This window comes from Lissotriton vulgaris, chromosome 6 (genome assembly GCF_964263255.1).
Source record: "Lissotriton vulgaris chromosome 6, aLisVul1.2, whole genome shotgun sequence".
Taxonomy (NCBI): Eukaryota; Metazoa; Chordata; class Amphibia; order Caudata; family Salamandridae; genus Lissotriton; species Lissotriton vulgaris.
This window is the reverse complement of record NC_141694.1, coordinates 1,402,436,944-1,402,581,122: the sequence shown is the minus strand read 5'-3', so window position 1 is coordinate 1,402,581,122 and position 144,179 is coordinate 1,402,436,944.

Genomic DNA, 144,179 nt, shown 5'->3' with positions numbered 1-144,179 from the left:
TGCACAGTGAAGCCAGTGTTTTGATGGTAAGACGCGTCTCTTGCAGAAATGCGATTGCTACCTTATGAGAGCGTAAGTATTGGTATATTTTATGTTGTTTGGCACATCCTGCCAGCCCACATACATTCCAGGTCACTAATGTGTACTCATTGTTAGCCATTCAGTCCCTAATGTGGAAAGAATGAGAGAAACCTCATCTAGGTGGTCCCCCATCCAGCCACCAGACCCCCCCTTCCACCCCCCGCTTGACCCACCACGTGGTATGTCACACCACTGCATCACTTGTCTTGTACAGTCACAAATAGAGATCACATCGAACAACAATAACATCCCCAAAACTCCCCATCCCAGGCCGGTTTGCCTATGGGCAATTGGCCAAATGCACTACAATGCCTTCAAACTCTGTTATGAAATAATTGCTATCTCGGCTGTCGATTAGTAGTCAACCAATGCTAGGATATAACACAGCACAATTCCCCAGAGTCGGAAAGGAAATCAGTTGGCAATTAAGTGAAGTGACCCTCAAATCAACATTTACATCATTTACCATGTATCAATATCACCACTTATCAGAAAAAGGATATGTAGGCCAGCCCCTCCAATCAATTTGCTGTCCAATTTTTGCGTATATAGTCTCATCTCTGGGTCTTTGTATCCTCCAAGGCCTCACCCAAGTTTATTCACAGATTGTGGGGTCACCTCTGGGCCTTCCCCTTGTAGTTCTGTATACTGCGAGTCTGTTAAGGGCACATGGCGGTCCCCACCGTCGTCTGAGTCAGAGTCAGGACTAATCGACATGGTGGCGTTGTTCAGATGTTCCCCTTTCTTTATGGCTTGCGCTATTTCTGCTGCCACCTGTGTCTTGGAAGGTCACTGTATCCTGCTCCTCCTCCGCCCTTTTCTATTGTCCACGAGTGTCCAGGCCGGCCTTGAGTCTGTCTTAAAAGTAGGCGGATGATGTGCAAACCAATTTTGGTCCACCCATGGCCAGGCTTCTTCTGGGGGTTGGGCAATATCTGTTGGAGTTCTTATGGTAGATACGCAATTTTGCTGGATATTGCAACGCATATTGTATCTGATGGTCTCTCAGGCATCTCTTGATCTCTGTGTAGGATGACCTACGACGCTGGACAACCAGGGTATAGTCAGGGTATATATGCATGGTTGCGTTTACGACTAGCCAGGGACCTCTGGATCTAGCTGCTTGAAGTATATGGTCTCGTTCCCTGCAGTTGAACAGCCAGGCAACAACTGGTCCTGGTGGATTCCCTGGGCATGGGGGGGCCACCTCGGACCCACTGTGCCCTTTCGATGGCAAAAAAATTTGAAACCTTGCCTTGTAGAGTTTCGCTGGAGAACCACTGTTCCAGGTAAAGGTCCACAGCTGGACCCTCAATTCATTCCAGCAGCCCCACAACACGTACATTATTCCTGCAGGAGAGACCTTCCTGGTCCTCCACCCAATTTGCTAAGTATTCCACCTCTCGCTGCAGGCCTTTAATTTTATCTGTGGCAACAGACACTGTAGGGCCTAGAGCCACCAATGTCTATTCTAACTCCTCCACTCTGGCCTTGAACTTTTTATGGTGATCCCGTATGAATAGTCCACACACACTAACCCCAGCAGTGTTGCTGAGGGTGGGAACTAGAGGCACGGGCCAAGGGGCGAGCCAGACTCCACTATCTCATGAAAACACAAAAGTGGGCTGCCCCTTTAAACAATTCTAATATTTATCTACAGAGTTCTGAAGAGACGCACTGCCAGAGGGGGCATCTCATAAAAAGTTACGGACTGGCCTCACACACCGCCCGGTGTCATGCTTCATCATCGGCTGTCCTCGCCCTCTAAAAACTTGGTTTGATAGAGGGCGGGCATTCACTAGTCACCAGCCCCAGGTCCGCGATGCAGATGGGGAGGGCGGTGCTCTCCATAGAACCAGGGACAAGTCCCAACATGTACAGTCTGATTGCCAGCAGGTATGTGATGTCTGGTGTTGGGTAGTAGGGGGGTCAGGATGTCCAAAGTGCTCCCCCCGCAGGATAACCAATTTCCAGCAGGGGAGGCTGCCACCCACACTACCCCCGGTGTCGGTCCGCCTCACCTCTCTTCACTTCAAGACAGCCTCGCCTCGGGCAGCTCAATCACAGGCCGCAGGCAAAGGCCGCTGACTGCAGCGACCCCATCGCCGCTCCGCTACCACAAGACGTTTCGTAGGTAGGTGGGGGAGAAGGCCACAGTGACGTTGCTGCGCACCCCTGGTCGATGGCCGCCGGCTCCCGGAGTCAAGTTCCCGTTCAAAGAAGGGGCAGCGCCTGGTGCGACTTACCTAGGCCAAGCCCCGGCTACCGCAGCATGCTCACCACGGAAGGAGAATTGTATGATTTAGCGCGCCCACACCCACGTAATTACCAGGCATCAGGAACAGGGAATGCCTCCTTCCACTTTACCTACGACGCAACTCCTACCCGCTGCACCTCTGTCGTATCGGCGTCAGGAGGCTTAGCACCGCCGGAGATCCACCATCAATGCCGGCCACAGCACCGCTCTGGCGCCATCAATGCTCCGTGCGTTTTTCTTTCTTTCCTGATCCAAGGGCACCTAGAACTCAGGACAAGAGAGCTGCAATTTAGACCCTGGATAAATGGGTCTAAGAGTTATATGTCAGGATAATAAGGTAGGCCAGGCACTGAGCTTAACAAAGCACTTCCCCACTCGCTGCCATCTTGGCCACGCCCTGGTAAATCTAACAGCTTGAAAGTCTTTTTCTACTTTTGCTTAAGTTGGTGTTAAATTGGTTAATGGGATTCCTTTGAAATCCAAAACTTTTGGCAGTGTTGTTTACTTTTGATTGGTATTTTATTTTATTATTTTGGATTTTTTCTTTTATTGTTTATTATTATTGTTTTTTAACATTATTAAAATTTTACTTTTTTATATTCATGTTATTTTTTATTTAAATGCAATATGTGTTTCTAAATATATATTTTTTAATTCTAATTTTTAAGTAATTGTTCAGATTACTAACTTATTTCTTTCATTATTTAAATATTGTTTTCATATTTTTTTAATATATATTGATATTTTATATTTAGTTCACAGTAATTATTGTATAATAATGTTAACCTTTAGATTAGGTTAGGTACATATTTTCGTTATATGTATGTTTAGTATTTTTACTTTCAACTTTTTAATTTAATATTTTTCTTAAATTGTTTAATTATTGTTTTTATATTTTTTAAAGAATATAGATTCATTATTACTTTAATTATTACATTCATTTGTAATAATATTATTATTTTGTAGTTTACTACTTTTAATAAATTACTTATAATGCTATGTATATTCATTTTTGTTATACTACTCTTTTTTGTATATTCTCCTCCATACTATTTTTGACACAATATTTTGGTAGTTTACAAAGTTTGTAACCAGTCACCCTTTTACGCAACAGAAACACTTAGACACATATTTCCACCTCTTTGATTTCCTCAAAGGTACAAGCAACATCACTCATAATTTCAAAACTTGACTATGCTAATATTCTATACCACAGTACTATGCTCTCAACTATCAGGAAGCACCAAAGAATCCAAAATTCAGCAGCAAGACTACTTCAAAATGTAAATATGCAACCCTACATTTCCCCAATTCTGAAGACTCTGCCCTAGCTCAAAATAGCAAGAAGATCATCTTTCAAACTATTGTACATCACTCATAAAGCTAGTAATGGCAAAGGATAAAGATTTGTTGAAGCAAAAATCACAAAATGCTACCAACCAAAAATGTAAGTTCCAGACTCGCACCTTGCTTAATAATCTCTGCTTTTAGGATGAAAACAACTGCTGGCAGTAGTTTCATTGTACTTTGGAATTCCCTACCTGCGAACACCAGAGCTACTGAGAATTATTAAGATTTAAGACCTAAGGATTTAAGGTTAAGACCTGGTTATTACCAATGTGATCCAACAAAGAATCTCCACATTCCCATTTCCTGCCTTCAGACAGATACCCTCTAAGACCTACTAGGATCCAGGAAGTGCAAAATCAGCAGAATCACTTAGCAAACAACCCCTAAAATCAGGGAGAACCAAACACTCTTAAAACTCAGGATTCATGCATCTTTCTCAAACAAACACATAATGGTATGTCAATGCAAATCCTATTGATTTCCATTTCTCACCAGGCATAGCTTACAAACAACTATCCATACATACCACATAACTCAGCACCTCACATTAAAAATCAAGTGCAAAGTCAAACAATGCCAATAATGTTTACTATAGACGTCAAACAGAACAACCCAAAATGAAAAAATGTATATCACCTGCCCACAGGCAATAAACTTTCAGCCTTTTTTTCTACTCTTTCTACTTTCACAGATTGCATCCTACCTCAACATTAAAAACACCTACATGAAAATAACCTGTATTAAAGCTCAGGATTATGCTCTCTCCTGCCTTTCTATTTGAATGATTATACCTCTGATCTCATTCCTCTGCATCCCTTAGTGCTTCTGAGTGTACCCTCCTCTATCATATGCCTGCCTGACTTCCTGCCACACTCTCCACTATACGTCACTAAACTAACAATAACCTCTTTACTAATCATAAACTCTCCTTCTGAATAAGCATTCCTCCAAAACCAATGTTTCTAACCTATTCCACCCCACTCCCATAAATTACAATGTCTCATTCTGTTTAACCTCTGCTTGTTATCTCACAGTATCCAAATTCCTCCTTCCTATTTTCTCACCCTTTTTTCCACTTGCATGAACTCACTCTAATAATTACAACTAACTCATATTAACTTCATTTATCATCACTTGAAAATGGAGGAAAATATTTAATTTCCTTAGAGCACAAGACCAATCCAATAACCAAAAATTCTACAATAGTAATTAATAACCACTTGATTAACTACTAACTTTGAGCTACAGATTAGCGTACTAGCTGCCATAGAGTTAGCGCTTCAATGACTCATCAAGGTTGGGGTAGTAAGCACTGTATATATGCAAATATAATACAATACATTACATTGAAACCGCCACATGTGTTGTGGTGTACTCGGCAAAAATGAGATTTCAAAATGTTATCCTGTTGGATGGGTGTACTGGTTCATCACAAAGATTCAGAAATCCGATCTTTCTATTGAAAACTCACAGTAAACTTTTATTCTGAACTTAGATGAAGGATTCTATACAGTAAACAGAAACAGTCTCACTCATGCCTTTTCGTTCTTTCTTGTTAGGTGCAGATAATCTATCCAAACAGGAGAGGCAGCTCCTCCACTAAGGCAGAGGGGCGCCAGCCCACAGCTCTCTGAATAGTGCAGTAATGGAAAAAATAAAATGATAATAACACAATGTTATTATCATTTTATTTTTCGTACTGGCTCAGTTTGTTTTCATTTACGTGCGGGCAGGGCTAGGCTGTCCAGAGCAGAGGGAGGAGTGGTGGGCACCTGACGGTTTGTCCGGAATTCTTGGGCCAGTCAAACAAACATGTGCATTTAGCATTTCTCCACCCGGCTGTGTTACACAGCTGGGTGGAAAACAGACCAAGGCTCCCAGTCCCTGTCTGAGCTGTGAACCAGGCCGCTCAGACCAATCATGATGCTGCTGTCATGCTGGTAATACCATTATCCATTGTTTTTTGGTTCCAATGCCGTTTCAATTTAGACCCAGCCATAAGCAAATCAGTTTTGACCCTGCACCCCATGAGAACAGTCCAGCCCGAACTTCCAGACCAGGTCCTCCTTGGATCGGAAACAGGCATTCTGGGACCGGTTTTGGGGTTTCACCCATCATCAGCAAGGATAGCTTGACTCAAGTGGCATGGAGTGCACAAGACCCATATCTACCCATACCCATCCCACTCAGGGTGACAAATGCAAAAAGACCAATTGATGGACAGAATGTTGAACAATGTCAAACATTAACCCCAGTACAGAGACCTGGGCCTAAATCAATAGTTGTTTTGCTCCCCATGCCATTCCAGTTTAAACCCAGCCAGACGCAAATCAATCTTGACCCTGCTCCCCATGGGACCAGTCCATCGCAAACTGCTAGGCCACGTCCTCCCTGGGCTGGAAACAAGCATCTTGGGACCGGTCTCTGGGATTTAGCCCTCATCAGCCAGGCTGGCATGACTTCAGTGGCATGCAGAGCATGGGACCCACGTCTGGGCATAGTCATCCCACTCGGGGTGACAAATGTAAATTGAACAGTCTTTTTTTGAGTTTTATATAGCGCGAGCTATACCTGAGACATCGGGTATCAGAGAGCTTTACATCAGCACCAGTTTTGTTACAGATAAATACATTCATTTTTGTTAGACACAGGAAGATTATGTGATTTGCCCAAAATTACAGGACGTTAGCGTTGTAGCCGAGACTCAAACCTGGTTCCTCAGCTTCGAGGTCAACCGCTCTAGCCGTAAGTCTACATCGTCTCCCCAACTGATGGACAGAATGTTGAACAATGTCAAACATTCACCCTAGTACAGAGATCTGGGCCTAAATGCATTGTTTATTTGCTCCCCATGCCACTCCAGTTTAAACCCAGTAATATGCAAATCAGTCTTGGCCCTGTTCCCTTTTTTTTTTAAATATCTTTATTGGGTTTTTTTCATACCACACAATTCCCCCCCCCCACACCACACCCCCCCCACCCACCGGTCAGACAGCAATGAAAATGTGAAATATATACAATACAATATTCTAACGTTTACGCAACAAAAAAACAAAAAAAGAAAGAAAAATGCAAGAAAAAGAAAAACCTTTCACATTGCGTATAATCATTGCGTTTTAAGATACAATTTACACAATACTTCATATTCAGTCCCTGTTTTGCAGCTGGGACCATTCTAGCAGGGGGGGCCACATTTTTAAGCCTATTTTGCATCGTCTCCTACCCTTTCGTCTATATATAGAAGTCTCCAAGTTAGAGATTGCCAGAAATCTAGATAGCCATTGCTGGAAAGAGGGGGCATAGACATCTAGCCATGCTGAGGCAATGCACAATTTAAGAGGCCTATTAGGATGGCGGACTGACCTGCGTCCGTCCGCCACCCCCGAGGTGGAGGGACCGTCCGCAGGGGCAGCGGCGGTCCCTCCATACCAATTAGGATGTGACCGCCACCCTGGCGGTCACATCCCGTATCTTTAACCTTGCGGCGGGTGCTGCTTGAACCAGCACCCGCCGCAAGGTTAAAAATGCATGCTTTGTATTTACATGCACAAAGCAGCAGGCACCGCCCGGTGCCTGCTGCTTTGTGCATGTAAATGCAGGGGGGTACCATAAGTACCCCCCATGTGCACCCCCCAATCCCCGACACCCTGGGGGCCCGCAACGGGCCCCCAAACACAAAAGACCACTTGCTTTTCTACAGCGGAAAAGCCGCAGTGGAAAAGCATGTTTCAGCCTGCATCCTAATATGGCTGGCGGTGTCTTGCAGACACCGCCACCATATTTGCCTGCATACACCGCGGATCAGCGGCGGACGGACTTGCCATCGGCCGCTGATCCCACCGCCATCCTAATGTGGCAGTGGGTGTTTCAAATGTCCGCGGGGGTGAATCCGCATCCTCCAGGCCGGCGGTGGCTTCCGCCGACCCGGAGGATGCAGATTCACCGCCATCCTATTCGGCCCCTAAGTACCGCCATATCTATGAATAAAAGGTCATGTCCTACTAAACCTTTATTAAGATCTGCAGCCCCAAGTAAGATTACACCACTGGACAAGGCTACCGTGTTTCCTAATATGGTTGTTAAAAACTTCTCAATTTCTTGCTTAATAGATTTCAATCCGATACAGGTTGAGAAGATGTGCACAGCATCAGCGCTATACAACCCACGCCTAGGACAACATGTACTTTTTCCACTCCCCCACTTAGCTATCCTATCAGGGGTATAATATAAAAAGAAACAAGTTTTATAAAATTGAGCCTGTAGTTTGGTTGATAGGAGAGTTGTTTGTGACATAGAAAAAGCATAGTTAAATTTAGCGTCCAATACCCCCACTCTCTCTTGCCACTTCAAAGAAGTCTTTACCATATCGTCTGGGAAATAAACATTGATAAGTGTGTAAATCCCTCCAATCGTATTTTTTTTCTCATGAATCAGGACCTCAATTAGTTTATTACTTTTAAGCACCCCATCCCCCAATCTTATGCAACAGGAAATCCTTTATTTACAAATATTTTAAAAAATCTTGCCAAACCAAACCAAATTTGTTTTTCACCTCTTCAAAGGACAATATCCCTTCGGCAGAAACTAAACACCCAATTTATTCAAACCCCGCCTCCAACCACCTGTTCATGTAGTTGTCCTTAAAAATTTCTGGGAGACATATTATTTTCTAACAGAGTGTAAAAGGACCATCTCCCAAAGCCCATCAGTTTCTTTAAGGTCTTCCATACCTTAACCTCTTCTATGCTCATGACAAGCTCAGCTCTTCATGAGTTACGTCTCTCGTACACTCATGACGAGCTGAGCTCGTCATGTAACGCAGGTTTTTCAAAAACCCAGTGCACAGCGGGAAAACCGCTAGCGCGCAAGGTGTTAAAGATACTGAGTAATGTTTTAAATTTTTCTTTCTTGTGATAGCTATCATGTAAGTGTTACCAAAAGTAACCTCTATTCTCTTGTCCTATAAGTAACTGATAAATAGAAGGTATACGAGACTCCCCCTCCTCGGCTCCTCTGGTGTTCTGCAACAACTCGCTGCTAGACAATAACACTGTCGCCCAGTAGTATGCTTTTAAATTAGGTAGTGCTAGTCCTCCTCTATATTTCTGTAATGTGAGAAGTTTCGATGCTCTTCTAGGTTGCGAGTATGCCCAGACAAAATTTAAAAACAGGCGTTCTAATGCTTTAAACCAGGAGGTTGAGAATTCTAGGCCTATTGTCCTAAACAGATACAAAATCTTAGGAAAAAAGATCATTTTTATAACATTTACTCTTCCGATGATAGAGAGGTGCAAGTTATCTAGACGCTGAAGATCTTTTTGCATGGTTGGCAGCAAAGGTTTCAAATTTATCTCAACCAGCTTATCCAGATCTGAAGTAATACTCACTCCCAAATAGGTAGCTTGTTCAGTAACGCGAGGATCCCCCATTGATCTGTTTTAGTTCAGCACAATCTGGGTTTTACCCTGATTAAGAGCGTAGCCAGATACCAAACCAAACAGGTACGCCTCATCTTCAATAGCCCTAATAGTTACATTAGGTTCAGCTGTCACAATTGCTATGTCATCCGCATACGCAAGTGTTTTAGTGATATACTGTTGAGATATTATGGGTTTGATTGCGTTATTCCCCTCTAGCTTACGGATGAAAGGATCTATATATATGGAAAAAAGCAGAGGTGAGCAAGGGCAGCCCTGCCGTGTTCACCGTGAAACCGTCAGTTCCTCAGTTAGGCTGCCGTTCACCATGACTACCGCCCTTGGGTTCACATATAATTTTTGAATTGCCTGGATATATCCTTCCCGAATACCTAGTCTAGCCATGGTCGCCCACAGAAAATGCCAGGAGACCCTATTGAATGTTTTCTCCGTGTCAAGCAATACCAATGCCATAGGGTCTCCTGTAACCTCCGTGGAGTCAAACAGGGCAATCATTCTTGGCCCTGCTCCCCATGGGAACAGTCCAGCACAAACTGTCAGGCCAGGTCCTCCCTGGACTGGAAACAAGCATCATGGGACTGGTTTCAGGGTTTCACCCCATATCAGCCAGACCAGCTTGCCTCCAGTGGCATGGAGAGCATGGGACTCCGCGTGGCTCTGGGCATACCAGTCCCACTTGGGGGTGACAAATGAAAAAAGAACAATTGATGGACAGAAAGTTGAAAATGTCAAACATTCACCCCAGTACAGCGATCTGTGCCTATATCCATTGTTTTTTTGCTCTCAATGCCATTCCAATATAAACTGACCCCTATGCAAATCAGTCCTGACCCTGCTCCCCAAACGAACAGCCCAGCCCAAAATGCCAGGCCAGGTCCTCGCTAGACCAGAAACAAGGACCCTGGGACCGGTTTCGGGGTTTTACCCCTCATCAGCCAGGCTAGCTTGACTCCAGCCGGCTGTGTTGCACAGCCGGGTGGAGCACAGACCCAGGTTCCCAGTCCCTGTCTGAGCGGTGAACCAGGCCGCTCAGACCAATCATGACACTGCTGTCATGCTGGTAATAGTATTACCGCCAACAAAATTCATTGTTTTTCGACTCCCCATGTCATTTCAGTTTAGACCCAGCAATATGCAAGTCAGTCTCGACCCTGCTCCCCATGAGAACGATCCAGCCCGAACTGCCAGGCCAGGTCCTCCCTGGACCAGAAACAGGCATCCTGCCATCGAGTTCGGGATTTCACCCCTCATCAGCTAGGCTAGCTTGACTCCAGTAGCATGGAACGCACAAGACCCAAGTCTGTCCATACCCGTCCCACTCAGGGAGACAAATGCAAAAAGAATAATTGACAGACAAAATGTTGAACAATATCAAACATTAACCCCTGTACAGAGATCTGAGCCTAAATTCGTTTTTTTTGCTCCTCATGCCATTCCAGTTTAAACCTAGCCATATGCAAATCAGTCTTGGTCGTGCTCCCTATGAGAAAAGTCCAGCCTACACTGACAAGCCAGGCACTAACTGGACCGGAAACAAGCATCCTTGGACCAGTTTAGGGGCCACACCCGTCATCAGGCAGACTATCTTGACTCTAGTGGCATGGAGAGCATGGAACTCACTTCTGGCATAACTGTCCCTCTCGTGTGACAAATGCAAAAAGGACAATTGAAAGACAGAATGTTTAACAGTGTTAACCATTCACCCCAGTATAGCGATTTGGGCCTAAATCCATTGTTTTTTAAAATAGTATTAGTAGCATGTCAGCAGCGTTGTGATTGGCTAAAGGGCGTCTGGGATCCTGTGTACTTACTTGCGTCGACCGAATCGGATAGAGAAGAAGCGGCCGCCACGGGTAGGTGAATTTTTCTTTTTTGTTTTCCTACCCCCCACCTGTACTATTTCGTGGCAACCGTCACTGCGAAACAGGTTTCTTTCCTCCCACAGGGCGCTCTACCCAGAAGTCCCTCTGAATGAAATAAGGTAAGTAGGAGAAAAAGAGAAATTTGAATAAATGAAAGAAATCCTGTGCCACTTCTTCTTGCTCCTTATTAGCGCTTCACTTCTTCCGTCTGTGTGGTCTCTTTGTCCCACCTGGGTTCCACAGTTATTCTGAACTTCCTTCTATCCCACGTATTCCTTGCTTATTTCTAAAGAACCCTTTCTGTACTTAGTTGACCTCAATGTCTCAGTCACTCTTGCCTTGACACCTTCTAGTTTTTGTGCATTCACGACACCCCTGAATCATAAAGGTATGATGGTTTTGAAGGTTGGTGTCACTATGTTCAGGATTTCTTGAATTATTAGAAATTTTTCACATTTAAGGATATCATACCATTACAGTCCCTGAACGTTTCCATGGATCAATTTTTAAAAGTGGAAATCAGATCTGAATATTGAATTTGCCATAAAATGTGTCACCCTAATGCTGATTCGCAAACCTCACAATCTTGTTTCACAAACCTGAATGATTCTGATTACCAGAGGGAGCAGCTGAGACTTATTTTATGTTGGCTGCTATATCAATTTTTTTGAACACCTCAGTATAGTCCACAAACCCTTCTATGGAAAATAAATTACCCTGAGCAGTGCAGAGGTTTGCTATGCATATATGAAACCCTGTGGGGATGAGGTCACATTCCAGAAGTGTGGAAGATGACTTAATACCCCGAAACATACTCCACGAAACATGCATTGGTCTGCAAACCTGCTCGGTTTGTGAACGACAAAGGCAAAACAATAGTAGACCAGTCATTTTATTGAGTACGAGGGTCTGCAAACAAGAAGGTTATGGGTGGCTGGCCTTCGCTCTCACTATAGTGATCAGTTGTGGACCTTTCATGTTTGCCATTACCACTGTAACCATTCACTGTCAAACTATAGCAGAAAGAAGCATCGATGGTGGGGGGTGGGGGGTTTAGGAGAAGGTTTTGATACCATAACTCGCCTCTTTCTGTAGTTTTTCCTTGTTATATCTTAACCTGTTGTCTCGAATGTGTGTGTTAAATACACACTCTGTTATGGCCAATGGCCAGAGAGTGTGTGTGAGAGATGTATGGCAAATTGCTACTACGTTTTGCACTGTATTGTGCCACCCCCTCCCCTTTTAAAATTAGATGTGGTCCCCAGGGCTTACGAGGATTGTGGAGGAGAATGCATGTCCACTTGCCCTTATAATGAGTCATTTCAGTGCCAGAAGATGGGGTCCCCGGGACCTTTGCAGGCTCAGTGAAGAGTGCTGCATGGCCCTTCCCATTTAATTCAGAATCAGTCCTCAGGTGTGGGGGCCCTTGAGGCCTCAAGGAGGAACACGGAGGGGGATGGCTCGCCCCTCCCTTTAATTTACTATTGCCCCAGAGGGTGAGGTTCTCGAGGCCTCAGGGTGGCTCAGCGAGGGGTGGTGTACCCTCCCTCTAAAACTGATTGCGCCACCACCAGGCACTGCCCCACCCCAAGGGTGGGGGGTTGAAAGCATGGAAGCCCATGCTTTTATTTTTTATTTTACTGCAGATTCACAAATCCACCACAAATTTGCTGTAAAATTAAAAAGTATATGTTTTCGGCACCTGGGGGAGGGTGGGGGGTCCTCGATCAGGCCAAGGGGCAGCAGAATATTCCTACTCTGTCCTCTTATACATGTTTTTAAGGTTTTTTCTCAGGACAAGGTACTGAGTCACAAATCCTAAGATGGCAGCTGCCATATCGTTGTTGAGATGGTGGCAGACAATCAGATCTTATCTTTGCACAGTGGCGGCTGGTGACATTTAAAAGTGGTAAGGCGTAAAATTATTGTCATATTCCACAACCTGTGGGGGGGTTGGCGGGAATTCTCCCCCGAGAAAATTTTGGGAAAAAAGTGGACAAATGGTGCAATTTTCTAAATGCCGTAAAGTGTTAAATCATGCTACAGAGCTTTTGTATTGCACTTTGTTCATCAGTTAGTTTTGACCGCAATGTCCTCATTTAATGCACCAAGGGGCACCATAACCAAGCTGAAATTGGACATTTGTGCACGGAGGAGCATTCCAGGGCACTTAGAGTTCCCTCTCCTGAGAGTACTATACCGACTACCACCGGCATGATATTTACTGAATTCGAACTAGTGGCAGCTGGAACCATGAACTATTTTGTATCAGCAGTTTCAAGCAAGAATATTTTCTAAGAGCACACAATGATGCACAGAAAAGGGCATCCAATTTACAAGTGAGATCATATAAACTCAGCTTATGATATAAATTAAGAAACAATTATTGGGCCAGATTTCCATTGATCAAGTTTAGCCAATATTTGTTGCATAGAGTATAACATCCACTTTCCCGTTGTTGTAAATAAATCAAAACAAGAAAATTGTTCAGCTTTTAGAAGAATTAGTGAAACTGTTTATTAGAATGTACAATCACCATATGCTTTGCAAACAATAACATTGCATAAAGTTACCCTCCATCTATCTAAACTATCGCAGAGAGATGTTAACTAACCTGTAATATCACAGAAAATATAAGAACACGGATTACTAAGAAAACAAGCTCTGATTTAATGAACACACTACATGACCAGATTTATGAGCTAGAAATTGTAATCAAAGGACATGCCTATACCTTGATCTATAAGAATGCATTAAAACATGGGGTGACCGGATACACATGAACATACAGTTTAATTGGAGGGTTCATAATTATACGTAATCAAAACCATTAAACTGTGGAAGGATATTCAGACAAGGTTAAATTTACTGAGGAACAGAGGTCTTAGACTAGTTAGAGGTGTATATTTTATACGGAAAATATTTGATTTAGTTCTTTTTGATGTGAGAGGCTTTTAAGATTATGTGGCATGGAGTTTTCTTACCAAGCTCTTTCCAGAGTGACTTTAAGCAGGGACAGATTTTAATCCTCAACATGATGTTCTCCTTTAAGATGCTCAAGCAAATTTAGGCGCCACATGATACAAATGTTCAATTTTGCTATTTCATTCCACTCCATGGCCAGAGAACATTCGCTGCCCATTTACAGCTGATGTGAGTTGGGCAAAAGGCGAAATCAACAGCCGCCTCTTCATTATTCATAGTGGGTGCAAGGTGCCTTGGAGACGCGAGATGAGCACCAATTAAGGCTACACGGCTGAGATTGTTGATTAGCTCCCCTACAAATTCGGTTCATTGTTTGCTTAAATTTTAAAAATTTAACTCGGAAAAAATATTTTACTTTCACATTTGTTGAACGCAGTTTTCGTTTTTTAGAAACTCATGAGACAACTTCTGTCCTTAATTTCCCTTGCAGCCCTTAACATGACGGAAGGAAAGCAGCTCTTTAACACATAAAGTAGCCGGTCCACTCTGTACCAACTACTCCCTGTCAGCCTCGTCAGACCCCAGTGTGAGGGGCGGGCACCTTGCAGCAGCACGGGAGGTGATAATGGGAATTATAAGGGCACAAAAGGGGCAATGAACAAACGGACACCACACAGTATGCTAGTTAGTCGGACCGGAAGTCCCGAGCGACTCCCGTCCTTTTATTTATAGCCTTCTGACCACGCCTGTCCAGGAGGTGATACATTGTGTGCTTATGGCTCCGGGGCTCAGCCGAGACCCTCGGAACACTAGAGCGCTACATCCCTTCCCAAGTTAGTCTTTTAACCACAACCAATTGGATGACCATTAACAGGCAAAGTCTAAAGCTTCTGGTTGGATCTTGGGTTAGGTCGGAGATCATATCGCTGTCTTCCTCTTGCGGGTGTATGTACAGCACTTGTTCTGAGAGGAGATTGTGGCGGTGGCCCTGATGCATCAGTGAGTGGTTCCGTCTGAGCATGTTCTTCTCCACCTTCACTAGGGTCGCTGGTTTGTGGTTCATTCACTCGTTCCTCAAAGCCAGGGTCAGGTGGTAATCGCGTAAACCACAACACATTTCGTGTCACCTCCTCGCCATTTCTCTGCACTGTTATCGCCGTCCCTCTTGTGCTCTTGATTGTCCAGGGTTCAGCCTCATATGGAGTGCGGAATTTTCCGCCTGGCGCAGATTAGCACGGCGTCTCCTGGCGCTAGCCCTCGTTCCTGAGATCTTCTCTTTCTGCTGGCTTTGTCGTTATTACGTCTCCTTCTTTCTTGGGTGTCCTCTGGGGAATATGGCTCCGGTCTCCAGTCTTCTGCCATCGGAAGTAAGTCCTTCCGTGATCCCACTAGCATGAGCGACCAAGGTGACCTCTGAGTGGTGCTGTTGGGTGTACTTCTATATTCGCCAAGAAAATGCAGGAGCGCACTCTCGGGGTCTGTACCTTCCACTGCAGCTATCCACAGGATCTTGTTAATTGTCCGCATGAATCTTTCAACTTCACCTTTGGCCTGTGGCCATTGCGGCGTGATGCAATGATGCTTTACTCCCAATCCCATTAGGAACTCCTTGAAATCGCTCCCTTGGAATGGGGGTCCGTTGTCGGTCTTAAGTATCTGGGGAATTCCAAACATGGCGAATACTTTGTCTAGGACCGGTTGAATGCTCATAAAGCTGATGGACGCAGCCACCTCCACAATGGGATAGTTTGTGTAGCTGTCTATGAGCACCACTGTCACCCTCCCGTCTGGGAAACTGCCAAAGTCTAGGCTGACCCATGACTATGGGGCCGGCGCAGGGTCTTCTGTGATCACAGGTGCTGGCGCTTCAGGGGCACTTTTCAGCTGACATGCTCGGCAATCTTTCACCACTTTGTCGATGTGGCTCTCTAGGTCAGGGAACCATACCTTCTCACGCATCCTGGCCTTCATCCTTCGAGTGCCTTGATGTCCTGAGTGAGCCAGCTCCGTTGCTTGCTCCTGTAAGGTCAGGGGTATTACAATTCCACATCCTCTCAGTATCAGCCAATTCTCCGCCATACTGAGTTCATTGTGTACCTTCCAAAATTTCCCCAGACGTGATCGCTCTGAGTCACTACAATCTTGGGTGTTCCGTATGAATCCCTCCCAGGATTCTGCTTGGATTGCCTCAGCAACCCTTTTGAGGACTATGTCATTGGAGTATTGACTCACTATCATCGGTGCTGATAATGCCTGTGGGCACGATCCTTGTCCTATTATGTTCACTGCTTCTTCTGTTTGGGTATCCTGTTCACTATCTGTCACTGCCTCTGTAGTCGGGTGTCGAGATAGAAAATCGGCAGGGTTCTTCACCCCGGGTCTGTAGACGAGGTCCATCTGGTATTGCTGTTTTTGGATTGCCCACCGTTCAATGCGAGGCAGTGGGTGAGGCGCAGTTCCTTTGAACAGAGGTATTAGTGGTTGGTGATCTGTGATGGTTCTGAACGGGCATACTGTGATATATAAGTGGAAGTGAATGCAAGCCCATTTAACAGCTAGGGCTTCCAGATCTATTTGGGAGTATCTTGCTTCAGTCGCTGTGAGTGCTTTGCTAGCAAACGCTAGAGGGGCCCATACCCCTGGCTCTGTCTCCTGTGTTAGCAACGCGCCTAGGCCAACTGGACTGGCATCTACTAGTATCTCCGTTCGTTTTGACGTATCAAAGTAGGCCATGGTGGTTCCGTCCAACAATGCGTCTTTGATCTTGTTGAAAGCTCCTTCCTCGTTTTGGGCCCACTTCCAAGGGCTCTCTTTCTTTGTCAGGTTACAAAGCGGTTCTGCGATAGTTGCTAGGTTGGGGATAAATCTTGTGCAGTATTGGGCCATGCCCAGGAAGCTTCGCACTTCAGATGCTTTCGTCGGGGCAAGTGCATGCTTGATGGCATGAGATTTCCGGGGGTTCACTCTGACTCCATCCACGTCAAAGCATGGGCGGAAAATCCGTTACGCTCGCCATTTTGGATCTTGCTGTGTGATCCCGCGGGAATTTGGCGAGCGCGATTACGTCATCGCGGCTTGCCAACTTGCACAGCGAGAGTTTGTCAACGCGAGTACGGCGAGATCACGTCTCGCGGTACTTCGCAATTGCGAGATTTGAGATGCGGCGAGCAGCAACAATCTTGCACAAGCGAAAATATAAAATTTGCAATTCTGCACAAGAAATCCACCAGCAAGCAGCATAAACCTTCTTGAAATGATGATTTTTATCTGAATAACTCCTTAGGTTGACATTTGCCTGCACTTTTTTAGCGAGGAGTCCATTTTGGGGAGGGGGGGGGGTGGGAGGAAGGAAGTGCCCCACAGTCTTCAACTTCCTGTTCCTGTCCAGCAGGCTCCTCCCAGTGCTTTGTCCATCTCCTGGTCACTTTTCATTTGGATCTGGAGCTGGAAGGATTACTTTTTGTGGATGCTGCTGGATATTTGGATTTGAGGCCTTTTTGACTTTCTTTGGATCACTGTTGGATTAGAAATTTTACAAGTAAGTTTGTTTGGGGCATTACAGTTGCTGCAACTAAAATTTAGGAATTTTCGATTTTTGGGCTGTTTTGGGGCCTTTTGCCCAGGGGTACTCAGTGGTGGGTGGACTGAGTCTTTCTGTGGGTTGTCTTGAACTTAAACATTATGGAGGGCATGGATGGATTGGGATTGTGCTGATTTTTCAGTGATTTTTGTTTTTTGGGGCTGTACTTGTGGCCTTTTCACCAGGGGTATTTGAGTCTAGCATGGGCCTAGTCTTTCTGTGGGCTGTCTTGAACTTAAACATCATGGAGGGCATGGATGGAATGGGATTGTGCTGATTTTTCAGTGATTTTCGTTTTTTGGGGCTGTACTTGTGCCCTTTTCACCAGGGGTATTTGAGTCTAGCATGGGCCTAGTCTTTCTGTGGGCTGTCTTGAACTTAAACATCATGGAGGGCATGGATGGAATGAGATTGTGCTGATTTTGCAGTGTTTTTCGATTTTTGGGGATGTTCATGGGGAGGGACAGGCCATGTGGCTGGTGGCCATTTTGAGTGCTGCTACAGGCACTGGCCATGTGCTGGGAGGCAAGTGGCCATTTTGAATGCAGGCTTTGTTGTTAGGCCTGCAACCATTTTGCCTACTTTTCAACCTTTATGCCCAGGGGTAGTGAGTCTTGCATGGGCCTAGTCTTTCTGTGGGTTGTCTTGAATTTAAACATCATGGAGGGCATGGGTGGATTGGGATTGTGCTGATTTTTCAGTGATTTTCGTTTTTTGGGGCTGTACTTGTGGCCTTTTCACCAGGGGTATTTGAGTCTAGCATGGGCCTAGTCTTTCTGTGGGCTGTTTTGAACTTAAACATCATGGAGGGCATGGATGGAATGGGATTGTGCTGATTTTGCAGTGATTTTCGTTTTTTGGGGCTGTACTTGTGGCCTTTTCACCAGGGGTATTTGAGTCTAGCATGGGCCTAGTCTTTCTGTGGGCTGTCTTGAACTTAAACATCATGGAGGGCATGGATGGAATGGGATTGTGCTGATTTTTGTGGGTTTTTTTCGATTTTTTTGGGGTGTATAACTGAACTGATGTTCCTCTGTCTTCCATTATTTTTAGGTGCACAAGACTCAAGAGAACCACCAGTGCCAGGAAGAAGTCCTGCAGCGGTGTGTGTGTGCAGCATAACGTCACGCGACGTCACGTCTGGCCTCAGACAACTCTACAATTCGTGCAACTGCGGCCTGCTGTCTGACCTGCTCTGAAGAAGATGGCCCCAAAAAAAGGTGTCCGTAGCTCCTCTAGCAAGAAAGTTGCTAGTAAGGAGCAGAAGAAGCAAGTTACCAAGGAGGCTGGTGTGCCAACCGCCACGTTTTTTGGGAGCAAAAAAAAAAGTACGCCTGCAGCAGCAGGATCTGCTGGGGACCAAGCTGGGAGCAGCACCCCCGCTCCATTGGGTTCAGTGCCTCCACCACCACGCCAACTTAAGTCAAAGCCCTTGAGTGCTTCAGAGGCAGTCAGTGTACTTCTCCAATCACCATCGACCAGTGATGTTGGCTCATCGCAAGAAAGTAGCAGCAATGTCCCTGAATCAATACAGGTTGTTGTAACTCATCTGACAAGTGTTGAACAACCACAGCCGCAACAACAACACCATGTGCAAGTACAAGCCCAAGTACATGTGGAAGGAGAGGCAGCGCAAGGAGATGCGCAAGCAGAGGTGCATGGAGGGTCACAAGTGCCCACAATAGTTGTTCCTCCCGAAGTAGGGGCACATCAGGAAATCGACAATCAAGCCGAGGTATCATTGGAAGCCACTCCTCCTGATGATCATTCATTGTCTTCCACATCCCTAGCAAGGAAAAGATCAAGGTTGGTGTCTACATCTTCTTCAAGCCCACCTCCTTCTGATGAAATGGATCCCAATTGGGAACCAGCACCACTGCCATCTGAGAGTGAGGCACACCATGATCTGACAAAGGTACCTAAGCGTAAAAGGAAGGTCGTCGACAAACTCATACCTATGGAGTGTGTTGAGGCTCAACAAGAAGTGACGCATACTGCTGCTGATGAAGCCCTTCACGACGACGATCCAGTCATCATAAAGGTCACTGCAGGCCCGCTGGGCCTGCAGCAAAGAGACATTTTGACTCTATCCCGAGAAGCTGCTGAGCGTGATGATGATGTCGACGAGGAGGCAATGGAAATGGAAACACAACAATCATTACATTTGGAGTTAACTAGTACACCAACACCTATCGCTTCCATATTTCTTCCTCGCAAGAAGGGACCCACCTCGACCTCAATTCGTGGTGGTGAAAGTGCAAAACGTACTGAAGTTCGGCAATCCACATCCTCCACTTCATCTGGCATTAGCAGCAGGACCACCACCACCAGTATCGCCGCCTCCTCCGGCCCCCAAAGACATTTCAAGTCTCCAGTTTGGGACTTCTTTAGTGTTTGCCCAAAAATGGAAAACGTAGCCATTTGTAGCATTTGTAAGCTTCGAGTTAGTCGTGGTAAGTTTGGTACCAACTATGGTACCGGAGGCCAGAGAGGTCATCTTAGGAGAGCGGACCCTGTCCAATGGTTTCCGCACCTAGAGGCGGTCAAGGAAGCCGGAATTGCACGTAATGAAAACGTTGATTTTTCATCTGATGATGACGAGGAGGAAGAAGACGATTCAAACACTTCACTTACACCCAGTACCCCTGTCAGCAGCACACCCCATGTGAGGCACACTAAGAGTGTGGGAGAGAGTGAGACATCAATGCGGAAAAGTTCATCAGCGAGCGTAACTGGGTCGAAGATATCATCATCATCCCGTAAATCCTTGGTCCAGGGCAACATTAAAAAGATGTTGTTTACAGAAGCGCAATATGAACGCAACCACCCACTGATGCGTCTGTATAACACTAAGCTGGCTAAAATGCTAGCTCTGGACCTTCTCCCATTTTCTTTTGTAGAAGGGGTTGGTTTTCTTGAATTAGTGGCAGAGCTCTGCCCAAAATGGAAGGTTCCTAGCCGGTTCTATTTTGCCCGAGTTGCGGTTCCAGCACTACATGAAGATGTTCTGAAGGTGATTGGGGCAGCTTTGCAGAAGAGTGCTGTTCACACTATACATCTGACAACAGACATGTGGACCAGTGGCGCAGGCGCTGATTACATGTGCATCACTGCACACTGGGTCTCTTTTTCAGGGACTAAAGCAAAGCTAAACACAGGTGTTGACACGGACATTGTTTTTAAAGCTGCTCGGAAACATGCAACACTAGCCATGTTTGGTTTGGAGAAACGTCACACAGCAGAAAACATTTTGGATGTCTTTAACACAAAGGTCCTTAACTGGCTGTCCCCACTAAAACGCCAGGTTGGTTATGTTTCCACGGACAATGGCGCCAATATAGTTAAGGCCATGAGGAAGGGTGACTATTTCAGAGTGCCGTGTTTGGCGCACTGTATAAACCTGGTTGTCCAAAAATTCTTGGGTGATAAAGGCAGTGCAGCGTACAGAGTATTGGACACCTGCCGAAAAATGTGCAAGCATTTCAGCCATTCTTTTAAGGGCCGGAAGCAGCTGAGGAGCCTGCTATATCAACGTCAAATGCCAGTGAAAGCACTCATCCAGGAGGTGGTAACACGTTGGAACTCAACCTTCTACATGCTTGAGCGTCTGTATGAGCAGTATACGGTACTCGATCAATATTTCTTGACAGAGGGTGCAGAGGACCTGAGGATGGGTGCGGCGCAATGGAACATAGTTCAAAGCCTGACACGCATGCTTCGTCCTTTTGAGTTCTTCACGCGTGCAGTCAGCAAGGAGGACTGTAATTTGGGAAAAGCTATCCCATTGTTGTACATGCTGGAGGACCAACTGAAGGAGGTGTGTTCTGTGTTTGAAAAAGATGTAAAAAACCAAGACTCTTTTCTTCTGGCTGAAAAATTATTAGAGCTCCTACAAGGTGATGAACGTCTTAAAACGATCCACTCAGAAGAGCATTACATTTGTGCTACTATTCTGGATCCACGCTACAAAAAGGCGCTGGCAGGCCAAGCATTCTTTCCTTTTGATGATGAACATGTTCCAAAGTACAAACATTGGCTAGCCGTGTCAGCCAAGAGGTTTGAAAGAGAACGGCTGAAAATTGAAGGAAATGGCAGTACATCAGCAGGCCATCCCCAGTCAAAACAATCCACTTCGGCACCTGTGGCTGTGGCACAAGTGACCTCTCAGCCGTTAAAGACACTGGCAACCGGATCATCTGCACCAGACACAACAGAAACATTGGAGGCTGAAGAGGATTGGCTAGCTCTGCGTGGGTTTGGTTCTCAAAAGGTCAGAGGCACAGCAAGAGCTAAGCAAAGTGGAGGAACCTTGGATGAGGACCTTGAGTCGATGGTGAAGGACTATCTGAATGACTCAACAGAGGTCTATGTTAATTCTGACCCATTGGCGTATTGGCATGGGAAAAAAGAATTGTGGCCACAGCTCACCAACCTGGCTTTAAACTACTTGTCTTGCCCACTCGCAAGCGTGTCTTCTGAACGTGTTTTCAGTGCTGCTGGTGGCATTGTAACTCCCAAACGGAGCCGCCTCTCGCCCAAAAATGTGGAGAGGTTAACAATGATCAAGATGAATCAGCACCTCATACCACCAGATTTCAGAGTACGAGAAATCGCGCCGGGTGAAGACGAGGTGGCCAGCAACATAGATGAGGGAATTTCTACTCTGTCAGGTGACACTGAGCTCACCCTGCCTGAATTCGCAGAGTATGATGACGAAGCCTTATTCTCATTCCTGGACCGTGATACTGAGCCCTGAAAATGAGACAACGAATCAATAACTTTCTTTTTCGTCCTTATTCACTTTTATTCCTGTGTGTCTGTCTTTCTTTGTTGTGCACAGTTAATATATTTCAAACTTTAATCAGATAATCACAAAAACAAGCCCATCAGCAGAACTGTCTTCACTGGTTTGCTAATTGATTTGAAGTTGCCGCAGTCTGCATTCCTCAGGTTCACAAGTTCAGAAGAACATGCTCCTCTATCCTCCTCCTTCAGACTCCTATTTCCATAAAACCAGAGGGCTGGTTTACGCCCAATGAAGAAAGACTCAGCACTTGTGGAGGTGTTGTTCTACCTCTTTGCAGGTGAGTTGACGGCTCTGGGACCATTGTTGGGAAGCTCTAATACCGGATAAAAGTGTTTTGGACCAAATCCGAGGCGGAAATTTTTTTGTGTTTTTGATGACTTGCTTGCCTTTGAGGTGCTTTTAGGGGGGCTTCCTGGTGTTTGTGGGTGAGTTTCGGGGTCTGGGAGCACTGCTGGGACACTCTAATCTTGATTGCATTTGCTTTTCAGGAAATCCGTGGTGGCAACCCCGACTTATGGCCTAGCTACGCAGCGCGTTTGGACCGAAGGCCAAGAAATATTGCAAGTATGAGATTTTGCTTTTGGCCTGTTTGGGGGTGTTATGCTTCTTGGCGGGTGGGTTGGCGGCTCTTGGGGCATTCCTGGGAAGGTCTAATACCGGCTAGAAGTGGTTGGGACAAAATCCAGGCCGAATTTTTTTGGCTATTTCTGATATTTTGCTCAATGTAGCGTTTTCGGGGGCCTGTTTGGGGGGCTTCCTGGTGTTTGTGGGTGAGTTTCGGGGTCTGGGAGCACTGCTGGGACACTCTAATCTTGATTGCATTTGCTTTTCAGGAAATCCGTGGTGGCAACTCCGACTTATGGCCTAGCTACGCAGCGCGTTTGGACCGAAGGCCGAGAAATATTGCAAGTATGAGATTTTTCGTTTGGCCTGTTTGGGGGTGTTATGCTTCTTGGCGGGTGGGTTGGCGGGTCTTGGGGCATTCCTGGGAAGGTCTAATACCGGCTAGAAGTGGTTGGGACAAAATCCTCGCGGAAAAGCCTTTTGGCACTTTTTGTAACTTAGGGTTCGTTAGGGTTAGCCCTAGCAGCAGGATTGCATGTGTTTCGGGGTGTTCTAGATTTTTGCAACTGAGTTCTGGGGTCTTAGAGCACTCGTGAGAATGTGTAATTTTGGTTGCAAGTCATTTGAAGAAAATCCATGGTGGGAAAGGGGGGATTTGGCATAGATAAAGAAAGCCTTTGCCACTATTCTTAACTTAGGGTTCGTTAGGGTTAGCAGTATTTCTATTGCATGTGTTTGGGTGGGGGGGTTTTCGAGTCTTGGAGCGATGCTGGCTATGGATACTTTTGCTTGGTTGCTTGCAAGTGGTTTGAATGCAATCCACGGTGGGTAAGGGGGTACTTGGGCCTACTTTTACTTTCAAAGTACGTTTTGTCACCAGTTTTGTGCTAGGCCTCGTTTTTGAGATTTGATTGGGGGTCTTCTACATTTTTGCGACTGGCTTTAGTAAGGGTCTGGGACCGTGGGAGCACTGCTGGGAAGATCTAATTTTGTTCTAAAACACAGTTTACAGGACACCTAGCTTGAGGGGAAAGATCCGCTACATTAATTTGCCCCTACTTATTTATCCTTCAAAAGGTGACTCAGACAGAGTACGCACTTTCAAAAATATTGTACTGTCTACTAGGAAAATCAAAGTGTGACTTTTTGCACTCCACAGCCTACATACCTTATATTTATTTATCAGTGGTGTTGTAATATTATATCACTTCCTGTTTTTCGTTGAATAATTACAGGCCGGGTTTCAGGCTCTGCAATGGGGAAAAAAGGATGGAGTCATGCTTCACATTAGCGAGCCACAATTCAGCATCAGGCAGGCAGTGGACAGGGTGTCTTCTGGTCACCAACATTGATGGACGAAGCGTCAGCTGCAATGGAGGAGTGCCGCTAATGAGAGGAATTTTTTTCTGAATGCAATTACCAAATTCAACAGGACAACTACAACAACATACAGATACAGTATCCTTAGTGTTTTTCTCTGACTGTGACTGCATTTCTTGGATCTCTCTCTGCTTCTAAATTGATCCCTTAACACATCACTTAGTCCACTCCACTATCACATCTGCACCACACATAGTCATTTGTAAGTGCTCCTACGTAATTCGCAAGTCGCAGCACGCCCCAGCCCGTAGAGGACTGGGATGGCCCCAATGATGAAGCATGTCACCAAGGGGCAACCCTGGTGAGTGAGGGGACACCTAGAAAAAAAGCAATTTCTCCTTTTCTATCTACTATACCTTCCAGACCAACCCCATTGAGTGTTGTGAATGGATTTATAGTGACCAGCAAGGCTCTCAGGTATCTGGCTACAGAGACCTTATGTTGAATATAGTTATCAATAATTCCACACACGCCCTGTACTGTCGCATTCTTTCTTCCACAGTTGTCGAAAGTACTACTTACTTTTCACTGACATGCATGCAGTAGTGCATGCACTTTCAAAGATTGATGGATAGGTTTGTACCCAAAGATTTGTTTATGTTCACAATTGTTTGTCCATGCTGTGCTATTTTTTCTTGTCTCCCAAAACCTTTCCCAAAAAACCCCGTACCCATCCATTTTTCAAACCCTAACCCTCTTCCCCCGGGCTGTGTGGTTTTGATTGATGTGTGACTAAATTACAGCAATAAATCCACACACTTGCTGGGGAGGATAAGGTGATAGCAACAGGCTGGTGAAGAAATCCAAGGATATATTCTTACTCTGCTTGACAAAGACCCATGGCTAATGTCAAAGAACTTCAACCGAATTAGTAGTTATACTTTACCATTTGTTAGGCTACAATGTGGCACTGTTCTAGTGTACTTCTGTCACCTGCTATATTCTCTATTGTACCGTTGAATTGCTCAGGAGGACAAACCAGATTTAATTTTCTTTTTTTTCATAGGCATGCAACTGCCACTGTGTCACAACACTAGTACCACCGCTATGAGGAAATTTTATCTGACCAAGATTGCCAACCTTATTCGCTGTTTCCCGTGGAGCCAGCCCTGGGCCTAGCCCTACTTGCAAACAGAAATTACAGGTAAGATAGGCGTTTGGTTGGAGGTAGTATAATGGAGTATTAGGAGAGACGAGAGATTGGATTGACGGTAGTACTACTAAAGTCCTAGGACTATTCAGGAAAACAAACTTACTGTTAAACCCCCACCCACCAGACTCAAAAGCAGTAAAAAACAGGTATGGTCAGATAAAGTTTCAAAAAGTATATTTTTATAGCCCTAACAAAAGAATCTCCCGCAAGACCCTCCCTAACCCCAACGATTGTCCTTCAAAAGTCCCCAAAAATCCCAACTCCCAATACCCACCCCCCAAAAGTCTCTAAAAAAGGGGCAAGGGACACTATGGCAGGGTGCTGTTGGAATTAGCAGCCAGGGCATCATGCTCCTTGCGGAGGGTGGCAAGTTCGAAGCGGAGGCCCTCCACCACGTTCTTATAGTTATGGACCTCCTGCTCCAGGTAGGACAGTCTGAGGGATAAGCGGCGCCGGTGTGCCTTGCAAATCCTGTGAGGGGCAGCTGCTTTCTTTGCTGCTGGGCGGTGGCGTTTGGCTTTGGTAGCCTGGCTCCGTACCGCTGGAGCACTGCGCTGGCTGGCAGCCCGCACGGAGAAGGATGCAGCTGTCCCAGTGGTCGTTGTTGTTGTACCAGACTGCGTCACCTCCTCCTCCAGGGCCACCAGCCGCCGATATTCAGCGACAGTGGCATCCAGCCTCCGTTGCCGGGCCATTCGAGCCAGCTCCTTCCTCCTTGATGGTGTCTTGGATTTGGAAGGAGCAACTACATGAAAAAAGAAAGACATCATCTGTAACCAATGCTCCTTAAGATTAACACAAAATGATTGAGCAGAAAGTTGTCACAGTACAAGTAGCAAATTGAAAGCACAGTACATAACTATTGAGGACAGTATCTATGTAACCTCCGACTTCTTCATCCTTGCTCTAACATTAGTGGGAGTTTCAGGAACAAATTCTATGAGCACTATGGACTTCCATTACAGTCGACTATGACAGTACACCACTCTTATTCTTCTTCTTCTCTCTTGTTTAGGAAAATTTGTACGTTATCTTATGCAAGCCGGCATAATGCCAGCGCAGTGAACTTGCACCCGAGAAAAACAGACGCACACCATGGTGAGTGAGACAGACTTGCGTTACTGTACCGGTCCAGTACATGCAGGTGGTGAAGCTCTTACTTTTCTATTACGGGTGGCACTGAGAATACTCTGTTAAAAGGGATACTGCTTAATTAATTTAGCTTTCACCCTACAGTGCAAATGAGTATTAGAAAAGGAAAATGAAGAAGCTAAATTATCTGATTATCTATCCCTTCACATGGGATGTATTTGATGACATATGGGATGACTTTAGGTGCTTTGCTTATTATTGAGTGAACAGTGATACCCCCACACATGAATGACGTACTACTACTAAACTAAAGGTATTAAGAGAGGTAGGGAGTGTCCACCGTAATAACCGGATATATGCTGTGCTTGCAGTTGCAATACAAACTACTGCTACTATTCATGGTAGTATTTGGACAACGTTACAACTTCTTTTCCTTGCCTTTCCTACACTGGAACGGACGTGCGGGTGCGGTGTTACATGCTCTTCAAAGTAACACTTAGTTCATCCAGTGACCGTCTACTCTCTCTAGATACACATATGCTATCTAAGAGTCAGATAATACCATGAATGATCCAGGCATCCATCCATTCAAAGTATATTGCACACATACAGTTTCTGTCTCACCCACCCAGGCTGTTCTCCTTCCACCCATCCTTGCTTCATCATTCACCCAGCCATGCACCATACCATTTTCTTACCTTCCCAGCCACCTCGGTGGAGTTCTGGACTTTTTGGTTCCGTCCAGAGGTGTCAGGGAACAACACCCGAAGACCCCGGAGTTCCACCTGCCTTGGTGCGCAAATGAACAGAAACACGGGCTTCTCGATGGTGGCGTCAAAGACCAAAGGTTTATTACTGCAGGGACACAGAAGTCACAGAAACTACGCATGGGCAGTATCTAGGAGCCTGTTCAAATTGTACAAAGAGGGTTGCTCCTTATATACTAAATTTTAAGCTGGGGGCGAATTCTTTACATGTAATACATTCCCAAAACCTTTGTGTCTAAAACAATAAATATTTGGCGTTACACAGGAACCGTTGATAAAATCTGATACCAAACATCTACGGAGAGGGGTTCCCACTAGTTCCCACTAGTTCACAATCCCTTGTCAATATTGCATTCAAGAGCCGGACCGCCTCATCGTAAATTTCGTTACCTCCCCCTAATAAAGGCCCAGAAGGAAAGGAGCAGAGCCAGGTGCAGAAGATAGGAAAGCGGGATAAGAGATGTTTGTGGGTTGTAAATGGGCAAGGCTACCGGCTTCGGCCGCCTAATCACGATCGGGACAATGGATACGAGAACCAGTTCAGGTGGGCTGGCCTCGGGCAGAGAAGGCAGCCTTTGTCGAGTCATGTAGCTACAGCGTGATCTGTTTTAAGGTGCACGTGTCATGAAAGAGGTGAATCTCCGGCTTAGGCTACGTGTCCTTAATCGAAATGAAGTGATCAGAGGTTATTGCATATGTGAGGGCAAGAAACACAAAATGGCGGCCATGATCTAAGATGGATGCCGTGGGTAGATCAGAAATGTGTTCATAACAGGAGTGCTCTTGCTCATATCGTAGCGAAAACACCAGGATATGCTAAATGGATCATTCGCGGTTCGCTGATATCAATATTATGTATTTCTGACAATAGTGAAAACACGGGTTCAAATCGTCACGGAACCTCAGACCCTCCTTTTGCCCTTACATAGGCAATTACTCAGTCTATGTCAGAGTCTAGTTCTATACTCATCAGGTCAGTGACATGCTGTTGTATCATCATCCTTTCTCGTGCCTTTTCTCCAAACGCAGGTGGTTTCCTAAAACAAGTTGCAATACAAAGACTACACAAAGCGGGACCACACTGGATAATCAGGCAGCATGAGAATAGGAATACTAAGATGACACCGATGACCATTAGAACCTTCCATCCCCACGCTGAGATCAGAGTCCAAAACCACTCTATAAAGGACCAGTTTCCCTTGTCTACGTGTATAGAGTCGGAAATCTTGTGTAGCTTAGAGATCGCCTCATAGACTGTTGGAGCGTTATTAGGAATAAAGACACAGCAGCTCGATTGGATCATTCTGCATACCCCACCTCGGTCTGCAAGGATAACGTCTAGAACCATACGGTTCTGCAACGTCATGAGTCTATCCGCCTGAAGCTCAGCTGTCAAATTGCTAAGGGCACCAGCAGTTTCGGTAATAGTAGTTTCAACTACCCGTGTTAGCTGACGTATGTTTCTACTATTGGCCATAGGCCCCCAGAACGGAAGGAAGCCTTTGAAGAAGTCTCCTGCTTCCTGACCAGCGGTATCTTCCTTGCTGAAGACACCTCTCGCTACTCTGGTTCTGTGGTAGTCAGATGAAGCAGTGTATGTTGGAGGCAACAATCGAGCAATATAACATGAACCTGAAAAGTCAGCAGGTAACCATGTATATGCCCGGTCTCGACAGATGAAGTAGGTACCCCTAGCAGTAAGGAAGGCAGGGGAAGAGTTAGCCGGAAACACATAAGTCTCAACGCACTCACTCCTCCCTAGCTGAGCTCTTGGATTTCTCCCATTACCTTGCAAACAGACCTGACCTCGGTGAGGTACGACCCAGATTGGAGTTGAGCTTTTACGCTTGCTTTCTCCTAAACTAAGGCGATACTCTGAAGTATTCCAACTCAAATACACTCGTAGTTCGTCTGTAGGGTATGATGGAGTATTATTGACATCCTTGATCATGTCAATAATTCCCTGGACTAAAGCTTTGTTGGCAGAGTTATATTTAGTGGAACGTGGTGGACGTGGAGGATAGGTTTCAAGGGCATAAGCAAAGATGGTTTGAAGGGTCGAAAGGATCCATTGTAGCTGAAAGGCAAAACCAGATAAGGAATACCTTTATCCATAGTGTGGGGTATTAAGCCACACACCCAGCAGTTTGTAGTGTTAACTACCAGTTGGTGTTGGTGCAAGAGCTGTACAAAAGTGTTGTTAATAAACTCTGAGCGTCGGGCTTGCTCATGTTCGGGAAATGAATGAAAAGAGTGTATTGAGGAAACAGTAGAAGTAACAGGATTAAGGGGAGGTACTGTAGTTACTGGTACATAAATCAAATTTATACCAAAAATGATGCCACCCACCAACGTTATCAAGACAATTAGAAATGTAATGGCACATTGCGTCAAAAAGCATTTGTTATGAAGAATTCTGTAAAGTCTGTTTCTGCGAACGTAAATCACATTTTCTCGTTGCAGCGCAGGAAGCTCCATCTTCTACAATCCGCTCGCGACCACTGATGATGTGTACGTAGATGAAAATGCCTCTATCAGCCCTGGGAGTTCCCAGACCCAACAGAAAGATCGACCTTGTGTCAGACCCCTGCAGATTCAACTAGGCACACAGCCACGACCCTACGGCTACCCAGACGGCAAGGAAATTTAAAAATAATAAAACAATAGCAAACTTCCTGGCTGAATGCAAAAGTTCAAAATTCCAAAATATCACAATATGCAGTTGCCTGCTTTATTTGTCCATATTACGGTTTCTTAAATTATATCTCTGCTTCGCAGGTACTGTCTGATCAGCAAATAGCGTATCACTGGTAGCTGTTGCAGTGTTCAAGTTCGCAGATGGCAGAGTTTCTTCTGATGCTGGAGACAAATGTTCAGTGTTCAAAAGAGTCTTTTCTGAAGGAGAGTCAGAGCTTGGAGTGTCAGTGATTAATTCGGCATCGCTGAAAGGGATGAACTCCGGAGTGCTTTCAAATTCGGAGGAACCAATTCCCTTCTTCACCCAGTCGTCGTAAGGAAGCGGCAAAGGGACACGCTTAACATGGGACGCGTGCACCCAGTGCTTGCGTCCAGCCACACGAACTGCTGTCCTCGTTGTAAGAAGGACCTGGAAAGGACCGACGTAGCGGGGCTGAAGATTCTTTGTCCTCGCGAAGTTCCTGATAACCACGTGTTCTCCGGGTTTCAGCTGATGCCCTGGACTCTCCGGAGGCTTTGGTAAAGCATCGAAAACCTGTTGGTGAATAAGACTCAATTTAGCAGTCAAGTCGTAAAGATAGTCTATCAACATAGGATATTCTAGAGAACAAAACTCCTTAGGCCTTGGCACACCCCAGATATTTGCCGGGCGGCCAAAGACTATTTCGTAAGGGCTAAGCCCCACTCTAGAATGTACAGTTGCTCTCGTTGATAACAAAGCCAAAGGAAGTGCGTCTGGCCAGGCTAAACCTGTGGATGCCTGTATTTTAGCTAATTTCAGTTTGAGGGTACCATTGTAACCCTCCACTAAACCAGCTGACTGGGGGTGGTTTGCACTGTGGAACTTTTGTTTCAAACCTAGGCCGGCACACACACTCTGCATAACTTTCCCTATAAACTCACTTCCATTATCTGACCATACAATCCGTGGCATTCCATACCTAGGGAAATATTCCTTAAGTAGAATTTTGGCAGTTGATAGGGCAGTGTTGTCCTTCAGTGGGTATGCTTCTATCCACCTGGAAAAAGCACAGACTACCACCAGGACATATTTCAAGTTATTACAGCGATCCATGTGAATGAAGTCTAACTGAATTACTTCAAAGGGGCAGGAAGGAGGAGCGAAGTGACCAGCAGGAGTTGGAGTTCCCTTGCCAGGATTATGCATCAGGCATACCATACAATTTTTCACCACTCTTTCTGCACACTTACTGATTCCATCATTCTTCCAGACTGGAGCCAACATCTTACAGATCCCTTTAGAACTTATATGCGCTACTCCATGCGCCATTGTCACCACTGCAAGCACATACGCATCAGGCAACATCCAACGCTGCTGTTCTGTCAAATCAATCCAACACCCATTTGGATCCAACTTGCCTGTACTCTCTCTCCATACGCGTTTCTCTTCCTCAGTTGCCTCTTTCTGAATCTCTTTCACACTTTCCATTGTATCCTCACACATTCCAGATTCAACAATCCATCTTGCAGACGTAGCAACATACATTCTGCTCATCATGTCTCTAGCTGTCTGTTTAGCGGTTTCATCAGCAAAAGCATTCCCACGACCAACATCATCCGTGATTGCTTTATGAGCGCTGCACTTCACAATCGCAACTTCAGTCGGCAAGGTTAGAGATTCCAACAGGTCGTTAACTAGCTGACCATGTTGAATCTTAGTCCCATGAGACGTAATGAACCCTCTTTCTCTCCACAAACGGCCAAAACTATGGGCCACGCCAAATGCGTACTGACTATCTGTAAAAACATTCACTCTCTTTCCCTTAGCTAAAGCACACGCTCTGGTTAAAGCTATTAATTCTGCAGCTTGGGCAGAATTCTGATTCACTCTTGCAGTCTCCACAATCGTCTTCAAAGTCGTTACTGCGTAGGCAGCCGTCACATCACCATTCTCCAGTTTAAAACATGACCCATCCACATACAATGTACCATCCGGATCTAGTAATGGAGTATCCTTCAAGTCAATACGTCCTTTTGTCTCTTCCTCCGTTTTAAAACAACAATCATGTGGCTCGGAATCACTCGACTCTTGATTAGCCGGCAACAGAGTTGCTGGATTCAATACATTACATCTTTTAATCTGAATATGACTCGCTAGTAATGTCAACTCGTAACCAGATAGTCTCGCACTAGTAAGGTGTTGTGTCTTCGTTCGATTCATGAGTGTGTCCACCGCATGAGGAACCATGACCACTAGCATGTTGTTCATCACCAAACCAGCAGATTGTCGAATGGAAGCCGCAGCTGCCGCTGTAGCTCTCAAACAACTAGGTAACGCTCTAGCTACCGGATCCAATGTTGATGAAAAATACGCACAAGGGCGTTGTTTATCACCAAATTTCTGTGTCAGAACACTCAACGCGCAACCTTCTCTCTCGTGAACGTAGAGCGTGAATGGCTTACTGTAATCGGGTGTACCCAATACAGGAGCTGAACACAGTGCTTTTCGTAACTCAGAAAAACTCTCTTGACATTCATCAGACCATGGCACCGGACTCGGAACATTTTTCCCAGTCAAAGCTACCAATGGTTTCGCTAAAAGAGAAAAATTTGGGATCCACTGCCTACAGTAAGAGGTAATACCTAGAAAGGCACGTACTTCTCTCTGAGTGCGGGGAACACTCATCTGAGTAATTGCTTTTATTCTCTCTGGGGTCAACTTCCTTCCCTCCTTTGACAAGAGATGACCTAGGTAGGTCACTTCTTGGCAGCAGTATTGCATTTTAGAAGGTGATACCTTGTGATTCAAATTAGACAAGTGATGTAATAACGAAACTGTAGCTGCTTTGCAAGTTTCCTTGTCATCGGCAGCCACTAGAAGATCATCTACATATTGTACTAGAGCAGAACCTGGAGGAAGGACAAAGGAATCTAACTGGCTTTTTAATGCTTGGCTGTAAATAGATGGGCTCTCACAGTAGCCCTGTGGAGCGCGTTTAAATCTGAAACTGCGACCTCCTAGACAGAAGCCAAAAATATCTCTGCTTTCCTCAGCTATCGGAATGCTGAAAAAGGCATTCTTTAAGTCAATGACTGAGAACCAAGTGGCTGTAGCAGGTATCAATGTTAACAAGGCAGTAATGTCTGGAACCACAGGAAACTGTGGGACCACAATCTTATTAACTTCTCTGAGGTCGATGACAAACCTATATACTGGAGGCTTTGTGGGATCAGTTCGTTTCAAAATCGGTAATACAGGACTATTACAAACATTTCCTCTAGTTTCTTCAACCACACCTTTCTTAATCAAATCTTGCACAATCAATAAAAGTGCACGTTCACCTTCACTAGATATTTTGTATTGCGGAATTCTTGGGAATCTCACATTTGCTTTCAAAGTTACTACATATGGTGGTATTTCTAAAAGGCCTACATCATTAGGACCAGTCGCCCAAAGAGAATCAGGGAGTGAACGCAGCTCTGGTGGAAGTGCATCTATTGACAAGTACATCGGAGAGGTGATTCTTTTACCCAATGTAAGCTGTACCCCTTCCGGAGAACAGTACAATGTCGCATATAGTCGTTTTAACAAGTCTAAACCAAGCAGGTTTTCATTACAACCCGTCGTCAGAATCAGTGGTGCTTTCAATTGACACGGTCCAACAGAAATAGACAAAGGACCAGATATGGGGTTGTAAACAGGGGCGCCTGAAAAACCTACAGAAACATTTGTTGAGCCAGACAAAGGTGCGCCAGGGAGTTTCGCATGAATGATAGAACTTTTTGCGGCACCAGTATCCAACAGAAACGGTTCGACTACACCTGATGTTGCTACTGCGACATAAGGCCCACTCTGATCTACTGGAACTGATACTACTCCCTCTCTCTGTCCATGGCTGTCCTAGTACCCATTTTGCTGAAATCCCTCATCCACTTCACAATAGTCTTCAACAAGATATTGTTGAGATCTGTTTTGCTGGGCTGGCTGTCCATTTCTTTGATCAAAGTGATTGGAAGGACGATCATTCGTCTGTGGAGGCATAGCACCTCGCCCTCGACCTCTAGAATTCTGTACAAAACCACCACGACCTCTCTGAGCTGCTGCTGCATTATTTTGCGCTAAGACCGGACATTCATTCTTGTAGTGACCCTCTTTCTTACAATACGCACACTGGTTCCACTGATATTGAGGCCTCGTTGAACTATAATCTGTCCTCTGATATGAACCCTGTTGCATATTAGTCTGATTTGTGCGAGGCGGATACGCCTGCTGCAACAGAACTTTAGTCTTTAAATCTTTTGTTTTCTTGTCTGATTTCTCTTTTTCCTCTTTATCCCTATTTTCATAATATTGTGCAGTTGCAAGTATTTGCGCAGTTGTAGAAACAGCCCACGCACTCTCTGAATCTTTCAATTTATTACATAATTCAGGTAACAAATTATGCACAAATTTATCGACAAACAGTCTCTGTCCTCCTTCAGTGCTCATATCCTGACCACTATGATCTACAAAAGTCTCTTCGAACCTCGTGAAGAAGTCGGAGACACTTTCGTCTTTCTTTTGCTTGCATGCGGATAACTTGTCCCAATTAACACGCAATGCGGGCATCAGAGTCTTCATTAAGTCAATTATCCTACCCGGAAGATTAGCAATTAGGGGTTCAGGTTTTGCACCACCCGTTTGCTGACCATCCGCTGCAGTGATAGCTGCCCAATCACCACCTAAGGCTACTTGATGATCCTCTCTACGAATTTTAGCCCAGACTGGTTGAGGAACTACATTTCCAAATAACATATCAATGTCTGCTAAATTCATTATACAAGCCTCAACTGTCTGTGTTAGTTCCTTGTAATATCCAGCAGGATTCTTACGCGGATCTGGTAAGGCCTGTTTCACTGCTAGCACTTCAGCTCGCTTCCACGGAATGTGTATCCACACTCTCTGGAATTGCGCCGGAGCGGCTACAATACCAGCAACAGCATCAGCTTGCACAGCTTCACGCCAAATCGGAGGAACCTCCCTCATTGGATATTGGCGACTCAGTTTCATCTTACCTTTCTCTAAATCTCTCGGTGAACGAAGAGATGGATCATTCCTAAAACTTAAGATCAGTTCCATTGCTTCTTCTATATTTTCACCCACTATCATACCAGCAGCAAACTCTTTCTGAACCTTAATTAAGTCTTCTAAATTTGATTCAATATCATCTTCCTCCATCTCCTCACGTAACAACGAGCACATCTCGTCAAAGACGTACCGTTGCGTTGGTTCCTTCCACTGCATAAATGTTTCTAGTACATCTCTCGTACTATATCTCCTACTCTTCGAAATCCATCTGAGAGCCGTGGAATCTAAAATTCCCCGTTCTTCAATGCTTGGATGCTGACTACGTCTCTGAACAGAGTCAGAAGTAGGAGTCTTAATTAAAGTTTTATAGAAAGGAGACAGCATGTTAGACACAGAATCAGTGATTCTTCGACGAACAGAAAGTGGAGTCAACACACTCGCAGACGTAGAAAACACAGTGGAAGTAGGAACAGATAGCGAGGCAGTAGGAGTATCGAGAAAAATAGTTTGTGAAGTAGTAGGTGTAAGCGAGACAGATACAGGTATAGAAGTCGGCAATCCAGGAGGAGGAGGAGGAGCCGTAGGAACAGTCATATTAACCACAGGAGGTACAGGAACTTGATTCTGAGGGGCAGGAGCAGGAATACCAGGTTGTCCAGCAACCGGCAATTGGACATTTGGTACAAGTGGAGCCGTAGCACCTTGTGCATACGGTGGAGGTGACCGTAACAGATAAGACAACAGAAGATCGTTTTCCGAATCCTCTAGTATCTTAGCCGTTTTCGATGGCAAGGCAGGGTAGCACTTGTCGATCGCCAAATTATGCTCTCTAATGGCCACCTCTATAGCCTTCTCACACTCGTTATCATGCAACTGTTTAGTTGCTTGCTCTAAAGTCAACTCTTCTTTTTCTTTCTGTTCTTTCTTAAATTTCTTCATTTCTCTCTGTTTGGATTCTTTTCGCCAGTAACGGAAAGAATCAAACATTGCCGGCCGGGCTTTCTTCCTAAACAATTTCGCTTCTAAATTATCAAGAATTTCGGGTTCAAAACTACCATGCAGTGGCCAACTAAGGACACCGTCTTTCTTGGTGTAGCGGACCCACACCTCATTATAGGATATAGGACCCACACCATGTTTACAATATAAGTCATATAGGGGAGTCCCAATCGGAGGAACCAGACATGAGTCCTCCAATCGTGAGTCACTGTTGCAACCGAAGCACGACAACATACAATTTCTCCGACTTACCATTTTCAGTCTGGAACACAAAACAAACAAAACACAAAACAAATATGTGCACTTGAACCAAGAACTTTTAAGGCCTACCAAAACCAAACTAATGTATCGATACCCAAACTGAACCAAATAGATTATCGTGACCAGAACAACCAATGATAATCCTACGAAACCAAACCAAACTAAGAACCAAAAAGGATTATAACAACCCTTACGAAGTAACCAACTAGCGACCACTAAATACTTAACTGAGGCACTGAAGACGTCACCAAGGAGAAACCCGTCACGTTTCGCTGTACTAAGGGCTGCACCTCGGGTCCAAGACAGGGCGACGGTCAAGGCAACGGCCCACTGCAGCCGTCCTGAACGGGAACCCTCGTGGAAGAGAACTTCGGGCCACTTTTGCGATATGCCGGGATCGATGAAGTGGGGCGCCTCCCTCAGGAATCTTCACACGAAGCTTCTCGAACTCTTCAGGCTTTTGGACCGGTACCGAATGACGTCGCCCCACGTTGGCCGCCAATTGGAGTTCTGGACTTTTTGGTTCCGTCCAGAGGTGTCAGGGAACAACACCCGAAGACCCCGGAGTTCCACCTGCCTTGGTGCGCAAATGAACAGAAACACGGGCTTCTCGATGGTGGCGTCAAAGACCAAAGGTTTATTACTGCAGGGACACAGAAGTCACAGAAACTACGCATGGGCAGTATCTAGGAGCCTGTTCAAATTGTACAAAGAGGGTTGCTCCTTATATACTAAATTTTAAGCTGGGGGCGAATTCTTTACATGTAATACATTCCCAAAACCTTTGTGTCTAAAACAATAAATATTTGGCGGTACACAGGAACCGTTGATAAAATCTGATACCAAACATCTACGGAGAGGGGTTCCCACTAGTTCATCACAATCCCTTGTCAATATTGCATTCAAGAGCCGGACCGCCTCATCGTAAATTTCGTTACCTCCCCCTAATAAAGGCCCAGAAGGAAAGGAGCAGAGCCAGGTGCAGAAGATAGGAAAGCGGGATAAGAGATGTTTGTGGGTTGTAAATGGGCAAGGCTACCGGCTTCGGCCGCCTAATCACGATCGGGACAATGGATACGAGAACCAGTTCAGGTGGGCTGGCCTCGGGCAGAGAAGGCAGCCTTTGTCGAGTCATGTAGCTACAGCGTGATCTGTTTTAAGGTGCACGTGTCATGAAAGAGGTGAATCTCCGGCTTAGGCTACGTGTCCTTAATCGAAATGAAGTGATCAGAGGTTATTGCATATGTGAGGGCAAGAAACACAAAATGGCGGCCATGATCTAAGATGGATGCCGTGGGTAGATCAGAAATGTGTTCATAACAGGAGTGCTCTTGCTCGTATCGTAGCGAAAACACCAGGATATGCTAAATGGATCATTCGCGGTTCGCTGATATCAATATTATGTATTTCTGACAATATTGAAAACACGGGTTCAAATCGTCACGGAACCTCAGAGGGGACCAAGCAAACACATATCATTCTTCTTTGCCAGTCATCATTACATTTCTCGTGCTTCCATACTTACTTACACCCTTCTTTCGCTTTTCGTTCATCCCATCCATCAAGTTCACCTCAGATCTGATTGGGATTCTTCTCGCCAAAAACTTCACAGCTAAGTCGAAGTACATTTAGAGGAGGCTACTACCTGCTTTTTTTATAATACACCCGTGCAGAAAGCACACTCTGCAGTCTTCAATCTCAATGACTAAGGAATGAATAGCTTACCTCTGCCCGCCACCACCGTGTGAACCCTCACAGGCATGTCCTTGTCCGGCACTTGCACCGCCTCCTCCCCAGAGTTGTCCTCCTCGTCCAATGCCACCACCACCTCCGCGCTGGCCCCGTCTCCAGATGTTCCACCTACAAAGTACATTTAATAATGTTAGAATACACCACTCACTACTATATAATATTTGGTCTAGGAGGAAGAAAGAAATGTGAAAAAAACAGTGTACAATTTAATAATTTATGACTGTGTACTCTAGAGTAAAAATGTCCCTTTTTCCAGGGAAGGCTGTTGTCTTGCTGCACTTTTTGGCACAACTGATGAATGTTTGCTTTTTAATTTTTAACACGCACCACTTTTTCTCCTAACAGACAGAACCTTGACTTCTAAGAACACGAGCAGGATCAAGTTCAAACCAGGTGAGAGCTCGGCTCGACCACAAGAAATGTGTCCAATTAATCGTCAGCACTAAGCACTTTTCCATTTTCAGTTACACGTTCACTTTCATGACAAACTTGAATTTAATAAATGTGTTTACTTTTAATAAAGCTTTTAAACTTAAATAGACTCTGTGGTTTTTGGTCCTCCAGACTAGAGTGGATGAGCTAAAGGTTTTCGAATTTTTGCAAGCATGAGTCCGTGCCTCTGCCATCGGTGACTTTGGGAGCTAAATGACTCTGCCACACTATCTAGTCAGTAAGGAGATTGGGGGTTCAACTACAAAGTCTGTTATCACTGAGGTATGTGGAAAGTCTAACAGTTACAGCACCTATTATAATTGATAAGCTAAGCGATGCATTATTTAGTGTCCATAGTTCTGTTTGTGCAGATTTGTCCCTGCAACAGTAGTAGAATGGATTGTCCTCCTATCCAAATCAAAAGTAAAGTAGTATCTTATTCTTTCTTGGTGGTGGTCATTCACCTTTTTATTGTTGGCAATGGTCAAAGCATAAACATTTAGAATACTTGAAAAGACATTATGGACAATCCCAGAGGACTGCACTCAGTGCATAGAGCTATTGCTGACTAGAATGGGAGTCCAATGGAAATGCCAAATGTGCAATCTTAGTTAGCTACACAGACAGACTAATAAGAATAATCTAGTAATACCACACGGAGTCATAGTCGAGGCAGGATAAGAATTTAGATCCTGTCTACAAGAAGATCAAAGACGATTTAGAAAAAATCGAATGAGGAACGCTAGGAAAAAATAAGTACTCTATATTAAAATTAAAACTTACTGGGGCCAGCAAAGGAGCCCTCGCCTGCCCGGTCCTGGCCTGCATCATCAACAGCACCCTCCTCCTCCTCCTCCTGTGTCCTCCTCTTGCCCCTGGGGGAAGCTGATGTACAACATGAAAGAAAGAAAAACAGAAAACATGGATGATATTTCTCAACCAAATCAAACATTTCAAAAGAACTAACAAAGTAACAAAATATTTTTGCGAAATAGCAAATAGGGAACGACTCCACGGGATATATTATTGACCAATATCATGTGGTCGACTACGTCATTACTTTAGTATTGCTTGATTTGCGGACCGTCGAATTGGAAACTACCCTATGTAACTCACTAAACAAAGTACTAAAAAGGTTTGCCTAGGATTGGCAGGCAGCAGTCCGCAGCACGCAAAGTGACAGCCAAAGTCCATCGTGATTGAAGATCAGCGACAACACTAAAGTTTCCTACTACATTAACCAGTCATTAAAATACTCAAACTATTAATCCACCACCACTACTTCTTCTTATCGCCATGTGTACAAAGGAAGGACTGGACTTGAGTCTGTAGGGGCTGATTTAGAAGGCCCTTGCGGCTCTTTTGCTCCATTGTTGCGTGACTTTTGTGATGCAGCGACAGCACAAAAGAGGCGCAATGGTGCGGCGTATATTAACAATGTGACGCATATGGGAGATGCATCACGTTGTAAAGCCCTGCGCCAATAGGGGGCGTTCCGGCGCAAGGGAGGGCGTTCCTGCGCAGGAACGCATCCTAAAAGTGGCTGAGGGAAATCTACAAGATTTCAATCAGTCACTTTGAGGACAATGATGCGTGACTCAAACCCTGCGCCTGCTTGAAGCAGACGTACGGCTTGACGCAGCATTGGGGAGATAGGGCCACCCAGAGCATTGATGGAGCTGCACCATCTTTGCGACGCAACTCCAGCAATGCGCCACCTTTACGGCACAGATGCGTAACGCTTTGGTGACGTTTTGGGCCCATGGTGCGCCGCATTGTAAATACGGCGCACCATGGGTGATGGTGGCGTGACGCACAATTACTGGCGCATCCCTGCTACTTTGCAGGGATGCGCCGGTAATTAAAAATCTGAACCTTAGTGTGTAGCACTACGCAGTTCTTTCAACTATACATAATTTCACAGGCCAATGAAATGAACACAAAATCTAAAACAAATAAGCATAGTAGCAACACTACTGAGAAGAAGGAGAGCAGTGTACCTGAAATGCACAGAAGATTTTGAAATATAATTTACCTACAATGTAATGAGCAGCATTATTGCTCTTGGTAAAAAACAAAAATTTGCAATATAATAACACAGCAGGAGAAAACATAGTAGTAAAGACATAGCTACTACTACTCACCAAGCCTGGGGATCTCAAGGCCAAGGAGGTCGAGCACATCTCGCTCACGGGTCAGGACATCCGTCCAGCGGTGGGTGGCCTGGTTGTAGGTGCGCCAGACCCGAGAGTGGTGGTAAATGGCCTGGCACACCTTCTCCCACCGCTTCCGGCGCTCCCGGGCCCCGTACCCGGCACTGATCTTGCCGCCTCCCATGATGGTCCTGGGGAGGCGGCGCTGAACATAAAAAACGAGTTGGCCCACCTCCTCCGGGGTAAAGATCTCCCGTGGCATCACTAGCTCCCCCCTCAAACGCCCGCACGGGAGCCGGACACGGGGTGCGGGACCCTTCCCCTTCTCGGGATGCTTCCCGGCTCCCTTCACCATGGTCTGGGCGGAAAGAAATAAAGAAAATAGAATAGGGAAGAGAAGAAAAGAAAAGAGTTTACAAAAGTAGTTTAAAATTAACCAAAAGTAGCAGTAAACACAAAAATATAGGGCTAGAAAAATAGAGGGATAGATAATAAGTAAAATAGATCAAAAAAACCTTCAAACAAGCAAAGGATGGCAGAGATTGACAGAGGATACAAAGACCATGCCCAGAACCATAGCAATGAATGAGAAACAAGATGGCCGCGCCCGTTCACGACCGCGCGGGTAAGTTCGCGTGAGATTTTCCTTGCGAACACGCGCGAAACTGTATTGGCAAGCCGCGGACTTTGCAAGATTACACTTCGCGCCCGGAAACGGAAATACGTCAGGCAAACAAGATGGCTGCGCCCTTGAACGACCGCGAGGGTAACTTCGCGCCTTGCGCTACGAGCGGCTCGCAAAAACGCACAAAACCTTGCCAACTAACACGCCGCAAAAAAAACAAATTGCATATTCGCACGAATTTGCGGCTTCCGAATCCGATCTCGCGCGTGTTCGCGCCCCGCAAACCCCGCGAAATTGCAGAAAAACGAGTTTTTCAAAACTGAAAGCACTCGGCAGGGGCAAGAGTTCAAACTCATCATTAGTAACAATTCCCGGTAGTGCTTCCTGACTGGGGCCCCTCCAGAATTCAGTTGCTAGTTGCAACAATTGTATGACCCTGCTCTGACCCTCACAGCAGGCTCATAGAATAGCTACAAGTAGGCCACAAAGGTCCTGGGGAAAAAAAATGCACTGCAACAGAAAGCAAAATTACAGATAAGGAAGCAGGTGCCAGACTGGAATTTTAAAACAGTGACACATTAATAAACTAACCCCAAATTAATTCATCTCAGTTGAAGCAGGGCTGGTGTGCTTGCTTTTCCCCCCCATAATCTACAGTAATGATGAACCAGAGGGTGGCATTGATGTAACAGAGGGTTGCAGTGGTGAAACAGAGGGTGCTGGGAACCTGTGATGATGAACCAGACGTAGAAACAACATAATTCGCGACCGTTGCGCGCCGAAATGTAAGTTCGCAATTGCGAACTGGTACGAAACCCTCGCGAACTGGCAGAAATCCTTGCGAACACAAAAAAAAAAATCCGCAAATTCGCAAGAATTCGTGGATTTTGCGGATTGTGAGTTCGCAAATCCGCAAAATTCGCTAACGCGAGATTCGCAAAATTCGCCCATGCTTAAACATGTACCCAAAGAATTCTATGGACTTCTGGATAAACTTGCATTTGTCCTTGTGTAATGTCACACCATGTTCCGCTAGCCTTCTGAGGGTTGCTCTCAGTCTGCGATGGTGTTCCTCGCTTGTTTTAGAGTGTATCAAAATGTCATCACTGACGTTTAGCACCCCTTGTAGGCCCGACAGTATCTCTTTGATGGTGTTCTGGAATATTTCAGCAGCCGAAGATATCTCGAAGTTTAGCCTCTTGTAGCGTCTAAGACCCAGATGGGTCGAGAACATGGTGATGTACCTACTCTCCTCTGCTAGCTTCAACTGGTGGTATCCAGCGTTCAGGTCTAGTTTTGAAAACCACTGGGCTCCGTTGATGTTGGCTAAAATGTCATCTACTGTTGTTGTGATGTGTTTCTCTCCTTTGATTGCTTTGTTAGGCATTCGCATGTCAATGCAGATCCTTATCTTTCCAGGTTGTCAAGGCTTTTCTGCTATTACCATAGGTGACACCCATGGCGTCGGGCCAGTCACTTTCTCAATGACTCCTTGTTCTTCCAATTGGGCGAGTTACTGCTCAACGGCTGCGCGCAGATGGAACGGGATTCTCCTGTGTCTTAGTGCAATTGGCTGGACGGCTTTGTCAATATGGAGTCTCACAGGTGGCCTTTTGATTGTCCCTAGTCCTTCAAACAGCGATGGGAAACGTTGTAGAATGTCTTCAGTTTGCAAAGTCTTCACCGCGTTGGCAAATGCGATGAGATTGAGGTTATTATCTTCCTGAACGCGGCTCTCCCGCGTGCATGCTGCTGGGCCTGCCTTTTGCCCCGCCGGTGCTTCTGCCTCGTGGTGCTGCGAGGGCCTCTGCATGTGTCTCCTACGCTCGGGACGGCCTCGCGACTACTGTGCATGCGCGCACCTCGGCCTCTGCTGATCGGGTCTCTTCAGCGCTGGGCCCGTCTCCCCACTCGCGTCTTCTGGCTCTCCGCCTGCCGGTCCCTCACGCAGCTCTTGCACATGCTGCTTACCGGCGCTGGCCTTCGTGACAGCGGGGGTCGTCCGGGTCATCAGCTGGCCTCAGTCGCTTGGCGGTCTCGCTGCAGGTCATTCCGGCCCACAGGAGCGATTCTTCTTTTCTTCAGGGATTGTTTTATCGGAATCCCACCCTCGTCGCCAGTGTGAGGGGCGGGCACCTTGCAGCAGCATGGGAGGTGATAATGGGAATTATAAGGGCACAAAAGGGGCAATGAACAAACAGACACCACACAGTATGCTAGTTAGTCGGACGGGAAGTCCCAAGCGACTCCCGTACTTTTATTTATAGCCTTCTGGCCACGCCTGGCCAGAAGGTGATACATTGTGTGCTTATGGTTCCGGGGCTCAGCCGAGATCTTCGGAACACTAGAGCGCTACACCCAGCTCAGTGCCTTACCTTGGCCCACCTTGAAATTAAAGGGGTGCGCCTTTTATGGCTGCCTATTACTAGAGTCTTGTTTTGAAGGAAGGTGGATAACGAGACACACCTGGGGTTTCCACTCCAGGAGTGTGTAATTCCAGAATATAGGGCTACCATGAGATTCTACATTATCACTTGAGGCTTCTAGGTATATCTGAGTTAGTATGGAGTGTTTCTAGCGCTTTGTGGCCTCTGGAAGAGGCAGAAAGTGCTGCATAAGTGCTACAAAACAGTGCAACGAGGGCTCACGGCTCTCCTTCACCCGATTATTAAACACTTCAACAGAGCCTGGTGAGTGCTTTGTAGGCTACACCTCCCGGAGTGAGGCCGCATCTACCTGCCTATAAATAGCAGACACTTTTACAGTAGCCTGCTTCCAAAACAAACCACTGACTGCCTATGAAATTACTGCACGGAGACATGCACTGCACAGGGTCACACCGAGTGTCTGATACCATTCAGAAGGCGCATCACGTGGGGCAAAAATAAAGGTGCTCCAGGGAGAGTAGATCTTCACTTTCTTTCTCATCACTGTTAATTTGGGTAAAATCGCCTGGCTGGCTTCAACTCTGCTCACGTTTATAACCAACCGAGTCCGTGTGGAAAAGAGGACTCGAAAGGGATACATAGGGCCAGGCCAGTGGAAAGTTTAGACCGAGGACGACTCACCTGGATCAACCCTGGCTTTGGACTGCATTTCTGAAACTACCTGGAACTCCTGCATTCCAGGCGCGTTATTTCCACCCTTGTAGTAAATCATTTTATTCTAGCACCCCCCTAATGACCGTTTGTGGTCGGGTCACATTACGGCTCCCTCCTGTTCCCAAATAATACTTCAAACACTAAATATTTTCCGACCACCTGACTTTCCTGGCACTGGCTCTCTGACAATGCTGAGATGACAACTTTTAGTGTCCCATGCCAGCTCCACAAGCAGACGGTATGCTGCCCTGCGCATCACATGGTGCTCCCTGTACAGAGAGGCCTGTGTCTGTGCCCACAGCTTCCCTTTGTACGTGCATGGGCCGCAGGTAATCAAACGTGCACCTGGAACTACAATTCATACACAGATACACGCAGCGGCAGCCGGCATGTTCGAGGGAGGGAGGGGGATGCGGGTGGGGAATAAAACACACAATTAAAATACAATTTACCTGAGTGCCGGGGGTACCGCACCGCCTCCACTCCTGGCCGGTCACGCTGTACTGGTAGCTGGGTCCGCATGTTCCTGCTACACAGAAGCAGCCAGCAGGCAGCTTCCTGTTCCCTCCCGTACGCACGCCAATCACAATGATGGTAGGCGGAGCAGGACAGCGCCCCAGCCGGGACATTTTCTCTGTGTAAGGAAAAAGGAAGAGTGGGCGGTCCTGCTTGAGGGCAGGGGGGGAGTGGCTTACCCACTGTCATGGGTACTGACTGTTGTTCGGCTCCAGGGCTGACCAAACAGTCAGTACCCACAACAGTGAGTAAGCCACTCCCCCCCCCCGCCCTCGAGCAGGACCGCCCACCCCCAACCAGACACAGAGGCACTTCTGCTTTCTCGCAATGAGAGAAGGTAGAAACATAAATGGTAGTTTTTACCGTTTATGTTTCTGCCTTCTCGCACTGCGAGAAAGCAGTAGAGCGACGCCCCAACGCCCCAGTTGGGGAGCCGCCACTGTCTCTGGACCTGTCTGCCTCATGGATCCGCCGATATAAAGCTCAAAGTTTTTGAGCCCTAATATCTCAAAACTACTGAATAGATTTACAGCAAATCATAAAAAGCCGGCTTTCTGGACCAAGATCTAGCTTTACGCTAAATATGGTATGGGTGCGTTCATCCGTTTGGGCTGTAACGGTGTCTACGTTTCCTATTGAAAATGAAGGTGAAAACGGGTTTTGGAACACTCCTTTTTCTCTGACCCTGCTTGATGGAACACCCTAAAACTTCCCAGGAAGGAGCTGTGGTGAATGGATCGTTTTTCTGGAAAGTTTCGTGAAAATTCGTCAAATGTCGCCAAAGTCATATATATAGATGCTTTTTTCCAGATTTCTTGATCCATTGATCTGTTATTGTGACATTCACATTTTTGTTCCACCCACCACAGCATACCACCTGGGAAGGCGCACTTCAGCCATTGCCTTACCTCTCTGTGTTGCCATTCTGCTTTTGCAGTGTCCACTGCCACACAGTCTGCTTGTAAAGGTTTGCAAAATGATTTACGAACATTAGAAGAGCAAAAAGCCGTCTGCAAACACCAGACCTATTTATTGGCTTCACCAATGCTTGTTATTCATTGCAGTCTCGTCTTTCCTAACTGTAAAATCTGTAACTTTTTAATAATCTGAAATGTACGTATGTCGGGGCAGATCCCAAAAATGACATAATGGGTCTTTTTTGTTGCAAGAGACTAAAAAAGTCATTTTCGCTAGTGGTCCTCCAAACACAATCATTATCTAAGACCCAGGTAAAATGAAGGGTGGGCCTCTCATTAGACATATTTTGGTGTTGTTTGGAAATAATTCTTTTAAAAACAAAATGAATGCATGGAACCATTCAGAACATGGTTGTTTGCTGTTATTTAAATAGTGTTGTCCTATCTTCAGCAGACAGTGGAGACAATATGAAAATGTATATCAAGTGAAGTTGTTACACATTTGCATATTAATTAATTCTATTACATTTCACATGTTCCTCATGTTTTAGGTGCAGTGGGAATGATGGGGGTCACCAACGCATAGTGGACAATCCCCCTGGCCGCCAGGTCAGCAAGACCATCACTTCGGCCTTTGTGAAGGAAGTCCTCTGACACACTGGCTGTTAGGTTAGGGGTTCCTGACAGCTAAGCTAGCAGAGGATCCAACATCAGAAACCTCTAAATGGAGCAGGTGAATCATGAGTTTGGAGTGGCTTGAGTGGCCAAACTCCAAATGACCACCTTATGATTTACCCAGAATAACACACTTTTTAAACAAGTGTCCACTTCCGGATTGGAACCTAAGTCTTTAGTTTCAAACTTCTGCTACTTCTCCACCAGACTATAACATGGTGTCCTATCATTCCCTTTGGAAAAGCCACCATGCTTCTAGTCTAGGCCTTTTTGTTACAAATCAATGTTATAAAGTATGATGGCCCCGTGGTAGCAAACTAAGACTACAGCAAAGTGGAAGAAAAACAAGAGTACAACCCAGAACACAATAGTTAGTCAAATGAAAGTCGAGAGCCTGGATGGGCATGGAGCAAAGTGCCAGCTCTGGCTATATCTAACAATGCTGAACAATGTTATTTGCCCAATAAGTACGTCATACCCCTTCCTCGTCTCTTTAGAGCCTTGAAAACGCAAACCACTGCAATAGAGAGGTGAACTCCTGCAGGTGCATTCTGTACAGAGAAGAGAGCAGGTGACGTGAATGTGTGTACTCTGGGGATCAGCTGAACAGGGACAGCCTGCCTCAGCAGAGAGTGGGAAGCTCGTGGCAGTATAGACACACAGCAGGACGGTCTTAATCATTACAATCTCAGCTGAGATTACAGGGCTGGTGAGAAATTAAAAGAGGCATCCTGCTACAAAGGAAGCGGCAGTCGAGCCTCTGGCCAGGGAGCCATGCTTTCCAGCCAGCCACTATAATTTACAGGACCAAATGTGTGCATTGATCAACATTGAGTTGGAAACCTTTTATCAGCGAGGGCTAGGGCCACCTTATTGGTGCATATGATGTCCATAAAAAAATGATTTAATTACAATCAAAAAATGTACGTTGTCTTACAAGCTACAACTCCCAGCGTCATACTTCTAGCAAAGCCTTATTCTCCCAACAGGGCCTCATTAACCTTCCAATGGACCTTGAATGAATCACATGTGCATGCACTTCTTTTAGGTGAACATACATGGTACACTCTGTCTACACTGCTTATGCTGTGTCTACGAACATATTTCCTAAAAATAGAGTTTTTGTAATACAATATGCATTTACAAAATCAGGACTATGGTGCAAACGCTACCTAAACACAATCAATTATTCAGCTAGTGGCAGAGTATCTTCATATCTGTAGGACATTCAAAGAAGATTAGAGCAGTCTAATTAATAAAAAACAGTCATAAAATAATTGTTTATGTGACCTTCATGGCTCAATTCTTCATTTTCTAAAGGTTCTCAACAACATGAGTAAAAGCTATCTTGGCTTTGTCAAACTCTTACTCGTGGCCCATAGGTCACTCTATATGTTTCATAAGCGACCATTTAACCCAGCCATCAATCTGGTACATACAATGGCTTATGGTTTGGAGGGCTTGAAGGTGCCAGTTTGTGTAGTGTTCGAGGAGGCGACTCTCGTCCCTGTAAAGGTATTGCTGTGGGTACTGGGCAGAATCTGCTTGGGGCAGTCCACTTCTCTATCCTCACAACACGACAGACTTTGTGAAAATATGACCCAGTTTCAAATCAGATTTTGAAAACAATATGTACTTTTGTAGTGACTATATATGTTTCTCCAAAAGGGGCAATCAGGAAAAATTAATCCAGAAAGTTAATTTGTTTCTTGATGATCCGGTTGGAATTTGGCCCCTTTGAGGATTGTACAGATATTGTCAATGCTACATGAGTGTCTGCAAAACACATGAACAGGCAGACATTAAACACACTGCTATAGATCATATAAATCATATAATTGCTGTAACACAGCGGTGCACAAATGCACCCATTTAATGTACTCGTTTAACAAAAGGTGAGGCAAAGGGAAAATGAAAAACAGAGTCAGGATCCAATCAACTCATAGTTGGCCTTTTCAAAAAATGTACATGGTCTTTTTCTCCTGTAGGATTACGCTTATCCATAGAGTAAATTTCCAGCATGGAAATCACAAAGAATTTATGACTCCAGGAAATCTTGGACAGTCGCAGATACCTTAAAGAACTTATGAAATGCATTCTGAATTCTAAGTTACTCCATTGTGTAAGTATGTTGGTATGAAACTTGAATGTGCTGCACAAGTGAATCTGCATATGCTATTTGTTTTATGTCGCCCTTTGTATAAAACATTCTCTGGAGAATACCCTTCTCTTTCAAACTCACCAATGTTAGGTGTGTTCACTCCCCTTTTCCATCCTGGACAGGGATTTTCTCGGGCCTTTCAAAAGCGTAAATCTCAGACTTCAACAATAATGGGATTGTGCTTATCAAAAATGTGTGAATAACCATAAACTTTACAGGTTAGTGAATGAAGTTCCATTTCGGAGAACGTCCAAGATGTTAAAATACCATATCCATGAAAAGTGAAAATAATTGATGTGGCATAATGCAGGTATCCCTGTATACTTATACGGGTATCCCAAAATTGGCATACACTCTCTGACTGACTCTAGGAGCACATTTGCTCACAAAGGATGTATTGTAATGGTATAATTTTTCATGTGAATAAATTAATTTCTGAATGCAAGCACAAGTTTATTCTTGTGAATGAAGGAAATTGTGCCAATACGTTTGTCAATCAAGCTCACTGCAGCTAAGCCGCTAGTCTGAATATGTGGTGGCAGCAATATTGAGATGTTGGCCAGTCAACCCTAAAGCAAAGAGCTGTTAAAAATCATCCTAACTAGAAACACCTTTAGATCTAATGCACGCCTATCGTCTACTTACTGTAAAAATATTATTATTTATCACTTCTTGCACAATCTAAAAGCTTTGCTGAGTAATCATCATCATCACTGGGAAAAGGATGTAGCCAAACAGCTAGAGCGGTTGACCTCAAATCTGGGCAACCGGGTTTGAGTCTCGGAAACGACGCTCAACATCCTGTGATTCTGGGCAAATCACTTAATCTCTCTGTGGCTAACAAAGAAAATTAATGTGTCCTCATGTAACGCAACTGATGCTCATGTAAAGTGCTCTGATACCTGATTTCGGGTCAGGTGCAAGCATATGAAACTTCAAAAAAAATAAAAAGGAAATCACAGTCCTCTCCCTCCACATTCATTAGAAACCGGTGTGGGGCCACGCGCTCCTCTCCCCAGGCCTATTTTAGCCCCGGGGACCCCATCCCCTGGGCTCATTTTAATATAGGTGTGTACCCACCCAGCGCACCACGTTGAAGGCTGTTGGGGGAGCCCCAGGCCCGCCGCGGCTCCAGCCAGCTCCCCACAGAGTGCGGGAGCCAGCATAGCTCCTGCCGGAGTGAGCAGCTATCTATGCTAGCTCACTCCGGACGGGAACAATAAGTGTTCCGTTTCCCTGACTGCAGGCGTGCGGGAAGGGAAACAGAACAAAAGTCTGCTGCCAACTAGGGGGAGCATTTTTAAATTTCCCGTCGGCAGAAAGCATACTTCCATGTTTGCTCCTGTATGGAAGGAGATTTAAACAAGCATTTACAATCCAATGGTTTCACCTTTGGAAAAGTTTGAGCTATTGGCATTGTAAATGACAACATTTTTATTTATGTGTTGGTTTTGAATATAGATAAATAAATTGCATTGTCATTTACAATGCCAATAGCTTAATCTCTTGCAAATGCGAGACCTATTGCATTTGCACCCACACAGAGCAACACACAGAGCCACATGCACCCACACAGACAGAACCACACACACACAGACGGACGCAGACAGAAAAGCAAACACAGAAAGGGCACACCACATAGACTCTCACTAGCAGGCAGGCACGGGCAACAAAAAAGTACAGGGAAAGAGACAGACGGATACACGAACAACCAGCGCGGAACACACCGTGCCGGAAATGGAAGGTCCACTCTCCCCCCTGACCAGCATCCCAGAAGCAGAAGGCCCCTCCGATACTGTCTATATGTCCCCCGCCCCTGTGGCAGCAGCGGCGCCATCCTAAATCACATATGTGACCATTTCTGGGAGGTTTGGATTTAAACGAATAGGAAGCCTATTTGTGAAGATGTGGGTTAACAGGTACATTATGGTCAACTGTTGCCTACTCTGAATTCTGCAGAGACGCACTTGTGCCCGCCTTCTTAGGACTTCTAATAATAACCTTGTTGCCCGTGCCAACAAAGGCCTAACTTCAGAATGAGACGTCTGACCTTCCCGGCCTCTATCATATTTTAAATCCGGAGACCAGGACGCCTTGAATCAATGCACGGAAGTTTGCTCAACCAACACGTTGACATGCTTTCTGCCGTCTGACGTCACCTTCTCTCGTCATCACAATGCCAGCCTTTGGACCCCGTCGAGTCAAGTCAAGTCAAGTCAGAGAATTTATATAGCGCACTACCTACCCAGAGGGCTCAAGGCGCTTAGAAAGGGGAGGAGGATTACTTGTCAAATATCCACGTTTTAAGTAGCTTTCTGAATGCTAGGTGGTTCTGGGTGAGGCGAAGGTAAGCGGGGAGTGAGTTCCATGTTTTAGCAGCCAGGTATGAGAAGGATCTGCCTCCCATGGTGGTCTTGTTGATGCGAGGTACAGTGGCGAGGGCTTGGCTGGAAGAACGTAGTTGGCGGGAGGGGGTGTAGAAGGACAGTCGTGAGTTGAGGCATTCTGGTCCGATGTCGTAGAGTGATTTGTGTGCGTGGGTTAGCAGTCGGAAAGTGATTCTCTTATTGACGGGTAGCCAGTGGAGGTCTTTCAGGTGACCAGAGATGTGTTCGTTGCGCGGGATGTCTAATATGATCCTGGCTGAGGCGTTTTGGATTCGTTGGAGTTTCTTCTGGAGTTTAGCGGTAGTACCTGCGTAGAGGGTGTTTCCGTAGTCCAGTCGGCTCGTGACTAGAGCATGGGTGACTGTTTTCCTTGTTTCGGTGGGGATCCAGCGAAATGTTTTCCTGAGCATGCGGAGAATGTTGAAGCAGGATGAGGATACGGCGCTGACTTGTCTGTTCATTGAAAGTGAGGAATCCAGGATCACGCCTAGGTTCCGTGCATGGTCTGTCGGGATGGGTGCTTTACCAAGGGCTTCCGGCCACCAAGAGTCGTCCCATGCAGAGGGGGATGTACCTAAGATGAGGACTTCTGTTTTGTCTGAGTTCAGTTTCAGACGGCTTTGTTTCATCCATTCGGCAACCTCTTTCATTCCTTCGTGTAGGTTAGTTTTGGCGGTGCTGGGGTCATTGGTGAGAGAAAGGATTAGTTGAGTGTCATCCGCGTAAGAGATGATGTTGAGGTTGTGTTGGCGGGCGATGGCCGCGAGGGGGCTCATGTATACGTTGAAGAGGGTGGGGCTGAGTGAGGATCCTTGTGGTACGCCACAGATGACTTCAGTGGCCTCGGACTTGAATGGTGGGAGGCGGACTCTCTGGGTTCTTCCGGTGAGGAACGAGGTGATCCATTCAAGTGCTTTTCCTTGTATTCCGATGTTATTGAGGCGTTGTAACAGGGTGCTGTGGCAGACTGTGTCGAATGCTGCAGAGAGGTCGAGGAGGATGAGGGCGACTGTGTCTCCATTGTCCAGTAGAGTTCGAATGTCGTCTGTTGCTGCGATGAGGGCGGTCTCAGTGCTGTGTTTTGCTCGGAAGCCAGATTGTGAGGAGTCGAGGGATTTGTTGGCTTCGAGGAAAGCGGCGAGCTGGTTGTTGACGGCTTTCTCGATGACTTTGGCCGGGAATGGAAGGAGCGAAATGGGGCGGTAATTTTTGAGTTCAGTGGGGTCCGCTGTGGGTTTTTTCAGAAGGGCGGTGAGTTCAGCGTGTTTCCAGTCTTCCGGGAAGGTGGCGGAGTTGAAGGAGCAGTTGATGACGTCTCGGAGGTGCGGTGCTATGACGGAGTCTGCTTTGTTGAAGATGTGATGAGGACATGGGTCTGTGGGGGATCCTGAGTGGATGGAATTCATCAGGCGGATTGTGTCCTCAGTGGAGATTGGGTTCCAGTCGTTAAGGGTGTTCACGGGGGGAGAATGTTCAGCAAATGGTTGGGTGGGTTGGTCTCTGGGTTGGTTGTCGAAGCTGTTGTGGATGTCTGCAATCTTGTTGTGGAAGAATGAGGCTAGGGAGTCGCAGAGGGCTTGAGAGGGGGTGATGTCGCTGGAGTTGGCCGAGGGGTTGGAAAATTCCTTGATGATGTTGAAAAGTTCCTTGCTGTTGTGGGCGTTGTTGTCAAGTCGATCCTTGAATGCTGTTTTCTTGGCCTTTCGGATTAGTTGGTGGTGAGTGCGGGTGGCGTTTTTGAAGGCGTCCTTGGTGCTAGTGGTTGGGTCTTTTTTCCAGGCCTTTTCAAGGGAGCAGCAGAGTTTCTTGGACTTCTTAAGATCATCGTTGAACCATGAGTCTGCATGCGTGACACCTCAACCCCCCCCTCCACTTTGTAGACAGAAACCACACATATGCACAGAGACACACTCAGAAACAACCTCAAGAACACACAGAATCACATACACTGAAACATAGTGACACGGATGCACACAGTGTCAAACACACAGACAAAAACAACGCACACGGAGGGATACCGACACACATATAGAAACAAAAATGCATGCGCACAGACGCAGACAGAAAATCAAAAACAGAAAGGGCACACCACACAGACTCTCACTAGCAGGCAGGCACGGGCAACAGAAAAGTACAGGGAAAGAGACAGACGGATACACGAACAACCAGCGCCGGAAAACACCATGCCGGACCTTCCCGGCCTCTTTATCATATTTTAGATCCGGAGACCAGGACGCCTTGAATAGTTTGCTCAACCAACACGTTGACATGCTTGCACACCACACTGCCTCCTAAAGTGGAACACCCCCGAATTCCCAGTTTCGCCAATGTGGGAGGGGGGACGGGCTCACGGACAGCAGGAGGGGGGACGGGCTCACGGACAGCGGGAGGGGGGCAGGCACATATTGTGTTTTGTGGAATTGCAGCAGGCAGTGACACTCCTTAAAAGACCAAGTTAATAAAGGCAGGTAAATATTCAGTCATAGAACACAAAATATAACTCTAAAATGCACAGCGCTTCTCTTTGGGACATGATTATTTTTTTAATGACCCCGTAATTATTACGGCCCCTGGATGGCAGCTGTTCCCAGAGCTGCAGTGGGGCTCGGTTTTCGCTGATGACGACGTGGTATAGACGCCTCTCGGCTCCTTGGGTGTGATTTGAAGGGCGACCGGCAACATCAGTCATTATGTTGTCTGGGGGGAGAAGGGGGGGGGGGGGGACGAACTGCCATAACGAAAACAAAACCATGCCTTTGTAGTAGTCTTCCGTGCATTGATACTCTCTCGTCAACATGAAAATTGATAAAGCACTGAAGTACTAACTGTGCCTAGGGAGGTGTTGCTCGATACACTTAAGATGTCTCAGTTACTATGGTGAGACCTTACTGCATTGAGCTGAGCCAAAGCTATCAGTGACACTCTTACCCGATTGTCATCTAGATTAGGTTTTCACTTCCAAAGTTTGGCAGATTCAACTATCTATTGTATACCATCCATTTCTGCTCGATTTCCAGCTTCTTCAAATTAACCATGACAATAAGGTGGCACTGGACAGATCCAAGGCGACTCCTCACAGCCTCTTCACCGAGCAGTATTGAACTCCCCTTAAATGAGTCCTCGTCAGCCAAAGAAACACTGTGCTGGAGAGCTCATTCTAAAATAGATTAGAAGAAAAGAAGCACAGTAATATCTGTGTGTACACGGATTAGCGCCGAGATGCCCAAGGGCCTTCGTTCGCGCTCTATAAGTGCTATAAATAAATAAATAAATAAGTTATGTTATAGCTGCTCAGTGTTCACCCCTTACTAATCCTACTGGTCTGTTTAGTTACGAAGCGCCACGAAACATTAGTGTCCATTTCCTGAAAGCAGTTCTAATAAGGAAAACCTTTTTTCCGCCATGGAAAACAATTATATCAACTTTTATTACATCAGAACAGTCCTTAGAAGTGCAGGTTTCAAAAGCGATATTCCGGTTATTAACTGACAACACTTCCTTACAGGTTGCACGTTGTATTAAATTGTTCAGTTAAGTTTCTTAAAACCCACTCACATATGTTATTTCCCAAGGTGTCACTAGGGTAGAACACCACAGTAATTGTCTCTGATCTCTGTCCTAAGATGGTACTCTCTGGGATCGTGTCGTCAAGCCGAGTTCATGTGATAGCATTTCCAGTGAATTAATCATTATTCTAATCCGTGGTATTACAGACTTGCAAATCCTTCCTCTTTGATCGTCCCCCAGGCACGCCAGCCCCAAGCCTGGCAGTGACCCATTCGTCATCGCCGTGAATCTAAACCACTCAGATATGTACCGAACTGCCACGCCTCCACCGGGGTACGACCTGCCTCCTCAGGCCCACACTCAGCCTTGCAGTAGCGTTACCTACTGGAACTTTACTTGCCCGGTCGCCTTCGACGCGAACTCACTTCAGCAACTCAGCAGCTATATCCAGCTTCCAGCATGGCAGCTCGGCAGTGTTTCTTTACCATTGAGGAGTACAGGAACTCTACAGCCAATGAGCATTGCCGAGGTCTGCACTGCGCATTAGGATTGGTTGAGTTTTTACCAATAGTCCAATCCCAGGGTAGTTTACGTATCAGCACTCCCGCCCAACCTCAGATGACTTCCAGGATAAATAAGGACTTTATCATGGGGTAAAGACGAGTGGCTCTCCTCACAGAGGACAGCGGGAGGGGGGGCGGGCAGGCACACGGACAGTGGGAGGGGGGGCTGGAAAAGCACAGACAGCGGGAGGGGGGGGTGGGAAAAGCACAGACAGCGGGAGTGGGGGCGGCGGGAACGGCCAGCACTCACCTGGACCTGGACTTCCTCCGGCGGCGGTCGGCCGCAGAATGACCAAACCAAACTTGGAGGAACAAAAAAATAAACCCCGCCCACCGCTGCACTGACATGACAAAAGGGGCCGGATGAGAAAAATTCTCAGAAACGCCCACGAGTCGCCTCGCAGAATGACGGACGCCTCTGTTTTCCAATGGCTAGCCTCCATTTATGGAGCTAGCCAATGGGAAACAGAGGCGGGACTTTTGTCCAAACTGAAAAACAAAGGTTTTCACCTGCACGAAACGCTGCTTGCTCAGCTTTCGGCACTCAAAACCTAAAAAGCTCCCATCAGATGGTAGCAAAGATATGTTTCCCTGCCAGCGGTAGTGAGGGAAGGGAATCTACTGTCTCCCGGGGTGGGCTCAACAGGACACAGTCATTGAGTCGTTAAAGGTTCAGGGAGGGGGCCACACGGCCCTTTCTCTTTTACCCTAGTGTCACAGTCCCAGTGGATGGGCCCCCGGGGCCTTTTTAAGGCTCAGGGAGGGAGGCCACTGAGCCTCCCTTCCCTTTTATTTAGTTTTCTAATCCGGGAATGGGGGCCTAATTAGGTTCAGTGGATGGGGGAGCCCTACACTCTGTCTCTTCATTTAATTACTGAGCCCCGGGGGATGGGGTCTCCGGGGACTTTTAGGCTTGTGGAGGGGGGCATACGGCCCCCCTCCCTTTTTTAATGCATTTCAGTGTCTGGGGATAGAGGCCCCAGGTCTTACTTATGCTCCGGGAAAGGGGTCAAGTGCCTTTCCCTTTTTTTTTACCTAGGACCCAGGGGATGCGGTCCCCAGGGCCCATAATTTTATTTTTATTTTTGCTGCAAGTTCACTGATCCTCTGTGAATTTGGGACAAAATTTAAAAAATATATATATTTTGGGCACCAGCTGGAGTCGCTCTAGGGCTCCACAACCCGCACAAAGGGGTTAGGGTATCCGTACCTCGCTCCGTGTCTTTTTTGGATTTTTCTTGGGCTCGAAACTGAGTCCCAAGTTCTAAGATAGCTGCCACCACTTTTTGGTTGATGTGGTGACAGTCAATCAGAATTTAGCAGGAGATCTGTCAGCTCCACAGATCCTCCACAGCGTAAAATATTCAACGTTTTTGAGCATTAATTGCTCAAAAACTAGTGAACAGATTTACACCAAATCAGTAAAAGCATTATTTCTGGACCAAGTGTTGTGTAGTTCCTATACACCTATATAGGATCTGAGCGTTTAGACAACATAGACTGTGGGATTGGTGTTTAGACTGATTCTAGACACCCCCACTGAGTATTTTCACCTATATACCAGCTAGCTGACAGTGCCACTAAGAAACCCATCTTACCAAGGAGAGAATAGTTCTTGGCAACTATCGAACATGACAACCCTGATCCCTCAGGATCGTGGAAACAGTGCGATACTTTTCGCTCAGTAACTTGTGCTCACTTTGTCTCAGAGAGATACACAGAATAAACGGGGACAGTTTCCAAAAAGCATTTATTGAACCAGCACCATTCTAGTGTACAAAAGGTGTGCTGAAACAACCGTAAGACAGAAACAGATATAAATGATTATAAGCACCAACAGAGTAAAAGGATGAGTAAAAGGATGGTAGATTTCTAACATAGTGCTAGAGCGATGAATACACGCAAGTATATAAAATACATGATAGTAAAATGCGTACTCCTAGGATGCAACCCTAACTAGATGTACCTAAATGTACCTAGTATGTATGTAGGGGTAAAGCCAAGAATCCCTCTAGAATAAAGTCAACCCCATTACCTGAAGTGAGAGACTGTGGGACCCCTTCTTCGGAACCTCAGCGTCTTGCGTCAGTGTGTCAGTATGGAAGTCCTTTTCTCCTCTGACCACCTCAGCAAGATATGGTATTTATATACTTAAAGAGGTACCCTCAGGGGTTCTACCTAGCTGTGTCATGTAGGATGATGGAAGGAATGACCCTTATACATAGTTATTATGCAGGAGATGGTAGTCCTGCTGAGTTTCCAAGAATCCTCATGGACGACAAAACCCCACGTGTTGTTAGCAGTACCGTAACTAGGTAAAAGATCAGTCCCAAGAACAGTTTTGTAGTGTAATGTAGGGGAGAATATAGGTAAAAGGGTAGATTGCTACCGGAGCCTATATTATGGTACTTATATGGAACATACCACAAGAGCTAGCTTCCTGCCAAGTTTGGTGTAAATTCGTTCAGCGGTTTGGGCTGTAACTGAGTCTAAAGTTCCTTGAGGAAAAATGAATGGGGAAAACGCAGTTTGAGATACCCTCTTTTCTTGGCCCGAGCTTGACAGATCAAGACAAAACTTTCCATGCACAAACTAGTCAAAAAGTAGCACTTTTTTGTAAAGTTTCATAGAGATTTGCCTAAATGATGCCAAAGTTATTATCAATACAAAAAAGAGCATTTCTTATGTAAACACGATCCGAACTATAACTACCCAGTGACGACCACCACTGGGTAATAAAGGTAATTCCTGCACTCTCAGAAAAAAATCATACACAGAGTTAAGGGAAACAGGAGGAAGATGGCAAACAAGTAAAGTGTGCTCAAAAGAGGGGAGCCTTAAAAATGTAAACAATGATTTGCCAAAAATAGGGGCAATAAAAAAAGGGCTTCTGAGTGGTTTGGGGATTAGCACCCAACAAAAGACAAAAATATTCATGGAGCTTCACCAGCCTAAAAAGAAAACAGGTGCAAAGAAAACTGGAGACAAGCATTTTTCACAAAGACGGTTTTCACAGTGTTGGGTTTATCACTTTGGTGAATGTCATTCAAGGTAAAACATAAGAGGAACTTGGTTTGAAGGAAAGAGGACATAATTGATTTCACCAGGGTTGTTTTTCTCCAATTTCACACTGCGCCAACAGTTCCACCTGTTGTTTATAGCACTATGGAATGACGGCTTAGGGTTCTACGAAAGCAGTAAGGACACATTGTAGCACTTAGTAAAGCACCTTAATAACAAGCATAATGTGAAAACAAACGGTTATTAACAATATTAATATTTTAATATTTAGGAGATGTGCTCTCTCGATACACCTAGCATCCTTGTGATTGGCCTTGTGCTGTGAAAGCAAGCCTCAGAAAAAGAAAAATCGTTGAAAGTGCACGTAGGATTAATGTAACTAAATGCTACATATAGTGTTGTGGTGTTCCTTTCGGCTGGGCTAGCAGTAACTACGCCGATATGGTGAATATAAGTATTAGAATTTATATGAGTAGTGGTCCATGCGTTAATGTATACAGAAAGTTTGTGCTGTGATGAAGGTGCCCCAGTGACAATGGTCATTTTCTTTCATTGATTAATTCTTATTGTTGTTGTGTGAATTGGCATTGGTGGTTTGCACTATTTCCACCTCTGGGCTTCTGTGAACTGATTAGAGAGAGAAGACACTAAAACGTGTTAGGAGCACCTCATCGAAACGGCAATTCTGTGGGAATCAGCGCTATAAACAAATGTATTGCACTTGCTACTACTGTTATTATTAATGGTATTCAGTTTTTATTGTCTCAACAATGTTACTTCAGAAGGTCCAAGGTCTTCGAGGCTTTGTATAAATTTGAATCAATACTAATTAAACTCCGTTGTTTCTTTGAAAAGAAAAAAAAACATGTACGTTTGTTGTGATAGAAATAAATGGCCTGGAAAAATTTCCCAATGAAAATATAGAGCCTTGTTTAGAAACAATAGGGGTCTGTTGTATGACTTAATGGAAAGTCTCTATTCACCAAAAAATGGCTGCTGCCCCCTACAGATGTTGGGGCTGGAAGCTTGCTTTAATTTCTGAAATACCTGGTCTGATGTAGTTAACTTAGTAGACATTTCATGCCATCGTTTGTATGTGCATCCAACTGGGGCATATATGTGTTTTATTCAGAACAACTAATGTCAATCCGAAAAAAAACACAATATAAAGTATGCGTATTAAATAAAGGTGGCAACTACAACCAGCAGACATAATTGGGCATTAAAAGCAGGCCAAATGTACAAATGGAATCAACTACATGTTGCGGTATTTCTGTACCTGTCGAAGCCCCACCTGGCGTAGCTGGGTTTGTTGTAAACCATTCAGAACTAGAAAAATTGAGCCCCACAAAGAGGCCATTTAAATGTAATAATGTGCACTGGTTACATAGCATACACCGCCGGCGGATTTGCATCTAGCGCGTTTCATATTTATTTATTTGTTTAATTTTGCTTTCTTTTATTTCTCTTTGTACACTGCAGCACACACCTAAAGATCTCTTAAGTTGACGTTCAATTAGGACACACAGTTCAACACTGACTCTGCAAAATGGCTCCCACTGGGAGCAATGTCTGAGAACAAACAAGTATGTTTCCAGACAGACATTTCTTGACACAAGGACACATTCAGTTTTTCTAATGGGGTGGGGGGGGGGGGGGGGGGGTGTTATCAAATAATGTCCTCTGAATCATAGGCTGTTGAAGCAACGCCAAGACTCGAACCCGGTTCCCCAGTTTCAAAGTGGGAGCTCTGGCCATAACGCTCGAAAGGGGCACCGTAGAATGTGTCTTCTGGCATTCTAGCAGGGTTATTCTGTCGTGGAGCCTCCTGGGTTTTCTTTTTTTTTGCTGTATCACTCGGGTTGTGTGTTTCAGGTATAAAAGGCGTGACCTTTATTATTGTGGCACCCAGTGCGACAGTGGCTTTTCAAAGGAAATGGCGCCAACCACTCCACAGCCGCACGCAATGTGAGGTATTCGAAGAGCACATTAGGGGATCGCTACCCTGTCTCTTACTTAGCGCTATGAAGTAACCAAGGAAACTCGGAGCGCTCTCTTAAAACTTGTGAAAAATAGATAACACGTGTTCTGTGACAATCCACCCATACCCCCAGGGAGCCTAAATCTCCCCCCCCCCCCCTCTCTTCCCAGCATAGAATGGGACACTTTGCCCATTCCCTGAGGGCAGCCAGCCCCACGCCGCCTGCGACTCAAACTGGCATCCGTACTTGTTTTATGACTGTAAGGGTGCCTCTACTCTTCTCCTCTCTGTGCAGTGTTTTGCTGCTTCGTCTCAGGGGCAGCACCCTCGCATACTTGGCCTGTTCACCCACACAAACGACCTCGAAGATGGGGAATCGGGTTCGAGTCTCAGCAACGACGCTCAAACATCCTGTGATTCTGGGCAAATCACACTGTTTGTAAATGTAAATGTAACAGGTGCTCATATAAAGCGCTCTGATTCCTTCGTGTCGAGTTGACGCTATATAAAACTCCCACAAAAAGAAAAAATAAAGAATTGCCCAAGATGGGGAATAATTCGTTTACATAAAAAAAATATCTGCAGTCATCGGAAGTCTGATAAACGGAAAATATATTTTGTCTGGAATTAAAACGTACTCCCACCCCACCGAGGACACTGCGCCAGGTGAAGAAGGGAGGGTGCTGCAAAGTGAGTTGCGTTACGTAGAGCCGCCTCTCCTTGCCGCGCGGATCAGACTGCTCGCCAGCTGCACACTCAGCGCCTCTCCAAGTGCCAATAAACACAAATTCATTCTGTCATCAGTTCCAGTCATTACAGCTAGAATTAAAAGCGGAACAAAAAAAAACCCTCTTGTGTTTTATAAATGGGAATTTGAGCCGTCGCACGGGAGATGCGAGCGTTCGCGGTACACCGTGTGCAGGACGAGGAGCCAGCCCGAAGGTGGCGGGTTTCTTTCTGAGAGGATAGCGGGGCCGCTTCACTCCGCGCCCGCGTGCGCATTGTCTTCCTTTCCAACTGTAGGTCAATAGATGTTTAAAGGCAGATTTGTTTCTCCTAAAATATACTTCAACCCATCTGCCAGCTGGGGGCATTCGCAGACAAAGAACGGGCCCTCGAGGAGAACGAACTGCAAGAATGAGGCTGCGGCCGAGAGATACGCCAACCCCAGCCGCAGCAGACTCCGCCATGCACGTTGGCGGCGTGGCGCGCAAACACGCGGGCACGCGCCCGCTCCCACACGCGCACAAACGCAAACTACGCGCGCAGCAGGAAGCAAACGTGGCACCCATAGGCACATACACAGAAACGTGCCCCACGTCAACACGAAACCCACATCACACAAAGCAAACGTGGAATGCACTAGTGCACAAACACGCACACCCCGACAGACCCCACTCAGGGAGAGAAACCCCACTGACGGTATGCCACACAAAGAAAAAATGACATTGAGACAGGCCTACCCTACATCGAGCGAGACACAACATAGACTAAACAAAGCAAATGTGCCATGCACAACTACACAAAGGCGCGCACCCTGGCGCTCCCTACGCAACGACACAAAGCCCACATACCCACCAAAGCAAAAGTGACACACATTAACCAGCCTACCCCACATTGAGACAAAATGCAGACTACCCAAAGGAAAGGAGCCATGCACAACTACACAAAGGAGCACACCCTGGCGCTCCCTACGCAAGGACACAAAGCCCACATACCCACCAAAGCAAGTGACACACATTAACCAGCCTACCCCACTTTGAGACAAAATGCAGACTACCCAAAGCAAATGTGGCATGCACGTGCATACCAACATTACCCACATACTAACTACACACAGCACAGAAAGCAAATGCGACATCACATACCTCACATGAAAACCACTTCAAATTCACTGCAGATATCAAAAACTATACACGGAGTCAATGCGACATACTTTAACACACGCCACATACAAAGACAGGCTTCACAAGGGCACACTTTACATAGGTTACACTAAATCCACGTACATACTACACAGACTCATTTGCAAGCACGTCACATAGAATAGATGTTACACACAGCAAGCAGCGCGCGCTTCACATACCTCTACCCACATCTAACACTAATCAAACTAATACACTAAGCTAATAACACACAAAAAACAGCGTACAACACCTACACGCTCCACAAATACCACACACACAAACACACACCACTCTTCCCAGCCTGACACAGACCACAACGCCCCAGAATACACACACGTGTATCACATATGCAGCACAAACACATAACATACATCATGCACGCCTACCCTCAAGTAGTTAACGCACACATAGGGCCCCAGAATTGGCATCACATACATGCAGCCCACAGTGCTCAAACAGCACAAGGCACAGCACTCAGGCAAGCTTCGAAGAGACAAACATAAATACGAGACGTCTGCACCTCAATCCAGTCTTCAAATAGAAACTTTTTGTCTGAATTCATCAGTTCAAGGTAGGAGTTTTACACACATTCTAGGTTTATTAGGCACTCTCAGACAGACCCACCAACATGAAAACAATTTCTGCGCACGATGGAAGCTTTCTGATATTGTTTTATGTGCTTTTAGTGGAACGTGATTCTTTCGGGTACTGTAGATTGAAACACTGGTCCGACCAAGCTTCGAAAGAGGCAGAAGGGGCTGCATAGCGCCAGAAACCCGAGGACCAGCACGCAGCTTGAAGGCCGAGGCAAAGGGCGCACGCCTGTGCTTACTTACCACAGCCCTGAGGACAGAGGCCTTTCCTCTCGCCTCTCACCCGACAGCGCCTACCTGCTCGCTTTATGTACAGGCGCCAAATATCCGTTCCAACTTTTCATAAGTACGAATCACGCAACGCACGCGAATCGAATATCCAATTTGGAATGGAGATATTTGTTTGTAGGGATGTGCCTACTCCTGGCTATTAATTAGTATTCTGCAATACGCGGGGTATTATTCTTAGTATTATAATAATAATATTATTATTAGCAAAATAGTAATGCTGATAACCACCATAATTAACAAGAGCATCTACTATTACAAAGGTAATAACACAACCAGAGTAGTGATAATAATATAACAATAGCAGCGATATACTAACAACCGTACTTCTAATTGCTATAGTATTATCCTTCTCAGCATTTATTATTAACACTACCGTTCTCACCTTTACTTGAATATTATACATCTGAACAGCCTTGCGACTTCCCTGGCACTACAAGGGTCACTGGGGCCTGCGTGTTCATCTATAGCAAATAAACATCACTTGTTCCGCCGTTTGTAAACAACCAGTAGCGCATGAACTGAGGAACGTATGAAAACGGCATTCGGCGCTAAAACCCTTTCTTCTGGTGTCTGCGCGCCGGTGTGCGCTGGGGCAGTTTATGTCAGACTTAAGAGCGGAGGCTGAGTCCGTCCAGCGGAATGTCACCGAGACACGGACGGGTTTCCCCGACTCTGCCCCCGACCTAGCGGCGCGAACAGAAGCTGCAGTCCATCCACCTGTTTATCACAAGCCGCAAGTATGGAGGCAGGAAGGGGAGGGCCGAGAGCAGGGCAGGGACGGATGGACAAGATAGATAGATAGATAGATAGATAGATAGATAGATAGATAGATAGATAGATAGATAGATAGATAGATAGATAGATAGATAGATAGATAGATAGATAGATAGATAGATAGATAGATAGATAGATACGTGTGTGTGTGTGTGTGTGAGTGAAGAAATAAGGAGGGACGGAAAGAAAAATGGAAACCATAGAGGCATATGTGCTAGAAAAGGAAAGGAAAAACGGAAATTATGTAAACAGAAAAACGGGGAAACGAAAGAGAAAGAAAGAAAAACAAAGAGAAGGAAAGAAAGAGCGAGGGATGGAGCAGCCAAAGTTCGCAGGGAAACCAGAGAGAGTCCACGAGGGAAAGTAAGCGACAGGGAAAGGGGCAGGGCGAGTAAAGGGACTTACGAGGGAGGAGGGTTGGAGTGCATATGAGAGGAGCTCTGAAGACAACACTTTACAAAAGGAGCTAAACATATGGAGGCGCAGACTGCTCGAGAGCTTCAGACAGAAAGAGCTAGAGGGGGAGGCGGGTAGAAAAGAGACAGGCTGAGAGGGATCAACGAAAGACAGATGGGAACTAGGAGGAAAAAGAGGAACAGGCTTGAGGAGAAAAGAAGAGAGGGTACCCGAAAGAAGCATGAAAGTGTGGAGCAAAAAAAACACGAGGGAGAGAGAGAAGGGGGGTGAAGAAGAAACCTGGGCGAACACAAAGTGAAAACATAATTAATAGAGAGAAAGCGAGGAGAGGAAGCCACTATAAGGCAGTGAGGTGTAGGGAGAAGACTGAGGAAAGAGTTAAACACAGACTAAACGAAAGATAATAGAAAGAAAGAGACTAGAGGACAAAGAAAGAACAATTCGATGCGGCAAGGAAAAATAGACAGCGCTAAAGAAACTCAGAGACGACGAGAAAGAAAAGAGTGTCTATAACATGGTTAGATGTAGATCTATCAGGAGAGAAGAGGGAAAAAGAAACAAGGGAATATCGACAGAGACATATGGGAAGACGGAGGATTAGAGAGAATCAGAGAGAGTGAGGGGGAAAGAAACGGAGAAGGGGAAAGAGGAGGGGACGAGAAAGAGAGAGAGAAGAACGGCTGTGGGAGAGAGAAACAAGGAGAGATGTCAAAAAGAGTGAGGCGAGAGGGTAGCACAGCAAGAACAAGAGTGACAGAGAATGGAAGTGACAGAACACAGGAGAGAGTAAAGAGAAAAGGGAAAGGGAGAGGGCGAGGGAAGCATGCAAGACAGGTAATAAAAAACGAGAAGCAAAGGAGGAGGGAGGGAAAGAGCGAACGAGGGAGAAGCGGGGGAGGGGGAGAGAGAAAGGGTAAATATGTGTAACCAGAGAACATTGTTTTAATGGGTCGCATATTCAGACGCATTAACACCATTATTGCGATGACATTCATCACAGTATCCATTACAGAAAAGCCCGTTTTTTAATATACTAGCCCCGCGTCCAATACACTGTACTATTACATTTAATTTACCTTGTAAAGGAAAATACATTCTAAGCGGTCTGGATCCTGTTTTGAGGCGACTGGTGCTTTTAACCAGTGTCTAAAGTGCACGCGGTGTTAATTAGCATATTTAGGATTAAGTAGATTTTCCCATGCAGTAATAACTCCCTAATTCAGTAAGAACTATCTCTTGTGGGTAGTGGACATTAATGACAGTTGCAAGGGCCCCGATATTGCATAATCGTTAATTACATTCTGCGCAATTAGCAGCGCCTCGCCCGCGCGAAAGGGCTAATGGCTGCTTCGTGTCAGCAGCCTGTCCAGGCCAGAAGGATGCACGCGCAGGCTGCATAATGCGCGGGCCGGATTAGCATAGAGATAGATGGAGGGGCTTTAATGGAGTCTGGGCCCTGCCGAGGGCTGCCGCTCGAGCTGGACAAAGGTGAAGGACGAGGCCCTCGCCACGGAGATGAGGGCTCCCTCCCCCTCCATATATTCAGAGGCCTCGTTTATGGCTCCGGGGAGTGTTACAGGCACCACCTATACATGCTGGGCGCTCTGCGAGCCACCCGGCCTCCCATGAGGCCAGGGACGAAGGATTAGTAGTCACACAAAACACAAAAAAAGCAACAAAAAGTTGGTTGCAGAGACCAGAAGGGGGTATTATTTACTAGAAAATGTAAGACTAGCCTTACCGTTTTCTAAAGAACTCTGACCATGTCAGGGTATTTTTACACGAAAATCTAGACAAACATTTTATATGTCGAAAAATACTTTATATAAAAGATTGGTCTTTTTGGTATAACGTGCGGGTACGGTAGAAATGTAATTTGCACGAAACATCTTTATATTAATAGTGCGATTCGGTAAAAAAAAATGTGATTTAAATCGTAACAGCAAGTCCTAATGCGTTTTTACTAAAGAACACACTTGACACAACTAGAATCATTTGACATGCTTCAAGACAAAAAAAATAAAGATATTTGTGAGACAATATGTCAGAGCTTTAAATGGAAATATAGAAGTGCAGGCACTTACTATTGAGTACCTTTTTGCTTCAGAGAAGTGCCGGTACACTCCCACGAAATGTATTGCAGTAGTGCTGAGAAGTGCAGGTACTCAGTACCGGACGTACCTGCCCATTTTAAGCATTGCATATGCCACACCTTGAATTGGTGCATTTTGCATAAATTCTCCGACCAATATTTTAAACTTCCTTCTGGTCTTTAAAAAATAAAATGTGAGTAAATGGCACTAAAAATCAAAGCAACCAGCGGAGTCTTGCGCAGTGATCAAGCAGTTCGTGGCTACACCTGTGCCAGAGAAATTCGTTCTACACCTGCAAGACAGTTCAATGAGGATAATCCCGCCTTCCCACAGGATTGGGCCTGTAAAGCATGCCATGATCAAACATTCTGCAAACCAAAAGACCAAGCTAACCACTCACAATTTCCAACTTACCTTTCCCATGTAAGATCACAGAGAGGGAGGCGACCAAACAGGTACAACAAGGAGTGAAGGTCAACAACATTTTGCATGATAGTCTACTGGGCTGGTGACCTTTGCAAGGTCTGGGTGCATAGCGTTGGATAAGGTCCAGCCCTCAGGGCACAATCTCCTGGATCTATCTACTGCCTATGATGGCACTCTGGCTCAACCACATCTTCTTACATGCTTAAAAGAGTGGGCGATGTTGATTAGAGCGACCCTCAACTGGATCAATCCTTTCTCAGAGACCAAAGCCTCCATGGCAAAACTTTTTCAGCACAGTTTAGCACATCTGAACTAGCTTGCAGTGACTCTTGGCGATCATCACACTCATCCATGCTACTAAAGTGCAGGATGGATTGGTAACCCAGGCAGCGTCAGTGATAAATCTTCGATTACTGCAAGCTACATCGGCTTTGCCGTGGCTAGACAGAGGAGATATTAGTGGGCAATGGCTTCAACAACACCTTCCCATTTACTTGGCCTCTCTCCCAGTTGGAAATGCCAAGAGCCTGCCTGGGAATCATACTTGACAGTGGGCTGCCTTTTCCAATACTGGGGTCAACTGTGTGCACCATGGTCTCAACATGTTGAGTCAGCAAAATCACTGAATCCAAACCACGCAGTCAGCAGTTCAGGATGAACATGGCAACTTATCGGTTCAGGCAATTCTTTCTCAGCTAGCCCAATGGCAAAGGAACTCCCAGCATTTCCCATGGTAGGGGTAGGATCTATTTCTATGGCTACTACCTTTACTAGCCAAAAGCAACTTCTCAGCACCATGGTGAGAGCTTCAGACTTGACCTCCATGATACTAAAAGGCAGGATGACCTTCGGGTGTGATGGTATGCTTCCACTCAGCATCAAGTCTACCCAACATGCCCAATAAATACCACCTCTGATTGGTCTAAGAGTGCACTGAAGTAACCACAATGCTGCATGCTGTGCTTTACAAAACCTCTACAATAAATATCTACTTTGATGTAGTAGAATTCTACGTGGGTATGTGAGCGAGAATGACTCAAGGCAGCGATAAAACTAGGGGAAAGACTAGATAAAGCCCCAAGAAAGGTATCATCTGGTTAGAAAGAAAAATGTTTGTGAAATAAGGAAAATCCAGATGGGTGTGGGCAAGAACCTCATGCCGGTGGGGTAACATAGCAGCCAAATAGACATCAAGTAAAGGCCTAGTAAGATCTGAAGGAAGGCCTCCAGGGATAATGTAATCTGAGCGAGGACTATCCACAGACAATAAATCAGACACAAACAATCCCGCAGCCATCACATACAGGCCTAACACATAAAAAGGTGAGCCTCAGACTTGTACTCAAATGCTACCTTCGGAATAATACATCAGAGAAGCATGTGTCCAATCATTGATGATAAGAAACATGGCAATGGAAGTCTACAACATTAGAAGTGTGCAGAATTCATTGAAACCATCAGAACTCGGAGTTGGATTCAGGGTTGTGTGGAATGGTTTGTATGTTATTTGTGTTTTGTAGCACCAGGAAACGAAAGTAACTATCCCAGAGGAGCACCCATTTGAGAGATATGAGTGAAGCCATCAGCAAATTTGTGTAGAGGCATTAGCGAGGTGATGATGCATGTGTGCAGTTGAAATCAGCAATGTATGACATTGTTCTACATTCTGTCCATCAACTGTGTTTTTTGCAATTTTCACCCCGAGTGTGCTGGGTATACTCAGACGTGAGTCCCAGGCTCTCCACACCACTGGAGTCAAGCTATCCAGGCTGAATGAAGGCTGATAGCCAGAAACCGGTCCTTGGATGCTTGATTCCGGTCTGGGAAAGACATGGCTTGGTAGTTCGGACTGGACTGTTCCCATGGGGCACAGGGTCAGAGCTGATTTGCATATAGCCAGTGTCTAACCCAGGGTGGTGTGGAGTGCAAAAAAACGATGGATTTAGGCCCAGATCCTTGTACTGGGGTGAATGTATGACATTGCTCTACATTCTGTCCATCAACTGTGTTTTTTGCAATTTTCACCCCGAGTGTGCTGGGTATACTCAGACGTGAGTCCCAGGCACTCCACACCACTGGAGTCAATCTATCCAGGCTGATGTAGGCTGATAGCCAGAAACCGGTCCTTGGATGCTTGATTCCGGTCTGGGAAAGACATGGCTTGGTAGTTCGGACTGGACTGTTCCCATGAGGCACAGGGTCCGAGCTGATTTGCATATAGCCAGTGTCTAACCCAGGGTGGTGTGGAGTGCAAAAAAACGATGGATTTAGGCCCAGATCCTTGTACTGGGGTGAATGTATGACATTGTTCTACATTCTGTCCATCAACTGTGTTTTTTGCAATTTTCACCCCGAGTGTGCTGGGTATACTCAGACGTGAGTCCCAGGCTCTCCACACCACTGGATTCAAGCTATCCAGGCTGAATAAAGGCTGATAGCCAGAAACCGGTCCTTGGATGCTTGATTCCGGTCTGGGAAAGACATGGCTTGGTAGTTCGGACTGGACTGTTCCCATGGGGCACAGGGTCAGAGCTGATTTGCATATAGCCAGTGTCTAACCCAGGGTGGTGTGGAGTGCAAAAAACGATGGATTTAGGCCCAGATCCTTGTACTGGGGTGAATGTATTACATTGTTCTACATTCTGTCCATCAACTGTGTTTTTTGCAGTTGAAATCAGTCACACCACAACCATTTATAATGGTTAGTTGCAAAATATTGAGCAGAAGGTTAAAGGATAGGTTTGGGGTGTCATCTAGACTAGGCCAATGGAGAACATACAGGTGAGTATTTGCTATTGACATTCAAACACTCCGACCTTGCGCAAGCATGCAGTAGTCACGTATACCATATTTTTCCATTCCAGAACCTCTTTTGTGACAAGGTGTAAATATAGGTTGGATGACGCGCCTGATGATTTCTTCCAAAGCAAAATCTTGAGCTTTTTCCAGTAGATAATGAGAAATGGGAACAAAGCAGCTCAAAGCAACAATGGTGATGACAAGCTCTCCAGCAGATTGCTTATTGTGTTGTGCGCTGCACAAAACCAATAAGTATAAGTGAAAAAAAAATAGAAGGGGGACAAAGTTCCTGATCTTTGGAGTACTGCAAGAGAAAGATAGACACAATACTTGCTGCCTCTTGAAGTAAGAGACTTGCAAGTAGAATCCGTCTTTGACAGAGAAAGATCCACAGCCTACCATGATTGTGAATTTGTTCACTAGACAATTCAGAGAATTTGGGTGGAACTCTTGTAAAGCAGTATCAGACAATCAGGATCTTGTTAACCGCTCTGTTGTCCTCACTGTGCAACATGTCTCGACATGCAAAGGAGAATATCTTGAAAATGTACTGAGCTTTCATTACAAACTGGTTGAGCAAAATGAGCCCTGTGTGATTTGGGCAAAATAGAGGATACTCGGGATCAGACACGCAACTACATGTTGTGAGCATTGCATTACCCTAGTCTAAAGAGTACCAGAGTGTGAATCACTGAGCCTTTATCTGATAATTCTATGAGATGGTTTCTGACTTCCTTTTAGCTTACTGTTTAGAACCAATTGGAACCAGTTTGGAAGATTCTGGTACGTACAAGGGCCAACCTCCAGTACTGAATGAGGAGGTGTAAATTGCTTAAACAGTTAGAGAGGTCCTTTCATCTATGACAGGTAAGGGGATACGTACTCTCTATTAGATGTCCAATAATCTCTGTGGCATCCTCCTCGTAAAGGTGGCAGTATGTTACGGAAGGAAATAAGTCATACCTCTGTTCTACCACACGCAGTGGCAGGAAAAAGGAAAACCTTTTTTATACAACCCACTCTAGTAATGGCATGCGTCATCATCAGGTTCACCCAGACTCCTAAAGGTCAGGGTGGGCTCCACCGTATTTCAGGGAGCTCTTCAAAGAGTTTTTTTGTTTTTTGGGGGGTTATATACTATTAGATAAAATTCCTCATACACCCCAACGTATCCCTTTATTAGTGGGGGAGAATAAAACTGTAAATACATAGGGCAAACACGATGTTGTGGTCCTTTGACCCTAGTGTTAATTTAACCTAACAGTATATAATCCCCCAAACAAAGAAAAAACTCTTCAAATAACTCCCTGGAATATGGTCGCTCCACCTCGACCTTTAGGAGATGGGGTGAACTTGATGATGAAGCACGCCTCTACTAGAGTGGGTGAGGGTTGTATAAGGTCATCCTTTTTTCAGCCATTGAGGTGTAACTTATTTTCATTTCTTAACATGGTGTCACCTTTAAGGGGTGGATACCACACAGGTTATTGGAGGTTGTAAATTGAACTGGAAGAAAGCAGGAACTTTTGACCTTCAGGAGGGATAAGGCGATCAGCTTAAGGAAGTTAGTGGGACAGATGTTTACATTTTTCACTGTGACCTGGAAATACAGTGGAGTATCATTCAAGCACTGGTGAATAGTAAGGTATCTCATCAACTTATCTTGGAGCTCCTTCCATACAAACATTAAGCAGTGTGAAAGAAAATGTTGATGCTTGCAGCACTACCATATAATCTTGGAATTTGTGGAGACATTCAGCCTGATTCATCAAGCCGAAATCGGCTCGCAAAGGGCCAGACTCTGAGAATCTGGCCCTTTGCGAGCTCTATTTTTGCATTTGGGATTCATCATCCCAAATGCAAAAATCGGTAATAGCGATGTCGCAATTTTGCGAGGAATTACATTTAAGGAATCTCTATTTGAGATTCCTTAAATGCAATTCATCTTCCATTAAAAAATTGCGAATTCGCAATTTCGGCCCGCTATTTACCGCGAGGTAAAAACCTCGTGGTAAATAGCGAAAACTTAGAAAAATGCTTTTAAAAGCATTTTTCTAAGTTGCATGTTGCACACACACATGTCCTTTGGACATGTGTGTGCGCAACACCTGTTTGAATTTTCATTTAAGGGGTGCTACAGGGTGTCCTTTGCACACCCCTGGCACCCTTTAAATCGCTATCTTATTTGCGATTAGCAAATTGCTAATCGCAAATAAGGAATACTCCCCATTCATTCCTATGGGCCTTTTGGCCCATAGGAATGAATGGGGAGTTATTCCTTATTTGCGATTAGCAATTTGCTAATCGCAAATAAGGAATATGTAGGAATTGCATTTCATTTTGCGATTCCTACATGAATCCCGTTTTGCGAGCCTGTAATAGCGATTCCTTATGAATCGCTATTACAGACTCGCAAAACGGGTCTGTCATGAATCAGGCTGATTGAGTCCTAAATTGTAACTGGCTAAGCAGGTATCTGGAGGGAACAGTAAACCATTTGTGAACCCTTCTATCCGTACCAAAACCACAAGAGGTTAGTGAACATTGAAAAAGACAGGTAGTAAATACCTGTCCTAAGACTTACTATCCACCAGGGAGGTTTAGTTAGTCTTTCACACAAAAAAGTCAAAAAAAGGAGAACATGGGCTGCTTTTCCCAGCACAATTTTTCAAAGAGAGCAGTAAAAACCCACCGAGTGTTCAGGAATTCGGGAAAGGACACACTAGAAAACTTTAAGGCTTCAAGGTGTACCAACATAGATCATCTCTCCATAGATGAGCAAGCGAGGGTCCTCCCTCCCATGAAAAAAATCTGGAAACAGGCTTTCAGTTGTGTATTTGGTACTACAATTTTCCAAAGCAACTGTATGAAAAGGCAAAGGTTTCGGTGGGCAGAAGGTAGGCAACTATCGGACACTGGAGAGGGTAGGGGGGTTTCCCATGATAATACACACAGTTCTATCTGTCTTTCATCTCTGCCACAGGCACAATAAATCCCTTCCACTGCTGCCACATGTAGTTTACAGATGTTACCGCAGGGCATTATTTCTTACCAGATGCGGTGAAGCCGTATGCGCAGGCGCTGCCTCTGGCGGGGCTGCTCAGGGGTACAGGTTATACCACCCCACTGACTTGGTGGAATGACATGCGGCGGGAATACACACACTTGGTGATTTAAATCTGTCAAGACCCTGGGGCAGGAGGAGGGTATTCATCCGGGACACTTTCTTCTACACACTTCCTGGATCAGGGTATTACGCGGCCAATGGGGCAACATTTCACAGGAACCTCAAACAAACATGTTGATTCAATACATTCACGTAATGGGGAACGGTAGTCGCCTAATTCGATGGTTTGCGGATACCCTGCGACAGCATACCGCAATAAGCCTGGCCCTACGGCAGTAGAAATGGGAACGAGATATTGATCGTTCATTCACAGAGGTATAATGGAAAAGTCCATTAGAGAGTCCTACACAAGTCCCACGGAATGCGAGGTTGCAATTGATACAATATTATATAGTGCATCGCGCACATTTCAACCCGGAAAAATCAATCGATATTTCAATAGACTATCTCACTGTCCATGTTGCACTCTCTTGAATTAGGACATTTTACATATGCTCTGGTACTGCCATAAGTTTCAACAATATTGGGATATGGTGATTGAGCATCTGGAGGGGTGCACTGATAGGCAACTTTCGCACTCCTGGGAGTCATGTTTACTGGGTTTGTTTCCCCGGGGCAAAACCCACAGGGCCACGAGCAGGTTTATTGATCTTGGCTGTGCTGTGGCTAAAAGACTCATCACAAGGTGTTTGAAGGCAGGAGAGCCACCCACCTTTTTAGCATGGGCCCTCTCTATGCTGAACTGGGCAGCAGCCGAAGGTGCGCCCCTCAGGAGAGAGGACACTCTGGGGACTGCAGAAGTTTCCGCTGTCGGAAAGCTGGGGCACAATCCCCACGACACTGCGGCTCAAGATACAACTTGATCCTGATAGCTCATTCACGAGGCAAGATGTGCCAGGGCTGGGTCAGGGTTAGGGCTGGACAATGGATGAGATCAGGATGGGAAGGCTGATGCAAAACTAGTGACACTTCAGTGGAATGGGATAAGATCTTGACCAGGGATAACTAATGTATATGACACTTTGCATGTGCACACTGCATGTATATGGGGGATGCCTTCGAACACTGATGTAACCTGTGGAAGTTTAAGTCGTTGGTTGAATATATATATATATTGATCAACGAATTACACTTGGGATAATGCAATGACAGTGGCAAAGGGTGCAAAGAACAGAGGATACTGTAGAGTTAATGCAACAGGGGAAGACAAAGGCGTTTGTTTATTTTCACTTTATACGTTAAATTCCTATGTTTCTGGATATACTAATCTATGGACCGTGCTGCTTTACTTGATTATAGTTGATTGTAGAATCGTTAAATGGGCAAAGTGCATGGCAAATGTATAAAGCTGTGGTACATATCAGTGTTATGGTACTATAAAATGTGAATAAAAAGATCAAACAAAAAATGAAAGGGCAAGGGGGCGTGGCTAGCCAGCCAACATGGCGGACGTGCAAGCGTAGAGTTCCACTCCAAAACCCCTATTTATCCTGCATTTACCCCACGATAGGTGCCCCCAGAGCCTGTGCTGCGAGGTGCCGGTGTGGGAACGCGGCAGAGAGCTTTCAGAGCCGGCTGACGTTAAATTGAGGCAGTGCACAGCGGCGGGGAGGCCTGCAGATGAGCGCTGCACGGAGGGACTGGCGGCCATCACAGAAGTGGAGAGAGGCTCCGGACCGCCGGGCGCTGCTCCAGGCTCCCGGAGGACTGCGGGTCCCGCGGAGGAACCGGCACTGCCTGGTGAAGTGAAAGGCAGAGAGGGTGGCCGAAGCGGCGTGGGCCGCGCCCCGAGTGGAAGAGAGGCGAGGAGACACCTGAGGCCGGCGCGGATCGGGGCCTGGCGACACCCGGAGGTCTAGCACTGGAGTCGGGCCCGTGGCAATCTCCCTGCAGCCCCCTCGTTGGTGCCGCTGGAGCGGCGGCTGGCGGAGCCCTGCCAGCAGTGAGGAGCGGGACCTGTGGTGAACCGGGGGAAGCCCTGTGGAGGTACAGAGATCAGGCGGCAGGTGCAATCTTTTGGTGATTTTGGAGACAGACACGGGGCTTGGCAGCCCTGGTGCGGAGACTGCCGGCGCTTGAGGCGAGGGGAGAGAGCGGAGAGCTGCGCCCCTATTACGAAGAGTAGTACCTCGTGGGCAGCGCTGTACCTGGACTGGAGGTGAGGAGAAGGGCCTGTGCCAGCGACCCGTGCAGCCCACGCCGGAAGAGACTATTGCATGGGGTGGAGCTGCCCCTGGGAGCTAAGTTGGCATAGACCGGGAGGAGAGGCCGCTGGGGGACACAAAAGGGCCAGCGGCGGCTAGTGGGGTGTGCTCGGGCCTGGTGGGCCTCCGGGGCTCGGGCGCCCCCGCCCTGTGTGGAACCCGGGCTGGATGGTTTTTGTGGAAGGCTGGATGCCCGCGACTCACGACACCCGGGCAGCCACAACTGACTAAGTTTTGCACCCTCGGGCATTCCCCTGAGCGCTGGCCGCCATTTTGGAGGTGGTATGGGAGCCATCTTAGTCCCCCTGTGCCTGGAACACATTCAGCACCCTGTGGGGAGAGGCCGTCAGGTGACCAAGGACCCGTGGAGTGTGATGCCTATCCTGATTGCATGGCAGGGACCTCCACTGCTGGGACCATCGAAGCTCGGCAGTTGTCACCACTTGTGCGCGGAGGCATTTGTGTAGTGCGAGACTGCGCAGGTGCGCCATCTCTGTGGGCTGGTGCGTGTTGGGCCACTGCTGGAGGCACATACGTGACAGACGCCGGCTGGCAGGGGCTGAGACTTGGATAGAACCTGCCCATCGCCTGGACAGTGGCGCTGGCATGGACTGTAGTGCTGGGTGCTGACTGGGGTCGACTCAGTGGCCGCACTTGTTATCCTCAGGCCGTGCCTGCTGGGACCGGGCCGTACGCCTGTGGCTGGCAGCATACGTGGGTGTCTAAGTCCCATCAGGGACCACTCACAGTCCCTAACGGACACCCACAGTCTTCTCCATGCTCTCCAACGGACCATGGCTGACATCGCTGGAGCCCTGACTCAGAGAATCGAACAACTGTCCAGTCAGAGTGGCTCCAGTGATGTCACAAGGGAGCGGGGAAACATGCAGAGGTTAAAGGAGACCATGGAGCAGGCAAATGCGGAAAGAACGGCTGCCATGGCTGCACACCAGTGTGTGGTAGCTGGGTTCCTCAATGACCTCAAAACCATCCTCAAGGCATTGCTACTACAAGGGCTGGCGCTGATGCATGCTGCTGCTACCACTACATCCACATCTCCGCCCCTGAAGTGTCAGTGCCACACAGTGCGGAAGACATTCCACCTCCAGCCCCTGAGGTGTCACTGCCACACAGTGCAAGAGAAAGAACACCACCACCCACATGTGAGGCACATGAAACAGCGGAGGACGAAGATGCGGATGAAACCGACTTACTGATATGAAGAAAGGTGTAGCATTCATCTCCGCCATATATCCTGTTTCTTCTTAGTTCTGCCCTCTGCATCATCACCTTCCACTGTCCCCCAATGCACTCTGCGACACTCACCTTGGACCTCGACATGGACTGCCATATTCCGTTTGATCGCCAATGACACAGCAATCAGACTGCGGACTGAACTATTCCCCTTCCTTTGGACTTGTCATTTACTGAAGGACTCTGGCTGGCCCTCCAGTGCCCAACATTGTCACATGGAGTTTGCAAGGCCCTATACTGCTCCAGATACAACACTCCACTGAATGTGCATTAAACATGCATAATCACACAGATGTGTCATGTAAATGGTCTTTCAAGTGTGGAAGTATGGATGAAAGTAGGCTCAGCGAATTCCTCTTACGTCCATGTGGCTCATGTCGTTGGACTTGGGTCACAGGGTGACAAATTGCCGAATGTGGTCCGGGTGGCGCCGACACAACAACAGGGACACACACATTAGTCACTTCCTTGTCCAGCCCCGTATGGAACAACGACCAGAGCCCCGGGGTCATTGTTCAAACCCTTATGCTGGACTGGCATATGCCATGCCAGCCGACTCCGCTTACGCTCACAGGAGTGGATGGCAACGCTACATGTCCCAGGTCTTCCCTGTAGTGATCTACTGATCACAGGTCTAGTTGTCAGCATGCCACAGCCACTCCCTCATGGCTAGCATGGCATGCGAATGCCTACTCTGCATCTCATTAGCGATAGTTGCCGGGGTCCTCTGTGGCTATGTTTTTTGCGGCTGCTATCGCAGGTAAACTGGTGATATGGGCTATTAACACCAGCTTGTGAATGCTGCGATAAATTTATCGCCACTTTGGCTGTGATAAAGTGCAGTTAACTCAGCAATAGGTCCTTGAGAATATGCCTCAATGAGTTGAAATAATAACTGCTAGAAATGGAAAGGCGAGAGCGTTAGGAGGTATTTAACAACAAAATGGTATGCCTGGGTACAGAAACATCAGACCTTGCTTTACTGGGTGCCAATACACACTGGATGAAACTGTAGATGATTCCAGGCAGGGGGCGCCCCTGTCCCCGCCCTCCCCCTTGTTGTACCACAGAGGGGGCAGGTAACACTCTTCCAGCACTGCCGTGTAGCTGTGTGCCCTCCCCTAACTCAATGTTCACCCATAGTCCACTTTATCGATCTCTCCCCCGCTTCCTTTTACCACCTGATGATAAGGACATTTTAACCATATTTTTCACATATTCAACTATTCAACAACTAAAATAGGACTACTGTAACTGTGTTCATTATGAACACTTTGATGGTCCTTAAAGGGCTAGGCATATATGGTATGGGATTTATTCAGGGGCTGTGATGGCCGGAAAGAAGGATTCAAAAAGAGTTTGAAGAGCTTTCCCCGAGCAAAAGGCCAATCAACAAAAGCCAGAAATAGGCAGAGTGGGGAGTACAAGGCTGAAAGGGGCAAAAAGGATGATTGGAGTAATAAAGAAGGAAGGGGAAATAAGGAGATAATATGGGGAATGTTAACAAAAGCCTGCTATGTATTTCTTATGTTTGCCATCATGAATTTGATACGATAAAGTAGATTTACTTCTTTCTGTGTCTTAACACTATCACATGCACTGCAAAAAAGTTCATAGAGACATTACCATACCCCGTTACATTTTATTACTGAATTGCTATGTGGTTTTATACCAGCCTGCAAACCATTAAAGTCCTAGTATGCCTGCTAATTCACACCAGCTATTTTATTTAGTGTTGTGCAACTGAGAATATCAATCGCTACAACGCATGTCGTTTACAATGCATGCCTTTCCCATGGATTTTTACAACGTGTCGTCATTTACAACGTATTGTTTGTTTTACAAAGCATTTTGCATTATAACAACTAATACTGTATATGCGCACAAACACACACACACACACATATATATATTTATAAACATACATATATATGAATATATATATACACACACATATATATATATATTTTTTTTCTCCATTAATGAAAACAGGAAATCACAAGTGAGGTTCTGTAAATTACGAATTCGTTCGTGCCCAGCCTCCATTTTGTGATCGCCACCATTTTATGTTGCCCTCACTCAGGCAGCTCGGTGAACGCGATGTTTTTGTCGTTTCTGCCTTTTCGTGTCAGGTGGCTTCTTTGCCTATGTTTACTAACGAGTGTCAGGGTCTGGCCGAGTACACTAATTCCTGTCTGAGCTGATTAATCCCCGTCCGGACTACATGTTGGTTCACACCATTGTTTCCTTTAAGTTATCTTATCTGCTGTCCTTTGCTACATGTCTCATGCATTCTCCTGTTTCATGACTGTCCTTCTACAATATGCAGCTGTGTTTTCTCTACTTGTAAATCGAATTGTGTGGATTCATTTGTAATTTACTTAAGGGGTCGAGTGGCAAACAAAACCGGGAACTTGAGTTGCCTTAGTCTTAAAACATTGTCTATAACGTTTGCCTATAGCTCATGCTCTTGTGTGATTGCATTTTGCATTGTATTATATCGTATATAAACCTGTGCGCCACGGAGTTAAGTGGCAGTCTCTTTTGAACCTCGTTGTACCAACGACTTCTAAGACCACTGTACTAGCTGCAGCTAATAAATACCATCTTCTACGTCAGACGAAGAGTCTGTGTCTCTGTTTTTGACAAGGCGGGGATTTCAGGCGTACCCTGCGCCGCCGGGCCTTAAGGCTGCGGTTCTCCAACTGGCACCCAACATGGGGCGACTTCAGTGGTAGCGGTTGAGCCCTAGGGTCGTGAGAAGCCCCGCAAGAAAATTCCAGCGGAAGCGCACCACGTGATCGACCCCTGTATGTCGGAAGTGGACCGAAGGTCTTTGACAGCGCGGCTACTCCTCTCCGACGGCTGCTGACGACTGCTGCCCTGACTGTCGCCCTGCCTTGGACCCTTCTGATGATGTTTGGTAAAGCGAGACGATAGACGGACCTTCGCTGGTGTAGAACGATCCTTAGTTAAGTATTTGGTGGGTCGCTCCCACAGACCTTTGTTTTGTTTTGTTTTTGGGTTTTTATTCAGATATTGCAATAGCTGAAGCCAAGGGGTAAGTACGATTGTACTGCTTCACTAATCTATGCCCCTTGTTGTTTGTGATCAGTCTAGAGAAGTGACGATGCCTGGGCTGATTAAGTTTAAGAGATTTTGTTGTTTAGGTTGCACAAGGGATTCCCAGTTGGAGGAATCATGTCCGATCCCTTCAGTTGAAACTCCCACTTACGAGCTCTATTCGAAACACGGTATTGGTCCCATCACCTTTAACGAGACATGGGTCCGATATACGAAAAATAGTGGAGTTTTGAGATGGCCCCAGAATGGTAGCTTTGACCCCGCTATACTAGACAATTTGGAAACGATTTTGTTCAGAAGAAAAGTCCGGCCGGCCATGTTTGAGTCCTTTCGCCTTTGGCGTAAAGAAGCCAAACAGAAAGAAATCAAACAAGCAAAAAAGGATAAGAAAGCACAAGACATGTCGATTTTACAGGCTGCCCAGCAGTTTAAAGATAACGAAGTAGATGGTGCGAAGGAGGTACTAGAGAGACAACATCGTATGGCGATAGATAGATGCTATCCGAAGCTGCCTACTTCCTCTTTAGATAAAAGTAAGGAATTAGAAGAAGATGCCCTAATGTCTTGTTTATTGAATTCCCCTCCGCCTTATGTCCAAAATGCTAACGCGCCTCCGTTACCCCCTCCCGTTGCTCAACAAGTGGTTGCTCAATTGCCGATTGTCCAGCAACCGGCTCAGCCTATTAATGCTTCTTTGCCTGCTTCTGCTCCATCCTTACAGTCTGTAATTCAGCCCCCACCTTCTCCTGCTTTTACTCTTCAGTCAGCTACGTTTCAGTCTCCGTTGCCTTCCACATCTGTAATGCCTCCTATCCTCTTGAGGGATTCTCCTACTTCACAGAGGAGGATAGCAGATGCTGTTTCAAGTTTCTTTTCTCCTATTCTTGGGTTTTTAAATCTGTCTCCAGCTTTCTCTAAACGACAATTTCGTTGTCAACTTCCCCTTACGGATGAGAAAGTAGTTTTGGGTTCTCTCGCTCGTAAATGGATTGAGCATGGACTAGAATATAGTACAGAAGATTTCATGAGTTGCTTCTATCAATGGGTAGAGCTCACACTGAGTTATGTTTTCAATGTTATGTGTCAAACTCTTATTAGAGGTTGGGAAGATATGGAGTCAGATACAGTTCCTTCGGAACTACTGAAATTACAAGCTGATTTTGATAAAGGTTTTATTGTAGGACCACGAGTTGCAGAGGCAGTAAATAGACTCATTGCGTTTCGAACAATGTTTTTGTCCCTGTCCTTTTCCGAGGCTGATTCCGCCAATAAACAAGGTAGTAAGAATTATCCGATGCGTGAAGTTCCTCCCATATGGAGAGAAGAGGTGATTGGTCCACCTCAAGTCCCTGCTAATTTCCAGTGTATATGGGTTCACGAACCCTGGAAAAGGTCTGAAGTATTGGCGCTTAAGCAAACTCTTCCAGACCCCCGTAAAAATCCTGCTGGATATTACAAAGAATTGTCCCAAACAGTTGACGCCTGTATTATGAATTTGGCCGACATTGATATGCTATTTGGAAATGTTGTTCACAAGGCATATGGGCAGGGATTCGTAAGGAAAATCATGTGGCTGAATTAGGTGGTGATTGGTGCTGTTATCAGAGCTGCGGATGTGAATCAGGTGGGTGGTGCGAAACCCGAGGATTTGATTACGGCTCTCCCAGGTAGAATAATTGAATTGATGAAGACAATTAGGCCTGCAGTGCGAGTAAATTGGGATAAGCTGGCCGCATGCAAGCAGAAGAAAGATGAAAGCGTCTCGGATTTCTTCACTCGCTTTGAAGAGACGTTTATTGACCACAGTGGTCAGGATTTGAGTGTAGAGGGTGGCCAGCGATTGTTTGTGGACAAGTTTGTATATAATTTGCTTCCTGAGTTATCGAATAAATTAAAGAGTTCTGAAAGCGCATGGGCTGTCTCTTCCCCTGCTAAAATATTGGCTACTGCACAGTATTATGAGAATAGAGATAAGGAGGAGAAGGAGAAACAAGAGAAGAAAAACAGAGATTTAAAAACGAAGGTTCTTTTACAGCAGGCGTATCCGCTTCGCTCGAATCAGCATCAGCAACCTTCCCAGTTTCAGCAGCTTCCACAGTTTCAGAGATTGTTGCAGAAGCCCGAGTATTTTACGCCGCGACCTTCATTAGGTCCTAATCAATGTGTATATTGTAGGGAAGAAGGACATTTCAAGAATAGTTGCCCGGTTTTATTACAGCGTAATAATGGGATGTCCGCTCCCCGAGGTCGTGGTAATTTTCAGACAGCATCTAGAGGTAGAGGACGAGGTGCGTCCTCTCAGGCGCAGCGTTCTTTTCCTCCATCTACCTCGAATTACTTTGACCAACAGACCGTTCCGTCCACACAATATTGCAATGATGATTATCATGTTGAAGACAGGGCTGACGATTTTCAGATTGAATAGGACAGCCATGGACGAAGTAAGGGAGTTGTGTCGATTCCAGTAGATCAAAATGGGTCGTATGTTACTGTCAATACTATGGGTGTTTCAGAACCATTTCTTTTGGATACTGGTGCGATGAGAAGTTCCATCATTTGTTCTAAACTCCCTGGGGCACCTTTGTCTAGCTTAATGAATACCTCTGTGGGATTTTCTGGCGCCCCAGTCCGTAATCCGGTTTCTTGCACCTTGCTGTCTCGATTGGTCCTTATGATTTGGAAGCTTAATTTATCCTGACAACTGGTTGTGGTGAGAATTTGATGTGTCTGGATTTGTTGAAAAGACTGCATGCAACATTGTATTGTTCCCCTTCTGGTATGCATCTTACGTTGGGAAAGAAATTGATGTCTTCCATGTATTTGTCCCGAGACCAGTTTCCATCTGAGTTGCTTTCTCTCCCAGAAAGTCTTTGGGCCACGGGCCCGAATGACGTGGGTCGTCTTGCGATCCCACGTATGTTGTCACAGTTAAAGATAATGTTAGAATGCCACGCATTCCCCAATATCGCATTTCTAGTGGTGGAGAGAGAGCACTGTTGGCTATTGTTGATGATTTTATTCAGAAAGGTGTGGTCGAAGAAACGAGAGGCAATGTTTGTAACAGTCCTGTTCTTCCGATCCTTAAGAGAACGGATCCTTCACAGCCTCCTGTCTATCGATTTGTTATTGACCTGAGAGAAGTCAATAAAATAGTGGTGCCGCAGTTTCCTGTTGTTCCGGATATTACAGCTTTGTTGACAATGATTCCTGCTTCGGCAGTTTGGTTTTCAGTGATTGATTTGAAAAATGCTTTCTTTAGTATTCCCATTGCTGAAGAAAATAGGGACATCTTTGGATTCTCTATGGGTGGCCGAAGTTTCCGATTTAAAAGAGCTCCTCAAGGCTATTGTGAAAGTCCCTCTATCTATAGTAAAGCTCTTAAATCTCAACTTGATGCTTTTTCTTTGCCTCCAGGTGCTACGCTTATTCAGTATGTGGATGATTTACTGGTGGCTGCTGATACGGAAGATGTGTGTAAGAGTGTGACTGTTGCGTTGTTGCATCATTTGTCTGCTTTGAATCATAAGGTGTCACCCTCTAAGCTGCCATATGCCCGCCAAGAAGTGACCTATTTAGGTCATCTCTTGTCGAAGGAGGGAAGGCGATTGACCCCAGAACGTATTCATGCTATTTCACAGATGTCTGTACCTACCACACAGAGAGAAGTGCGTGCCTTTTTGGATATTACTTCCTACTGTAGACAATGGATTCCCAATTTTTCACTTTTGGCAAAACCATTGGTGGCACTAACGTTGAAAGATACGCCCCATCCGCTCCCTTGGATGGATGAATGTCAGAAAAGTTTTGTTGACTTACGTACTGCCCTGTGTTCTGCTCCAGTGTTGGGTACCCCAGATTATAGTAAGTCCTTTACATTGTACGTTCACGAGAGAGAAGGTTGCGCGTTGTCAGTTTTGACACAGCAATTCGGAGATAAGCAGAGGCCATGTGCCTATATCTCCGCTACATTAGACTCAGTAGCTAAAGCTTTGCCCAGTTGTCTCAGAGCTACGGCAGCTGCGGCAATTTCTATTAGACAGTCTGCCGGATTAGTGTTGGATAACACACTTATTGTTATGGTTCCACATGCAGTGGATACCTTTTTTTTTGTCCTCATACGCCTCTCCTCACCCCATGCTGTCGCGGATCCACCCTGGGGTTAATCTATCTCATATAGCGGGCGTAGTGTTATTTAGGAGTTAATCTATCTCATATATGCAGTGGATACCTTGCTGAATACAACCAAGACGCAGCATCTCACGAGTGCTCGTTTGTCTGGTTACGAGCTGACACTTCTAGCGAGCCATGTACATATCAAAAGTTGTAACACGTTAAATCCAGCTACACTGTTGCTGCTCCCAGATGAGAAAGACGATCAGGAAAAGCATGATTGTTTTCTCCGAACAGAAGAAGAAACAAAAGGTAGGATTGATTTAAAGGACACTCCGCTCAAGGACCCGGACGGGATCCTATGGGTGGACGGTTCTTGTTTTAAGCTTCCAATGGAGAAACTAATTCTGCCTATGCTGTCACCACCTTATGCACAATTGTTGAGACAGCACGTATTGGACATAATTCAGCCCAAGCAGCTGAATTGATAGCCTTGACTAGAGCGTGTGTGTTGTCGAAGGGAAAGAGATTGAATGTGTACACAGATAGTCAGTACGCTTTCGGTGTTGCACATAGTTTTGGTAAGTTGTGGAGGGAAAGAGGATTCTTTACCTCCCACGGGACAAAGATTCAGCATGGTCAGTTAGTGACTGATCTTCTTGAGTCACTTACTTTACCTACACAAATAGCGATCATAAAGTGCAGCGCACATAAGAAAGTTACAGATGATGTGGGTCGTGGAAATGCGTTTGCAGACGAGGTAGCGAAAACTACAGCTAGAAACACCACTAGTCGAATGTATGTGGCAGGTCCTGCAAACTGGGTTAGGGAAATTGGAATGTGTGAAGACACGGTTGAGAGTGTGAAAATGATTCAGGGAGAGGCTACTGAGAAGGAATTGAGAACGTGGAAAGAAAGTACGGGAATGTTAGATTCGATGGGTTGTTGGACGGAGTTGTCGGAACATCAGCGATGGTTGTTACCGGACGCTTATGTGTTACCGGTCGTGACTATGGCTCATGGTCCATCTCACATTAGTGCAAAAGGCATATGTAAACTCTTGGCTCCTGTGTGGCAGAATGAAGGAATCCCGAAATGTGCAGAAAATGTGGTTAAGCATTGTATTGTTTGTTTAATGCATAACCCAGGAAAGGGTACCCCAACTCCGGCAGGTCATTTTGCTCCCCCGTCATACCCTTTTGAAGTGTTGCAGATTGATTACATTCATATTGGTCGCTGCAACAACCTCAAGTATGTTCTGGTGGTGGTATGTGCCTTTTCCGGCTGGATAGATGCTACCCCTTGAAGGATAACACTGCTCTGTCGACTGCTAAAGTATTGATTAAGGAGTTCTTCCCCAGATTCGGTTTGCCACGCATTGTCTGAAGTGACAATGGAAGTGAATTTGTGGGCCAGATTATGCAAAAAGTATGTTCTAGTCTTGGTATTAGACAGAAATTCCATGCGGCAAACCCTCCACAGTCAGCGGGTTTGGTTGAGTGTTACAATGGTACACTCAAGCTTAAGCTGGCCAAGATTCAAGCCAGTATGGGTCTTGCTTGGCCTGATGCCTTGCCCCTAGCTCTTTTGTCAACCAGAACTACTGTGCACTCTCGTATGGGACTTAGTCCATATGAAGTGGTATTTGGACGCCCAGCTAATGTTTGGGGTGTCCCCCGCCCCAAAAGATATTCAGACATACCATATCCTTTGTTAATTGACTATTTGCATGATTTGACTACTAAATTAAGTGTTATTCGCCAACAGGTACAAAGTGTTTTGCCGGAGGCCTCCACAGACCCAGGTCACACCATCTTGCCCGGTGACTGGGTCTGTATAAAGAATTTTCAACGGATTAAGAATTTGGAGCCTCGCTGGTCTGCGCCTACGCAAGTTTTGCTCGTTACCCGCACAGCTGTGAAAGTGGTTGGCAAGCGTAACTGGGTGCATGGAGTGCACTGTAAAAAGGTGCCACTGCCATTACCCTTCGACCAGTGGATTCGTAGTGGTGTAAGGGAATCGGACACTGCAGCGGTTCCTTGTTTTGTTCCTTTCAGTGATGCTCAAATTTATGGGACTCAGTCTGAAAAAGCAGATGATGATATCCTTCAAGCCGCTGTGCCCGTGCATTGTCGAATAGACACTACCGATCCAGAAACTTTATTCAAGGATCAGACCGTGCCGAGCAAAACACGTTACAACTTAAGACCGAGAGCTAACAAAGAGAACTGAACATTCGAACACTTCTTTTTATTATTTAAAAACAGTCCTTTTTTGGGTCCTTTTTGCTTCCTTTTTGGTGTCATATTAGTATTAGATGTGCCATCTGTCTCCGTCGCAGGGTCACGGTAGGAGACTCAGACTGTAACCTGATTTTTGTTCTTTTAGTAAGTGGCCAGTGCCTCAGGATATACAGGAGTGAGTAGCTGAGTGATTAAGGAAGATTGCAGTGAGCGACATTTTTTTTTAGATAAAGATGGATGGTACAACAATCGTAGGTAGGGGAAATAGGAAGCAGGAAATGAGATCAAAGTATTGTAAATTATTGCGTAGTCGATTTGGCGTAACTTTATGTGTTCTTATGTTTCTGTGTATTCTATTAGCCTGCACAGGTGGGATCATACATGTTTTGCAATCAAGAAATGTTGCTAATTCTACAACTTCTTTGCCTTCTCGTCTTTCTGTCTTTTCACACAAAAGGCATATTCTACCCCCTCATGAACAGATAAGGAGAGCCGAATATATGTATAATACGTTTATTCAGTTGTTCCACCAACATCAGTTGGCTATTAATATGACTGACTGTTGTGTGTGCAGACTTATGCCACACAATAGTCAAAAGGGAATGCCATATCAGGTTCTTCCTTTCTCATGCGAAGGTTCAGCTTGGGCCTATCTGACAATATTTTCAGCCGCATACCACAACAGACTTAGAAGCCCCGTAAGAATTTCTGGGAATGGACTAGATTTCAGTCACAGCTCTTTGATTAAAGGTATAGTGGTAATGGCTAAGATTATAGAGAAGAATAAGATTCCATTAGATGAGAAGAGAGCTTATGACGGATGGAATGTTACCCACTATGTCTCTATCCTTGGTGACAAAACTAAGAAGGGTGAGTCTTCTCCAGTATGGACTGTACCCCATCAAGGTAATTTTTGTCTCCAAGTCAACAGCAAGAAAGTTGACATCAAGCAGAAATGTTTATACACGTACATTTTCTCGTCCCCTGATTTCCGTCTCAAGGAACATATTTTGTCTGTAATGACCGAGCTTATACTTGGCTCCCTTCCAACTTTTCAGGAACCTGTTACATAGCTTTTCTCCTTCCCCCTACATACACGGCTCCGTCAGACCACCATAGAGTTAGACATAGCAGAGGTGTATTTGATGCCAAAGACACAGCAGAACAAGAGGGAGGAGATTTCCTTAAAGGATTCCTTCCCTTTTGAGGCCCGATGATCAACAGCAGACACATCAGGCAACTGGTACGAGTGGTTGAGACCACCATTAATGTTACTGCAGGTGCGGTAGGTAACATTACAGCAGAGCTTCAGGCTGACCGTCTTATGACGTTGCAAAATCGGATTGCGCTAGATGTGATCTTAGCAGACCGAGGAGGTGTCTGCAGATTGATCGGATCTAGTTGCTGCATTTATATTCCAGATGACGCTCCGGCAGAATACCAAGCCATTTCCAAATTGCACACTGTCTCTGAGTCAATTCATCAGAACGAAGGAGATTGGTCTTTTATGGGATGGTTTGGGGGAATATTGTCAACTTGGGGATGGAAGATCTTAACGTTCTTTGGAGCAATTTTGGCCATTATATTCTCTTGTTGCCAATGCGTCCAATGTGGTCCTGCAGTTTGTGGCCTCTTGGCTACTTTATGTGTTCCACAATCTGCGACTCAGAAGACAGAGAATATTAGGATGATGGTGCAGCATCAGCTCGAGGATTTTATGAACATCAGTGTTGATTCCGACTCAGATTAGCATGAGTTGGTTTATTTTTGCCTGAGTAATGGCAAAAGGAGGGTCTGAGGTTCTGTAAATTACAAATTCGTTCGTGCCCAGCCTCCATTTCGTGATCACCGCCATTTTATGTTGCCCTCACTCAGGCAGCTCGGCGAACGCGATGTTTTTGTCGTTTCTGCCTTTGCGTGTCAGGTGGCTTCTTTGCCTATGTTTACTAACGAGTGTCAGGGTCTGGCCGAGTACACTAATTCCTGTCTGAGCTGATTAATCCCCGTCCGGACTACATGTTGGTTCACACCATTGTTTCCTTTAAGTTATCTTATCTGCTGTCCTTTGCTACATGTCTCATGCATTCTCCTGTTTCATGACTGTCCTTCTACAATACGCAGCTGTGTTTTCTCAACTTGTAAATCGAATTGTGTGGATTCATTTGTAATTTACTTAAGGGGTTGAGTGACAAACGGAACCGGGAACTTGAGTTGCCTTAGTCTTAAAACATAGTCTATAACTTTTGCCTATAGCTCATGCTCTTGTGTGATTGCATTTTGCATTGTATTATATTGTATATAAACCTGTGCGCCACGGAGTTAAGTGGCAGTCTCTTTTGAACCTCGTTGTACCAACGAGTTCTAAGACCACTGTACTAGCTGCAGCTAATAAATACCATCTTCTACGCCAGACGAAGAGTCCGTGTCTCTGTTTTTGACAAGGCAGGTGAATCCCGGGGATTTCAGGTGTACCCTGCGCCTCCGGGCCTTAAGGCTGCGGTTCTCCACAAGTCAGTGATATCAAAAATACCCATGAGAAACTAGAATACCAAATAAATCACCTTAGAATGAGTTAGGGCTTGTGCTCCATCTGTTTTACCTCCTTCTTATCTACTCTCCATGATCACAGACCACAAGATACAGAGAACGAAGAGCCCAGGGATGAAGATTTGCTGGGCACGTTCCCCATGCCTGTTAGCAGAGCAAAACTAATGGTACCGATGGCGAAAGGAGCACAATGAGAAGTGCCTGCGGGCGCTGCAATTCATCTGACTTACAGTAAAGTGCCCGGTTGAGGGGTGCGATGACAATACCCCAGACAGATTCCACTAATGATGATTGGTCAAGAGTGCAAAAGAAATCTGTCTCCGCTGGCTTTAGGGACCCCACGGAACTAAGCCCCACAATTTACCAAGGCAGGCTTAAGATAGATGACAAACCGATTGGCAAGCAGACATTTTCCTTCTCCCCATTCTAATTATGCTGATGACAAGGATCTCTCCTCATCTGTCCCCAATACCCTTCTTCCACTCAGGGACTACATTGCTACTGGGGTAGAATGACATACCATGGCCCCTGCACTCCCTCTGACTTAATGAGCATTAAGAAGCAATTCCCTAACATTAGGGAAAACCCAACCTAAATTCATGAAGAATTATCAAGTGTGTTAAAGTGTACAGACCTAATTGGGCGGATGTGAATCAGCTAGAGCAGTTGGTGGTGCTTGGTGAGGTGAAAAATCGGTTAGTAAAAAAACCTAGTGATGCACCGGTAACAAAAACAGCCCCCAGGGGTCCAAAACTGGCCCACCCTGGCGGCCTACCGGGGAAACGCTCTGTACCTACTACTGTCAGTCCAGAACCTGAGTAGTATGTGAGCAGAGGCGCTCCCGGCCAAACTCCACCATCTGGAGGCATCTTGAGCCTCATTTGTCTCATTCAACCTTTTCTTGCACTGAAGTGGGGTCCTCCTCCATCTGGAGCCCATTGCTGTGCTTAGAGGGATGTCCTGACAGTATAGGTACTCAGGGAGACCACGAGGCTGTTGCTCAAAATGGCAGTGCGGCTCCGCTGCGGTGGCCGCCTACTCCCGTATGGCTCCCCTCACTAGGCTCTGATGATGACAGGTCCTATACAGGGGCCAGGTGGATGTAGGGACAAGCGCCCTGGAGTGTGGACAATTAGATCACGGCAGCTGACATAGTTACAAACTGCGTGCCTGGAGCCAATTACTAACTGCGGCGTACCGGGGAGGACCGCTGATTGTCACGATTGCTTTGCCTGTGTGCCGTCAGCACAAGAAGCGGAGCTAGCCGGGAGTTAAAACCCAGCTTCTGGACGGGAGGAGCGCTTCCCGTTCTAGTTGTTTTCTGTTTCCTGTTTCCCTCCGAAGCTCCTCCAGGTCACTTCTGGGGTCATTACGTCCGCTGCCGCAGCACTCGAATTTGCTTCTCCCCAGAGAATTGCTGCCCTCCTCTCAGATACGTGATGTTCCCTCCCTGGGTGTCACTACGCCACAGTTCCTGATTCCTCCGCTTCTCTCCATATCGGGTTTGGCATAGCGGGGAGCACCGAGCACAATGCGGTAACACGCTTAGCACTGGGATGTATGGCTGACATCAGTGTGAGTGTATTTTTCCCACAAAGCATTGTCCCACAATAGGGGAATCTGCACTTGAGCATCTGCATTTCTGTTTGCTGGTCTATATCCGATTTACACTTTACTTACTTAGGGGCTCATGTGTTCAGAGGCTCCCTGAGAAGCACTAGGGGCATGTTGTGAATGAGTTCTACCCTCCAATATGGCTACTGTATATTCAGCAGTTTGCAGTCATCCAGAGATGATGGATGATTAGTTGAGCCCGCATTAATTTTTCTTTTTTTGTTGGGATTCAGTCTACCTATTGACAGTTGGTCATTACTATTTTGGGGCTAATCTTTCGTTGTTGTTACACCGCACCACTGGTAAGATACTACTACCTTGTTTTCTTTATGTAATCCGATCCCTGGCATTGTAGTAATTTCCCTCTTGCTCTGTTCAGGTGGCATCGCTTATGTATCCAGTATTTATGCAATTAGTGGACACCAGCGGAAGAGGGGAAAACAACAGGTATTAGTTCTGTGATAGTCAATGTCCTGCACAGTAGTATAGGTTGATAGTAGTTTGGGAATTATAATTCCACAGAAGGTTAACCGTGTTTCTGTTCACAGGATTTCGACGTCTTCAGTGACGGATTGCTGCTGCCTGGGGCGTACCGAGGATTCTTTTTCCGTGAGGTCGCAGTCAAGGTCAAGATGAGGGTTCTACTGCAGTTGGGCACACCAGTGGTGGTGGGAAGTTGGGACCTATGCATCGGCTTACTGCCTCTCGTTCCCGTGGAAATATCAGGTGAACCTTGACACTGATGGCCCGCTGAGCAGCTCATGGTGGCCCAAGTGCCCACGGTGGCACCTGATGAGCATGGTGCAGCCTTGTCACTGTTCCGTGCTGAGCCGACTGTACTGAGGTGCATGAACCGAGTTAGTGCAACCGAGGACACTATCTGTTGGGCACCCAAAGGAAAACTACATTTGCGGACTGCCAGCGCATACTGCCAGGGGTCTGCTGGGTGACTTGTGGAGTAGCTACGTGCCCCGGATGTAATCTGGAGGTCCTGATGTGGACCAAGCTATGGCCTGCCTGCTTTACTTTGAGACTGTAGATGAGCTTGTGGGACAGCCGGCACCACTTCCCTTGGGGGCCTTGAGGGTGCTGGGGGTTGCTGCCGTGCTCCTTCCCTCGCCGCTCCTGCTGCCTGCGGCCGGTGGCTTGGATTGACTGGATCCCATCAGATTTGAGAACTGTGTCATCACTGGGGTTATAGCTGAAGTGAGTCTCAGAACTGATGGAACAAAGGGCCTGCTACTCAGCCTGACAGTGCTGCCACAGCCCAGGAGGACGATCTGACCCAGACCTGCAAAAAGAGGCTAGAGGCTCAGAGGGAACTTCTTACATCCCAGTCCATGAGTGTTTTGGCACTGGTGGTCTCCCCCACTGAGGATTGGTTTGCTACAAGCGTTTCTGATGAAGTGTGAGCTCACCTGAGTGATGGTCCTGACTGCAGGCTGACGAGGTGGTGTTGGGCAGCTCATTGTATCGATTAAGGTGAAGAGGAATTGTCACTCCATGTACACTGTTGGACTTGTTGCCTGCCTGATGGGGCTGTTGAGGAGACTGGTGGCTGTGCTGCCCTGCTGGCTCCCCTGGAAGTATTGTGAGGAGGGAGGCAGAGCCTACCTGCAGCGTTAACTAAGTCCCTACACCGGGGTGAGAGCCCTTGGACTCAATCTCAGGGTTTGCCAGTATGGGTAAATACTCCAAGAAAAAAGAGGCAGCTGATTCTTTCCCTACCCAAGCATCTGGGGCTCGTGATATGGATGTAACGGCCACGGAAACGGGGACTCCATTTGGGGGTCCTCAAGTCGTTACCCTGGACAGTGTACTGCAGGCTATTGTCACCTCTCAGGAGACATTTGAGCTAAAGATTGATATTATGGTGACAGACGTGGGGTTTCTGCAAGATGGCCAGCGGCAGTAGGCAGAGAGGATCACTACTAGTGAACGCCCATTAGAGGGTATAACCCTGGAAGTGTGTCAATACGAGAGTGGATGTTGAATATGGAAGGCAGGGTTAAGAAGTCTGAGGCCAGAGCTAAAGATGCCAAGAATAGGGACCGGAAGAATGATTTGAAGATTATAGGGCTACGTAGAGAACTCCAACACAAATATGACTGGCTTTTTTGAAAAATGCCTCAGAGAGGAGGTACTTCAGATGGACTCTCTCCCTTTTATGCTCTAGAGCATGCACCTGGAAGGCCTTTGCTGCCTGGAGCAGCCCCCAAACCGGAGGTGGCCAAACTACTGCATTACAAAGACAGGGATCACATGCTGAGCCTGGCCTCGCTCAAAGGAGACATAATGGTTGAAAAACATAGGATAATGATCTTCCCGGACTTTATGAAGGAGGTCCAAAAGCAGAGGGCCAAGAAATGCCTCTGACAACTGGAGATTCAATATGCTATGTTATTCTGTGAAAGATTGAGAGTGACACTGGTTTTAACATCACCTCAGTTGCTCTGGTACTGGATGAATCGTCTCCCCCAGGCGAGTGATGTTGCTGCTACTGGGGATTGGCGGGCTGCTTGGAGACCTCCCAGGAAGAAGGTGAGAGATGGGAATAGAGTTATCCCATCTAGGTCCCAGGTGCAACATGAGCATCTCTCTGCGAGCGTTGGAGGTGGTAGCAGTTATAAGTGGAGCAGGCGCTGACCCCCCAACTGCAGTTGGCGATGGAGAGGCAAGGGACACTGACTCTGACCAAGCTTATGTCTACATACAAGATTCAGATAACTCCCTGCCTCGAATTACTCCCCGCACGTCAGATGAAATTATTTGATGGGGCCTGTGGGGACCATGTATTTCAGTGGTCCGACTGGGATAAGCCTGTGTGAGAAGATAGGGCTGATTGTGCCTTTATCCTGATGTAGGTTTGAATGTAGGCATATGTATCCTGTTTGCCTCTCTTGGATGGCGTGATGTGAGGTTTGGAGGCGTCTCAGATGTCTCACTTCCCCGTTTTGGAGTTATGCGTGTGATAATTGCACATCTGTTGGATGTTCTTTCATTAGTTTGGATGGGGAGCCGTTTCCTTCTTATCCTGGGATGTGGAGTTGGATCAGTTATTGTTGTTCTGAGGGTTTTTATTGGGTTACCTCTGCCTGCTATTCCCGGATTCCAACAATGTGACTCTGGAACTTTAGTGCAAGGGAGGGTTTGAGTCCCCTTCCTCAAGCGCAGTTGTACATATGTTGTTCTCCTCTACGGAGTCCTCCATGATATATAATTTTATTACCTGGAATGTTTTAATGGGGTCTTAATAACATATCCAAAAGGTTTAAGGTGTACACTTACCTTAAGAGGAGAGGGTGCATATCACCCTCCTACAGGAGACCCATCTCACTGCAGCTGAGAGTGTGGCACTTCACAAGAGGTGGCGGGTCAGATCTATACTGCTGCGTACTCGCCCTGTGCCAGATGGGTTCTGGTGTAGATACGGCCAGGGTTGGCCTTTCAGAAGACAAGTGAACTGATAGACTCGGATGGCAGATATGTGGTAGTCACAGGACACCTGGCAGGGCAGGATTTGGCCATAGTTGGGATCTATTCTCCTTATACAGTTCGAGGGGGGTTCTTTGCTTAGTTGTCCAGGGTCCTAGTCCCATATATGACACAAGCTATACTATTGGGAGGAGACTTCAACAGTATTGCCGACTCGTTCCTTGATGGGTCCCATCCACTCCTGACTGATTCCCCGGTCCTCCTCTTGGCTCGTACCTTCTTGGACTGACAGAAGCACTGGGTAATAGTGGTTTCTTGGAGGAGACTGCACCCTCTAGTATGGGACTACTCGCTCTACTGAGGAATGCATGAGTTCCATGTCTGGCTTGATACTTTCCTACTTTCCTGTGCGTCCCTTAGGTCCTTGGGGAGGTACATAATGTGGAATATTTGTATAGAAGTGTCTCAGATCACAACCTGGTGTTGCTCTCCCTGTGTTGGGAAAGAGGGAGTCCCGGCATCCCTGATTGGCGACTTACAGTTGAGGCAATGGAAGACCCTGTGTTTAATAATGCAGCCACTGCTGCTTCAGGATTGATTGAGTGGGATGCTTTTAAACAGTCAACAGGGGGAGGCTGCATTGCTGCGGTGGTGGGGGTGTGGAGCATGTTGGTGGGGGAGGTTGAGGACCAGGAACGAGCAATGCAGGACCTTGAAAAAGCCAGACCAGGGAATACAGCATTAAGGCAGCCATTGCTAGAGGCCAAGGACCTGCTTGTGGCCCAAATTGAGATGCTCCGCTGCTTTGACTATCAAGAGTACATGATCCGTGCCATTGAAGAGTGTGACAAGGCGGGACTGTTTCTGGCGTGGCTCACAACTCTTACTTCCAGGGGCTGGGTGGTGCCATTACACTCCAGGAAATGAAGGCTGCAGTTAATGCTATGGTGTGGTTCCGTGGCACAGGGCAAAGTACCTGGTTTGGATGGCCTACCAGTAGAGTTTTATACCTCATATAGGGAGGGATCGGCATCTAAACTGATCGATCTCCACACTGCAGCTCAGACTTTAGGCCACTTACTTGTGTCCACTTGTGAAGCACTGGTGATTCCACTATTGGAGCTTGGTTGCCCCCCCAAGATGTTAGGGCCTTTCGCCCATTGTCCATCTTTAATGTGGATTAAAAAATACGTCGTCAGATATTGGCAGCTCGTCTTTAGTCTCACATGACTAAAATTGATTCATGTACACCAGGCAGGGTGTATACTGGGGTGCACCACAGCACTCAACAGTCGTAGACTCATATTGCTCCTGGATGATGACTCTGTAGACAAATAAAGGGCAGTGCTAATGGCTATAGCCATAGAAAAGGCTTATGAAAGTCTCAGCTGGGATTTTCTATATCGGGTATGACGAGGATTGGACTGGGGCCCTGATTTGTACAATGAACTAGGCTCCTTTATTCATGGCCTATGGCATGAGTACAAACCGGTGGGACAATCTCTGAATCATATGCGATGGGCCATGGGACCAGAATGAGGTGCCCACTTTCCCATCACTTTTCGCAATAGAAGTAGAGCCGTTGGCTATCGCTGCATACTCTGAAATGTACTATAAGGGGCTGGAAGTCTAGGGCACATCTCACTAGGCCAGTTTATGTACCAATTATATTTTATTTTTACTACAGAATGTAGGTGCAGACTTAGTGGGAGCGAATGCTCTCCTGGAGCGCTTTGGGAAAATGTCAGGCTTGTGCATTAATTGGCAGAAATCCCATTTATTTCTATTCTGTGGCAGTGTGCCTCCACCCTGGAACTTGTGAAGATTGACGTGGTAAAGGACCTGCTCAAACTATCTAGGTGTTAAGATCTAACATGACCCTCAGGACCTCGTAGATGGTAAATGTGGTGCAGCCAGTTGGGCACCACCCATTAATGTGGGCTTTTAGAAATCTTTGCCACTGTCCTGTGGCTAGTAGAGTCACTGTTGCCACGATGGTGGCATTTCCCCAGCTCCTTTACTTTTTCTCAATGCTGCCCCTGATTGAACTAGCTTGGGGGATGAGCAGACGGAGTCCAAGTTACAAGGTCTAGTAACTGAGGGGGGACTAGCAGCACCAGACTTGGAAGTTTATTACCTGGTGACATAGCTACAGTGGCTCAACCAAAGGAACTATTCCCAGATGAGCCCTGGAGAGGAAGCCCTCTGCTAGATTCTGGACTCTTGAGACCTGTTTTGGATCCTCTTAACTCCCCTTCAACATGTCCAGGAGGGTTCCCAAGAGTTGCTGGTATTTCAGCGCTTTAGCAGCGCTGCTTACTCGCCGGACCTACCGTTGCAGTAGCTGGGGCTGGTGGCTCGGGTTTAAGTCTTGCGGGGACTGATAGAATGGACCACCTATGGAGTGACTCGAGTGGGAGATCTCTTTAGGGACGGATAACTTCTCCTGTTTGAGGACTTATCTGTGGAGTTTGAGCTACCAGGGGTCCAATTACACTGGGCAGTGGTTGCAATGATTAAACGTAATTGGAGGTCTGGAGCGACTGAACCCACTACCCTTAAATGCTGCTAACCGCTCTGTACTATGACTGGCCACATTAAATCAGTTACGTGCCTCTATCGGGCCTGTGGGATGATAATATTACCCCTCTGGTGGACCTGCAGGAGAAATGAGAGGAGGACTTAGAGATCCAAATCACTGACGCTAATTGTGCCAAGATCCCTGAATGCACCTTGCCAGATTTGAATTAATACAGTTCTATTTTTTGCACATAGCTTATCTCACAGCTGTCAAAATCAAAAGGTTCTACCAAACAGCCAAGGTGACCTGTCCCAGATGTGGTGAGCATGGTGCCGAAATGTTTCTTATGGCATGGGTCTGCCCCTCCATGACTGGGTTTTGGGAAGAAGTGATGGACTGTATTAATGAGATTACCGAATGGACAATTCCTTGTACACCTTTGGCCTGCTGGCTTGGGGAGTTCTTGAGCCTAACTAAATGTAAGACTATAAAAGGTTTATGGACCTATCCCTGATCCTAGCGAAGCAGGACATAACGATGCATTGGAAGTCCACTAGGGGTCCCAGGTTGGCCTAATGGAGGGAAGCGCTTGTTAAGTGGGCAGGGTTTGAGAGTGCCGTCTTACTTCAAGAAGCAAAGGAGGGTGCAGCACGACTGATAGAGCCCAAGCCTGGGAGTATCTGGTGGATTGTCTCAAGAACCCTGAGCCGTACACCACAGACAATTCCCGCTAACTGTGGACAGATAGGATGGGGGAAGTGTTTAGGACCATTCAGTCCCCGAACAGTGCAGGGACTTTGATACTTTGTACATATTGGAGGATTGGGCAGACACTATGCCAATGGTGATTTTTAGACTTGGTCCTTTTTCCAGGGTCATCCCAAAACTTTTTGCCTTCCTCCTGTATTTTGTCTCACCTGTTTTTGTTGGTTTTATGACTCTAGGCACTTTACCACTGCTGATCAGTGCTAAAGTGCATATGCTCTCCCTATAATAAATTGATGCATGGATTAGTGATTCCATGATTGGCTGGGTTGGTTTACTTGTCAGGCCCTAGTACAGTGCACTGAGTGTGCCCAGGGCTTGTAAACAAAATGCTGCTGGTGGGCTTGCAGCACTAGTTGTGCCACCCACAGAAGCAGCCTGTAAAAGTGTGTCTCAGGTCTGCCATCGCAGAGCCTATGTGCAGCCTGGTACTGTGATGTTGACTGGGAAAAGTGCACCCACTTGCCAGTCCCTAAACCTTCCCTTTTCTACATATTAGTCACCCCTATGGTAGGCCAAGGGCAGGGTGCATTGTAGGTAAAAGGTAGCACATGCCCTGTTGTGTGTGGCATGTCCTAGTAGTGAATTACAGCCATTTTCGTTTTTCACTATTGCAAGGCTACCTGTTCCCCATAGGCCAGAATGGACAGTTTGATTATAACATCTTATAATCCTAACTGACCCAGGGAACCAGGTAGAAATTCGAGTTTAGTATGCCTGTACTCAAAATGATAAAATACATATTTTAGTGAAGGTGGTTTTAACATTCTGTGTTTGAAAATACCACTTTTAGAAAGTAGGTATTTTCTTGCCTAACTGTCCAAGCCTGCCTCTGCTAGGTTGTGTATTTCTTGTCTGGAGTTTGAGTGACATTTGCTGGGGGATTCCAGGAGACAGGGTGAGTCAGCACAGAGCTGAATAGAGAGATCTGCATGTAGATGGGTGGGAGAGCACCTGAGACCTAAATAGGGCTGGGGCTGCCTTCCACAATGGTGGCTCCACCTCCTGTGGTGTGTCTGATGTCCCTGGCCCACACTGTCAAAGGAAAGAAGGAGTCTCATCAACAGAGTGCTCCAGGACTGCACAGAACTAGTTTGGACTGGGTTCAGGACCCTCTGCCTTCAGAGGTTAAAGGAGTTGCTAGTATAAATATGGGGACCAAGACCCCAGAACTTTAGATCACTTTTGGGAAACAAGAAAAACCTTTGCTGAGGAGAGGAACTAGAGAAACTGGGGAGGAGACTATCCCTAAGCTGAGTGCGGTTTGGGGGATTGGCCTGCAGTAGTAGCCTGACTGCCAAATAAAGGAGAAAGTCCTTTGTGCTACTTTCAAATCAACTTGTGAAAGATCTCCAAGGGTTTGAGACAGAGCTTACCTCCTGCTGAAGTCTCAGGGACAACAGACTTCACCAACCAGCTCCCCTGCCTTATCTTACTGGGAATTGAAGTGCCTGCTGTTGAGCAGGGCTTTCTGAAAGACTGCGTGTCGCTGGGAGGTGGAAGCGCGACTCAAGACGAAGAAGCATGTCGCCGCCGCAGCCGTTGTTGTCACATCACCGGAGCAGAGTGTTGCCGTCGCAGCAGACGCCGTCGCATCATTGGAGAAGCGTGCCGCCACTGCTGATGCCGCCATCACATCACCCGAAGTGCCTCGCATCACCGGAGAAGAGTGTTGCTATGGTAGCAGACGCTGTCGCATCACCGGAGAAGCGTGTCACAGGGCCTGTCGTGGCTCAGAAGAATCGTTGAGTCGCCACAAGGCCATCGGGTGTGAATGCATCGATGTCGAATCAAGAAGAAGACACAATTTTGTTTAATTGCACCGGATCTTCATCGCATCACTGCGCTGCTGGTCGCATCACCACGGAAGCGCAGTAAGAAACCGACGCATCACCTTCCCACGCGGAGAAGAACCAACGCATCCCCTATGCAACAGTAGGGACCCGACGCATCACCGTTCTTGAGTGTAAGGAACCGACACATCACCTTCCCTGCAACACTTTCATTGTATACCATTACGCATCCAAAGGTACATTGAACTCAAAGTGTCGCATTTTAATTCTAAAGAAAACTAAGCCATTTCTACCATTTTTTAAAGGACAGTATTGTGGATTTTTGTCGTTTGTGGTCTTGTATTAAGTCTATATAAAAATGCTTATTTTTATACTACAACTTGTGTAGTGTCCATCTGTGGTGTTGTCAATGGATTACTGTATGGGTTTACACACTGCCTCTGAGATAAGCCTGTCTGCTCGTGCCAAGCTACCAAGGGGGTGAGCAGGGGTTATTTTAGGAGTGTACCCCCTTACCTTGACTAACGTAAGGGTTCCTATTTGGTCAAAGGTACCTACATCTGCCAACTAGAGACCCCCAAATCTAACAGTGATATTCATAACATGGCATGAGGCATGGGCTGGGGGGGTGGGAGTATGTTCTTTTGAGGCTGGAAAGGGCCTGTTTTGTATCGCATTGTTTACATTGCTTACACACTCTTTGGTATTTCCACGATTAATGTACTGTGCATATTGACAAAAATATCCATGCTGTATTGGCCCAGTATTGTGTTGATTATTACAATAAAATAAAAAGTTTGTTTAAAAAAAAAAAAAAGAACGTGAATTCTGGTATTCTGAAGTCTTTTAGGGCGCCATAGGTGCTGTATTTGTGCCAAGATTTTTACCCAATGTGAGAAGTCGATTATGGACAATATATATTGGACGGCAAACTAACAAATTTGCAGAATTGGTGACTATTGCGAACAATTGCCTGGCTTTGCCCCTCCGGTGATTCGAAATGTCGAAATGAATGTCACTGAAATTACTAAACATGCATCACACAGTAAAGGGAAGAGGCAGAGGAGACCCTCAAAAGACGGAGCAAAGAGGAGAGGTGAAGGGAGGACAGGGCGGAGGGGGAGCAGGAAGGTGTAATGGAACTGGTAGAGGTGAGGCCCCAGGGGGTTGAGGGTCTTGCTTTGTTTGTGGTCAACTGGGGCATTAGAAGCAGAACTGTCACAATATGGTATCTAATGTACCGGATCTTGCTGACCCACCCAAAGTTCACCAAGTTACCTGAAAATTCATATCCTGAATTTAGGACAGTGCAAGAAGTTCCAACTATGCCATAAATACCCTAATCCCAGTAGACCAGAAAGATTCCCATGTACATTGCCTTATTAATGATAAACACACCACTTGCCTTTTTGACACCAACAATAGCTGCTATGTCTAAAAACCTCTGAGTTTCTCTCCTTAACTTTCTCTGGCATGTTGATAGATGCTGTCAGTATTTGTAACCAAAGAGTTCCCCCACACATCTCTCACTCCATCTTAATCTCCCTCGGATCTTTTATCAAAAAGCATTCCTTTCTAATCAACCTAGTTCACCAGCTAATCTGTAAGGGCATGATAGACTGCTTTGTACTATGTTTTGCACCCCCAGATGGAGTTTATCTAAACATACCCCAGCAACATGAGAATGAAGCTCTCGTATTTCTATAGGATGACACTATTTGGTAATCTACAGTAAGTAACAATGAAAGGTCTCTCAATATATGTTGCTTTCCCAGGTACCTCCCACATTGCGGTCCACAGGGGCCACTGATGCGGGGTTCATATATTTGATGGAGCCAGTGAAAAGATTGTCCTACAGCAAAAACTACATAGGAGACCTCAGAACCCCTCACACCAGCAGTAATCCACTGGTATGAACCCTTCTTTTGTTCTATGGCACAAAACCATTGTCCCTCCCGTGCCACTTGTCAATCCCATTATGCTGAAGAAGGGATAAAGACCACCCCTGATGCTTGCCCTCATGTCCCTTTGTATACCTGCAGATGGATTTGATCCGAATGCTAAGGTGTGCTTCTTACACATATGTCCTGGCGATAGTCTGCGCTTTTGGGGTGGCTGGAAGCATACCCTCGCACAAAGGCCGATGCCATTGCCTGCCTAGAAATTTGATTTCATGCCTTGGAATCCAAAGTCACTTATCAAGTGACCATCGAACACATTTCATTTCAACTGTAGTAAAGAAGATCTGCAAAGCTTTAGGGATAGATCAGGGCTCGAGTCGGGGTACCACGCCATGGGCGGCGTCCCCCCACTTATTTTACCAGGGGGACACCATCCCCCCTGCCAAACAGCTGGAATTCACTCTTTGGCCTTTGGGACGAGGAGCTCGGCACCTTTTGTGGCGTCACTTTCTGTTGTGACGTCCCTTCCGGTGACAGCGTCCCCCACTTCTTTTTTCAGGACTTGTGCCCTGGGATAGATCAACAGTTCCATTGCTCATATTAGCTAGAGTCAGCAGGCAAAGTGGAAAGGAACAAAGGCGTCTTCAATAACAAAAAATGCAAAGATATGTTTTGGATCACAACTGAAGTGGCCTGATGCTCTGCCGGTAGCCTTGGGGTCTATCATGGCCAAACGTTCTTATGAAACAGTGAATGGTGACCCAAAACGCTGCACTGAAAGCCTTCACTCTCTGCTGCTGTTAGACTTACAACTGAATGATAATGCAGTTTTACAGTATTGCAGAAAGCTTATAGGCTCTCTCCACAGTTTTTGTTCCAAGGTTCAAGCTGCCTTACCTGAGTATCTGACCAAGGCCTGTCCTTCTCTTCAGCCGAGAGATGGGGTCTTCACACGAGTGCATCAGAAGAAGACCGCTCTTTACCCTCACTGCCGTGGTCTACACCAAATCCTGCTTGTCACCAACTCAGCCGTTAAGTGTTGCAGTCTGACATTGATCGACTACTCCTATTTCATACCTGCTGCACTGTATGGGGACACCTGCCCATCGGCGGCTTCTTCCAGACCTATATCAAGCCCCAGGCTGTAGCCCTCTCTCCTGGAGTTGTTCCTGTCGCTCCCTTGCCGCCTCTCAGTGGCTCGGACCACCAGTGGCCACTGTCTTCATCTGCCCCTCCATAGCAGCACAACATTGCGCCCATCTGCCCTCATCTTACCACCTCTGCTTGATGTATACGGCTGTCTACTGGATATTGGATCCCTCTGTGGGTCTGGCCTGCTGTCTTTACTGCTTTCCTCAGTTCTGACTCATGTTGGGATACATTCTTACTATGGAATAGGGAGTTATAAAAAGACATACTTGTACAGATGCTGTCCTTGAGCAAGGCTGCGGCTGTGTATGTGAACAACTTCTATTTTACTGATTCGCGAGAAATTCCATCAAACAATACATCTCTCTTCTTGCTAGATGTACAGTCACTTGCCAGTTGATGTGGGGAGAAATGTGCCTTTAATTAAAGTGCCCCTTTATAAAAAAAAAATAGCTGCAAGAGTGTGCTGGCATCCACCCTTCTCATCTAAATCCCATGCTCTCACCTCCATCCACTTGTATTGAAAAAAACTGTATGAAACATTTGACTGTATGTATGGATTTTAGCATTAGATCCTCCAACTTCTTAAGGGCAGAAGCTCTGGTCTGTTGAAATGGCAAAGTAAAAGTCATTTATTTCAGTTAATTAAACCCATATTATTTTACACAGCTTGACCAATAAAAATTACCAATTCGTTAAATGGTAGCAACTACTTTCTAGCATTAAATTATAATTTTGAACACATTTTAATTTAAAATGCCAAGGCTAAAAATACAAAAAGCTGATGCGTGCATGTTGGAATATTCATTACAATCAGCTCCAATGTAATAGCTTTATAGTTTTGTTTAACGTACATTCAGTTTCTTGCCTTTGTCCATATGAAAGTGCAACCATGTTTGTGCAAAATCACCTTGAGTCTGAAAAGTAATGAACTGAAATAACACAGTGCCCCTCCTATTCGACCTGTTTCAAACTTGTATACTATATGTTCGTGTAAGGTCTCTTGAAGTACATTATTGTAATAGCACTAAACCAGGGTGCTTCTAAGGTTGCAGACGTCATGTTTTAAATAGTTGACAAACTACAAGATATTCATCAGACCTTTTTCTGTCAATAACTGATCTGCTTTAAGGTACTGTTTAATAAAAGTTGCTGTTGTTTGCGAAGTCTCCACTTCCATGCAAAAGAGCAATTTGTGCCATGTTCTAATGCCGTACAAATTAAAAATTATTTTCAGTAAAATTTTGCGTTCCAGTAATAAATTAGGATAAATTGATCAAATATGTGTCAGGCTTTCTTCATGTATTTGACATCGTCTGCACTTACTGGCACATGCATCAAGCTAGGATTTTGCGAGTCCTTAATTGTGAATATTAAGGATTCACAATTAAGGACTCACAAATTCCTATGCATGTAGGAATCGTTATAATAATAGCTATTCCTACACATTCCTTATTTCCGAGTCACAAATTGCGAGTCGCAAATAAGGAATAGCTTCCCATTCATTCCTATGGGCCTACAGGCCCATAGGAATGAATGGGAAATTGCAAGCGCAATTTGCGAGTACCAATAGGTACTCGCACATTGTGCATGCAAATTCAGAGTGCAAGGTGCATTTTTCAAAGGTTTTGCAAATTACCATGAAGTTCAACTTCATGGTAATTTGCGCCCCCTATTAACGAAATCGCGAATTTTCTTACTTTAATGCATTGCTATTAAGGAATCTCAATTTGCGATTCCTTAAATGCAATCGTAATTTAAGTCATCGCAATTTAGAGATTGCTTAAATTGCGAATTTGGGATGATGCATTCCAAATGCAAAAATACTGATTCTGAGAATCTGCCCGTTTGCGACCTTTTTTTCTTTTGATGCATGTGCCTGAATGTATCTTGTGGTTTGGACTGCCATTTAGGGGCGTATTCTAAAGTTTGACATACACAAATTGGTAGGTGAAGTAACTTGTTTTTGTAAAATGATCTTAATAATGTTGCAAAATATTTCTGAGGGCACGATTGCTTATAAGAATCAATTATTGTCCAGTCAAGACTTCTTTTACTGAATTCCTGTTTATCTTTGTGCCTTGACAACTATCTTACTTGTTTATTAATTACTTTCTTACAGTAGTTATGATGTAGTGCCGAATTCCATAGCTCCTTTGCTTTCAGGTCTTTTGATGCTGTCTCAAGAACCTAGACCAAAGTATTTAAGGTCCGTTGTGTTTTATTGTTGATTTCTCGCCACAGCAGGGCACAGAGTGTGGTTTCGCCCTTCTCGTCCTCAATAATTCTGTTGAAACGTCATTTGCCTGCATTATTATGCTTCCTTTTTGGCTATTTGTATTAAACACATTATACTTTATAGGCTATCCCGAGTGTTGTGTTTTTCTTTTACTTGACAATAATAAACACAATTTCTATCCCATCAAATTCGAAAGAACCAACTTGATAAAAGAGGTATTCGTGACACTGCATAAAACCTATCCAGCTTAACTCATCTGAGTTTGTAAAGGACATTTTTTTTATCACTTTAAAAAAAATAAAGTGCCCCCTTTCTTCTATATGTCTTTGTCTTTTCATTTTAATTCATGTAAAAACTCCTGTCCCTGCAAAGTAGTTTATGAGTTATATATTTGGGGTGAATTGCCTCGAGGGAGAGGCCTATCAGGCCGGAAGGAATAGGGAAGGCATTTATTAGCAGGCTGTTCTGCTGCAAGTCCACCGACTACAGCTGAGTTAGACAGTAGCAATGCACAACAGTAGCATATGCACACTATATTTGTGAGTGTGCATGCAAGGCAAAGGCATAGGCAAGTGCTCACTGCTGATAGGAGGAGTTTTGTTCTGGCCGAGGATCAGAAATTGTTTCTCCCTGAGCCCTGACTGGAGATGGGCCCAGTCATGTGGCTGATCGCTGAACCCAGTTGAAGAAGATTAACTGATGAGAGTGAGTAGTGGGAATCTGGATAGGACAGTGACTGCATCACAGCAAGTAGTCCCTACTTTCACCCCCATCTACCTCCCTTCTTTTGTGCCCTTACTTACCTTGTCCTGTGCATGCTATCTTTCAATTCCAGCCTCGGTACAGAAGGAGGAGAGCTGTGGGCGGCACTATTAAGAATTTGGAAGAACTAGGAAAAGGTAGCTTGTCGTTGACTGCAGTGTGTGTGTGTCTGATTTATTTTTATGTAAGTGAGTGTGTAGCATGTGAGCATGAATATCTGACTGTGTAATGTGCATATGAATGTATGCACCTGTGCCAGTAGGGACTTGATGCAGGATATATATCTCTAGTTTAGTGTGATAGTGGAAGTCCTTCCTGGTAGAATGGTGTTCCTGGAATATTGAGGGCATTCGTGACATATAGCGCACCCCATTGGCATTGTGGTGGCCTACCCAGGCATAATGGTAGCCCTGGTATATTGGTGGCATGCATTTCATGCGGAACTTCCTTAGCATTTTGGTGGACGCCCCTGGTTTAATAGTGGACAAAGCATATTACAGGCATCTTTGGCATACTTTGTCCCTTATAGTGCCCCCCACAGGCACAATTGTGACTCTGGAAGATTTAAGGCACCATTGGGATATTGTGGCTCCCTTGTCATTAAGGTGGCAAAACCTGGCACAATGACGGAGAATTGAGGGTGTAAGGACATGAAGCTAAGAGATGGATTTAGAATATGATGTGGTAAAATTGAATACATATTTGTTGTAGGTGTAGATGTGAGAACCACCTATATTACTCCAAACATTGGTGTGACATACTCAAGAATTTCTATGCAGATACCGAATAGAGGAGAACTGTACTATTAAAGACAGCGCATGCAGTGGTAATTGCTACTTGAGCCGAGAAATGTGGAAATAAAAACTTTATCACTTGCTCTATACTGTCACAGCTGTCAAGCAAGGAGATCAGAAACTCCCTCTCTCCTCCTCCAATGGGCCTGATTTCAAGAAAGCCGATAATTATCACATTCGATGCAAATCAAACAGGGAGGTGTTCAGATTGTTTTGATGCAACAATTATCACCTATTCCAACTTTTTGGGGACTACCCTGCGGATTTTGGTGCAGTCCTCCTGTCGCACTAAATACTGGTCCTTCTCTTGTTTAATTCCAGCAGTTTTGACCGGCAGAAATTGTAAACGGGTTACAATCTTGATCACACCTGGAAATTTACAGGGGCGCTAAACATTGCACCACTTGCAATAGTGAGAGATCACAATTAATTGAGCCAGATGTGATATGGCTAAAAAGGTAATCTTTACTTTTCATATTTGTCCTGGCAAATTGTGAGACCCAAGATGGACTTATTCATAAGCAGAAACGTGTTGACAGCAGAGAAGAGTGGAATAAACCCTCATGTTTTTATCCCTTCTGTACGGAGTTATGAACTAAGTTCTAGATGCCAACCAGTCACCAATTTAACTGTTCACTGCTGTACCTACAACCGTTACTTTAATTAGGCTATTTATTACTTGTAGGAAGCAACACCAGAGATATGTACAGGAACCTGACTAACGAACCACAGGAGACATGGAGATATCTTGTTCCCCGTCCTCCACAGCAAATATGGTTAGGATGTTCAAGAACATATAAATATCATCTTGTATATGGACATTAGAAGTGCTTTAAAGATGCATGTTGCGTTTTATTTATCTCAGACATAATCATGGATTCATCCCAGCATTCGAAGGATCGGTGTAGGGTCTGAACATGGGAAATCCCATTCCAAGAAACATCATTAAGGTAAGTCCAGTTTTGGAGCTTATTCGTTTATATGGATACATAGAGTTATGGCGATACACATTTACTTCATAAATCCTTTGTCTCACTCCTCTCTTGGTTGTGGCACGCATACTCAGATCTGTGATTTACATGCCTTGTATTAAAAGTATCTGTTACTCCTACGAATTTATTAGTAAGCCCCACATAAGTGACCACCACTTACAGAAACTGATTAATTGTACCCAAGACAAGAGTCAAACATAAATTGTCTCAGAAAGAGCTTTGTCAATTGGGCTCTATGTGCCATGACCAGCAGCTCTAGCACCTCTGCCTGTAAGAGCTGCCCACAGTGTGTGATCTCTGTACATTTTCATTTCCCCAAACTCCTCTGTCAAGAACGTTCGCTGTTATAATATATGAGTGAGTATCTGCTTGGAAGGGACAGGATGAAAACATTAGAGGAAGTTGATGACAGAAGTGAAGGAAGAGATTGGGAAATTAGGTCACTTAAAACAGTATTCCCCAGTTATTTCAAATGCAGGTAAAATCTAGGCATGTCTACCAATTTGTATGGACCTTTAAAGAAAAATTGACTGGTTAGCTACCAAAAAGTGAACATTTTGGTGTGGTTACTCCCTCCCACATTAGGACATCTATTCAATATTAGGTGTGCTTGGTACATCGTGAAAATATTAAAATATAACTTTAGTGCTCATTCAGAAGTCCCTTGTTTTGCCATTTTATCACATTTATTTGAAAATTGTATTGTAAAGAACAGAGTTGAGCTCCATTGAAAAATCGTAGAGACAGCCTCCCAATGAAGAGTTAATATCCCTCACTGTAATGACAAAACATGCAGTCTCAGGCAACTGAGATACCAACCAGGTTACAGAGATCCAACAGGTACACACAGGACCCATATCCCATATGGTAATTCAGAAGTGCTACAATCAACAGTAGTCTACCTAAATGGCACAGTATGTGTGAGAGTTAATCCCAAGATAATGAGATAAAAACAAGTTTGCACTACAAAAAGAGATTGGTTACCAAAATACATGTTCAAATAAGAAAAAAACACAAAACTGATTTTACTCCACAATTCAAAACTTTTTTTGCTTTCCTTCAGTAGGTAGAAAGTAGTATTAAAATGTTGCTAGATGAGGAAAATCAAAATAAAAGCTTCAGAAAATAAACTGTTTCATGGCTATTTAACAAATGTCCAATAGATGAATAAGCAAGCAGTGTTCAAATTACTGCACAAGTTCAAGAGTGATGTGTTTCAGGCACTCATAACCAAAACATGAAAGCTAAGGAGTAAGTCAATATCAATCACACACAAATGTTTTCAACATCTATGAGTGCAAAAGTAGCACACAAGTTTTCTCTGCGTGTTATCCTAATTAAGATCTCATTGATGGGATTCTCACCAGCATGGAGTCAGGAAGCACCTTGTTAGACTCAACGGTTTCTGGCTGGCAGGGACACATCGAAGCCAGTCAGAATCCTCCGCTCTAGATAGAATAAGTACTCTACACATGTCCAATAACCTGTGCTCACCCATACGAGCTCGGCACCGAGCAGTCAGGCTTATCCTCTGGGCCCACACACTGTATGTATAAAACACTTGTGTTTGTATTACACAACACTGAAATCAAAACGAGATCCGCATTGTACATACACTTTACAGTTATATTGAATTGTCGAACGTCCTCATTGAAATCAAAATGAGATACACATTGTATATAAACTTTACAGTTATATGCAATTGTCAAACTTTCCCATTGGCAGAAAGGTCAAACAGTCACAGGTCTTCGCCTACGCCTCATGACCCAGCCCCTTAGTCACTCAATTACACAGTCGGAACCATCAAACATGGAAAGAAACAGTTACTTAGATTCGTCCATCCGAATTAGACCTCCAGGCACCTGGCAGCACCTGCCCGAGGGCATCATCGCAAACCCCCATAGACAAAAGGTTGCGACCCAGGAAGCTGGCATGCTTCCAAGTCTGGAAAAATGTTTCTCCTCAGGAGAAGCCGTGAACTGCCGTAGACCCCGACAGTCAGCTGCTGGTGCCCACAAGCACACAAAATCCCCTCAGGCTTTGTCACAATGTTTTCCACAACAAAGTACCTTGTGGCGTGAGTCCAGGGAGAGGGAGCCAATGACCTCGGACAGGGCCCACAATGTCAGGCACTGTCGTCCTCCCGAAATGGAGATTGCAGACAGTCTCTGCCCCCAGCTCATATACCCTTATTACTCCTCAAACACCACACACTGGAGCATAAACTTGCACTGGTCCCCTTGGTTGCAAGCATGGGTCCCTTGGACTCTGCAAACTTCCCTCGCACTCCTCAAACTCCTCAGGTCTCGGCACCTCTGGTGGCTGCTGATCTTTATGAGTACACTCCTCTGCACAGTGTGTTGATGGTGTACATCAGGACGGTCCTTGTCCCAACCAACAATCACCTCCACCCTTTTCCACCCCACCCAGTGTGGTCCTTCAGATCTCGTGGAAACAGTGAAATCCTTTGTGTTTCTGGGACCTCGTAGACAAGAGGACAGCTAACTGGCCCTTGGAGAGTACTTTAGGACCCGGGCCACAACAGTTGGCACTTATTAGCCAGCCAGCAACATCCAGGCAAAATCCACCAAGTGATAGTCCCCTTCCTGGAGTACGACAAGCCCCAGGCCACCACAAGTCTGTTGATAATCCAGTTGCAGTCCCTCCTTTCCTAATGATTCCTCATGTCAATATCCCAGTGTCGAACCAGCGTAGTATGGTTCCAAATCCAAAAGCGTCTCTAACGTCTAAGGCCAGAGCCATGATACCCATGATGGCCTTTGAAGATACAATCAGTTCAAAAGGCCACCTTTGAAAATGCACAGGCCTTCTCTAAATTCTGTCCTGTCTGCAATCCTACCCAGGGAGGTTATATCACTATCTTTAGTGGGGCCAAGCCCCTACCCCTTGGAATGCAGGTGCCAATTCCACCCTCACGTAACCATCCCAGAAATGCCCCACAAGTCAGAGATCTGCAGTTTCCCTTGAGCCCCTTCAATCAGAAATACACAGATGTAGCTGTCCCCCTAGCACCCAAATGTGAATTGGAGACAGATCAACAGGCTCACAAAGCCACAAGTATCGCAATGCCCACTTTCCCAAAAGTGCCATTTCCACATACGTAATGTTTTGATCCACTCGTACTACCGGATAGGATTTGCCATTACAAACTCATTGATATTAAACACAATACTGCTACTATTATACCCATAGGAAACACTACTCAATAGCAATTCTCTACATTTCCCCATGTTAATCCAATGCGAGAAGCAGGCCCCGTCATACCGAACACACCACTTGGTGCCATTCATGACCCTTGCATGTAATGCACACATGCACATGCCCTACCTCTTTCCAATACAGCACCTTGTCCCCTGGGAGAACTCCGATATAACGAGAGACATGCAGAACCTTGACAAGTAGCTTTTTAAACACCAACCCAAGTAACAGTAACTGTGCACACAGGCCCCACTAGGGCAAACCTGAGGCACAATCGATGAGCTACCTCTGTGGATGCAGAACCACCAGTGCTGCAGGCTCACCGAGGAGCGTTCCAGGTACATGCCCTGGGTATATGTCTTACCCCTTGACAAGGGACTTACAGCTAACTCGAATTAGCCATTCATCTATATGACGAGCACAGCTCTTTGGCACTGAACGGCAATGTCAAATATGTTCAATGTCCTAAGGCTAGCATCCAGATCAGCAGAAAATTGGGAAGGAGAAAAGCAAAGGGTTGAGGGAAAGCACCATAGAAAGGGCTATTGCCAACACACCTCAAGTAACTTTTGTAACATTTTCCTGTAGTCCAACACAAACAGTGAAACCCTTCATTTGAACTGTTTCAACAGGATACACACAGGCACTTACATCCTCATCAAAAATAATTCGTAATCACCTATAGGCCGCTAGCCATGGGTACTGGGCCCCTAGGAATTTTAAGTAATGGAAATACCACCAGTACATACAGTTCCACTATGGATTCAATTGCTTACGGCAGCTGAAATCTCCCTGGAAAAAGTTGGCCATAAATGATAACTAACCAGGGGTATCTGATGTACTAAATCAGATTTCCTGCGTATTCCCCATTTTTCTGTGGATACTCAGGGTCCAACAAGTAATGGCACAATTTTCCTTACCGTAACATAACTATGAGGACTCTAATTACCAGTCCTAATACAAGAGTACATCATAATGAGGCCTTAAGTGTTCATTTTTTTTTGTAAGACTTTATTGGCAGTTGTCAATTACACAATACATCATTCGCGTGCTCAAATATCGGTTGCCACGCCATAGTCATTTTGGTGTTTGTGATACACAGCTATTTAGCCGACAACCTTCCGGTCCGGCAGCATTTAAGTATATTGTGTTCGAGACATCCCATCAATAGATAAAGAAATCAATTGTCTTACTTTTTTCATGTTTTGTTTGAACCAAAACACAGACTCATTAGGAATAATAAACAATATAACAAGATATCTTTATACAGTCAATCATTCATATCAGTGGGTTTTCCCTATGTACTATTCTATTCCCTCCTAGTGAGCTTCTTAAAATCCCCCCTCTCAAGCCCGTATCCCTCCCAGTATTCCGTCAACGGGTATTTATCAATCCCCCAACTCAGTTTCCTCATCGGAGCTGTCCTCTTCCTCTTCCGGTAAAGGCGCACACAGATCACCCCTATACTTATTCCAAGGTAACCATATCCTGTTCCATTTGCGAGGGTTGGCTCTTATTTTATAAACCGCTGGCTCGGTCACCATCAACCTATCCATGTGCTTGCACCATTGTGTCGACGTCGGTGCGTCCGCTGCCCCCCATTTCTGCGCTATATCACGCTTGGCCGTATTCTCACCCACAACTGTCCCTGACGTGTTAGATCAGTCTTCCCCCATACATTCAGCAAACAGACTCTCGGGTCCGGTGTGAGCGACACTTCTAGAGTTTGAGAAATGGTCCTCATAATACGTTTCCAGTATTCACTAATGATAGGGAATCTCCAGAGTGTGTGTAGCAGTGTCCCTTCCCCTCCGCAGCCTCTCAGACAATTTGGATGATCAGTCCTATGTATTCTGTATAAGGTAGTTCTGGTGTAATACACTCTGTGCAGTATTTTAAATTGTATCAATCGAAAGCGGGCCGACACTCCTGCCTCCCTCGGGGATGCCAGTGCGGCATTCCAGTCTGTTTCGTCCATTTTCCCTAATTCCTCCTCCCATTTATCTCGTAGTTTAGTTAATGGGTCAGGTAGGTTGTTTAGCAGCTTTGGATAAGTGAGTGATGTAACCCCCGTTTGCATAAAATCAGTGAGTAGGCGGTCTTCCAACGGTGACGATTCGGGGACCTTTGTCCCCGGCTCGTTGGCTGCCATTAATGGATGTCTTTTCTGTATATACCTATAGGTCTCAGTAGGTCCTAGGTCATATTGTTGTTGTAAGAGTGAGAATGGGATCATGCCAGTACTAGTCCATAAGTCTCCCACTGTGGAAATTCCTATATTGTCCCATTGGGTGAATCCCTTGCTGTATCTCAGACACCCCAGTGATTTAGTGTCCCACAAAGGTGTAAGTTTAGTTATTACACCCCCCCACTTCAGTTTAGTCTGTGCCTTGTGCCAAAGTACTACCGTATGTTTCGTCGGGCCCATCAGTTTTGCCATTAGACTTTTATTATATAATGGTGCCAGTAGACTGTGCGTGCCTAGCTGTGTTCTGTCCGCCAAATAAGCTGGGTCTTCTTGTGATGCGTGGATCCATTGGTTTATCACCTTGAGTTGGGATGCCCAGTAGTACAACTGTACATTCGGCAGTGCTATCCTACCGTCATACCACCCACGGTTGAGTTTTATATGTGCCATCCGAGACGGATGTTCTCCCCATAACAAACCTGAAAGTACTGCTGTCACCTTTTTAAAATATGAGGGTGGAACTAGGGTTGGCGTATTGTCCAGTACATACAAAAAACGTGGAAGTGCCTTCATTTTAAACAGGGCCGCTCTACCTAAAAGTGTCAATGGTAAATTTGTCCAGTATCTTGCATCTGCCTTTAAGTGAGTGAGTGGAGGTAACAGGTTTTGAGTAAAATGATTCGAGGCATCTCGGGCGACGTAGATTCCTAAGTATTTAAACAAAGAGTCTGCAATTGTCAACGGGCATTCGTTGGGTAGATGATTTCGACCAATTTATGGTGTAGCCAGAGTAGATACCATGTGTATTGGATAAATCTAGTAATATAGGGATGCCAGTGGCTGGGTCGGACAGGTATATTAACATGTCATCAGCGTAGAGAGAAACTCTGTCTTCCCAGTGCTCCCCCCAACTCACCCCTTTCAGCAATGGAGTGTCTCTAATGACCGTTGCCAGTGGCTCTAGGACTAACGCAAACAACAGCAAGGGGGAGAGTGGGCAGCCCTGCCTCGTTCCTCTGGCCAATGGTATTTCTCGTGAAATGTCCATTGGCCGCCACATGCGCGACAGGTTCTGTGTATAGGAGTTTTATCCAAGCGATAAATTTAGGGCCGAAGCCCATGTGTGCCAGACTGCGAAGAGGTATGGCCACTCCACTAAGTCGAACGCCATCCTGGCGTCTAGTGATAGAATGACTGCTGGTTCCGTCAATAGGGGGGCCCGTGCCAGTGCGCCATGGACTCGTCGGAGGTTCGGTGCCGTGCTCCTATGGGGCATAAAACCGGATTGGTCTGGATGGATCAGTCGGGATAGGTGAGGCATCAATCTGGTTGCCAATGTTTTCGCCAATATTTTGGCTTCCGCATTGAGCAACGAGATTGGGCGGTACGATGTACACTCATCTGGAGGCTTTCCAGGTTTCGGGATGGCAACTATAGTTGCCATCCGTTGATCCAGAGGCAGTATCCCTCGCTCCAAGCTACCCTTATACATGGCCAATAACGGCCCACTTAATGTGTCCACCATCGTTTGGTACCATTCAACCGGGATACCATTGGGGCCTACCACTTTCCCTGTGTGTAGTGCGTTGATTGCTGCCTGTATCTCTTGTATTGTCAGGTCCGCCTCCAGTTCATCTACTGCATCTTGGGGTAAAGTCGGGGTGTGCACCGTTTGGAGGGCCAGTGTTGCATCATTCGTCGTGACTTCCCTTTCTGGAGTATATACTCCCTGAAAGTGGTCCGCGAGGATATCAATTATTTCTGATGGGTGCGAATGCAGCTGCCCACTCGGGTCTGCCAATTGTACTATGGTCCTGCTACCCTCTTATTTCTTTATCCAGCCACGCCAGTAATTTACTGGCCTTATCACCTATGTCGTATACTCTAGTTGCCGTCGCTGTTATATTCTCAATCGTTTGCTGCGGCACATGATCATTATGCGCATGTTGGCATAGATTAGGTGTTTGTAGTGCGTCCTCTGTTGGGTGTTCCATGTGTGCCGCGTTTGCTGCTTCAAGGTCCAGTTTCAGCTCCCGCAATTCCCTTTGCCGCGTGCGCTTATGCCCTGTTATCGTTGTAATGGCTTGACCTCTCAGAACCGTTTTGTACGCTTCCCATAGGGTAGTGGGGGATGAAATCGAGCCAGTGTTCTCTACTAAGTAAATCTGGGTCGCTTTTTTCAACTCTTTCCGGACATGTGGTATCTTAACATAGCCCGGATAGATTGGGTACAGCCTTTTGTGAACCCTTCCTGAACTCGAGAGGTTTAGTGTGAGGGGGGAGTGGTCCAGGATACCCCTGGGCCTAATCTTCTAGTCACTAATTGTAAGGTGGCCGTCCCCTATTGTGAGAAAGTAATCTATGCGGGACAGACTATTATGAGTTGCAGAGTAGTAAGTGTACTGGCGGCCCTCAGAGTTGAGGTGCCGCCAAACATCCAACAGCCCTTGCGCCTCGATGAAGTCGTGAAAACGGGACGGGCCAAGCGTGTGTGCTCGGGTCGGGACCCTATCTTGTGTGTTGTGCGCCACTGCGTTGAAATTCCCTCCCACTACTAGGTCACCTTCCGGAAGATCTAACAGTAATTTCCCTAACTCGGATAGAGTAGTCGCATGCAATGCTGGAGGAATATACACAGAAACAATGTTGAGTGGTTTGCCTTCCCATTGCCCAATTGCCACTGCAAAACGGCCATACTCATCGGCTCTCGTGGAATGTAGTATAAAGCGAGACGCCTTTTTCATTAGAATGCCCGTTCCACGAGACCCGAAGGTAAAGTCCGAGTGCACCACCATACTATATCCACGTCTGTCCATTGCTTTGCTCGCAGTCCCCACCAAGTGTGTCTCCTGAAGAAGGATTAGATCCGGATTCAGTCTTTTAATACCCTGTAAGACCAACCCCCTCTTTATCTTGTCTCCTAGGCCCCTCACATTCCAGGACATCAATTGTAATGGAGTAACCGGACCTGTGCACCTGTTCCCATTTATAGTAGCTGATTGTATGTTGTGTGCCATTGCATAGCCACTAAGTCTAACTTGTTTACTTCAGGATCTATTTGCCATAGTGTTCGGTATATACCCATCTGAATGTTCAATTTGTCTTGCTGCACATTATTTCCTTGAGTCAAACAGAACAAATAACAAAAAAAAACCCTATACCCCAAACAACCCCCCTCCCTGCCCCCCTGCTATACGGACATAAAACCGCCCGCCCCCCCAACTTAGCAGAGTGCCTGCCCCATCCCCCACACCAAATACTTGCTCGCGGGGGTGAAGATTCTCTGGAGCCGGCGGCCCCTCATACACTCCTCGGAAGCCCTCAGCCCAGTGTCCTGTAGCCAACCTTCAGACAGATCGCAAAGTATAAGTTCAAGTCTTTGATTGTCCTCCAGGAGATTAGTGTTCTTTGCTGGTGCCATCGTCCATTATATCCCCGTCTTGTGAGAGTTCTTCCTTCGTTCTGTGAGACGTTTGTGAGCCCTCCGGAAGTCCTGCGCTTTTGTCCTTTTTCGATCTGTTCAATCTGCGGGGCTGTATTGCCAGTCTCCATCCATCGAGCCAGTCTCTCGCTAGTTCAGGAGTGTCAAAAAACCAAGTCTTGTTGTCTGATACCACTCTCAGTTTAGCCGGGAAAAGCATGGAGTATGGGATCTCTCTCACTCTTAGTTCCTCCTTGACCTCCAAAAACGTCCTCCTGCGGCGCGCAACTTCTGCCGTATAGTCTGGAAAAAAGGCCAGTGTGGAGTTAAGGATCTTCACCGGAGGGGACACTCTAGCTGCCTGCAAAATGGCGTCTCTGTCACAGAAGTTGAAGAGACGGGCCAAGATCGGTCTTGGGTTCGCGCCCTGCTTAGGTTTACCCCCTGGTACTCGATGCGCTCTTTTCACGGAGAAAAAGGCAGATAGTCCCTTTGGTTGGAGCTCTTTTTTAATCAGGTCCTCCACATACAGGTCTGTTGCTCTATTGCCTTCAGATTCCGGTACACCAAGAATTCTTATGTTATTCCTTCTCGAGCAACCTTACTGATCGTCCAGCTTCTCACCCAGTGATTTGTTTTCCACCTCCATTTGTTGCATTGCCGTTTGAAGCTCAGAGACGTCTTCCACTAGGGACTTCGTGACCACCTCCATCGATTTTCACTTTTTCGGACATTTTTAGAAAGTCGGCACGGATCAATGTGATTTCAGTGGATATTGAGCCCACCGTGGCCTGTACTTGAGTTAGCGCTCTCATGATATCTTCCAGAGTTGTCTTCTGCGTGTTCGTCCCTTCCGCCATCTTGCCGGCTGGGGCCGACGGGGAGGATGACGCTCCACCACTGGCAAATCTATCAATACGGGTCTGCGTTGTGCCTCCTCTTTCATTTTTTCCAGCCATCCTTGCCCCTTCGCTCCCCAAGAGTCTTGCAGGTTATGTCTCCCAGTCTTACGGGGTTCCGTGGATTCTGGCGTGCAACTGGTCTTCACCTTTCTCTTCGCATGGACAGTAGGCCCATACCACCCGTTACGCTCAGGATCTCGCAGAGTGTAGTTCTACATGTTCCTGAGCTAGTTGGGAGCAGGTACTATAAGGCCAGAGGTCCCACTTTCAAAAGGTCGATCTCGGTACTGTGGCGACGATGTTCAAAGGTGGCTGATGCACTGAACATTATGTGCTAAGATGGCGGACCGACCCTTTGTTGTTCTTTGGTTTCGGTTTCACCTGTCTGTCGTCTGAAAGAATTATTTTCTGACCGTATTTATTTTGTCCTTTTAGATGTGGCAAAGTCTAATCATAACTGCTCGAGCAATCCTCGCTGTTATCGAGTCCTTGACCAACTTTTCGGACCGTGGTCGTGCGCTTCCGGTGTGGTCGAACCGAGTTGCCCTCGCTCCTTCTCGGTCGATCATTCAGGAGATGTCCCGGCTTGTTGTGGTTTTCCAGGCCTCAGGGTCGCCACGACATAAGTTTCGTCTCCGGTGTCGGACAGTTGTCAAAGTTGCTGCCCTCGGTTCCGCCCGGTCCTAGGCTTCGGAACCCTCCATTAGAGCATCTTTCCTGGATGGATAAGTGGTCGGATATTAGGAGAGGCCGTTCGATCTACGGAGCTCTTCTTTTAGGCTGCCGCCATGCTCGGCTGCTAGCCACGCCCTTTAAGTGTTCATTTTTGCTTTGATGCAAGTATTATTAAGGAAAGCAAATCCAATTTCTGCTAATGTCCCCATTTGTGTGAAAAGCAGTTTTGCAAAACAAACATGGATGTGATGTATTTTAGCACATCACAGATGCAGAAATTCTACATTAAGGTCCTCTTTACAAGTGTTCTGGTTAGTTGCAATATGCAGGGTAACTACTGTTATCGCAATATCGCACTTATGAGTTTTGGGACAAATATTGGCAGGTCAAACCTGGTGGAATGCATTTGGGGAAAACATCTGGTATATACCTTAACATGCAGATTTTGGTGCAAAATGCATCACAATCTGCAAGCTATTCCCCAAAAACCTGTAATTGGGTGGTGCACATCGCACATAATAAAGTAAGACTTGGATTTTAACAGGTGTGATAAAAATCATACCAATTATGGGGAATGTTGGCCTAAGTAACAGCAACTGTGTCAGTCACTACCACCAGAAAAAACGTTTGGAAATTAGAGTTGGTGCTAATTGTCAGGGTGAAAATGCTCAAGAGAATGCTTCAATTTAGCTGCTGCTTGTTATTCCCCATTTTCCCATAGTAAATGCCAGTGTCGTTATTTAAATTGTGGCACTAAATGTAGGAGTAATGCTCAGCAGTGTTGATACTATAATTGCAGTATTTGAATGTTTGCAGAGCAAATAGACATTAAAATGCAAAAATAACCAGCTTACTGCTGATAAGTTACACATCTTTTCTATGTACATATACACCAGCGTTCAGCGATTGTTAAATATTGGTGGCAATTACTATGAGATAGCACAATAATTACAGTCAAAGTTTAACTACAGCAGTGAACTGAATATGACAGACAACCCTTTTAGTAGACAGTTTCATCACTCTTTCACCTTTTAAGCATGTTTGAAACAAAGGCTTAATTCGGAAAGTAAAATCCAGTGCTTAACTTACCGTATCACTAAATGAAGCCAACGCAGGGATAAACTTTTATAGATTCAGCCCAAAAGATTGTTCTAAATGTCTTGTGAGGCACTGATCTAGAACAACCTGCCACCTATAACTATTTGGGATATGGCTTAAAGAAAGTGGGATCAGTGGATATTATATGCCTTTACTGCGCAGTCTTTACAATGCAATGCCTTTTCCAAGTCTTTACGATGCATATGCCTTTACCACACATGCCTTCACAACAAAATGGGAAGTATATGCCAGGTAAGTGAAACCTCTATATAATCATATAGTTAGTTGTACTAACTATAACTTGCGCACCCGCAATCCACTGCTGATGATGTCACATATTACATCATTCATGACATCACTGATGACATCACTGATGACATCTCAAATGACATCACTGATTACATCATCCAGTGAAAGTGGTTTAGGGGCACATGCATCAACCTATTTAGGAAGTGCAAATGGTGCGAATCGGTAAATTCGGGCGTTTGCACTTCCTAAATACGTTTTTGGGATGCATGAAACAATGTTTCAAAATTCGCATTTTTTTGCATTTCCTAAAAATGCAAATGCAATTAAGGAATCGCATTTGTGCGATTCCTTAAATGCAATGCATCAATTAAAAAAAAAATGCGAATTTTGAAATAGGAAGTGCAAATTAACACGAGGTTGACCCTCGTGTAAATTTGCAAAATTCTTCAAAAAAGCACAAAAATGCATTTTTGAAAGTGTCATGTTACAGACACACATGTCCTTAGCATGTGTGAAACATGCACTTTAAAATACATTTCAGGGGTGCAGGGGGGGTCCTTTGGACCCCCCTCTGCACCGTTGCAATGCATCAACAAATTGCGATTTCCTAAAAAAAGAAATGCAAAACGGCATTGATTCCTATGGGCCTCTAGGCCCATAGGAATCAATGTAATGCCATTCCTTAATTGCGATTCGCAATTAAGGAATCGCAAATTCAGAAAATTAAGAAATCCTAAAAAAATTTAGGATTTCTTGATGCATAGGATTTTGCAATTCCTAAATTGCGATTCCTTAATTTTCGCAATTTAGGAAATGCAAAATCCTACAATGATGCATGTGGCCCTAAGTTCGTTATTTAAATATGTATTATATATATATAGCAATCTGCCATGAAGACTGAGTGGATGTATAGGTGTGTGAATGGAGGATTTAGTACCAATGTGATTGACTGTCAAAGTGAGGAATTTTAAGTGTCTCACTAAATATATGGGATAGTGATTAAACTGTATGAATACCTGTATTACTCTAGCTCTTGTTGTGTAAACTACTACATAAGTTGGTTACTACCTATGTGAAAGTCTACATTATTTATTAATTAGTTAAATGAGTATTTGTATGGGATAGTGAATGAATGTGTGTGTGGTTGGGTGGGTGGGACGTGTGTGACTGTGGAAAGATGTGTAAATAGTTGATTTAGTAAGTATATGAGGTTAAGACTGTATGAGGAAACAGTTGTTCGTGTGAGTGAATCTCTTTATGGGTGTGGTGACGAGTAAATATATTTCTCAATGATATATGTCCAACAAACTTAAAATATAAAAGGCAGTGTATGTGACAGTTATTGTATATAAGTAAGTATACATAATACTCAGTGATTGTATGATTGAAGTATGGATAACTGTATGCTTGTAATACTGATTTTATAACACACTAAGTATGAGTTACTATCTGTATGAATAAATAAAGTGGCGTTTGTGTAAATGAGTAGCTTAGTAAATATAAGTATGATCAATTGTTTGCATAAGTGAGTAGGATGTCTTCATAAAGGAATAGGATATGTGCTGGTATGTAATGTGGATGTAGGTATATAAGTATATTTAACAGTGTTCTATTGATCTTTGTTAGCATGTATGAGTGAATCTTTAGGTAAATGTTTAGATGTGTGTAGATGTAGGAATCACTGAGTGGGTTTTTAGAAACTTGTACTGGTGTGTGACTAGTTTCAAATATGGTACTTCATATTTTATAATGTGTGTTAAAAGATTATGCTACTGTCTGATCAGATGTATCAGCTTGTCACATGGATGATGTCATCAGTGATGTCATTTGAGATGTCAGCAGTGATGTCATCAGGGATGTCACTGACCATGCCATGAATGATGTAATATGTGACATCATCAGCAGTGGATTGTGGGTGTGCGAGTTATAGTTAGTCCAACTAACTTTAACAGGGGAATTTCAATGGTTTTATACGAGAGAAATGTGTAGCTAACTATAACACCCCTAAAACCTATGGTTTTTTCAATGAATTTCTAAGGCTTTTTAAATGCTAATTCCTAACTATAACATGTCTGAAACCTATGGTTTTTTCAGAGAATTTCAAAGGTTTTTAAATGCTAATTTGTAATTTTTTAAATATATTTTCTAGCTACATTTTTTAAATCTTTTTATTTTTAGATGTTATTTTTTAATTTACATGACACATTTTTTAAATCATTTTTTTACATAAAAATATTTTTTTCATTATTTTATATTGTTTACAATATACTTAAATTATTTTTTTTCTTTTTTTTGCAGTTGCACACCCTACGAACACTCTGCACATTTACTGCGCGAAACATGTTTGCCATTTTAGGGTCGCTGTCTAGGATCCGCGTAGGATGTGCGACGTGTACAACTTTTCCCACGCGGTTGCTATGCGACTTGTGCGCGACGACTTGCGCATACGCGAGATGTACGTATAACGCGACGTGACGGACGTGCGGTAGCGCGTAACGTCATATGCATATCAGGCATGGTGTGTGCGCGACTTCCGCGATTTTTTCAATGTAGAAAAACGTATTAATATATATTTAATATAAATATTAAGACAAGAGATTATCTGAGGTTAATATTTTAATAATTTTCTTTTCTTTAACTTTCTTAACAAGTACATCACTGTTATCCTATGGGTGGAAATTCACTTAGCAGGTAAATAGTGTTACTGTTACCTTTTCTTACTCAGTGGTGGATCCTGAATCCAGCACTGCTGCACCTCCTCTAAACAGTTGAAAGAATGCAAATTACCAAAGAAGTGCAGAAGCCCACATCTTTTTATTTTTTTAAATATCGCTAGAATGCGCGGATCATACGCGCACCCCGGTGATTTTTCCCCAAAAAAATAGGGGCCCTGGGAGACCTTGTGGGACCCTCTGAGGAGACCTAGAGGATCAGGGTGTGTCTACCCTCCCCCTTTTCACGATTTAAACCCACATTTCACACGCTTCTTCAGCCTCCCTTGTACCGAGACATAAAATGGCTGCCAACAGTGTCTAGTTTCGAATGTTGACAACCACTTGACAGCCAATTAGCCTTCAGCGGTGCGCTTATGGTGCGATGACAATAAGAGGAGTATACATATTCAATTTTTTTATGGGAAGTGGGCCGCGTGGCCCCCCTCCCGTGCTCAATTCTGGGCACCGGGGCCCCCGGGGGATGGCTAATTATATATTAATATTTTATGGAGGAGGGCTGCAAAGCCCCCCTCCTGAAGCCCCATCCGAACTCCATCTATGTATGTACCCCATAGGCGTTGCCTTCACTTTGCGCATGCATGTTTGTAGTAGCGCATGCGTGTTAATGTTACGCATGAGCACAATACGTCCCCCCGTCTGGCTATGTACCCCTACCGTATTTCATTTTATTTGCACATGCTCAATTACAGCATGCCCAATCACAGCTCTCACACCCAGTGACATGATGCTCAACCAATCATCCTTCTGCAAAGCATTTATAAGCTGCCAACCTTCTTGAACCTTTCCTATTCCGCAGTCACGTATATTGAGAGTGTTCGTATCCACTTCTTCGTAGGTGAGCACTTTTTTAAAGAGTAATTAAATTAATTATTCTGAACAATCTTTAAATACCGCCTAAATGCAAATTTATGTTCGATTTGACAATGTTGTTTTTAAGCACGCTTTCCTGCTTTTTTATATCGTTAAAGTTGACTTCGTAACTTTTGTTTCTGGGCAAATCACTTAATCCTGGTGCGTTTGATTAAATTGCCAAGCACCACGTGGCCGCTCCTACAGCAGTGTGCTACTTGCTGTTCAAGTGAATGCAATGTAGTTTTTCTCGTCTAAATAGTGCGTCACGCACCCCATGCATTGCAAAAGTAATGTTTTCGGCAATAGTGTATTTTAGCACGATTTCCAGCTGTTATACCTCAAATATTTTGCCTTAGGAGGCGATGTTTCTGGGCAAATCACCTAATTCTGCCGCCTTTCATTATTTAAGTAGCTGCTTCCCCCCCCATACACTGCACATGTAATCGATTGGTCAAAGTTGTATTTTAGCATGATCTCCATATTTTTTAATAATGTTAAACTTGATTTGCTATCCTTTGTTCTGTGCAAATCACTTAATCCTGCTGCGTTTGTTTAATTTACCAAGCGCCACGTGGCCTCTCCCGCAGCAGTGTGCCACATGCTGTTCAAGTTAATGCGATGTAGTTCTTCTCGTGTAAGTAGTGCGTCACGTGCGCCATGTATTGCAAAAGTAATGTTTTCGACAAAAGTGTATTTTAGCACGGTTTCCATCTTTTATAACTTAAATATTTTGCCTCGGTAGGCGATGTTTCTGGGCAAATCACTTAATCGTGCCGCATATCATTTTTTAAGTAGTTCGTCAGGTGCTGCTTCCTCCCCATGCACTGCACATGTAATCGATTGGTCAATGTTGTATTTTATCACGCTCTCCATGTTTTTTAATAACCTTAAACTTCATTTGCACCCTGTTCTATCTCATTATACAGATATCTCAACTAAGAGACGTACTGGTCGCCACAAGCTGTCCTGCCCATACACTATACCACGTGGTGGTGAACAACTCGACACACCAGATCCACTGACTGCTCTCCATATGTTATCAGCCGAAAATTGCAATGGACTTAATGGAGTTATCAGGTTTGACTTCAACATTTCATGATAGAAAACCATTGTGAGATAAGCATTTGTGTATTTCATGTATTTGCAGACGAATAACTGTGTTATTGTCATGTTTTACTAGAATTCGTAAGCAATCTGAAATCAACCAAACCTAAAAAAAAGCATGTCCTCCCGATTTTATTGCCCAAATATGTGTTTTAAAATTGAACAATGTGTGAGTTATAATTTTTCTTGCTTCTATAAATTTTTTAATAAAATATAAATCTGCATTGTTATAGTCTTATAGACGTTTCTTTCTGAAACCCATTTCTCATTTAAATGCTCGTTACACGTTTTAGCCTGTACTTTAGATACAAAGTAAAAATGTTTTAAAAATTTTTTTTTTTTAATTTGTCTTTTAATTTTCCTTGCTATTTATTTCTCAATTTCTAGATCATGGAAGTCCAAAAATGATTCTATCAGATCAAGCCCAGGAGTTTGTGAATGAAGTGAGTGACCAATCTCGGCCTAACATTTGTATAATGCAATACTATTTCCTATTTTGCTGACAAAATATAACCTCTGATGATTACTTTTCATCCCTAATGCTATTGAGAACGATTGTTTTTATGAACATTAAAATTAAGCTTGGACATATGTACAACATATTGATTTTTTACTTTTTTTCAGTTACCACAATGTTACGTAAGTCAGCAGCAAGTTACCAACATTGAAGAAAGTAAATCCTTCTGTTCCAGTTCATTTCACCGATGTCTCAAATATGGCATGAACTAGTTGTATGAAGCCAGAGAGATTCACAATTTTTTAGCGGACAACTTTAAGGTAAATACTCACAATACGACTACTCGACAAAGTTAAAAAGTAACGGATATAAGTACTTGAGGGGTTTTCGGTGGCAGATAATCTCCAATTCACACTTGTACGGATGGGTCTGATACAGGGTAGATCTCTGTATAACTAAAGGATGATTAGGTATTAGGATGGCATACAGAGCTCCCAACCTTCTTACTTTTTTTCTTAACGGGTTCCAAATTGGGGAGGAATATTAGGCTGTGCAGTTGAGGTTGACGGTGTTGCTCCACTGGTACTTGGGCCTCCTCATGAAGCAGGAGGAGCCTCTCTCAATCTCCTTAACTCTTCCCTTGCAAAGTTGACCGGATTCTTAGTCTGCAAGTGCTTCCAAATACTTGCAGTTCCACACCAGTCCTCTTTATTGGGGTCTCCTCTTGAAAGCAGTCTTGCATATGCGGCAAGTAACTTTTCTTGCATTCACCTTTTTTAAGACTTGTGAAAATTAATTTCAAAACATTCATTAAATACGGTGTCACTATGCATTGTGTCAAATGCTTTATTAAACATATGCAGTAAATGTTCCCTTTAATTGTTGTTAAGGTCTTTACAAGAGAATTTGAAAGGAGAAAGTAGGAGATGAATAACAGAGGTAGGACGTTATATCTCAAACTGCAAAAATTGATAAAAAGGGTGGACCAAAGTCTGCATGTACAATGCAAGTGGAAGTGTTTCAGGCACACTGCAAACATTAAAAAATATATAAATATCGCCAGTTGTTACTTTGACTTGTAATGCAAAAATTGATAAAAAGGGTGGACCAAAGTCTGCATGTACAATGCAAGTGGAAGTGTTTCAGGCACACTGCAAACATTAAAAAATATATAAATATCGCCAGTTGTTACTTTGACTTGTAATGTTTGGCCTCATTTATTCACATCAATCTAATTTTAAACACTAATTTTCTTTTTTGTTTTGCAGATTAACTACAATACTTCTTTTGGAGTCCATATTATATGTTGTTTATTATATTGTTTTGTTAGTTCTAGTTCTAGTTATTTATTATATTGTTATCTTTTAGTTATGGTTCCAGGTATTGTTTTAATAAAAGTTAATAAAATAAGTACATATAATTTGAAGTATAATTCTGAGGCTAACACATTAGCAATATTGGGGCTTATTAGGATAGCGGATTTTCCGCATCCTCTGGGCCGGCGGAAGCCACCGCTGGCCCGGAGGATGCGGAAAATTCGCTGCGGACCCACCAAAGACCCACCGCCACATTAGGATGGCTGGTGGGTCCTGGTTTCAGTCAACTGCTTTTCCACCGCGGTTGGCTTACAACCGCGGCGGAAAAGCTCTAATATGGTGGCGGTGTCTCTCAGACACCGCCAGCCATATTAGGATGGGTTTTAAAAAATGCTTTTCCGCTGCAGGTTTTCCGCCGTGGAAAAGCATGTGAAACTACACTGCAGGGGCCCGTTGCGGGCCCCCTGGGTGAAGGAGGGTGGGGGGTGCACATGGGGGGAACCTATGGTACCCCCCTGCATTTGTATGCAGAAATCGGCAGGCACCGCACGGTGCCTGCCGCTTTCTGCATACAAATGCAATGTATGCATTCTCACCATTGCGGTGGGTGCAGCTTGAAGCCGCACCCGCCGCAATGGTAAAAATAGAGGATGTGACCGCCAGGGTGGCGGTCACATCCTAATTTCACAGGAGGGAACTCCGCAGGCCATGCGGAGGTTCCCTCCTACTCTGGGGTCGCGGACGGACGCAAGTCTGTCTGCGATCCTAGTGGGCCCCATAGTGTGGTGAACTTTTAACCTCTGTGCTCACGTAAGTGTTCCAGGAACTGTTACTATGGTAACATGCAGAAAGCCGTTTGGGGGTAGGGTTAAAAGTTACTGGCTGTACAAAAACCGTTATATTTACCCAGGATCTTCTACATCACAGAAAGGAAAGCAAAGTAAAACAAAATACTGTGTACCAGATTTACAAACCCCTTGCACCACTTTCGCGTCCAACCGCCCGCTACAACATTACAAGTATGTGGGCTTCAACGACCCCCTCAAGCCCCAGGAACCACCACCGGCTGAAATTTCTGTATTACGGGAGGCAAACTGCGGGGCCTATGTTTATATTTATTCACAAGCCACCTTGCGTGATGCACCAGTAGGTTGCAGGAGGCCTTCAGCCCCAGGAGCCGCAGCGTCAACCTGACGAGACCCGGGATAAAGGCTGAAAGATCAGAGCCTGAATATCCCAAACCCGCTGTTCGGAGTGAAAAACCCGAAACTGCGCCCAGTCCAGAACCACTCCAATGAAGAGGAGCTTCTGAGAGGGGCACAGGTGTGACTTCTGCACGTTGATGGACAACCACAGCAGGTGCAAGAGGTCGACCGTAGTCTGGAGGTGGGAGACGACTGTCTGGGGTGAGCCCGCCTTCAACAAACAGTCGTCGAGATAGGGGAAGACTGGAACACCTGATCCGCGCAGATAAGTGAATAAACATGTGAATAAATCTTTCTACTTTTTTACGAGACTATAGAATATTGTCCATTACCACAACAATCTGCATTTCAATATGCATGGCATCCATTAAAGAGATAGTGTACATTTTACAGATGAAGGAAACCGAGTCTTCCTAATGAACTTTAGACTCTGCATCGGTACTTACTTCTAATTACTGAAATCTCCTAATAAACACAAGGGCTCTTTGTAGAACCACCCAACATCTATACACATAAGCTTGATATATATCTCAAAATACATGCTTCGTTTTTTCAGCGACCAAATGCACGGATCCTACGTGCATCTTGTGACTTTTTTTGTAAAAAAAAGTTCTTACTTTTTTTGCCCTACGGGTCCCTATGTAACCCCCTGAGCAAGCCTAGGGGGTCAGGGTGTGTCTAACCTGCTCCTGTTCACTTTTTGCCAACATAGTTCACAGATATCTTCACCCTCGCTTCTACCGAGGCACAAAATGGCTGCCAACAGTTCCTGGTTTCGAATGTTTACAACCGCTTGACAGCCAATTAGAATTCAGTCCGTGATCGGAACGGTGCGCTTATCCTACGAGGCCAATCCTCGCACAATCCACGGATCCTCCGCGCCCATAGATATATACATGACTTTAACCAAAATTTCCAAAGAATCTACTGAACAGATTGACACCAGATATGCCAAAGGCAAAAGTCGGAACTGAGGACTACCTCTCTGCCAAATTTGGTGTGATTCTGTCACGTTCAAAGGATACACTGGTTCGGCCCCCTCAGGAACAGATGCTCTTACCCCAAATCCACCCCAGGGGTAACTCAGGGACTACTGAGAATTTCGCTGTCCACAGAATTAACCCCGTGGGGGAAAGGGGAAGTGGATGACAAACAAGAGAGACACGCTTCGGACACTGGCTTCCAACCTGGCCTGGTCTGGTCTGCGCTGCAAGGTAAAACACTTATTAGTTTTCTGACTCACCATGAAGTGTTACATCTTATTATCTATTCTTCTAAACCTAAACTAATTCTTACCAGTGTTTGAATAGAAGCTAGCTCCTCCCTATGAATGTTTGTCAGGTACTGAATATCTGATTCACTGCAAGAACAGGCTGATGACCCAATGGGAAACTGCAATAGGAATGACCACCAATATAGTTCAAGGCGTGTAGCAAATATTCAGTCTTGATGCTTTCATGTAGAAGGTTGCAGGAAAACACAGTCTGTTAACAAGCACTCTCAGAAGTCTTGAATTAAAACAATACTCTCTGTACTCTGAAGTGCTAATCTCTCAGGCTCAAGGATCCTCTTGCTCCAAACACAGCTAGCTTGAAGATAACATCACCTCAGTCATTGCCTGGAGACTGAAGCACAAGAACCACACTCTTACTTGGAATACGAGGTCTTCTCTTCACAGAAGACACTCTGAAGACTCAGCTCCGCTACTCTCGCCCTGTGGTAGCGTCTTTACACTGTCAGCATTCGGGTAACTTTCAAGAAGAACAAGGGCAAAACGAAACACTCGAACAGCGTGTCAACTGGACCTTGAGACACGCAATCACTGTGAAGAGGCAAGGGGAAAAGTTCTTAAAAGAAATACGTCAAGGTTTTCCTCAGGAAGAAGACAGCGAGCCGCGGAAGCTCCTGTCAGGCGATGAAAGTCGGTTGAAGTGCGCAGCGCGAGGTTCGCGCATGCGCATTGACGACAATGCGCGCCACTGCTCTCGGCAACTAGACCGCTGAAGGAGGTTTCGCTCGATGGAACTGAGAGCTACTCTTGCAACATGGCGGGACGCTGCAGGACCTTAGCAGAAAGCGCAAAGATGTTTTCCAGCATGGATTCTTCCTCACAGATAGCCTTTGGCGAGGTGCATGGATTCTGACAGTACCTCCCACCAAGAATGCTCCTTCTCCTTTGGGTTTAGAAGGATTGGCCTTGTGAAACTCCCGAAGAAGTCTGGGAGCATGAACGTTGTCAGAGGGCTCCCACGATCTTTCCTCAGGGCCAAAATTCTTCCAGTCAATCAGATAGTACAAGATACCTCTCTTCAGTTTGGAATCTAGGATTTTGTGTACCTCAAACTCTTCGTGTGTGTCTATCTGAATTGGTTTTGGTGCTAAACGCTCTCTCAACTTGGGTGGACTTTTCTTTAACAGGGACACATGGAAAGTGGGATGAACCTTGAGATATGGGGGTAACTGAACTTTCACTGTGACTGGATTAAGCATTTTTTCCACTTTGAATGGGCCTAAAAATCGGGGCTGAAATTTTCGATTTATTTTTAGCCTCAAATTCTTAGTGGATAGCCACACTCTATCCCCTGCCTGAAACACTGGGTTCTCTCTTCTTTTTTTATCTGCATGTCTTTTATAAGATTCTTTGGCCTTTTCTAAATTCTTTTTGACTTGAATGAGAGATTTTTGCATCTCACTAACCTTCTGTTCTACTGCAGGAACTGGGCTTTCCTCTTTTTCCACAATGAAGGCGGGATGCCTACCATAATTTACAAAGAAGGGTGAATAACCAGTGGAAGAGTGAACCGCATTGTTATAAGCAAACTCTGCTGCCCATACCAATTCTGACCAATCTAATTTCTGGTCCAAAAGGTATAAACGCAGGTACTGCTCAAGCTCCTGGTTCACTCTTTCCGTTTGGCCATCAGTTTCTGGGTGGTAGCTTGTGGAGAAGCGAGTGTCAATTCCCAACTTAGCTGAGAAGGCTCTCCAAAAATGTGAAACAAATTGGGTTCCTCTATCCGAAATTAGTACTTTAGGGATGCCATGAAGGCGCACTACATGCTGGACAAAAAGCTGAGCTAGAAGAGGAGCATCTGGAATTCTCTTCATCTCTTGCTCAGTCATAGATTTCTGCAACTGGACAACCAATTTTGAAGAATCCACAGCCAACACGATCTTTTCTTCTGGAATGATATTTTGAGGTTCTTTCTCTGCATCTGAAGATCCAGACTCTATCCGAGATAGTGCGTCAGCTCTAGCATTACTCTTTCCTGGTCGGAAGGTAATGATGAAATCAAAATCAGCAAAAAATAAGGACCAACGTAACTGCCGCGCCGTGAGGGTACGAGCAGATTTTAAAAACTGGAGGTTTCTGTGATCCGTAAAGACTGTTATCTTGTGTCTGGCTCCCATTAAATAATGACGCCATTCCTCAAAAGCATTCTTGACCGCAAGCAGTTCCTTATCCGCAATTGAATAGTTGCACTCTGGAGGACTTAATTTTCTGGAATAATAAGCCACTGGATGCAGCTGTCCTGAAGTCGGATGTCTTTGCGACAAGATCCCTCCTATAGCTCCGTCAGAAGCATCTGCTTCCACAAAAAAGGGGTCTTCCATCCTAGGATGCAACAGAATTGGTGCTCTTGTGAAGGAATTCTTTAGGAACTGGAAGGCTTGCTCAGCTTCGGTGTTCCAAATGAACTTGACTCCCTTCTTCAGCAAACGAGTTATTGGAATCACCTTTTGAGAGAAATCTGGGATAAATCTTCGATAAAAATTGGAAAATCCCAAAAAACTCTGAACCTCCTTGACTGACTTCGGAGAGGGCCACTCCTGTACCGCCTTGACTTTAGTGGAATCCATACTCACACCATCAGGGGACAGTACAAACCCCAAAAACTCCACACGAGTTACATGAAACGCACATTTCTCCAGCTTCACATAAAGATGATTTTCCAATAACTTCGTTAAAATCGCTCTCACATGAGGGATGTGCTCTTCTTCACTCTTTGAAAAAATGAGTATATCGTCTATGTAGACCACTGCGACCCTGTCCAAAAATTCTCCCAAAACGTCATTTACAAAATGTTGAAAAGCAGCGGGAGCGTTGCAAAGTCCATAGGGCATTACACAATACTCAAATAACCCATATCGTGTTCTAAATGCCGTTTTCCATTCATCACCAGGAGCCACTCGAATTAAATGATACGCCCCTCGGAGATCCAATTTGGTATAGATCTTGGCATCTTTTACTTGATCAAGCAATACTGAGATTAACGGAAGAGGATAGCGATTCTTCACTGTTACTTGATTTACTGCTCTATAGTCGATGCAAGCCCGAAGATCCCCATCACGTTTTGGAATGAAAAACAAAGGAGATGACACCGGGGACTGAGATGGGCGAATAAATCCATTTGCCAAATGCTTATCCAGATATTCCTTGAGATACCGATTTTCTTTTTCTGTGAGAGCGTATATTCGACTGCAAGGTAGAATTGCTCCAGGCTCAATTTCAATTTTACAATCATATGGGCGGTGGGGAGGTAACTGATCCGCACCTCTCTTATCAAATACCAACGCCAAATCCTGATATTGCTCTGGAATTTCTTTAACCTCCAAGGCACAGATTTGCGTGGGATGACCAAAGGCTAGAAGCTTAACTGGAGTGGGCTCTTCCTTAGATTCTGGAACCTGGAAACAATTTTCGCAACAATAAGAAGAGTTCATTTCAATGGTCCTTTTACTCCAATCTATTCTCGGGTTGTGTTCTGTTAACCAAGGTAAACCAAGGATCAATTGAAACTGGGGCGCGTCGATTAAGTTGAACGACATCCACTCCGAGTGCCCATTCAAACCAGTTAGCAACACCATTTCCGTTTCATGAGTAATTGGACCTGATGACAGGTTGGTTCCATCAACTGCTCGAACTGCTTCCGGTACAAGTTTTTGGACTGGTCGGATTCCATTTTGCCTGGCATATTTTAGGTCACAAAAATTCCCTGTGGCCCCGGAATCAATCATCACGGAAACTTCATGTAACTCATGGTTACGAAATTTGACCACAAAAACAGCTGTCAAATGAGGAGCTGCAGACTGTAAGGTGTTCATAATGTGTTGTTTGTCAGGAGTCGTCTTTGAAAACGCTTCGACCCGTGCGACTCTGTCTACGGGCGAAGCCGATCTTTTACTGGCGAGGCGGTCTTTGGTCTCTTGGAACATTCCTTAACAAAATGACCAGCGCTTCCACAATATAGACATAACTGGGAACTTCTTCTTCGCTCTTTTTCTTCTTTAGAAAGTGGTCCGCGCACTGAGCCTATCTGCATAGGTTCTTCCGAGGAGGCTGCTTCTGAATTTTTTGGAGATTCAACCTTAGCTCTATCAAATCGTGGCGGCACGAAACGAAAGTCCTTCTTCTTTTCATTCCTCCGCTCACTCAGCCGATGATCTAACTGCAACACCAGATCTATTAGTTCAGAAACTTCTGTAGGTCTTTGAGGGATTTGAGCCAAAGCATCTTTAAGTTCATCTCGTAGGCCTCTGTAAAAGATCGCTGCTCGTTTAGCCTCTGGCCAATTAGTTTCCACCACTAACTTATTGAAGCTTGCCAAATACCCTACCAAGTCTTTACTTACTTGTTTAAGGTCCAATAACTCATTGTCTGTAGCTTGTGATGCTGACCTTCGGTCAAATATTCTTTCAAATTCTAACTTGAAGTTGTCATAATTAGTCAACACAGGATCCTTCCTGGTGACCAAGGACATGGACCATGCGGCTGCATCTCCTGTCAGGTACGACAAAATGAAGGCCACCTTAGCTTGGTCGTCTGTAAAAATTACCGGACGACACAGAAAGTGTAAGGAACACTGTGTCAGAAAAATTTGCGCCTTCATAGGGTCACCTCCATATCTCTCAGGAGAGGCTAACGGAATTACGGGGGAGATGGAATGAATCACCTGGGTGGAGACACCCGCTGAGGTTGAGGGTTGAGATGTAGGGAGACCACCTTGAAATAAGGACCCAGCTGCTTCTAAATCGTCTAACCTTTGCTTAGTTTGGGTGAACTCCTGCCTCGACCTCCTAATCTCCTCCCTCAGGGCTTTATTTTCTTCTACTGTATTATTCAACTGTTCCTGCATACCGCTCAAAACAGCCGTTAAGGCTTTTAAGTCTATGCTCTCCACCATCTTCTGCTCAGGAGGGGGCCTGATTCCTCAATAAAGAGGCGGCACTTCAATCTGTCACGTTCAAAGGATACACTGGTTCGGCCCCCTCAGGAACAGATGCTCTTACCCCAAATCCACCCCAGGGGTAACTCAGGGACTACTGAGAATTTCGCTGTCCACAGAATTAACCCCGTGGGGGAAAGGGGAAGTGGATGACAAACAAGAGAGACACGCTTCGGACACTGGCTTCCAACCTGGCCTGGTCTGGTCTGCGCTGCAAGGTAAAACACTTATTAGTTTTCTGACTCACCATGAAGTGTTACATCTTATTATCTATTCTTCTAAACCTAAACTAATTCTTACCAGTGTTTGAATAGAAGCTAGCTCCTCCCTATGAATGTTTGTCAGGTACTGAATATCTGATTCACTGCAAGAACAGGCTGATGACCCAATGGGAAACTGCAATAGGAATGACCACCAATATAGTTCAAGGCGTGTAGCAAATATTCAGTCTTGATGCTTTCATGTAGAAGGTTGCAGGAAAACACAGTCTGTTAACAAGCACTCTCAGAAGTCTTGAATTAAAACAATACTCTCTGTACTCTGAAGTGCTAATCTCTCAGGCTCAAGGATCCTCTTGCTCCAAACACAGCTAGCTTGAAGATAACATCACCTCAGTCATTGCCTGGAGACTGAAGCACAAGAACCACACTCTTACTTGGAATACGAGGTCTTCTCTTCACAGAAGACACTCTGAAGACTCAGCTCCGCTACTCTCGCCCTGTGGTAGCGTCTTTACACTGTCAGCATTCGGGTAACTTTCAAGAAGAACAAGGGCAAAACGAAACACTCGAACAGCGTGTCAACTGGACCTTGAGACACGCAATCACTGTGAAGAGGCAAGGGGAAAAGTTCTTAAAAGAAATACGTCAAGGTTTTCCTCAGGAAGAAGACAGCGAGCCGCGGAAGCTCCTGTCAGGCGATGAAAGTCGGTTGAAGTGCGCAGCGCGAGGTTCGCGCATGCGCATTGACGACAATGCGCGCCACTGCTCTCGGCAACTAGACCGCTGAAGGAGGTTTCGCTCGATGGAACTGAGAGCTACTCTTGCAACATGGCGGCACGCTGCAGGACCTTAGCAGAAAGCGCAAAGATGTTTTCCAGCATGGATTCTTCCTCACAGATAGCCTTTGGCGAGGTGCATGGATTCTGACAGATACCATTCAGCCGTTCGAGCTGTAGCTAAAGGTCCTATGAGAAATTGCATGGGGAAACGAGTTTTGGGACCCCCTTTTTTCTCGGCCCACGCTTCACCAATCACCCCCAAACTTTCAGGGAAGGAGCGGAACTGAGCTGGGCAAAGGTTTGGAAAATTTCTAGAACATTCATCAATCAACCCAAAGTTATTGGCAATAGAATGTTGCAGTTTTCCTATGGATAATAGGTCCTAACTATAACTACCTACTGGCGACCACCTGTAGGTAATATATATATATATATATATATATATATATATATATATATATATATATATATATATATATATATATATATATATATATATATATATATATATATATATATATATATATATATATATATATATATATATATATATATATCCTACTGGCGATAGCCAGTAGGTATATATAGTTAGGATTTTTTCTCTATGGAACTTTTGAAAATTCTAGGCCTAATAACTTTGGCGTTTGTGGACGGAATTGGCTGAAATTTTCAGGAAAATGGCACATTTTGTTTCTGTGAAAAGAAGGTGTGGGTCACGCACTCCTCAGTGTAGGAAAGTTAGTAATTTGGGGTGTGCTGCAGAGATATCACCCCCTGACAAGAAGGTGTGGAAATCAATGAATGGTTGGTGGCACCTAGGGTAGATGCCAACTCTCAGCGCACAACCTCTGTTGAAACAAACAAGTTTCTTTGGTAGATTCTTCCAAATGTCATCAACAAATTAGACCAAGTTCATCATCTTATTCTCATATTTAATTCCACATGAATTTCTCTTCAGAATTAATGAAATTCCACATCATAGATACATCCAAAATCAAAGTGTATGGATAGGCATCATTTCCCAATGCATTTCGGATACTAGATCCTTCATCAGGGGAATCCTAAAACATAATGAAATAAACTAAGTATGATCCACGGCGGCAGATAAGTATCTACAAAAATTACCACTATAGTTAGTGTCCATTCTAAATAAAGTGCGCAAAATATAAAGTGACTCGAATGCACCCAAAAAGAACGTGTTAGCCCGTGTTTGAGTGAGAAAATAAAGCAATATGATGAAAGCAAAATGCCAAATAGTGTGGGGTGAATTACGTGCTAAATGAAAGTAACAACTCGCATAATTATTTGTGCTTAGTGCGAACGAAAGTAAGGTCCGTTATCTCCCCAATTTTGATCAACAATCACACAAGGAATCCAGCGTTAAGCGTGGTCTAAAACAAACTTACGGTAGGGTAGAAGCAAGAACACGCGTCCTGCTGACTGCGCCCTTCGCCATCTGATTGGGAACCAGACGTTCCGTGTATGCGGAAGTACAACGAAAGTAGCGACAAAAATAGAAGAAGGACTAAAAGTGTGGCGGCCATATTAGAGTGGGGGATAGAAGTGTAGTGCCCAGTCAAAGTGTGAAAGGTTAGGAAATGTAAAGCGAGTGAAATCAAAACGTGGTTAAACACTCCCTGCAATTCAAGATTTTAGCAAAACAACATATTTACAAAGAATAACATGTATATAAAAACATGTTCAATGATAAGTGCATGATAAATAACGCATCAGTTAAAGTAGTTGCTCTACAGATAACAATGAAATTCCATCCGATCGTTGAGACCGGATGGTTTCATCGATTGAAGAAATTGAATCCAGTGGTTTTCACGCTGCAGTAAAAAGTTGTTGTTGTCTCTGTCATCTCGCTTGTTAACCACTTCTACAGCAGCGAACCTGAGCTGACTGATGTTGTGTCTGCTTTCTTTGAAATGTAGTGCCAGGCTCGATTTGATGTTAGCTGTTCTTATATTGCTCTTGTGTTCATTTATTCTTACTTTCAATTTACGTGTGGTTTTGCCGGTGTACATCAACCCACAAGGGCATTTGATAATGTATATAACATTTTCAGTGTCACAAGTAGCATTCAATTTTAATTTCACATCTGTGCCCTTCATGGGATGTTTTATCACAGGGCCTTTGATCATATTGTTGCAGTTCTGACAGTTCAGACAAGGTTGGTTTCCTTTGTAGTTGACATTGGATGTGTGTTGGACCCGGCCCATTAGGCAGGTTCACCCCTAGACTTTTTGCGTTTTCCTAGCCTATTTATGGAACCTGGGATTGGTGATTTTAGGCCTCTGCGCACTTTTTCACTGTGGTACAGTGTAAAGTGCTTGAGCTCTCTGTGGATGAATGGTGAGTGACCTGCCCTCCCATAGGAATGAATGGGGAATATGTATGCCCATGGTAGTTCCTGATGCGTGGGGAGTGCAGGGGCGAGTTTGGTATGAGAGAACTCGTGAGAATGAATGCCGCAAAATGATGTATGCGACATGGCTGTGTCTAGTCTAGAAGTCCTACTTTTGGAAGTTGGCATATTTGTGCAAGTTGGTGCTAGCGTGTGATTGGCTGGTGAGCCTGGCCCAGAGTGCATGGGCCTGCTTGTGGATTGACTGTCTGGTTTGAGGATGACAGGGGCTGGAGAGCCCAGGAGGTTGTCTGAAGTCAGCCCATGGATGAAAGGCAGCATCTGCTGCCAGGGAAGTGGGAGGAGATGGCACCTGATAGTGAAGGGCTGTTCCTGTGTAACTACAAAGCTGGCTCCACCTCCCGCTGGGCGACTGACACCTCTGTCCCTGATACTGAAGGGGACTTCCCTCTAAACCAGTCCAGCTGGTTCTCACACTGCCTGCTTCAAAGGACTTCAAAGAACTTCAAAGGTTTTGCACTGTATAAAAAGGGGTTGTATCCCCTTCCAAAAGGTTCTTGTTTTCAACTTGAATCTGCCAGGGGCTGCTGCTGCTTGAGCTAAGGGGAATCCCTGGCTCTGCCCAGCCCCTGGGCACCTGATGGACTTTCCTGGACTCCTGGGGGACCCCTCTGCCTTGCTGGGCTGATGGGGGGGACTTTGCTTTGCCCCTGAGACTCTCTGGGACCTTTGTGCAGCATGGTGGAGCTGCACTCCTGGAAGGACCTTAGTACTTTGTGTCTAGCGCTTTGGGAGCGCTTTATTGCCCCCTAGCGCTTTAGAGCGCTTTATTTTGATTATGGCGCTGAGGAGCGCTCTGCCCGCCTTGGCGAGTGCCCACCTCGCTTATTCTGGACTTTTATTTAATTTCGGCTGCCCACGCCGATACCTTTATTGCCTGCCAGCCTGCCTGACTGAAAACGGGCCGCCGCGCTGCCCGCGGTGACCCGGAAGTGCTTAGCCGGCCGGCCAATCACAGCGCGGCCGGCCGGAAGTCCCGCCCCCGCAGCCCGGGTGCCGAGAAATGATCACCGCCGGGCCCGGGGAGGAGAGGAGAAGAGGACGTACTGCGGCGGGTCGGCCAGGCTCCCGTGAGCTGAGGGAGCCCGGCGGCATCTGAGGAGGAGGCCGGCGAGAGCAGAAGCGGCCGAGAACGGCGGAGCGGGCCGGCGGGGCTCCGTGGTGGAAGAGGAGCCCCGCGCTGGCCAGAAGAAGAGCCGCCGTCCGGAGGAGCCGCCCCGAGGCCCGGTGAGTCTGGGCTGGGGTCGGGCGGGGTGGAGCAGAGCAGGGGAGGGGCGCCGGGACACGTTGTCGGTGTCCGCCCCTCCCCCGCAGTAGCGCGAGCTCGCGCTCGAGAGAGAAGCCACGAAGGCTTCAAGGGCGGCCCCAGATGGCAGTGGGCCGCCCCAACGTTACGAAGAGTGCCAGCAGGAAGCCATGAAGGCTTCATGGGCGGCCCCGGTTGGCAGTGGGTCGCCCCAACGTGCACGGAGCCCGGAGAGGCTCCCCGCCCCATTTGTGTGTATTTCGCGCCCTGAGAGGCGCTGGGGGCATTCCATGAAGTGAATGGAGAGTCAGGGCGGCCCCGTTTGGCAGTGGGTCGCCCCAACGCTTTGAGAGAGCCTGTGTGGCTCAGAGGGGCCATATGTGTTTCTAAGAGCCTGTGTGGCTCCAACGTTTGACCATGTTGGCCAGAGCCTGTGTGGCTCCAACGTGCGCAGTGTTGGCTTCAGAGCCTGTGTGGCTTAGCTGGCGCCGTTTTGTTGATTCTTCAGGTGCCCAGCACTTTGTGGGCACCTGCCACGTTTAGGCCTTTCTGTGATGTACACAGTTGCCCAGCACTTTGTGGGCAACTGCCACGTTTAGGCTTTTGTACTTTGGACTGGCGCTGCATGGCAGCGCGCCCTGACTTTGGATCCAGGGCATCCTTGCCCCAACAAGGCCAGTTGGCCTAGGGACTGCCACAGGTAGTGGCTTATGTAGTGTTGGCGCAATGTGATTTCTATGCTTTTAAATAGTAATTGCCTACTGTGTGTTTTTGCGCTATTGATTTATTAGGCACCTCTGAATGTTTATGCATTATGTGTCTTCCTTTCCATGCGCTGCACCTCTGAATGTTTAGTCATCATGTGTCTTCTTGCGCTGCACCCCTGAATGTATTTTATTGCATCATGTGCCCTATTCTTAACACCTCTGAATGTGTTACTGCATCATGTGTCTTCCTTTCCATGCGCTGCACCTCTGAATGGTTAGTCATCATGTGTCTTCTTGCGCTGCACCCCTGAATGTAGTTTATTGCATCATGTGCTCTATTCTTACTCCTCTGAATGTAGGTTATTGCATCATGGGTAATGTGTCCTTTTCCTAGACCCCTAAATGCTGAGTGATACTTAGGTGGTTGTCTTTTCTACTCCTCTGAATGTAGGTTTATTGCATCATGAGTAATGTATTCTTTCTTAGACCCCTAATGCTGTGTGATACTTAGGTGGTTCTTCTTTATTAGTACAGGTGGTCCTAGTAAGGTCCTGGTTCCTGTTACCAGTGGTTACTGGTTGTTATCTTTGTGATTACTGTTTTATGTTTTATTATTTCTTATTCTAGAAGTGCTATATCTGACTATGACAGTGGCCCTTGTGGCCCTGTCTTGTGTACATAATCCCTGTGAATATTGCCCGTGCCAGTTGGCACCATGTATATGTGTGATTTTATCTGATGTGTTTTTACAATACAAAAGTTATTTTTATAATAACCTTGTGTGGAGTCTCTTCTGTGGTGTGCCTAGTATGTTGTTGCTGTTGTGCGCTGGCGCAAATGCTTTACACATTGCCTCCGAGTTTAGCCTTACTGCTTGTGCCAAGCTACCAAGGGGGTGAGCAGAGGTTATCTTGGCGTGTGACTTCCTTGCCCTGACTAGAATGGTGGTTTCTGCCTGGCTTTGGCGTCAGCCTTAGCCTACCAGAAATAGCCAGTTCTAACATTGTTGGTCAGCGGTGCGGATTTGGAACTTGTGTTTGCGCAGTGCCATAGCGACAACTGGCTACATTACAAAACTCTACAATTGTTTTTTTCAGATAGTCACATGTTTGGGATTATTGTTTTTGATTTTTTTCCTCAAGAGTGTCATTTTCAAATGTGTTTCTGCGCTTTATGTTTAGTGGCAGATGAGAGAAAGTGATAGGGCGGGACGCCAGTAGAGGGGGAGGTTCCCATAGCTTAGGAATCCCTTGCTGGGTCCAATGTCCAATCCCAAATCCTGTCCCTGTGTGGGTAGATGGAAGAGAGGGAGTGTGAGGAGAAATGACTTGCTCAGGAGGGTGGTTGTTCCCTGAGTGTAGTGTGTGTCTGGATTCCCCAGTGTGGTAGGATCCAGTGGTGGCAGCTTTAATGTGTCCAGTGTGTTAATTCCCATTCCCCGCTCCCAGAGTTTGGTACCTGTGTCACGTGTGGTCAGGTTGAGTGATCAGGGGTGGTGGAAACTGCCTTACCAGTCCGAGGGGGGGGAGTGTGCGAATGAGTGATGTGCTGAACTGGAGGAGTTGGTGTGAGTTTTCTTTTTGTTAAAGAGCTTGCATGAGAGGTGTACCTCTGGTGGTGTGCAGGAGGTCCTGCAGAGGCACTGGATAAGAAGGTGGATGTCTGGCGGTGTGCTAGGTGTCTTGCAGAGGCATTAGGGAGTGGTTCCAAAAGGAGTGGCTTGTGTATCTGATGATCCTGTAAAGGGGAAGAGGTTCATGTGTAACCCAGCTTGGTCCCAGTAGTATGGTAGGGGTGTAGGGGCTCACGCCTTGTCTCAGTGGAGGCGGAGTGAGTGTGGGACGGTGTGTCCCACGTTGGCCTGAAACCCTATCTCAGGGCCTGGAGGGTTCCCTAAGGGAGCGCCAGGTCAGGGGCCCAAGCTGTACATAGGTCATTTGAGGAGGATCTTCCTGTGTCTAGAGGACGGGGAGTGTCTGTAACCAGAACTCCGGCGGTCCTAGTGTTGGGCAGTACCGCTCCTAAGTGGAGGGTGCAGAAGTCCTGGCTCGCTGAGCATTTGACTGTCTAGAGTGCTTGACCATTTGTGGGGCCTCTGGAGGTCGTTCCCCGAGGAAGGGGGAAAGCCGGGTTGGGGTGTGGCCTGACCTGATAGGGAGTACTGGAGGAGAGTGTGTCGCTGATACGCCGCTGGCGTGTGCTCTGTCTAGCCTGAGACATACTGGAACTGGAAGGGGGTGCAGAGGGACGGTGTCCTTACTTCTGACCCCGGTGTAACCTGAGGGTTTAGATCTTAGGTTGGGAAATTAGGAAACTTCTAGGTCAAGAGGAATCTCTACCAAAGTGGATCAGCTGAAGAGACTGAGGGGGCTGCCCTTGCTGTGTGTTCTGGGGCTCACCTGCAGTTTGTTGTTTTCACTAAGGTAGAGGAAAGGGGACTTTGCTGTGTGCTGTGTCCCCCCACCTGCTTGAAAAGGGACTGTGCTGTGTGCTTTGTACCTCAGAAGTGGAATAGTTTCCAGGTGGTAGACTAGTGATGGAGTGAGGTCCTGATCTGGTAGCAGAATTGTGTTCTGGTGAAGTGCTTTTCTGTGAGGGTGCAGAAACCCAGAAGTAGAGGTAGGGTGGGGCATTCTTGCCCGTGACCTCTGGTCAGCCTGAGGGTATGGTCCCTAGGTTGTTGGATCAGTGGTGGTTGTAGCTACACTGAGAGAGAGAGTGGAGAATGGCTATTGTGTGCCAGGGGTTACTACCCCCCACTCTGTGGATTAGTTAGGACCTGTGATTTGGATGGCCTATGGCCTGGTCTTGGCTGTGGATGACTAGTGTGTACCAGTGGGGTACCCTAGTTGAGGCAGAGAGTTATTATTTGGAGGAAACCATGTAGGTTCAGAGTGGCGAAAAACTGGACGGTGTCCCTGCTGTGCGAGGCCGTGTCCGTGGTTTTGTCGCCCAAAGCAGTGAAGCCCATCAGTGGTGTGATTGGTCTACCCTGCGTTTTGGCTGGAAGGGGGTTGTGTTGGACCCGGCCCATTAGGCAGGTTCACCCCTAGACTTTTTGCGTTTTCCTAGCCTATTTATGGAACCTGGGATTGGTGATTTTAGGCCTCTGCGCACTTTTTCACTGTGGTACAGTGTAAAGTGCTTGAGCTCTCTGTGGATGAATGGTGAGTGACCTGCCCTCCCATAGGAATGAATGGGGAATATGTATGCCCATGGTAGTTCCTGATGCGTGGGGAGTGCAGGGGCGAGTTTGGTATGAGAGAACTCGTGAGAATGAATGCCGCAAAATGATGTATGCGACATGGCTGTGTCTAGTCTAGAAGTCCTACTTTTGGAAGTTGGCATATTTGTGCAAGTTGGTGCTAGCGTGTGATTGGCTGGTGAGCCTGGCCCAGAGTGCATGGGCCTGCTTGTGGATTGACTGTCTGGTTTGAGGATGACAGGGGCTGGAGAGCCCAGGAGGTTGTCTGAAGTCAGCCCATGGATGAAAGGCAGCATCTGCTGCCAGGGAAGTGGGAGGAGATGGCACCTGATAGTGAAGGGCTGTTCCTGTGTAACTACAAAGCTGGCTCCACCTCCCGCTGGGCGACTGACACCTCTGTCCCTGATACTGAAGGGGACTTCCCTCTAAACCAGTCCAGCTGGTTCTCACACTGCCTGCTTCAAAGGACTTCAAAGAACTTCAAAGGTTTTGCACTGTATAAAAAGGGGTTGTATCCCCTTCCAAAAGGTTCTTGTTTTCAACTTGAATCTGCCAGGGGCTGCTGCTGCTTGAGCTAAGGGGAATCCCTGGCTCTGCCCAGCCCCTGGGCACCTGATGGACTTTCCTGGACTCCTGGGGGACCCCTCTGCCTTGCTGGGCTGATGGGGGGGACTTTGCTTTGCCCCTGAGACTCTCTGGGACCTTTGTGCAGCATGGTGGAGCTGCACTCCTGGAAGGACCTTAGTACTTTGTGTCTAGCGCTTTGGGAGCGCTTTATTGCCCCCTAGCGCTTTAGAGCGCTTTATTTTGATTATGGCGCTGAGGAGCGCTCTGCCCGCCTTGGCGAGTGCCCACCTCGCTTATTCTGGACTTTTATTTAATTTCGGCTGCCCACGCCGATACCTTTATTGCCTGCCAGCCTGCCTGACTGAAAACGGGCCGCCGCGCTGCCCGCGGTGACCCGGAAGTGCTTAGCCGGCCGGCCAATCACAGCGCGGCCGGCCGGAAGTCCCGCCCCCGCAGCCCGGGTGCCGAGAAATGATCACCGCCGGGCCCGGGGAGGAGAGGAGAAGAGGACGTACTGCGGCGGGTCGGCCAGGCTCCCGTGAGCTGAGGGAGCCCGGCGGCATCTGAGGAGGAGGCCGGCGAGAGCAGAAGCGGCCGAGAACGGCGGAGCGGGCCGGCGGGGCTCCGTGGTGGAAGAGGAGCCCCGCGCTGGCCAGAAGAAGAGCCGCCGTCCGGAGGAGCCGCCCCGAGGCCCGGTGAGTCTGGGCTGGGGTCGGGCGGGGTGGAGCAGAGCAGGGGAGGGGCGCCGGGACACGTTGTCGGTGTCCGCCCCTCCCCCGCAGTAGCGCGAGCTCGCGCTCGAGAGAGAAGCCACGAAGGCTTCAAGGGCGGCCCCAGATGGCAGTGGGCCGCCCCAACGTTACGAAGAGTGCCAGCAGGAAGCCATGAAGGCTTCATGGGCGGCCCCGGTTGGCAGTGGGTCGCCCCAACGTGCACGGAGCCCGGAGAGGCTCCCCGCCCCATTTGTGTGTATTTCGCGCCCTGAGAGGCGCTGGGGGCATTCCATGAAGTGAATGGAGAGTCAGGGCGGCCCCGTTTGGCAGTGGGTCGCCCCAACGCTTTGAGAGAGCCTGTGTGGCTCAGAGGGGCCATATGTGTTTCTAAGAGCCTGTGTGGCTCCAACGTTTGACCATGTTGGCCAGAGCCTGTGTGGCTCCAACGTGCGCAGTGTTGGCTTCAGAGCCTGTGTGGCTTAGCTGGCGCCGTTTTGTTGATTCTTCAGGTGCCCAGCACTTTGTGGGCACCTGCCACGTTTAGGCCTTTCTGTGATGTACACAGTTGCCCAGCACTTTGTGGGCAACTGCCACGTTTAGGCTTTTGTACTTTGGACTGGCGCTGCATGGCAGCGCGCCCTGACTTTGGATCCAGGGCATCCTTGCCCCAACAAGGCCAGTTGGCCTAGGGACTGCCACAGGTAGTGGCTTATGTAGTGTTGGCGCAATGTGATTTCTATGCTTTTAAATAGTAATTGCCTACTGTGTGTTTTTGCGCTATTGATTTATTAGGCACCTCTGAATGTTTATGCATTATGTGTCTTCCTTTCCATGCGCTGCACCTCTGAATGTTTAGTCATCATGTGTCTTCTTGCGCTGCACCCCTGAATGTATTTTATTGCATCATGTGCCCTATTCTTAACACCTCTGAATGTGTTACTGCATCATGTGTCTTCCTTTCCATGCGCTGCACCTCTGAATGGTTAGTCATCATGTGTCTTCTTGCGCTGCACCCCTGAATGTAGTTTATTGCATCATGTGCTCTATTCTTACTCCTCTGAATGTAGGTTATTGCATCATGGGTAATGTGTCCTTTTCCTAGACCCCTAAATGCTGAGTGATACTTAGGTGGTTGTCTTTTCTACTCCTCTGAATGTAGGTTTATTGCATCATGAGTAATGTATTCTTTCTTAGACCCCTAATGCTGTGTGATACTTAGGTGGTTCTTCTTTATTAGTACAGGTGGTCCTAGTAAGGTCCTGGTTCCTGTTACCAGTGGTTACTGGTTGTTATCTTTGTGATTACTGTTTTATGTTTTATTATTTCTTATTCTAGAAGTGCTATATCTGACTATGACAGTGGCCCTTGTGGCCCTGTCTTGTGTACATAATCCCTGTGAATATTGCCCGTGCCAGTTGGCACCATGTATATGTGTGATTTTATCTGATGTGTTTTTACAATACAAAAGTTATTTTTATAATAACCTTGTGTGGAGTCTCTTCTGTGGTGTGCCTAGTATGTTGTTGCTGTTGTGCGCTGGCGCAAATGCTTTACACATTGCCTCCGAGTTTAGCCTTACTGCTTGTGCCAAGCTACCAAGGGGGTGAGCAGAGGTTATCTTGGCGTGTGACTTCCTTGCCCTGACTAGAATGGTGGTTTCTGCCTGGCTTTGGCGTCAGCCTTAGCCTACCAGAAATAGCCAGTTCTAACAATGTGGATTTGGGATTCTTTATGAGCTCCTTCAGATTATTTCCTCTTTTGTAGGCGAATAAAGGTTGTTTCGTTGTACTTCCGCATACACGGAACGTCTGGTTCCCAATCAGATGGCGAAGGGCGCAGTCAGCAGGACGCGTGTTCTTGCTTCTACCCTACCGTAAGTTTGTTTTAGACCACGCTTAACGCTGGATTCCTTGTGTGATTGTTGATCAAAATTGGGGAGATAACGGACCTTACTTTCGTTCGCACTAAGCACAAATAATTATGCGAGTTGTTACTTTCATTTAGCTTGTAATTCACCCCACACTATTTGGCATTTTGCTTTCATCATATTGCTTTATTTTCTCACTCAAACACGGGCTAACACGTTCTTTTTGGGTGCATTCGAGTCACTTTATATTTTGCGCACTTTATTTAGAATGGACACTAACTATAGTGGTAATTTTTGTAGATACTTATCTGCCGCCGTGGATCATACTTAGTTTATTTCATTATGTTTTAGGATTCCCCTGATGAAGGATCTAGTATCCGAAATGCATTGGGAAATGATGCCTATCCATACACTTTGATTTTGGATGTATCTATGATGTGGAATTTCATTAATTCTGAAGAGAAATTCATGTGGAATTAAACATGAGAATAAGATGATGAACTTGGTCTAATTTGTTGATGACATTTGGAAGAATCTACCAAAGAAACTTGTTTGTTTCAACAGAGGTAGTGCGCTGAGAGTTGGCATCTACCCTAGGTGCCACCAACCATTCACACTTTGTTTCTGAGCAGCTCCTGGAAATTTGGGGGGGGTTCGTCAAGGGGGGCCGAGAAAAAAGGGGGGTCCCAAAACGCGTTTTTCCCATGTTAATTTCCATAGGGCGGTTGGCCTCACTTTTAGCCCGAACGGCTGAATGGATTTCCACGAAACTTGGCAAAATTGTAGGGACTGTTAGCCCGATGTGCCTTTGCTAGGTGTCAATATATGTGCTTCAGTGGATTTTGAGAAATTAACGTTTAAAACAAGATATATATCTGTAACAGCGCTCCGGGTAGCGCTCCGGTACGCGAACTTTTCGCGTATCGGA